Source organism: Vulpes vulpes, chromosome 16, assembly GCF_048418805.1.
Source record: "Vulpes vulpes isolate BD-2025 chromosome 16, VulVul3, whole genome shotgun sequence".
NCBI lineage: Eukaryota > Metazoa > Chordata > Mammalia > Carnivora > Canidae > Vulpes > Vulpes vulpes.
In genome coordinates, this window is record NC_132795.1 from 69,306,175 (window position 1) to 69,442,579 (window position 136,405).

General features: G+C 43.2%; 1 protein-coding gene and 1 long non-coding RNA gene across 11 annotated transcripts; one reads left to right on the forward strand and one right to left on the reverse strand.

The window, feature by feature from the left end:
• Positions 1–2,506: 2,506 nt before the first annotated feature.
• Positions 2,507–75,707, reverse strand: IL1R1 (interleukin 1 receptor type 1). Of its 10 annotated transcripts, XM_072742403.1 has the most exons (14): positions 74,884–75,188; positions 71,151–71,245; positions 70,918–70,979; positions 65,168–65,298; positions 23,464–23,530; positions 20,365–20,599; positions 20,067–20,256; positions 18,870–19,038; positions 16,451–16,516; positions 11,311–11,428; positions 10,405–10,556; positions 7,661–7,804; positions 6,563–6,730; positions 2,507–5,809 (listed from the first exon to the last, which is right to left on the reverse strand). In XM_072742403.1, the coding sequence occupies exons 4-14, from the start codon at positions 65,201–65,203 to the stop codon at positions 5,394–5,396; spliced, it is 1,761 nt and encodes a 586-aa protein (XP_072598504.1). In that variant the 5' UTR covers positions 65,204–65,298; positions 70,918–70,979; positions 71,151–71,245; positions 74,884–75,188; the 3' UTR covers positions 2,507–5,393. The 10 variants fall into 10 exon arrangements, with proteins under 10 accessions (XP_072598504.1, XP_025848178.2, XP_072598505.1 ...); XM_025992393.2 differs by lacking the exon at positions 65,168–65,298 and having other exon boundaries at positions 74,884–75,707; XM_072742404.1 differs by lacking the exon at positions 65,168–65,298 and having other exon boundaries at positions 70,782–70,979; positions 74,884–75,229.
• Positions 37,994–41,904, forward strand: LOC140595959 (uncharacterized). Its single transcript, XR_011997960.1, has 2 exons — positions 37,994–38,118; positions 40,780–41,904. It is a non-coding gene; the product is annotated as an uncharacterized lncRNA (long non-coding RNA).
• Positions 75,708–136,405: the final 60,698 nt, after the last annotated feature.

Consider the following 136,405-nt stretch of genomic DNA (forward strand, 5'->3'; position numbering starts at 1 on the left):
ATTAAAAATAACAAGCAGATTCTGACTTGCTAAAATTGGAGTAAACAAAAACTATTATCATTTCTAGAAGTTAACTCCAAGATGATTTGCCTTCCTCCCTGCTCAGTGGGGAGCCTGCTTCTCCCCCTCCCTCTGACCCACACCCCCCTGCTGGTGCACATGCAAATAAACAAATAAAATAAAATAAATAAAATCTTAAAGGAAAAAAAAAATATGATATGCCTTCCTCTCCCTCCATGCCCAAAGCCCCAGAATCTGAAAAAGATACATTTTGGATAAATGAATTTCTTGGTTTTATCTGATCAAATGGCAATTTTATTTATTTTTTTAAAGGCAAAATTTTTAAAATATATATTCTGAGATTCTCTCTCAGATACTGGACAGAGGCTTTCCGCACATAAAAACTTTGAAACACAGTAAGTCTTATTTCATAGATGAGAAAATGGAGATAGGAAACAGCCAGGTGCTTTGCTCTAGCTTAAAAACTGTGACAGTACAGGAATTTATACTCAGGATTTTTCCCACCAGATAGCATCCTGACTGAGAAACATTTCCAAAGACCAAAAAACAAACAAATAAAAAAACAAAATAAACCCCCATTTCGAGGAAGCTATTTGGTAAAGAGTATAAAAATCCTCCTGACGAAAAAAGAAAAAAAACACTTTTAAATGGGTTTTTAAAATGGTTGTTAGCACTGACTTTGTTTGCTAATATATATATATATATATATAGAATATATAGATATGTATATACTTATATTTATATCACTTTATATATAAAGTGATATATATATATATATATATATATATATATATATATATATATAAAGTGATAAAAATAACCAAAGTATGGTGAAAGGCTCTGAATTTTTCCAGCGACAAATTCTGTATAAGCAAGTTTTCTGGATAGCTGATCCTGAAATTTTCAGGGGTTCTTGCATTTTTTTCATTTTTATTGAAAATCCCATCAGGAACCTGTTAAATCCCTTTCTTTAGAAACTAGACATCCCTTGGGACAACTGGGTGGCTCAGGGCATGATCCCGGGGTCCCAGGATGGAGTCTTGCATTAGGCTCCCTGGGAGGAGCCTGCTTCTCCCTCTGCCTGTGTCTCTGCCTCTCTCTCTCTCTGTCTCTCTCGTGAATAAATAAATAAAATCTAAAAAAGAAAGAAAAGAAAAAGGAGCTAGGTATCCCTTCAAGTCCCCCCGCCAACAGAGGGTCCGTGTGAATGAACATCAGTCCCTGGCCCTCGGGGACACAGGGCTCCTGGCCCCCATGTCACACAGCTTCATCTGGGCATTGACACTGTATTTTTCCAATTGCTTTACTTCCCCCCTCCGTGTCAGTTGCACTTCTGGTTTATTATTACTCTTCCCTTTCCATTCTATTTGCAGATTCTAGTATGACCAAGCTTATTCACAGAATTGCTACAACCAAGCTCCCGTTCTGGAGGGCCCGCTGCATGCTGGGCACCATGCCTGTTGGAAAGTAGCCCATCTTTCTAATTCTTACGCAGCTCTACAAATTAGATAGTAGGCCCATTTTATAGGTGAGGGAACTGGAGCTCAAATAGTTCGTCCCAGTTTGCACACCAAGTAGGAGGCAGGATCTAGAGTGGGCCCTCAGGCTCCCGGCGGACCTACCTCATCTGGTGTGCCCTCTGGGTGCTGCCAAAGCCACCTGCTTGTGGGAATAGCTCGGAGGGAGGTCAGAACAGAGCAGCGCTGACCGGGCAGGCCTGCCTCACCACTGGAGTTGGTGAGCACTGTGGACGCCACAGTCTGCTAATTTCATTCACCTCCTGGGTCAAAGGAGAAAATTCATGGAAACCTTTTCTAAAATGTAAAAAAGTTCATACAAATGTTGCCCTTATCTGGTAAAGGGTTAATCACAATAATAATAACCCCTCACATTTTAAAAGCAAGCAAACAAGTGGAGCATAGTTGAGGCTACAGATGGGATTCAGGGCTCATTGGTTGGCCAATGGCCTCTGAATTCCCCAGGCAGAAGGGGTCCTCACCTACATCAGAGCTGGGAGTGTGGCCTGGTAAGCCCAGGGCAGGGTCGATGCAGAAACAGATTTTTTTTTTTTTAAGATTTTATTGATTTATTTATTCATGAGAGACACAGAGAGAGAGGCAGAGACACAGGCAGAGGAAGAACCAGGCTCCCCTCGGGGAGCCCAATCCAGGACTCGATCCCAGGACCTGGGATCACTGCCTGAGCCAAAGGTAGATGCTCAACCACTGAGCCACCCAGGTAACCCCATGCAGAAACAGATTTTTTTTTTGAGATTTTTTATTCATTTATTCATGAGAGACATGGGGTGGGGGGGAGGAGAGAGAGAGGCAGAGACACAGGCAGAGGGAGAAGCAGGCTCCATGCAGGGAGCCCGACATGGGACTCGATCCCGGGTCCCCAGGATCACACCCTGGGCTGAAGGCGGCGCTAAACCGCTGAGCCATCCAGGAGTCCCAGAAACAGATTTTAATGAGAATACTCAATACCAGGTTTTGCCAATTTTATTGGAAAACTAAGTTCAGTCCACTGATCAGTGATACATGCTGTACATTAATCTGGTGTTTTACTATACAAAAATACTTGCTATCTGCTCAGAAGTATACAAACAAGTTTCTAAAATTCTTCATCATGAATCAGTAAAAATATAATTTATCAAAAATACCACTGGGAAAAAAATGGCTCAATACCTTTTCTCTCCTCACAAATACACAAAGAGAGGTGGAAGAAGGAAAATACAAATTCTGCTAAGCCTGCTTTAAGAACTGGGAGTGAAATGCTTTGTGGCAAACTTCCCTTCAAACACTTAGGCTGACCAAAAAAAAAAAAAAAAATCACCATCAGATAATGTGGTGAAATCTAATTAATGGGGAAGGCCTGAAAGGAAGGGCTTAAAGGAGGTTTTCAGGGAAAACAATAAAACAAAGGAAGTTCCCAGAGAACCAGGAGTGTAGCTCCTTCCTCTGGAATCCTCCCCTAGGAAACGGGAGTGACACCAGGACATGCACTTTCCGGTTGGGGCTCCTCCTGGTCCAGGACCCATCCCTTGACTCTTGTCCCTCCCTAAATTCCAAGTGCAATGCCACCAGTAATTCTCGAATGTTTTCCCCACTCCTTACTTTCTGGCCAACTTTGCTGCTAATTCTAAGTTTCAGAATTGGCTTTCTTGGCCTACACATGCAAGTGTATTTTACAGATGACAGACTAAAAATCGTCAGCAACATATGTTTTGAGCATCTGATAGGCCTTTGGGGGGCATCACAGCCCCCCCACCCCCGCCCCAGCCCCGTGTGTGCTGCCAAATAAAAATAAGGCACTTTTTTTTTTTAAACAGCAGTTCCAAAACAGAGCCATTACTCAATCTGATCCAGGAAAAAGCAGGTGGTAAGAGAAGAGGCAGAGAATTCAACTGTTTTTGTCTAGCTCTAATCATTTTGGGGAGAAAAAAATATACTGTATAAGTCTGTGTTCACTCATAACATTAATCATTAAAAATATAAAGAACACAGGGCCTGCCCATGTTCGTTGCCATTTAAAATGGGGCACGTGGCCCGCAGCAAGGGGTTTCTTTCCAGGGTTTCTCTAAGGATTATCATCAAGTTTAGAAAAAAAAAATTCTTATACCAAAAAAACCAATTTGGTTTCATTTGTAATTCCCTAAGAAATATCTACCTTTCAGGGAAAGAAGATATGAAAGCAGAGACGTTTTTCATAAAAACAACATAATTTTCGTAAATTCCAACACACTAAAGTTTAGAATTTGCTTTCTTAAGTGAGAGCCTTCCTAGACTCAGCCACCATCCTAGGAAACAATCATTTCTTCTCACAAAAGCCCTGGGGGTAGGGCTGAAGGGGACATGGATTGACCTGAAGTCGAATGTTGAAGTCACCGCACCAGAAGTCAGCAACTCAGTTCTAAGCCCTGCTCCGACCTCACGAAGAATAGAATTAAAAAAAAAAAAAAGTCACTTACTTTATCAAATTACGATGATTGCAAAACTTAAAGAATGACAATCTGTGAACATTTTTCAACAAGAAAGCCCTACCCAAATCTCTGTCAGGTGGGCACACTCCTTGCAAAGGCACCCAGACCGAGGGACACACCCACGGCCTCCGCGTGGAGAGCAAGGCTTCTGGCTGGAAGCAGAACAGCCTTCTCCTGAGTGGCCACCAGCAGACCAAGTGCTACCAGACTAAGACGAGAGAGCAGGTGCCTTCGGGCAGTTTCTTGGGGAGAGCTCTTGGAGAAACAAGAGTTGGAGTAAATTTTGAATTTCATAAAGCTCTGGTCGGCTGGAGAAAATTCGAGAAGGCGTTCTGGTCAGAGGAGACAGGAAGGAGAAGCAGTGGCGTAGGAGCACTGGGGGCAGGATGAAGGTGCACAGAGCTGGCCTGGGGATTCCCAGCACGGGCAGTGAGGGGACAGCTGTGCACACACACTGGGGATGTGGGGCAGTGGTGGTGACATGTAAGTGGGGCATCTGGGGCTTTCGCTCCTCAACCAGGAGGAGCCCTGCCCAGGCAGGAGGCGCTTAGAGCAGCACTTTTTGAAGGGCGGCTAATCCGTGGGCCAGGTGTGTGACAGAGAGGAAGGAGGAAGTGACTTGGAAATTGTGCTTCAGAAGAAGCCATGAGTCAAGTGGAATGCAGAAGAGGAGGGTAGAACGGGATGATCACTGCAGGGGGAAGGCAGGCCGAGGTGGATCAAGCCTCTGCTACTCCCGCTTTTGAAATTCCCTCTCTCCAGCAGAAAGCTGAGGTTATTTCAAACACATGTAATCCTGACGAATCCCTTTTGCCCCTGAAATGGGAATTTTAAAGGTCTGTAAAATGAAATTCGGTCTCTGGAAACTGATGGCTGGCTGTCGATGCATATGGAAAGTGCAAAGCTGATGGAAAGTTCTCCCAGAATACTTCTCTACCTTCCTCTGTGAAATAACCAGTCTCACTTTGCAGGCAGCACCCCCGAGGGGAGCCGCTGGGGTGCCAGGGGCCGTGCCATCCTCGGACTGCACCACGGCCCCATCCGTGGACTGTAGACAACTTCATAAAACCGTTTATAGATGCTAAATATTTCCTGTCTGTTCATTCCTCTCATTTTCTGTCCTGGCGCCTGTTCCCGGTAGGCAGATCAAGCATTCAGACAAGGCATCTGTTGCCTTCTGAAAGGACTTCCAAGCCCTTGGTTCTGAATTGTGCTGACCTGCTACTGTCACCACATCCTGCTCCCTTAACAATCCGATTTCAGGTGATCTCAGGGGTAAGCGCCGCTACAGGTGGCATTTTATGACTGTACAGTCAATGGGGGCACAGCCCAGCCTGCAGTGCTAGAAGACAAGAGTCACCCAAGGAACTCTTGGCCAAGCTTCTCCCTGCTACCCGAGAGGCACCTGCACCTCCCTCTGCAGCGTCTTCGAGTCTGGCCTGGTGGCCAAGGACAGAAACTGGTGTTTGGATGAAGGTGGCTGCCGCTGGACCGGCATGTGGTACCTGACGTTCTTCCAGAACCTTGTCTTTGCAGATTGCAATCCCTCGCTAAAGTCCCCTGACCAGCGGATGGCCCCATGTTTCTGCTTAATGAATTTAATGGTTTCTGGCATTTTCTCATAGTCTTGGATTTTCTCCAGTTCAAGCAGGACAACTTTAATTCCATCCTGAACAAAAGCATTGTACATTGCTATCTGCTCTTCAGAAGAATTCCCCAGGCAGCCCAATCCTGATGTTTCTGAGACCAAAATGATGATCAGTCTTCTGCTTTTCCTTATGTTTTCATTAGCTACCTCAACAATGTCTGAAAAAGACAAAGCAGAGGAAGAGTAAGTAAAATTTCAATTAACAATCATTTTCTCCCAAACCAAAACCCCACAAGGTTCTTCCCATCTCATCCTTTTTGTGTTCTAATGCACTTTTTTCTCATCTTTTTTTTAAAGATTTATGAGAGAGAGAGAGAGAAAGAAAGAGCGAACACATGAACACGAGCAGGGGTAGGGGCAGAGGGAGCAGATTCCCCGCTGAGCAGGAAGCCTGACTTGGAGCTCCATCCCAGCACCCCAAGATCATGACCTGGGCCCAAGGCAGACACTTAACTGACTGAGCCACCCAGGTGCCCCTTCTTTTATCTCATCTGAATTAAGATGAAAAAATTTCCAATTGTATGGACCAGCTCAAAACCTGACCTACAAGAGTTGAATATCTCATTTAGGACTCAGAATACTTCAGGTAAACCATTTGTTCTCTTCCACTCCCATTCCACTCTCTTGCTCTCTCAGTTGTAAAGAGAGAAAGTTGTTACTATTGGATCTAACTAGTTGTGAAGTTTTCCAAAACAAAATAAAACTTAGTTAATTCTTGCACCAACAAAATACGAGTAAAAGTAAGTACTTTGCATTTAATAGATGTGAAAATCTTCATCACACCCCACAGAGGGGGTTCTTAACACTGCCACGTCTGAATACTACATCAAAGTTCTTCTAGAAAGGTGAAACCTAACTTTAGCAATTATTTTCACAACAAAGACTTTTACTTTTTTCCATGACACACATACCTTCCCCAACATAGGCATCCCTTCCATAAATGAACAGCTTATATCCACACTGTTCTTCCAAGACCTCAGGCAAGACTTTAAACACAAAGATATCTGAGTTAGAGGTGGACCCTTCCCCAAGGGTCTTTGGGTATAGTATGTATGCATCATAGGTCTTTCCATCTGAAGCTAGAGGTGAAAACATAAAATATTTAGGTCCAAAAAAGAAGAGATTTGGTAAAGTCAGTATCCCAAACATGCATTTCAGGATGAATTATTAATTTTTGTGTGTGAGTATGAATGAAGCAGCAATACCAAAAATACAGTAACTTTTTAAAATGTTACTCTCCTACAAGTTTCTATTTATTACGTTTTACTGTGAAGGTATTCTTATATTACTGAATGGCCACCTCATGTGCAGAGATTCTTTTTTTTTAAGATTTTATTTATTTATTCATGAGAAACACAAAGAGAGAGGCAGAGACATACACAGAGGGAGAATCAGGCTTCCTCTGTGGAGCCTGTTGCGAGACTTGATCCCAGGACCCCAGGATCACGACCTGGGAGCCAAAGGCAGACAGCCACTAACCCACCCAGGTGACCTGTGCAGAGATTCTTTACCTCTTGCTCTGGGAACTACCTCTCACTCCCTGGTCTTATGTTCTCCCCCGGTGTCTCAGCCCTGCAGTCTACCCACTCTTTCTTTTATTTATAATTGTAGTATTATTTTTTTTTTTTGCAAAGTTGAAACAAAAGAGAAAGGGAGAGTTTCCCTGATGCATGAAAATAGTAATTTCTTTCCTCTGAAAGCAGATCATGGGGTCATCCACGTCCTAACCAGCATGGAGCAGGCCCTCAATAATGCACATTGGATTTGTAAACAGACACTGTAAATGCCTGTTTATCCCACCGTTACGAACACTAAAGCAGCAACTTGGAAAACAATGCTATGCAGTCTATTCAGTCCCCACACTCCAATTACATACAAGAATAACTACTATTCTTGTATATGCCATATTTCATTTTAAAATTTAAGTATAAACCCTCAGTTATCTTCTACATCCCTTAACTATCCCCTCTCTCCAACAAGGAATTATTGCATAGAATACAACACTGTACCTTTTTTGGGGAGAAACTCATAGCAACAATCCCTGTACCAAAGCACAATGTCAACCTTGAAGATTTTGTAGATGAAAACAGAGCATGTAATCACTATTGTTAACATGACAAATACACCAATCATGTGCTTCTTGAAATCAGGCACTATAGCGGAAAAGAGGAAAAAATATATTAGAACCAAAAGAATTAAAAATTGGGGCATACCAAATTAAATATTATTATCCCAGAGAAACTATTTGGGATTGGTCTGCAATCTCAAATCCCAGATAGTATTAACCTATTCATTATCATCACTTAAAAAAGCATAGTAATGCACAGAACCATCTAGCATTGATACCATATAAAACTGAATAAAGTGCACTGTATTAAATTTCCACCTAAATATTATAACACAGTTGACCCTTGAACAATATAGGTTTGAGCTGCATGGGTCCATTTATATGTAGTTTTTTTTTTATGACAGTTACTATAAATGTATTTTCTCTTCCTTATGATTTTCTTTTTTTAACAAAAAATTATTTATTTATTCGTGAGAGACACAGAGAAAGAGGCAGAGACACAGGCAGAGTGAGAAACAGGCTCCCCGCAGGGAGCCCGATGCAGGACTTGATCCCACAATCCCAGGATCATAACCTGAGCCAAAGGCAGATGCTCAACCACTGAGCCACCCAGGTGTCCCTCCTTATGATTTTCTTAATAACATTTTCTTTTTTCTAGCTTACTTTAAGAGCACAGTATATAATACACATAATATACAAAACATGTGTTCACTGTTTATGTTATCAGTAATGCTTCTGGTCAACAGTAGGCTATCCATAGTAAAGTTTGGGGGGACTCAAGTTATACTCGAAGTTTTGACTGGGAGTGGGGGTGATGGTTCTTCTAACCCTCATGTTGTTCAAGGGTCCAATGTATACAATAAACAGAAAAAAATGCCAAAGACTATAGGATAGAGCACTTCAGAATAAAGCAAGTCAAACTCACTCAAAAGCCTACAAAAGTTTCTGGAAGCAGAAGAGTCAGGTAGTGGAAGTTGAAGTCTAGGGAAAAGGAAAGAAGGCGTTTAGGGATGCCATACAGAATATTTCACTCTTCCACATTCTCCTACCTTCACTCCCTAATCATTCATCCAATGATTGCAGTGGAGGAGGGGCAGAGAAGCAAGGTGAAGGAGAGGTAAGGGGGTATGGTGTAGAGAAGAAAAAAAGAAAAAGTGCCTTCTTAATGTCAGGGGCCATGTAGGCACACAGAAGAGAGAATCTAAAAGCTCTATTATTTTAATTTCCCAATCTGGGTCTTTGATCCATCTGCAGATTATTTGGGTATGAAATGGAAATGAAGATATATGCCATTTTCCAAACCAATATCCAATTGGCCCAATGGATAGTTCACCTTTATAGTCTTGATTATGGCAGTTTCAAACAAGATCATGATATCTGTAGTGTAAATCTTCCAGATTTATTGCTTTTATTCAAGACTACCTTGATTATCCTTATCCCTTTCTTTTTTTAAGATTTTATTTATTTATTTGACAGAGAGAGAAAGACAACACAAGCAGGAGGAGGAGCAGATAGAGAGGGAGAAGCAGGCTCCCCGCTGAGCAGAAAGCCCTACAAGGCTCCAGCCCAGGAACCTGAGATCATGACCTAAGCCAAAGGCAGATGCCTAACTGACTGAGCCACACAGGTGCCTCATCCATTTACATTTCCAGATATTTTTAGAATAAACCTGTCTCCAACAATGCACCCACACAAACACATACCCTCACTTGCACAAATACTGTTGAAATTCATTGGAATTTTTTTGAATTTACACATTCATTTGGGGAGAACTGACATCTTTATAATATGGAGTTATTCAATCTATAAACATTGTATATCCTTCCACCTATTTAACTCTTCTCTAATTTATTTCGGTAATCTTTTTTTAGTTTGTATGATGGAGGTCTTGAAGAGCCTTTGCTAGATTTCTTCCTAAGTATTTGACAATTTTTGATACTACTGTAAATGTAATCTTTTAAATTTAATTTCTATTTATTGTTGGTATTTTATAGACATACATAGAAACACTGTATACATATATATATATGTTTACATGTAGAGAGACTAGTGATCTTGCTAAATTTGTTTACTAATTCTCATAGTTTGTCTCTAGGTTTTAAAATTTTCTTCCATGTACACATTCATAAGTACCCTATATTTAATTCAATTACAAGTAATCACATTATTTAACAAATATTTTCAATATTGTGTCTGATTATATACTTGAAGAAAACCAATAACTTCTGACATCCCCTCTGGAATGTAGATATTTAGGCTTCTCCTGTACATCCATTATACTGTCATTTACCAAAAAATATTCATTAAATACCTATGATATAGCAGATTTAAGTCACTACTAGCTCTGGAAATAGGATGATTGGTAAGATAAATGGTCAGCACCATCACAGAATTTAAGTCAAGTAAAGAAAACTAAGTATGACAAATATTGTGACAGGGGCATAGGGTTCTCTGAAAGTGTGTAACAGAGGCAATAATCTCATCTGTGTGGTCAGAGTTTGTTAAGGGCAGGCAAGAGGACAGAAAGCTTCCTAGCAGAAGAAACAGTCCAGCTGACAAGTGAAAGAACAGAAGTTTGCCAGGTTAAGAGGAATTCAAGAGTGTTCCAGGCAAAGAAAACACTATATACCTAACGGTCATTGCAACAGTGAACCAAAAATACATTTCAAATATTCTGTTGATTACCTGGATGTATTAACTGGATATATGCTGTACTTATACCATCTGTATTCTTCGCTACACAGGTAAAGGGATATTGATAAAATCTACTTTCCACTTCTAAAATATTAAGCATGGTGATGATTGTACTCTTTCTTTTTTTTGAAGGATTTTCCACTCTGTTCAAAAGAGAGAGAATAAATAAAGTTATTTAAGTAAAACTACAACTGAGACACATATACATGGTTCATCTCTTTATCCACCACATGAATTATGGCAGAAATTATCACCAGGCCTATGCACGGGGATAATAATCAGGCTGTTAGCTACCCTGATCTGAGATTTCATAGCCCAAAGATCACTGTCAGTAAAAGGCCCAGTAGCAGAGATCAAAATAAAATTACCAGCCTCCGAGAAGAAAAAAGATGGATGGGCATTCTGGTTGTCATGGGGGCACAGAGAATACATGAAACAAGAGGAGACTGGAGCAGATGACCAAGGAGAATGCTAAGGAGTCAGGAGTTGATCCCTAGAGAGGAAACAGAAAGCCACTAGAGACTTGAGAGGTGGAGTGCCAGATTCTCCGTCCCACTTAATGAGTCTTTCCTAAACTGCTTAAAAAACAGAATAACATGAAGGGTAATTCAGGAAAGTTGCTTCATTGGGATGTTGTAACATATCTATCTAAATTCAACAAAAAGCCTTCTAAGTGGTCCGGAATTTACACCACAATGTCATGTATTTTTACCTTAAGTGTTTAAGAACTTATAAATCCTGTTTAGCTCACCAAAACTCAAAACGGGCAGTAAAGGATCAAGGGCCAATCAACTAACTTTTGCTATTCAATTAAACCATCAAGGTTGTATAAATTTCATGACATGAAATTTAATACCAAAATACCTCTGTGGTGTGAGTGGCTTTTAGCATACTTACGGTATATAATCCTCCTCCAGCACTGAGTCCTCTATATCAATTGATGACCCATTCCAGGTCCAGTAGACAAAGTCACTAAAGTGGCCACTGACGTTGCACAGCAATTGTAGCTTGGATCCTGCGAAGCAATGTATTTTTAATCATAGCAATTGATTTTTAGCTGATCTACCTAGATTAATAAGTGGCTATTGAATAAAAATTTTAAATTATAGAAAAGTACAAAGAAAACAAAATTTGCCCTTAAACTTGAAGAAAACCACGATTAGCAACCTCATGTATCTCATTCCTTATCTTCTCTGTGTACACATGCAATTTTTTCTTCACATGCAATTTTTTAAATGAAGTGTCGTCTACTATTTGTAAATATTGTATATTGGGAATTCCGGCTTACTTGACCAGCCTTCCAAAATAGGCCATTTCATGGCTGCTTAGTATTCCATAATACAGATATACTATGATTAACAATTTTCCTATTGCTAAACATAATTTGTTTCTAATTTTTTCATTATTATGATTAATATTCTAATGACCATTCTTGTACATCAATACTAGACATATCCTGAAGTACTACTTTGAATCTGGAAGTAGAATTGAGTGAGATACATATTTAAAAAGCCAAATGAGGCTGTACATGCCCACACTTTGTCCAGTAGTGTATGTGATTGTCTTCTACCCCCAAAATCTCCAGATTCCAATTATTTTTGTCATTGCCCAAAAAGAGAAGGAAAACTTCCATTTAAATTTTCATCTGCATTTCTTGAAATCACAGTGAACGTGTCTTTTATAAGTTTGGTATTCATTTGCCTTTACGAATTGCTTATTATACCACTGTCTATTATTTAGTTGATTCTCATTTAACTTCACTGCCATGTGGGAGCTCTTTATTCATCGAGGATATTAACTCTTTATCATGCATGAAAACTATTCCAAATACCACTTAGAGTTCATTGCTTTCATTTTCATTTTTGTTTAGGGAAATTCTTTGGTGTAGATATTTTTATTTTTTTATTCAGTCAAATTTCTGTTTCATCTGTTTTCACAACTTTTTTCTAAAGCTCTACCACCAAATCAGAAAAATATCCATGTATGTTTCACTGAGATATATAAAATGTTCCCCTTTGTTTTATTGTTTTGATTGTTTTAGTTCTTTACTCTGTCTAGAATATAAATGGGTATGGTGTGAGGGAGAGATTTAACTTAATGTTTTTATCCAAATAGCTGATTGATCCTTTCAGAACCACTTACTGAGTAACAATTTGTAATGCCACTTTTATCAGAAAATAAATTATTTATTTGGGACTTTCTTGGTTGATCTGAATGTATATACTGATTCCAATTGTACTAAAATCTTAATTATTTCAGCTTTGGGGTAAATGTTGGTATTACTTAGAGCTCTTCTTCCAAATATTGTTTTAATAATCTCATCATTTTAATCCTCTGGGTGATTTTTAGAATCTCTTGCCAACTTTTGAGCCCATTCATATTTTTATTGGAATTCCATCAAAACTATAATTTTAAGAGTCTCTGTCTTTACAATTTCCAGTTTTCCCTATAAGAAAAAACATACACTTCTATTACAGTTTTCCTTAAATTAGTGTTGATCAAGATTGTATTCATTATTGTTCCCTTTGGAGACTTTTAAGACATTTTTATCCTAATTGCCTCCCTCCCCCATGAATTTTTAATACCACAGACAAACAGTATATTGCTTTAGGTTTTTTTCCACTAAGAACCAATTTTCTCCCCATTGGAAACAACATAACTCCCACTCCTCATCAATATATATGATTTAAATCTCAATTTTCCTGAGATATAGGTCAGAATTTGGGGAGGGGGTTTCTCCTCTATAAATTTTATATATTTTTGAAAGATTTTGCTAAGAAATGTTATAGACATCTCTATGACATGTTGCAAATAGGAGCTCTTTCCCCATTATGTTTTCTAGCTGGTTACTGCCGAACAAGTTTACCATTTTAGAATGGTAATTAATTTTACTCATTTGCTTGCTGTTACAAATATTTTGTTTATTTTAATGAAGTTGGCATAGACAATGTACATTTAAAACCCATATCCCCAGATGAAAAAAAAGTACAAATGAAATAAAAAAGAGCAGTGTTCTGTTGCATATACTTCTGCATGAATAACTTTATTAACTGCTTATGAAAATCAGGAGTTTTCAGAGATCTCCTGAGAAGATTTTTCTTTAATCTTAATGTTTTCTCTTCAGTGAAGCCATCACTGGAGTCAGTCCCTATTCTCACCATCTTTCTGCTACCTCGACTCCAATCTGATATTCCTTTTCTTTGGGGCCAGACCCTCAGGTTTTAAAAGCAGCTTTAAGTCAAGCAAAGGCCATTTTTCCACAGGTCGGTTCTCTGAGGAACTTCCATCTCCCACCGAGAGCCATAAATTCAGGAGGGAAGCGGTCAGGTGTCAGACTGCCGTCAGGGCCAGTTAGGAAGCCACGATAAGCACTAGCACTGGTGGGTCTTATTTACCACAAGCCTGAAGACACATAGTCCTGGAAAAGGTGGCCCCCCTGTGCACACACGTAATTTGTAAAAAGGAGTGGGCAACAGGAAGGATATTGAGGTTTCATCACCAACACTCAGCACCATGAAAACAAATTCTAATGACTGATGGACATCAGAATTCAAATCACCAGATGTTTTAAGGAGGTGAGGTGCCAGTCTTTAATTGTATCTTGAATAGCACATGACAAAAGAACTATTTTTAAAAATTAAAAAAAAGGACCAAGGGGAAAGAATAAAAGATAAAAACAATATTTAAACTCATGGGATGACCCCATTTGTTCCTGACAAACTTCCATCACATCTTCCTCCGCTCCCAACTCCCTTGGACTGTGATTCTCAGCAATCCTCTGACCTTCAAAGAGAAAGCTGAGTGAATTCACTGGAACATCCAGTCTTTGACAGGATGGTTCTTTGAGTTTCTGGAGATGTGTCGTCTGCCATCCTCACTTCAAAGTGAATCTCATTGCCATCATGTCCGATGACTCTGAGTTTAATGCATGCTCTTTCCTTCTTATCCCTTAAATCCCCATTTGAAGGTTCTGCCTCCTGGTCAGACAGATGATGATGGCTTCACCCAGAGTCTCGTCCGCACAGCAATGGCCTCGGGGAGGCGGGACCTCGTTCGGAGATTTACAAATCCATCTCTTCCCCACAGCACGCCACCACAGCCGGAGGGACTTCCACTACACCTAGAATATTAATTTTGTATCTGGCCCATTAATAATATACTAACCCTAACTTCTCCCCTGTAATGCTCTTGAGGGTAATACATACATTATGTGATCTGAAAATAATAATAAAGTCCTTTTCTCCTTTACAGTAGGCCTGCCTTGGTTCTTTCATGTATGACTGTATCAAGTGGGTGCTTCTAGAATATGTTAAGTAATGTTGGTTATTTGGGCATTCTTGTCTTGCTCTTGGCTTCAGCAAGAGGGTCTATGCCTGTAGAAGGTCTAACACTATAGTGGTTTATCATTAAGAATGCTAGTGACTATTGGTTTCAATAGATGCTCTTTATTAACTTAAGGAAGTATCCCCCAGCTCCTATTGTTCTAAGTTATTTTATTGGTAATTGGCATTGAATCTTAGCAAATGCCTGTTTGAAACCCTTCAGGAGAATCATATGACAGGGTGATGTGTGCATCTCACCAACATGATATATTGAAATAATTGTTTTCTTATATGAAGCTATTTTTTTAGATTTAGAGATCACTGCCCCCTGAACTTGAGAGCTCCAAACTGTGTACCTCTAGAACATGAATTCTTAATAGAAGCTACAGCCAACAGGGCAAAAAGTGGTTCTTGGGGAAAGGGCAAGAAAATCCTAGATCTTGCAAAGGTTTGTGGCCCTGCAAAGTGCCACGATACATCAACAGATATCTATCTGGGCATTACAACTGAGGAAGGAAGAAGGGAAGAGGACTGGGGGAGGTAAGTGCCTTGTTAGGCTCTACAGGGGAGCATTAATGAGGAAGAAAAGGGTTGAGGAACACTACTCTAGATTCTATTGGTCTATATTTAATTGTGAGTTTTCACATCTTTGTTTATATCTACGAATGTCTTTATATTCCCTTCCACCAGGAATAACAACTTGGCCAAGTACAGAATCCACTAGTCACAAACTTCTACCTTCTAATCTCTGTACAATCATTCAAGGTCTTCATGCAGGTACTCTTACAGAAGAGAACTTTGTATTCCAACCTGGCTTTTGGTCCTCCAATAGGAAAATCTGTTTTTATGTTTGAACCAATGGTTTTTAATAGAATTTTCAGTGGAGGCAGAAATGTTCTATATTTGTGCTAATACAGAACTCACTGGCCACATATGGCTATTAAGCCCTTGAAATATGGCTAATGTGACTGAAGAACTAATTTTTAATTGAACTAATTAATTTACTCAACTTAAATTTACATGTACATAGCCACATACAGCTATTGGCTATTGCATTATATAGTGTAGGTCTGGATGCTTCTAAGATTGTGCCTTTGTTCCTGAAATAAAAAAATTCACTGACTTGATGGTCATTCCAGAAAAATACTTTTCCTTTTTGGTCTGTTATTGTACACTTCTGTCTAAAAGCCTAACTCTGGTCTTAAGAAATCCATTCTGGGGATGCATGGGTGGCTCAGTGGTTGAGTATCTGCCTTTGGCTCAGGCTATGATCCCAGGGTTCTGGGATTGAGTCCCACATCAGGCTCCCTGCAGGGAGCCTGTTTCTCCCTCTGCCTATATCTCTGCCTCTCTATGTGTGTCTCCCATGAATAAATATATAAAATCTTTTTTTTAAAAAAAAGAAAGAAATCCATCCTGTGCCACTCAGATAAATTACATTTTTCATTTCTAGTTCTGTTGAACTTAGCCTTTGGCTGGTGCTTTTATAAGGACCCACAGGAAAGTGAGGGTGGACAAATCAGACATGGCTAGATTTCTGCCATGAGAGGCAGGAAATCCAAAGAAAAATTTTAAGATATAATCTGTGCCACTTGCCCACTAATTATAGATCTATTTGGTAAACGGTTTCGGTTATGTGAAGTAAACATAGAGTTCATCTTAATCATGAGTTCAAAAATAATGATTTCAGCGTATCCTGACTGGAGCCCACTTACCCAAACTTGCTTCCACTGTCTCATTAGCTGGACTCACAATTATAGGCCTCACAGGCTTGTGTTCTTCTGAAAGACAAACATCCGCAGGGCTTCTTAGTCTGTTACAGATCAGAATCTTGACTGGTGACAACTGTTAGCAAAATATGCCACATGGCATCTGGCCAGATATTCCAGCAAGTCCCCAAGGCATAGACAGTAGGAGGCAGAAGGTAAGAGTTGTGAAGGAAGGAGACCAACACAGGCAACAGCAAAACCACAAATACATGCTACCCAGCCTGGTGGGCTCTGCTGAACCTGTCGAATATGGTGCTACAAACACACACCTAACCATGATTCCAGAAACAAGTGCCTCTCTTAAAGCAAATCAGGAAAAACAAATAGCTGTGGAAGGGTACCTCTGTGGATGAAGCACGGACCATCCAGTGATATACCTGCTTGTATTTAGTAATTGTAGTAATGTCATAAGAGTGGAATGTCCAGCAATTTGGCATAATTTATGAAAATGGGCAGAAAAGTATCAAGGAGCTCCAGAAATTCATCTAAGTTTTATTTACAAGAAGATTGACTTCAAAGGTAGATCTGTGGCCAAGCCTGAGAAATTATGAACTGGAATGCCCATTATTCCATCAGAGTCAAGAAAGAAAAGAAAGAAAAAAAGAAAAGAAAAGAAAGAAAGAAAAGAAAAGAAAAGAAAAGAAAAGAAAAGAAAAGAAAAGAAAAAAGAAAGGGAAAGGGAAAAGGAAAAGAAAAAGAAAAAGGAAAAGAAAAAGAAAAAAGTAAGTTCCATCAGAATGGGATACTGTCTCTTTTATTCCCTAATGTATACCTAGAACAGTGCCAGGTGCATAGTAAATGCTCAATTAATATTTTAAAATTCCTTTATATTTGTTTTATGAAAACAAAATATGTTTTGTTTCCAATGTTCTAATACTCTCTTTTGTGATTAAATATATTATTTCTACAAAAGTGACCAAAAAAGAAGACAGAGAGTAATTAAAACATATTTGACCTACTAAAAAAATTCCCTGGGCAGCCCGGGTGGCTCAGCGCCACCTCAGCCCAGGGCGTGATCCTGGAGTCCTGCGATCAAGTCCCACATCGCGCTTCCTGCATGGAGCCTGCTTCTCCCACCTGTGTCTCTGCCTCCCTCTCTCTCTCTCTCTCTCTCTCTCTCTCTGTCTCTCATGAATAAATAAATAAATAAATATTTTTAAAAATAAAAATAAAAAAATTCCCTAGTTCTCTCTAAAATTCTGTCTGCTGCTCTGGTTGCTGTATGTCAAGACAGACCAAGAAGAGGTACCCAATGGTCAGAGAGAAGCTGCTAAAAACTCACAATGGTAGTGATATAAGGACTGTGGAAAATTATAATTCACTGATGCTTGCAAGACCCAGGCAAGGAGTTAATTTTGATTCAATAAAATTAATGTTTGCGAAATATAAATTATTAGACAATTGAGAAAATGTAGCTATACATAGGGTGATCGTATTTTGGGTTTACCTGAGGCAGTCCCCATTTATGCCTGTTGTCTCAGGATAGTTACTAATAAGGTTCCCTTTAACTTTTAAAGTTCTAGTTAAAGTAACTCTTCTTTTATTACTGAAAGCTTACAAAATCTAATATTTACAGAAAGGCTGAGCATTTTGCCCATCCCCAGGTAATTTGTAGGAGGGCATTTTCTTATAAAATAGCTTTTAAGGTGAAACATAGTTAATAGAGAACTGAAAGCCTCAGGAATATTTACAAGAATAATTATCATATGTCTATTTCTTTCTTTTCTGTTTTGCACCAGGCACATGATCACAAGCTGAGCATACTTGATCTCTAATCTGCCCAATAACCTCGGAAGGTTGTATCATCTTACAGAGGAGGAAACAGGCTTAGAGAAGTAAAGTAACTGAGCTAACATGAAACTAATAAGAAATAGAGGGCACTCTGGGAATGCAACATATTCCAAAGCCCATTAGTGTCCACCCCATCAAGTCAGTGTTCCTTACTGCTAGATACTCAGTCCTCCCAAGTGAAAGTGCTCAAAATTGCTCTTCGTCTTATACCAGCCACAGGGAACCCCAGAGCTCTCTGGAAGAACCATCGTTAGCCATACCAAAGAAAAAGGCTCTTACTTCAGTTGGAAAACATAGGTCCTATGTTTGTCTAATCAGCTCTGCTGAATTAGAAGCAAGAATGCAAAACATGCATATAGTATTAGCAACAAAAAAGCTAAAGATCAGATTCTGATCTGAAGCAAGAATGCAAAACATGCATATCAGCAACAAAAAAGCTAAAGCCATGTGACCTTTGGCAAGTCATCGAGCCCCTCATGGGTTTGGTTCCTCCCTGAACAATGAAGGTAATATTAGAATCATGGTTTCCAGGCCTTCCCAGATTCAAACTTCTACGATTGGAGCTATGACTTACCTATAGTAGTAAGTTCTATAACCCGGGTAATACGATATTGCTTTCCGGAGTATGTATAAAATGCTCCACAAGTATATTTCCCGTTATGCGCCGTAGTCACATTCGCTATGATGAGTCTATCTGTCAGTCCAATAAAGTTTATATTGTCAAGAAGCAGAGGTTTGCAATCCTAGATGGAGGGAGAGAAAAGACATATTAAAACCAATTAATGCTAAAAAAAATAAAAAAATAAAAAAATAAAAAAAAACAATTAATGATTTTCCCCATCCTACCAGGAAAAGAAACTCCATTTTTTCACACTGGCAAATGTTTTATGTGGGTAGTGTGTGTAGGTGGTGTGTACAGATACACATATATTCATATAAATCCAAACATATATGAATCAAAGGCCTCAGGGGAATTTACAAGAATAATCATCATACATCTGTTTATTTCTCCTCTATTTTGCACAGACACATGATCACAAGCTCAGTACATACAGGAATATCTGACTATGTTCCTTGCGTACAAGTTTTAATACAGCATTTTTTTGGCAATATTCACAATTATATTCCCAGAATATTACATTCTTATGCCTGTGAGACTTGCACTTTGAAGACAAGTGAAGACAAATTTACTTCGCAAGGAAAACATATTTGAGGGCAGAATGCTAATACCAGTTTCTTAGTAATGCTGTACTTCCTTTCTGCATTGATATTATTTATTTTGTATCTCTTTACCTCTAGCAGATGATTCCCCATGTAAGCTCCAAAAAACTGGATACATTAAAGGTACCAAAACATGACGTGCTCCATGGACTGCTAGCCAATCCACTTTTAAGACAGTTACAGAAACCACTCAGTTACGTAAGGACCATTTAATGTTTTTAACAAAACCAAAAAAGTATATCTTTTATAATAAATAGGGATCTCTCAAAAACTTTAAATTTATAATCAGCCTTATCTTTAAATATCTTTTATTTCTACTAGATTTTCTCAACTTTATCTCATTAAATAAAATTAACAGAAAGTAAGACTTTCATTAAACTGCAAATTAAATGTATGCCATCTTACAACCCTAAAAAAAAATTCCTGTTAATTTCACCACGCAAAAGCAAACAATACATCAAAGTAAAAGTAGTCTGCAGATTCACCTTGTCTAAGGCAGAAAATTATTATTTGCTGCAAAAGTAAAGTATCATATTTAATATAAAATTACCTTATGCCACTGTATTTTGGGAAGCTCATTTTTTTCATTTTTAAAAGAATCCATATAAGGACACACAAGCTGTCCATCTGCCGCAACAAGTAGTTTCTGTTTAAATACTGCTTCTGTGTTGTAACACAAGTTAGGTTCATGCTGTACAAACTTAGCAGTTATTTTAATTTTGAGGCAGTCAGTTGAATTCCTAAAATAAATCAAAATAGGTGAATTCAGCATGATTAAAGATGTTTCTGTCCTTAACTCTTGCAGGCACACAGAACACATGTTTGCAATGCATTAATACCTTTCTTACCTTACAATACAATAGTAATGTCCCGAATCCTCCACCTTAGCAGGAACAAACCATAGTTTATCTTTGTGCTGATGAATCCTAGAGTCTACTTCCATAGATATAGGTGTCTTACTGTCATTTTTATACCAAATTATAGTGCCTTTCTCTTCATTTGGGTTTAAAAAACATGCACGGACATCAATTTCAAATGCAGATGAAACTAAAATTACTGGTTCTTCACGTTCCTCACATGTATCTTTAAAAGGAAAAAAGAGAAAGAAGCAACTTCTGTGAAAATTTAATGTAATATAGACATATAAACACAGCAATTATAAAATACATCAATTCATATTATGTATGAGTTTTAACAGCTTTATGATTAAAAGCATCCCTTTGGAAGTCTGAAAGATTTATATTCAATTCCAGTCCTGTCACTCACAATCTGTGTGCCCTTGGGAAAGTTACTTAACCTTTCTATCCCCTCTTTACTCATCTAAAAATTGGTGCTAATGTAGCAGGAGATAAATCTGCTTCAGTACAAAATGGACTGGATTTGCTCTCCCTCCTGAACAACTAAAAAAAGAAAAAATGGACCAAGTATATGAAACAATATTCAAGACATTGAACATCAAAGAACAAAGAACAGAAATAGCAGAAAGATGGAAAACAAAGTAGGTGAGCCCTACAATTTTCCCAAATTATTGTCCAGAGAAAGATTCTAGGTCATGACATTACAAGGAAGAATCACAGGCAAAGCCCAGTCTTCTCTCTGAATGGAGAAGATAGAGCTAGAAATCCAGGTAAATCACAAGTTTGCAGGTCAGAGTACCAAAGGGATTAGAGCGGTATAGATATATATAGAGAGAGTTTTAGAGATCTATACAGTCTCCCTCAAGGTTTCAGCTGAGTACCAATTAGTATAAGCACATAAGAAAACTACCCCAAGTCAGAGTGAGAATTGCCAAAAGGATTAGAGTGACTATCCACTGGAGCACATACTGCTGTTCTCAAGAGCTAGAATGGAAAACTTATTAATCATGGGACATCAGGGAGAGTACTCAGAGGGTTTTGACCAGCTATTTAGGTCTACAGTAAACCTTTTTCTGACTAATTAAGCTTTAAAGCAAAACCGGAAAGGATCAACTATTTCCAAGTAACAACCCTGTAGCAGAGTAGTTCAAGAACATTTTTAGTAATACAAAAATATCCAGCACCCAAACTGGTAAAATCTTCAATGCCTAGCATTCAATCAAAAATTACTAAGTATGCAAAGAAGCAGGACAATACAATCAATAAGAAGAAGAAAATAATCAGGGCGCCTGGGTAGCCGAGTCAGTGAAGCATCTATCTTTGGCTCTGGTCATGATCTCAGGACCCTGGGATTGAGCCCTGAGTCAGGCTCCCTGCTCAGGGGAGTCTGCTTCTCCGCCTCTCTATGTCCCTCCTCCAACTCATGCTCATGCTCTCTCTCTCTCAAATAAATAAATAAAATCTTAAAAAAGAAGAAAAAAAAAATCAAAGCAGACCCAGAAATGACACAGATGATAGAATTAATAGATTGAAAAAGTAAAATAGTTATTACTATGTTCCATTTGTTCAAATACTATATCAAACATGATGAGTAGAGATATAAAAGATTTTTTTAAATTTCTAATGATGAAAACTATAATGTTGACTTAAAAAATACATTGGATATGATTAATGGCAGATTTGACACTGCAGAAAAAAAGATTAGTGAACTTCAAGGCATAGCATTATTAAATCTCTTTAAAGATAACTGAATGTTTAAAGCAAAAATTTTAAAAGTATTGTGAGATTTATAACATATGAAAAAGTAAGATGTATAGGAACAACTGGACAAAGTTCAAGAAGGGAGAAGTGGATTTATATTAAGTTTTTTATGGCATATGTGAAATAGCATAGTATTACCTGAAAGTAGACAGAGGCAAGTTAAAAATGGATACCATAAGCCTGAGGGCAGTAATTTTTTAAAAAGACAAGTTATTAGTATAAGCCAGACAAAACAGATAGAGTAAATTATGACAGACGAATGGCAAAAAAAAGCACATGACAAGAAGTTCATTATCACTAACGAGAAAATGGAAATTAAAACTACAAACAGGGCAGCCCGGGTGGCTCAGCGGTTTAGCGCCGCCTTCAGCCCAGGGCATGATCCTGGGGACCCAGGATCGAGTCCCACATCGGGCTCCTGCATGGAGCCTGCTTCTCCCTCTGCCTGTGTCTCTGCCTCTCTCTCTATGTCTCTCATGAATAAATAAATAAATAAAATCTTTTTAAAAAAATAAAACTACAAACAGATATTATTCCTTTCAGTATTAAAATTTAAAAGGTTGGCAATATCAGGTGTTGGTGACATACTGAACTTTCATCTGGTGAGGGTATAAAATGGTACAACCGCTCAGAAGACATTTTAGTAAGTTCTCAAAAAGTTTAATATAAGCCAACCATATAACCCAGCCATTCCCCTCCTAGGTATTCACTTAAGAAAAATGAAAATATATGTCCATTCAAAGACCTGAACACTAACTGAATAGCCAAGATCTAGAAATTGCTGAAATTCCCATCAAATGTGAATGGATAAATATATGGTGATATACCTAGATGACAGAAAATTATCACGTAATAAAATAGTAACAATTTATACAATATGAATAGATCTCAAAAATTATTATGATGACTGAAAGAAGCCAGACTAAAAAAAAAAAAAACAAAAAAAACAGTCTCTTGATGGTTCTCAGCTGTGGGTTCATAATGACTACATTTAACACCTCTTCTGAATGAAAGCCAGGATCTCCCATCACACTCTTCAGTCAGGAACAAAGTCAGAGGAGGCCCGGCCTTGACATTGGAGGCCTGGATTTTTTTTAGCTCCTGCTCTGACACTAGCTACATGAACGTGAGTTCTTAGCCTCACTGGGCCTCAGTTCCCCAATCTGTAAATAAGATAATGTACAATACAGTTCTGTGACCAGGGCTCTCTGTTCTGGGATTCAACAGAAACAGGTGAGGAAAAAAATGACTCTGTCAGGGAAGGTACTTCATGTATTTTAAATAAAAGAGTTTTTCAGCAAACAAGACATGAGGAAATGCTTAACTTACCGGCTTCCAGAGAAGAAATGAGTATAGCTATGAAACAAACAAGCCTGAGTAACTCTTTCATATTCTCCTGGAAAAGAGAGGAATGGACACGAAACAAAAATGAAAATGTTACTACTTCAGAAAAATCTCTAAAACCATATACACTAACTCCCACCTGCCTCCACCCTCACCCCCAAGTCACAATGATGGGTTAGTCTCTGTACGTCAGTATGATCATGTTTCTGGTCAGAACTGGCGACAAATTCAAACAATTTAAGATTAACAAAACTTTTTTTTTTAAGGTTTTATTTATTTATTCATGAGAGACACAGAGAGAGGAAGAGAGACACAGGCAGTGGGAGAAGCAGGATCCATGCAGAGAGCCAGATGTGGGACTTGATTCTGGGACCCCAGGATCATGCCCTGGGCCGAAGGCAAGCACCAAACTGCTGAGCCACCCAGGGATCCCCAAGATTAACAAAACTTCTATCATCTGTCCCAATATTCATTTCCAATCTTGTTTCCCATTCAAATTTCCCCCAAATCTAATCTACACTATATCCAAATTATCTAAACCAGCTTGCTTCTAACTTGTGTGGATTTATTCTCCAGCTGGAATGCACCCCACTGCTAAGACCCACTTACAAAAAGTCTTCCCATACTTCTAGGTGCAGCTCAAAGATCACACCTTCATTTTATAAGGTAGACAAACTAAATTGTTTGTACCAAATGATTGACAGCTACCTAGAAACACAACAAAGAAGACTAAAAAAAATAATAACAATATATAGAAATTGAATGGTTTTTCCCCCTCCCTGAGGCTTTTTATCTAACATTTCTACAGTGAGCATGTACCCATCTTATCAAAGAAAACAACCAAAAACAAAGCCTCTCAGCTCCTGAGTGGTTTAGAAGGCCACATCAACATAGCATCAGCCTCAAAAGCTATCAGTCAGCGATAGGGCTATAGATTAAATTGAGGTCCTGGTAATTATGACCAACTGCATAACACTTTGCCCACATACATGGCAGGGGATGTAACCAGCTTAGGTACTTGACTGATGCTAGAAGGAAAACGTGCCCATTTCCTATCGATAAAACAATGGCACTAAAATAATATCAATTATTGATGAGAAAAAGAAAAAAAAATCTCAATTTTGCCTACCCTTCTAAACTGCTAATCCCAAATGAAGTTAAGTTTCAAAACAGCCTCATTTTCTTTTGGAAAGTTCCTTGTGAGTGCTCCTGAACAGGGCCCTGACCATGACACGTTGTAAGTTCTGGACTCATACCCCCGGTGAACTTCTGCACAAATTGAGGACCTGTGAATCCCTCCTATTCAGTAGACCCCCAACTAAACTCATCTTCTCCCCACCTCCATGACAGGCACAGCATTGCCCCACCCCAGCCACACACACACACACACACACACAAAACAGGAGACCCAGGTTAAGGACCCTGACGCAGCCACCCCCAGAGCTCCTCTCTCACTCACCCTAGCCAGCATGTGTCAAGTGGCCCGGTTCACTCACCCACTGCTGACCCCTCCAGCTCAAGCAATCACCAGCTCTGCCTGGATTAATTATGGCAACCGGCCCCTCACTGGTCTCTTTGCCTGTGGACATACTACTTCCCTCCCATCCAGATCTACAGACTCACATTTACCAAATGACCTTTCAAAACACCTCCACTAGCTCCCCAGTAAATTTCTTAGCCAGAGCATACAGGTTCTATGTATGGAGGTTCTGACTTACTTTGCCAAACTCAAGGCCCTGCCCCCCTGTCCCTCACCCAAGTCTGCAGTCACACTCCCCTTGCCCGGTTCTCCACCTCAGGGCCTCTGCCTTCACTGGTCCCCCTCCCTTCACCTGGCCACCTCCCTCATCTATCAAGTCTCAGCCCCATCACTGTCCTCCCACCCAGACCCGTGGCCCAGCCAGGCCCTCCTCCTAGCCCCTGGCATGTCTCACTGCAGTTATCCCACGCCAGGAAGCGTCGTGAGGGCAGGCACCATGACAAGCCTGTCACTGCCACACATGCCACTGCACCTGGAACCCAAGCCCATGGGACGACAAATTAACCAAAGAAATGGCTATGCTCTCTAACCCAATCTCAGGGGCAATGTCCAGACTAAACAATCTAGTTTCATGTTTTAAAATCACCTGCCCTAAAAAAATAAATAAATAAATAAATAAATAAATAAATAAATAAATAAATAAATAAAATCACCTGCCCTTTAATTTTTATAGGACATAAAACCTGTTTATATTATCTGTAGCTATAAGTCCATTACAAGCACAAGACATATTTTACTAAGACATCACTAATTCAGACTCTAATGGCATGCAACCATTTGAGTATTAGCTGTAAAATGTTATAGTTAAGAAGTGGTATTAAAACACATAAAAGATGTCACAATGGGCTTTTTACATAAAGACATAAAAGAGGAAAAAAAAGACCTTCGAAGCATGGCAGACATCCCCTTTTATAGTTTCTTCAGTTTGCCCCACACATGAGGATAAGATCCTTAAGCCTGGCTCAAGCCTTGAAACCTACCTCAGCAGTAAGACCACATTCCTTAAATATCATGTAACTCTGACATTTTATTCACATAAATTGGCCTTCTCCCAGGTTCACCCACATTAATTGCATTATTATCACATTTACTTCTAACCTATATTTAGAATATTAAAATAAGTCTAGCAACCTGGCTTACTAGCTCTTTCTGTAACTGTGTGGATGTGTATTTCAAGGCTCCATGAGAGAGAGAGGCAGAAAATAAAGGGTTAAAATATTTCCTGATGGCCAGTTCCAGGCCAATCAACTGCTCATGTTAGTTTATCTAAAACAACATAAGGACACCAGGAAACTAACTGAACAGTGCCAGCTGTTAGTTCCTGCAATTACAAGATCGGACTTGCTTGATTACTAAGCATGGGAGAAGAAAAGGGAGGTGCCAGGGTGAGTTTTATACAGACGATATCTGAAGATGTAATTCTGAGGTAATTGTAGGGAAATGCTGATTCGTTATGAGTCCAAGGCTAATGGTCTGCCACTGCCAGGCAGTGTGATGTTCGACACAACACCTCCCTGGGCCTCAGTTTCCTCATATGTACAGTGGGCAAGGAGTCAGATGATCACTGAGCAATTCCCACTCTGATAGTCTATAAAAACACAGAAGCCAAGCCCCATGGGTACAGGCTTTATTCCACCTCCCCCCGAACTGCTCTTAGAAAAAGTGGGGGAGAGAGTGGCTCCTTCCTCTCAACAGGGGACCTTCTGAATCTGTATCAGTCCCCAGGACCTTAGGGCAAGAGGATCAGCTCCAGGCCAGCAGATGGGGTCATATGTCCAAGGAAGGACAATGGGAAGAAAGGAGGTAAAGATACATATACCCAAGATCAAACTAACCACAGTCCTGACAAAAACAAACACAAGTCCCATTAGGCACCCCAAACAACACAGAAATTCCAAGGATGATGCCAAACCTGACTAGACTTGTACTGCCAGTAGTTGAAAGGGTGGCCAAGTAAGGAGGTCTCTCAAGAGCATCAGTGTGCTGCCGTATGCCAGGAAGAGTGCTAGTGCCAGAGACAATAATAATAATGACATAAAATAAGGAAATAAGAAGCCACTCTTCAAGATGGCCACAATTTAGGCATAAAGCCACATGTGATCACAGATGCATCCCACACACCCCATCACTGGCACACTGGATCAAAGCTCAGCCTCTGTACTTTTAGTTCCGCATTTGACAAGATAAGGATGATGCCAGCAGTATCTGTCACACACAGCTATTGAGGATGAAATGAATTGCCACATGTGAGGGTGTAGGACATTGGCAGGTGGTCACACTCAAATGTTAGCAATTATAAATCACCCCTGGTGCTGATGACAAATACAAGTTTTGGTGAAATGTTTTCAGCTATCCATTCATCTCTTTATTCATTCACTGCTGAACTCAACAAATGTATATTGGATATCACCACATGCCTGCATCCACGCTTGGCCCTGGGAACAAACAGGAATGACGACCCTGAGTCTGGCTCAAGCAGGTCATTAGCCAGCAGGGAAAGCAGAAACAGCCACAGAACTAAACAGAGATGCAGGGGTGACTGTGGGGAGAGGAATGCCCAGGGCCCTAAGTCAGCCTGGAGGAGGACTCCTGGATGAGGTATTACTTCAACCTAATGAGGTGGTGGGGAGCACTTGGGGGAGACCAGTCCCCTTCAGTTCTGGAGCATAAACCAAAGATGGGAAGCCAAGAAGCAAAGCTGGGGAGGCTGACAGTGCCCAGATCACAGAGCCTGGCTCTGGAGTTAGGACTACAATTTGTTTTTGTTTTAGATTTTTTATGTACTTATTCATGAGAGACACAGAGAGAGAGGTAGAGATGCAGGCAGAGGGAGAACCAGGCTCCATGCAGGGAACCTGACATGGGACTCGATCCTGGGTCTCCAGGATCAGGCCCTGGGCTGAAGGCAGTGCTAAATCGCTGAGCCACCCGGGGCTGCCCTAGGACTGCAATTTGTAGGTGGCAAAAAAAGAAAATCACTTACAGGTGTGAAGCCATAGGGTGGTGTACAATCAGATTCCATTTTTTATAGAAATCTTGGCACCCATGTGGAATATAAATCAGAGACAAGATGGTAGGCAGGGAGAGCAGGTTGCCGTGAAAGGGTGTCGAGATGAGGGAAGATGGGACCATGAGCCAGCCTACAATAAGAGACAGACAAGAAAGGGGGCGTATCTGAGACTCACTCAGAGACCAGCGAGAGGAGGGATGACAGAGGGGGTCTAGGGTGCACCAGCCCCAATTCATTCAGGTGGGGACCAGTGAGAGCCAGGCCAGGTAAGGACAGGTTCCAGAACCACAGGCAGCCCAAGGAGATGCCCTGGGTCTGCTGGGGCTAGCTAGCAGGGCTGCCAAATATCAAATCCAAGTGTCAGCTGATAGCTGAGTGATGCAGACACTGGAATGTGCTGGAACTGGACAGCACACAGGTCAATGGCAGCCATCATCACAGAGGTCACAAACCATAGTAGTAGGTTAGTGACCCCGGGAAAGTGGGTGAGCTGTGGGTCACAGACCCCTTCAGAAATCAGATAAAACCATGGAGCTATCCCAAAGGAAACTGTATGGACAAACAGAATGTTCTGTACACAACGAGAGATATGCCAGGATCACCTGAAGCTGAGGTCGGAGACTCCACCTATCTGTGAGAAAAGGCCGGCAGGCCCGAGCTGGGGAAGTAGCCCTGTTAGGTTGAAGATGGCCCTTTCTTGTGTGAAGCAGTCTTGCTTCGCAGGATGGAGTCTGCATCTTCAAGGGGACAAGTCCACCTGAGGAAGGAAGTGCACCTGACGGTGTGAGCTGCAATGAAGAAGCTTAAAGTCACCGATCACTGTGCAGACCTCAAAAGGTATCCAAAAAAACCCAAAACAAGCTGACAAAAAGGAGTCACACATTTAAAGATCAACATGTTCTACTGTCCTCTGAGGCTCAGAAAATCGAGTCACGGGGGCGAGGACTACCAAGAGGTTGATAATCACCATCTCTTTTGGAATAAACACACACAACCTGTCACATCCCACTGGGCCCAGGGATGCAGAAAGGTTGAATGGCCTATGGGCAGCTCACCACTTTATGCACTTGGAGAACAGAGCTCAGAGCTCAGAGAGAAACAGATGCCAGGAAAAAATGAACAGGCCCTTTTTAAGAACAGGTACACTGTGAGTCCTCAGGCTTCCTTATGCCACGCTTATCAATACCTTCCCAGTTACAGAATTGGAAACTTCCAAAAAGCTGAGCTGTGACTGCTCTACCTGTCATGTCCTGCACACATTCCACCATTCATTCCCTGGTTTTACAGTTTACTTTTAATATTTTGGAGTCTGGTGGTTTTTTCCAGGTCTGATTCATTTCCTTGGGTCTTCGAAATGCTGGTAAGGCTGAAGCATAGCGCCTTTTAATGTCCAATCAATAAAACAGCCTGACTAAGACAACACCAACATTCTGCTTAGATTAAATGGATTAATTACCACCTGATTGTTCATGTTAGATTGATGGGAAGGTACACAGCATAACATGAGGGGGTCAGAGGCACAGTGGCTTATCTACAGGAATCATAACACAAAGTCAAAGACTCCCTGATGTTCCTGGCTTCCTGGCCCCTGTCCTAGGCACAGCGCCCTCCCCACCTCCATTAGCATGGCTCAGGAAGGAGTGCAGCCTGGGGGTGGGGAGGTATAGGGGATGGCAGAGAAATTAAGAGGGGGAGATAGGGAGGATGGGGGAAGGATGACACGAAATGAAATTACTTGGAAAGTCCAGGAAATGCTTTGCAGAGTTGACTTCCCAAGCCCCCTAAACCACTTCATTTTCTCTATTCCTCTTTGCCCCAGAAAGTTTTTAAAAGAATTTTTATATTCACTGTCTCTTCTTCCTGTCCTTGCTACTTGAGTCACGGGTTCTTCTCCTTGCCCAACTGCAAGCACTCTGCCATTCTGCCTCCATGGTGCCTCCATGGTGCTTCCCGGGGCCGTCACTTGGTTCTTCCATCTGAGTCAGCCTGCTTCTTCTGGGACTTCTGACTAGCTGTGAGCAGATTCTGATCAGAGGCCTCTCCCGGGGGTCCCTGGAGACACCCTCTTCCTCCAGAGCCAGGAGCACCAAGTCACAGGTTCTCCCTGGCACAGGGCCCCTTGCCTCAGACCTCTGTCTCTGAGACTCAGGGTTCAGGCAGTGGCTGTGGCTCTCCTGGTTGCTGGTCTTCTCTACTTGGGCCAGAAGAGAAAGATACAGAGAAGATCCTCTCCCTCTCCCATGCTCCGGTGAAGAGGGCCCCAACCTACTCATTGTGCATATGGTAAGAGCTCAGGAAGGAAGGGAGGGAAGGGGGGATTCATCTCTCCAACATCTTCACATCAGACAACACACGGACAAAAATCTGGCTTCGAATCCAGAGAGGAGGAAAGGATGGAATACGGGTACTGAGTGTGAGTCAGAGAAGAGAAATGCAAGGGCAACCATTATGAGGCTGGGAACCACATTGGAAAAGGAAGATTACTACTTCAGGGGTTTCACAAGGGTGCACAGCCAGGAAGCCAGGGAGGACACTGGGGGAGAACAGAAGGAGGGAGAGCAGACGCTGGGAGCGACTCTCCCTGGCAGGGACACTGGCTAAGCTAAGTCAACCTCCCTTGTTCGGAGGCAACTGAGCAAAACCTGCTGTGATTTTTGAGTGGTTTCTGAGCAAAACCTGCTGTGATTTTTGAGTGGTTTCTGAGTAAACTTCAAAATATGTTTAGAAAGTATTAACAATCAAAAATGTCACAGATTTATGCCACTGTGGTGTTGTTTGGATGAATTTCCCCGCATAAAATAAAAGGATTAAGGAAGGGGGGAGGACCAATGCTCTCAGCCAATTAGCAAGCCCTAACACACTGCTCCTTTCCTACCCTGAGGTGCGGTGATGTCTGTTTTACATATGAAATTTCCCGCCCTGCCTACCATCTCCTCCATAGCAGATTCCAGCCCTTGTGTAGAGGCTCGGTGGCAGCACCTTGAGGTATTGATGCCCAGTGAGGGCAGTCAGCCGGGGCCTGGCATGACAGGCAGCCTCGACTGGTCACCTCTGCCCCTTGTCCCTAGAAGCCTGGTCCACTCACTGCCATGCTCTGGGGTGTGGAGACAGGAAGCACAGCTTTCTATGACAATCACATGAAAAGAGCTGGCCAATGTGAACTTCCTGAGTACAGTTCCCCTTGCTTTTCAGTGATTACAACACATCTGGAAACCAGTACATCACACCATGACTCTGTGGCACATGGAGAACCCTGCGAAGCTACTTGTCTATTGAAAATAAAATGGAAATGCGAATGGGAGGCGTACAGCAACGTCCTACTAGACCTGGGATGACCTACTTCGACATGGACTAAATTACAGAAGCAGAGGTGAAGTCTAAGAATGAACAGTGAACACACAGGCCTCCAACAGAAGCCGCTTCCAGGAAGGGCTAGCTTCATCTGCTAGCTGTCCTGTCAGTCTGCAAGGAAGTCTATGCCCAGAGCAGACACAGGAAAAGTGACAGCTGGGGGGTGGAGGAGAGGGCTGCAGAGGGACAGTCACCAGAACCCATGTGGCTTCCACAAGGCCCAGGGCCCCAGGGCAGAGGGAAGAGGTGTTTATGCCCACTTTGTGGCCACACAGCATCTGTTAACGCCTTCTTATTCTTGAAGAATTTCCTACAACCTTGAGGAATTTCCTTCTGATTCCTGAGGAATTCCCCCACATTGTGCAGCTTGCCTTCCAGGACAGCAGCCAGGCACAGGACAGAGGTGGCACGCATCAGACACACCCCACACATCAGGCACTTTCCCATACAGCATCTGCATGGAGCAGCCCCTGGCATGGCCCATGCTCTTTCTGTCGACATTAATCTCCAAGCTGGACTCCCTGGATTGCCCCCAGCTCGGCCACACATCATGAGGGGCCCTGGGCACACATGCAGGCAGACAGCACAGCCCACACATCCAAGGCTGAAGTCTGTCCTCCCCGCACCTGCACAGCCAGGGCCAGTCGAACCAGGGAGGCACACTGGCTGTGGCATTCATAGGGGCATGGCCTAAGAAAGAGGCCTGTATATGCTTTGCCCAGGCTGTTAGGCCAACGAATTTCGGGGACCCTAGGTACCTGGATCGTGGCCATGCTGATGGGCACAGGTTCCACGCAGGCACATCCCTTTAGCCCTACAGACTCCTGGCCGTGCTGAGGCATGCAACTGGCCAGGAGGCAGAGCAGAACCGTCCAAAGTACAGGGCCTGGACAGGACCTCTCTTGCCTGGCTCTAAGGGAAGTTCTGCAGCAGCCAAACTTGTAGAAACCCAAGAAGAAAGAGAACACATCAGCAGAAGCCACCTCTTCCACCTTCCAGGGACTTGAAGGGACTCACATCCGAAATTTAAACAGAAATCCTAATGGTACTTTCCACATCTCCATCTAATACCAGCTCACTCTTCACACTTACAAATATATACACAGCATTGTTTAATACGACTTCTCATCCCGAACATTATTCAACATGTATATAAGTGTATATTTGACACAGCAGAGAAATATTCAGAGAATCTGGCTCCAACTAATTGACTATAACTGAGAAGGGACTGTGGATAGTCCCTGGAAGAAGCAAAGACTAACGCAGGCTCCTCAGCTCATGAATCGTCACAACCTCCTTGTTCTACCGAGAACCACCGTGAACACGTAGGGGGAATGGGGCATGGCATTAAAATCAAGCCTGGAATTATGATCTTCACCTCTTATAAGGACTCAAACAGCAACTAAACAGTCTCCAATACTGTTAAGACCAAAAATGTTAGTTTTAAAGACAAGGCATAAAGGAACTTACTCATAAAGCCATAGAACCACATGCTTGTAGAAAATATTTTAGAGTTCTGGACTTACCACGAGTCCCAGTTTCTTAGTCTAGAATCTGCAAATCCCCTGAAGCTGTAGCCAGTGAAGGAACTCAGAGTCCAACTTTCTGGGGTACTGATTTGACTCAAGGATTTTTCTGGGTGGAGTTATCTTTATATTAGAGAAAACGCAGCTATATTACAAAATGGAAAGAAAAATCTCCAAGATGTAAAACATGAGTCATCAAAGAAATAGCTCTTCAGGTGAGCCACTCTGGAGTGCTAGATGGAGCATTTACTCTTCATTTCTCAAGAGGAGTCCTTTGGTGGTAAAATCTGAGAGGCACTGCCTTACATAAGCACCCACAACCATCTCTATCCGGTCCCACGCATGGGAAACGGAACCATGAAGGCCACCCAAAGTCACACCTACAAAGGACACAAAAGAGCGATCTAACCCTAACATTACTGAGCAGGGCCCCTAGGATGGTTCCACACTTGAGACAGGGAAGGCAGAACAAGGACATGGCACAGTCTGGGGATGACCACGGTGTAATACGACTGTTTCTGTTCTACAGAGATGAGTGACGGACACCCCACCACACTTTGACATCCTACAACCCAACTGTGTGTTTAGCGTGGCTATGCCTGATTTTCCCCCAGAGAAAAAGTTATCAAAAACCATGAACAAACAAAACCACTCCTTTGACAGAGGCAGTAGAAACACTCATCATCTCAGAAAGCCTGAGAAACACTGAAATTTTTGCAATTTTCCTATCAGATGATCCAAAAGCCTGCCTCATAGCAGATTCATCTGGTTTATTTACTCACACAAATGAGGCAAGGGAAATTTTTTAACCATCAAAGCCTATCGTGCACAGGGATTTGGAGATAAAGTAAAAATAGCCCCAGAGGTTTCAGGTGTTGCTATGCAGTCTAAGCTGTTCAGCTATGACAAGGCACAAAGCCACCAGATTGGTGGTTTCATGTGAATTTTCACAGCAGAGGGAAAAATAAGGCACAGAGGGACAGGATTACCATCACTAGAGGGCCGCAAGCATGAATGGGCCAGGTTCTCTGGGTGGTTGGATTGGATTTTATCACAGTGTCTGTTTTTCCACAATGAACTTGGGACTAGATATTCTCTAATAAGAGTTTTTCTGTCCTCACTCCTCTGAGGTTTTTGCTTTTGTTTTTGTTTTTTTTTTACCGAGCTATAATACGCATACAGTGCCACACACAGTAAAACCTAAGTGTATAATTCCATTTACTGTGACAACTGAATCCACCAGGAAGACCCCATCAAGACATGGATCATTTCTATCCTTCTCTAAAATTCCTTTGTGTCCCTTACTAGCCACCCTTGACTGGACATGGCCCACCATTCTGGTTTCTATCATCACCAACACAACCCTTTAACAGTTAACATGAGTGCACACGGAAGGCTGGCTTACACCCCATCGGTGCCCTGCTATGTCAGCGCCCACTTGGCATTATGACCAAGTGATATGGGGAATGCACTGGTTCTCAAAGGGGTCAGTCTGGCTGCTAAGGGAGCACTTGTGAAAGTAAGGAGAAGGGGATACTTTGATCAAAATGAAGCATTTGGTGGTAGACTTTCAGTACAATGCAAAGCAGTTCTGCAAAGTAAAGACTGTGCATGACTTCCAAGCCTCTGTGCCCTTTATCACTGGGGAGTCTAGCGCCTAACTCTATCCTACGCTTACATAAAACATATATTGTTGGCACACTTTTCATATATACTGGATTTTCCAGGAATGTGATTACTGTGAAAACAAACAAGACTACCTTTGACTACCATTTAGACCTTAGACCGTGAGCAAAAGTCACTCATCATTCAGTGGTACTTAGATCCCCACCAAGATACCTCTGTTCCAGACCACACTTGGAGCCATTCCCTGTGACCCTACATTCTAGTCTATATAGCACATTTAGCAGCCACACTGGGTTCCAGTTTAGCTCTGCCTAAGCATCCATCCACACTGTGATTCTTTACTACATCGAGCTAGTATACTGATTAGTTGGAAATTACGTTGCAGGTAAGTTTCATTATATCATTTTAGAGTTGCAAGTATTTGCATTAAAGGGGGTAAGGGGTTCTGAATGAGCTGACAAGCACTGATCTAAGTGACAGCATGTAACGCTTGATTTAACTCAGGGTCAGCAGTCATGGGCTGTATCTGCTGGGGTCCTTACCTTCTCTGGTTTGGGAAGCCATATGTCAGAACTTGGGGTGCACAGGCCACCTCCCCCACCTCCTACTAGCACCCTAAGTCCAGCTGAAACTCCGTTACCCGACTGCACTTGCAATGGGGAATCATTTCAAGAGACAGCCTAAAATTGCCCTTACACCTCCTGAAAGGGGATCTGCACCACAGGAAAGGTCCCACTTTTCTCCATATCAGGAATTCTTTTTACTTCTCCTGAGCACTTCTTTGTATCTTGAAGACACAGACAGCTATGCCCCACCAGGTTTCCTTTCTCTCACCACTGAAAGGAAAGTACATCAGTGTTGTCAACCTTGGCTACACGTGAGAACCACCTGGGGGCTTTAAAAACACCAGTGCCTGGGCGCATCCCCAGCGACGCTAGTTTGTTTGCTCTGTCTGTGGTCAAGTCCTGCCATTTGTCATCAGAGCGCCTCAGGTGATGCTATGGTGCAGGCAAGGCTGCGGCACCCGCTTACTGCCGCACCTGCAGCCCCACTTGGCAACTTTGCAAATCTAGAGTTCATGAAGGTTTACGTTTGACACCTTGCTAGGCTCATTGAGGGCGCCACTTCATCTCCACTCTTGGTTTTCTTTCATCCTATTTTTAATTTATGGCATCTTATAAATCCTTTCTGGAACAGGAGGAATGGGGTGGAGGAGGAAGCCTCCACTACTCTGCCTCGTGTAAGAGAAGGGGAGACAGTGCAGAGTTCAAAGGTATGTAGGTGACCAGGGACCTTCCGGAACCCCAGACCCCTTCAACACGTGGTGAGATCACCCTGGTACCAGGGCTCCTCCACATACTCCCAAGTGCTGAGCGTGACCAGGAGGCTTCGGAAGCATTTCCTGAGGTCACAGCAGGCAAGGGCAGGGTGGAGGGAGCGAGGAACAAAGCTGCTGACAGCACAGATCCTGCAAGCCCTCCTGACAACCTCAAAACCTCAAAGAAAGGAAAACACAAACCCAGTTCCTGCACACAGCAGCAGACGGGGAACATCACTGGTGGGGGGGGGGAACAGCCTATGAGCGCCCCCCCCATGACCACTGTCCTTCAACTAACAAGTTCACAGTGGGTCCGTCATGTAACATAATCTCTGCACTTCCCCACCCCCTGTGCAATGGTAGTTCACTGCAATTGTCCAGCTTTGCCACGTTGGTTAATAAGATGCTCTGTTTACAACATCTCTACCTGTTTCCAACTGGATGCACCGTATCCCACTGATGCATCCCAACTACACGTTCTCCATCTTCCCTCCAAGTGCACAGCCAAGCCCTAGGGTATATCTCGGCACCCCTACCAATCCTTAGGAACCACGGAGCTGTCTCTGTGTCCGTTACCTTCCTGCCCTCTCCACTGGAGACCCTGAATGCTGTCCTGCCTGTGGGCAGCCGGGGTGCCCACACTCTATTCAATGAGACAAAGTTCAGAGACCCCCCTTATGCAGGAAGACAGCAGTTGTCCTGGGACTTCAACCAAGAAGATTCATATCCATTAGAGGACAGGGATTTTAATCTATCCCATTCACGGCTCTACCCTCAGTACCTGGAACAGTACCAGGCACAGAGTAGACATTTCAATAAGCATTTGTTAAATAAATAAGTGTATCTAACAGTGTTTAACCAACAGTAAAAGAATTACTCAAAAGATACTATCTAAAAAAAAAAAGCCATAAAGAAAGCCTTGCCACATTATGCCCCACAGGGCTGAGCAGAACCTATTTAAAAAGAAAGGTTTAGTTTGGCCATGCCAAGGTCATGTGAGAATTCAGGTCAAATATCTTTCCGGAACTACATGGAGGCTACCCCAGGGTGGACAGGTGCAAGTGATGCTCCACACGCAGTACGTGGCAGCTAGCCAAATAAGGCTGAAAACAAATAAGGGGTTCCACATCCCAAAGGCCCTGCCTTTTTGTCTAGCATAAAACATAATACAGGATGTGAATATAGAATAGTAAATGAAATATTAAATAGGACTCTAAATAAGAAATTAAAAGCAGTCAAGAGAGAAAAAGATGCCCACAGTACACAGTAAGCTGGGTGGGAAAAGGGGCAGCAAACTTCCCCAGCACTCCCCTCACCCCGCATCCCCCAGCTCTCCGCAGTTCACCAATAATCATGGAATTCCATTTTATATACTCACCTTCCAGAAGTTTGGTGCCAAGCCAGGGTAACCCAGAAAGCACCTTCCAATCGTGGATGGATCTCGGCTCACCTTTTTCTCCATGGTATCAGTGGCCCAGACATCCCTTACTGGGTTCCTACGCTGTGAGGCTAAAACCCTGGGACATGCCCATCTGCTGAGCATCTCCTGCCACCAAGAATCACTGCGGACAGATGCCCGGGCGGGAATCCACACCACCTCCGCAGCACAGGCCAGAGAGCCCTGGTAGGCACTGACCAAGGGAGCCATCCTGCCCTAAAGCAGAGGCATAGGTTTGGAGTCCAGAGGGGTCGCCCTCCTTCTGGGTGCCAGTCCCCCAGGTTAGTAACCTTGTCTACGCCTCCGCTTCACTCTGCCCTGAAAGGGAAGTCACAGTAGCATGTGTCTCCCAAGACTGCTGGGAGGATAAAAGGGAAACGGAGAGGGCCTTTTAAACTGCCAAGTACTGGACCTGCCTGTTGTGCACGGGTGTCCTCCTGGCGTCTGTTTGTAGCTACACTCAGGGCAGCCCTGGGGGGCGGGGGGGCGGGGGGCGGGGGGCAAGTCAGCTCCCCCACTGTATAGACCCTCCAGGGTCCCTCATCTTGTTGACCAGACTGACCCCTCGGAGCCTAAACCCCCGAGCGGGGCCCTCCCGAACCAGCTGAACTTGGCCAGATTCCAAAGCGTGGACGCGAGTCACACACACACACACACACACACACACACACACACACACACACCTGGAACTACCCTCCAGGACCACCGGCAAGTTCCCCCCAAAAGGATCTGAACAACCCTTATTCCGGCTTCACGCGGGAATAAAAACACCCCAAATCCCCGCAGATGTCACCGCCGCCACCTCCTTGCACAACGAGCTGACACGCAGGGGTGAGTGGGGAAGGGCGCTTTCTGCGCGGTGGGCGCGGCGGGGCCTCCTACCTGGGCGGGGCCCGGCGGGGGCGGCGGGAGGGGGCGCTGGGGGGCGCTGGGGGGCGCTCCGGGCCGCGGGAGGGGGCGCGGCGGTCACATGCCCGCGCTCGGCTGGGCTCCGGGGTCCGCGCGGGGCCGGAGCAGGAGCCGCGGCGCCCTGGGGCGGGGGGACTGCGGGCGCGGCCCCTGCAGCGCGGCGGCTCCGCTCCGGCTCTGCTCCGGCCTCGGCTCGGGCTCGGGCGCCGCGGGCGGGGACGGACGGACGGGGGCGGGCGGAGACGCCGGGGCGGGCCGGGCCGGGCGCGGGCGGGAGCGAGCTGGCCCGGTGCCCCGCGCCCTGCCCAGGGGAGCCGGGACGCCGCCCTGCCCCGCGCATCCTCGGCGGGCCCGGGGCGCCCCGCACCGCGGAGCGGCGGCCACGGCGGCCCCACCCGGGGTGACCCGGGACGCCCCCTGGACCTGCGGCCGGGCTCCCCCCGACTGCGGGGCCCCGGGCACGAGTTGGCGACTGCAGCTCGCGCCCCGCCCCTGAGCTCTCGGCCCCGCTCCCCAGCCAAGCGCAGGACGGTGTCGGCGGTCAGCCCCCGAGCCCCCGAGTCCCCGAGCCCCCGAGCCCCCCAGCCCCCGAGCCCCCGAGCCCCCCAGCCCCCGAGCCCCCCGAGCCCCCCAGCCCCCCGAGCCCCCCGAGCCCCCCCAGCCCCCCAGCCCCCCGAGCCCCCGAGCCCCCGAGCCCCCAGAGCCCCCAGAGCCCCCCGAGCCCCCGAGCCCCCCGAGCCCCCAGCCCCCCGAGCCCCCCGAGCCCCCGAGCCCCCGAGCCCCCCGAGCCCCCGAGCCCCCCAGCCCCCCAGCCCCGGCCGGCCCTCCCTGGCCTGCGAACCTGCCGCACCCACTACCTTCCCCCGTACCTTCGTTTCTTCTGTGAAAAGGGGTCAGGGCAGCACCCACATCGTGGGCAGAGGACAGACACTAATGCGGTAAGCCAGAGCCAGGCCCCGGTTTGATACGACACGGGGTCCCCCGCTATTATATTGCTACTGCTATGTGCCCGGGGCAGAAGCAGCTTACAGGTGGTACCGTCTTGATACCAGGCTTCTCGGCCACACCAGGTATCCTTTTCAGCGTAAAACCCACTTACTCCCATCCGCTCGTTTTGCACCTGAGGCCTGGCCCTCGGGGAAACTGAGTGAGTGGCCAGGGTCCCACGTGGACCTTGGTGCGGGGAGGGAAGGACGCTGGGTACCGGCGGCAGCCGGCTGGGCCTCCACGCCCAGCAGCCAGGGGCTTGCAAGCTGCTCCTCCCTTTCCACGCCGCCGTACCTCCAGCAAGTGACAGGACCCTGACTTGTTTTGAGCGCCTAATGAGCCATCCTCCTCCGAGGACACGTTGAGTAAATGATGATTGCTTCCTTCCTAACAGAACTCGCACACCCCCTTCCTGTATCCCTTCCAGGCTGGGCAGGTCCTGGCTTCCCTAACCCATCCCTTGATAGCAGTGGTCAGAACCCCAAGAATTGAGATAACCCTGGCCTCAGGTGGCCCAGATAGAGAAATTAGCAGCAATAACTCATCAATCCTAATGCTGCCTTGTGGATTGATGTGATGACAATTTCTCTATTTTTTTTTTTTAATTTATCTGGTTCCAGTGTTTGCATCTGGTTCCTCTTTCTCCAAGGAACACACTCAACTCTGGGACCAGTAACATGGTATTGTGAGAATTCATCAGCTTTCCCCCATCTCTTTAGTATTCCTTTTTAGGGTGGTGGTTCTTGAAACCTTAGAATCACCAGGAGAGAAATCTGGACCACTGATGTCCAGATCCATCACACAAAAATCTTTGGGGCTGAGGCCCAAGTGTCAGTGTTATCAAAACTCCCAGGTGATTCCACTGTGCAGCCAGGCTTGGGAACAACTGTCCCTTTAAGCCCCCATAGTGATGCCCTTTCTGTGAATCCTCCACCTGAAGCTATTTCGGCTCCTGTGTCCCCAGTGGTAATCAAAGCTGAAACAAGCCAGCCAGGCTGAGTGCTGTGGAATGAGCATTGTTGGTGAACATAAACATATCTTGCCATTTATATAGTAAAGGTTTTTAAACAGTTTACAAAAAGAGAGTAAAATTGGTCTGTGCAATAATGTAGAAATTAAAATTACACTTTTCCTTGTTTTTTTTTTTTTTCCTTTATATTCTGATGCTTCCCACCCACCACTACCCCAACCATCCTGCTACACACATGGGCCCATAGACTCGGAGAAGACACTCAAATACTCCTCTATACTATGAGGATGGGTTTTTGACGACCTTCTCTTCTCAACTATAACCACGGTCCCATCTAGCACCTTTTTTTTTTTTTTTTTTTTTTTTTTTTTTATTTATTCATGATAGAGAGAGAGAGAGAGAGGCAGAGACACAGGCAGAGGGAGAAGCAGGCTCCATGCACCAGGAGCCCGACGTGGGACTCGATCCCGGGTCTCCAGGATCGCGCCCTGGGCCAAAGGCAGGCGCCAAACCGCTGCGCCACCCAGGGATCCCCCCCATCTAGCACCTTAAATTCACCTCCTCCCTCACTCAGCCGTGCTGACTACTTTCCCTGACTTGCCTCTTCCCTTTGTTTCATTTCTTAGGTAGCTCATGTGTCCACCTGTCCTGCCTCATCCCAGAGTTGAAGACCCATGAGGTGGAGGTTGTCAGGCCTACATACTCTGGTCTCAACACCACACAGATGCTCTGAATGCAAGGGTGTACCTGAGTGTGAGCCATATCCCTTCAGGAAGGTGATGACAGATGTGTTTGACAAAAATTAATGTGAAACAAAAATAACATCCAGAGTCTCGGGTCACCTTCTGGAGTGCGTCTCCCTCCCTACCCTCCCATCTCTGAGACTGCTGTCATTTGGAAGACTTGACTGTCTGCCACCCCCAGACCACCTTTCTTGGGAGACCATATCCCCCCAACGGTTTGGAGACCCCTGGGTGGCTCAGTCAGTTAAGTGTCCGACTCTTAATCTCAGCTCAGGTCTTGATCAATCTCAGGGTCATAAATTCAAGCCCCGCATAGGGCACACTGGACCACCATGGAGCCTACTTTAAAAAGAGAGAGAGAGAGAGAGAGAGAGACTGTATCCCATGGGGATTTTCAGTGTGTGCCCCTCTTGTCAAGCTGCTCAAATCATAGGACCTTCTTTGAGAAGAGTATCTAATAATGCACAAGAAACAAAGACCTGGAGATCATCAGTGTCATAGCAAAGCCATGTGTCCAGAGTGGTCTGTGCCAAGGGGCAGCTGTCACAGTAGAACTGCCTGGGTCGGAGGATGGGCTATTTCACAAACGGTGACGCAACACTCCCATTGTGTTCAGAGTCCCCAGCCGCTCGAAAGGGACTGCTAAGGGGTAAGAAGGCCACCAGTGAGAGCAGCCCTTGCAGCTGGGGACACCGGGACAAACATGATCCAAGCTGGGGTCATTAAGTCCAGAGGATGACCTATAGACAGAAACCCTCCCCAGACGAGCCATGAGCAGCCCACGTCCTTCACCTCCACCGCCCCCAAAGAACCCCAGTTACTCTTCAAAGGACAAAAGGGGTTGGCGAAGGGAAGGATTCTGAATGGAGGAGATGGAGTCTTGAGCCAGTGGAGACGAGGCAACTCTGCTGGAGAGATTTTTTTTCTGGCGCTAGAGATGGAAACAAGGATCCGTGAGCTAAATTGACTTCCGTTGTGGAAAATAAAATTACATCTTTGCACACAGGGCCTCTGTGATTCTTGCTACGCCTATTTTGTGTTATTTATAGAACTGCCAGTAACTGCTCACAGAACCACAGTGTTCCCTGAGAGAGATTTAAAAACCACTGTCCTACATGGACTTCCTTCTACAACCTCGTTTTTCGTTCCTTTTACACATTTTCCACCTCCTGACCTCCAAATAACCACTTTTTCAATCTGTGTCTCTTATTACCACCCATCCACTTCTCTAAGTCCACTTCTCTAAGCAGTTTTATGTGAGTTTCTCTGATCATCTTTCCATTCAGATTCCTCCGATTTTACAAGACTTTTACCAGTCAGAAAGCTGCATGTAAACTAGAGATAGGAGTGGAAGAGAAAGTGTAGAATATCATAAAATTGCCTCGGGCAAGAAACTATTTCTTAACTTCCTTTATAAGAGGAGGCCAAAGAGATGGACGAGGAAGGCAGCCCTGCCAACTTCTTGTTCTAATGCAGCTTTAATCTTGCTCAGTGAAAGCCATTGAGTGCAAGAAATTTCTTGCACCTGGTTTTTTTCCATGCTAACAGCACAGAAACAGCACAGCAAGTTCCAGAGACCCAAAGACATAATGGCTTCTAAGAAGAGCTGCCCCTAAAGGAACCAGACCAGTGGCCTCTTTCTCATGAGCCAGATCTTGATTTGATGGTTGATGCAACACATGAAAGTCAAAGCACCAATAACCAAACCAGCCATCATCATCCAAAATGCAGCCGTTACCAAATTCCCCACATTATCCAAGAAGGGCCCCTTAGAGCCTTCATCCTCAGTCATGGACATGTGACATGTGACATGTGACATGGACATGTGACAAAAGCAATGCTTTCCTTAAACTCATCTTTAAACATAACAAAAATACTAGCTGCCTTAAACACATTTCCTGGTATTTCCTACACAGTCCCACCACCTTTGGTTCTCTGCAAGTTTCTGTAATTGGTCTCTGTGTTTTGTCACTTTTTCTTTTCCACAAGCACCTTCCAAAATCCAGCGTTCGTATTGCAGCCTTTCAATTCTTCTCGATCTTTCCAAACATTACTGCCAATTTGTTTTCTCTAAATGGTTCCCTTTTAATATGATCGCTATAGTAGATTAATGATGGCTACAAATTCTTTGCTTCTCCTCCAATTAAGAAGTAAAGTCTAATTTCCCTCCCCTTGAATCTGGGCTGGTCTGGCTACTTACTCAATCAATAGAATGAAGCGGAATTGACTTTCTGGGTCTCCTGAGGCCAGATCATCAAAAACCTTTCAGCTTCTTCTTAGGCTTCTTGAAACACTCACTCTTGGTGGTCAAAGCTGTCAGATAAGAGGTGTTACCATCCTGAGGCTGCCATACTATTATAAATTCTAAACCACATGGAGGTCACACGGAGGCACTCCATCCCAGCTGGCAGCCAGAACCAACTACCACCATGAGAGAGCACCATTTTGGGTGTTAAGCCAGCCAATCCTGGTCAGCCACTATCTGCCTACATCCATAGGACTGTCCCCAAAGGAGAACCATCCAGCTGAGTCCCATCAATGCCAGAACCATGACAAACAAAATAGCACATTGTTGTTTTAAGTCACTGAGTTTGTAGCACAATAATAGGTAAGCAAAGCAATGACCCGACCCAGGAATGTGTCACAACTCTCAGTTGGCCTGTCCCCTACCATACAGAGTCAGCGGAGCATGCAAGGTCTCTTTGAATTAAAAGGATACCTATCCTCCCTTCTCTGGCATCACCTCTGGCCACTGCCCAGTTACAGACTTCCTGAAGATTGTGATTATGACTATCTTACCAGCAAATAAAAGGAAATGAGAGTTATGGGACAAACAGGTTTAGCTTTAAATATGCTATTTTGAGTACAACCTGTACTTTTCAGCAAGTGCTAACTGCAAGAAGGATATAGTTTCTAGTATTGTTATTCAATTCAAGAAACAGAGCAGCCCAGGAGAAATATAAGGTTCTAGAGACAAAGGTACTTGAAAAAGTAGAGAGCAGGCCACTACCTCTGACGATACAAGCAAAAGAAAATCTCCCCGGACTCGAGAGCGCTGTATTTGTTGAATCATTTTCTTAATGTCCCAAGATTATGATGTTAACATCCATTCCATTCTTTTTTTTTCTTCACAACAAACAATTTGGTAACAACTCAACAGCAAGTAGATTAATATCCATCAGTAATTACTGTTACACATGACTGCCCTGAGAGAGGATGGGAGCCAGGAAAATTCTTTGACCTGGGTCCAAAGGTTGGGAGAAGAGTCCATAATCCCGTTGATTCCTTCTTTGCCTCTTGCATCCTCATAGGAAAATCACTGAATTAAGAGCCTGGGTGGTGAGTGCTGAGCTGTTCCTACTCCGGGATAGTTACACCTGCTGTCCTAATAGGAGGCCAGTGCTACTGGGCTTTGAGTCCTCCTGAGAGTGACAATAGTAGAAGCCTATAATATCATTTCCAAAAAAAATGGCATAAAAGATTTAGGATCCAGACTAAACAAGACTTTGGGCAGGAGAAACAGGAGGTTCCTTAAGTGTGACTTATGCAAAGTTCTCAGGAGCTGGGTCCTTGTATTCTTCTAGATCTGTGCTGTCCAATACATGTGACCTTTAGAATCATAAAATTATTAAAATTATTTAAAATTAAATAAAATTTAAAACTCAGCTCCTCAGTTTCACTAACTATACTTCAGGAGCTCAATAGCTACACATTACTAGCAGCTATCATATTGGATAGGAAGCCACAGAACATTTCCATCACTGCAGAGTGTTCTAGAGTAGCAATGTTGGACATACCATATAGAGTAGCAGTGTTGGACATTGCTACTCTAGAGTCTAGACAATTCAAGGCCTCTGGACCAGGGGCCCTTCTCCTGCAAGCTAGTTTTCATCCAAAATAAATAATCTGCTCATTTTAAATCTATATCTAAGGAAGAATCTTCTTTGCACTTTCCTCTTTCCTTCTGATCAACCACGTCATTATTCAGTCTATCTTCCATTGCTCAGCTAAATCATACCAGATCACGTTTTCTCTATATTTTCTGTGCTCATTTTTTATTTTATTGTAATTACTTTACATTCATCAATATAATGCTTTGTCCATAATTGTTTTCCTATCTATATTTTTTATTTCTCTAATAAAAATAAATGTAAGATCTTCCTATCAAGGATAGGAACCATGTATGGGGGGGGGGAGTAGATCTCTCCATCACATGTCCCAAAATACTCATATACAACCCTGAATGTCAGAAGTAGTCAACTGACCAGGTAAGGAGAAGAGTGCAGAGAGGTTTCTCTATGGTAAATGTCACCTCAGACTTTTGCTGCACTCACAATGATTTTTAGCAGAGGCAACACCATGATCCCCAGTCACAAGGTCATAAAATCAGCAACAGGATATTTATTACTTTTCAATTTAAAAAAAAAAAGAGAGAGAGATAGAGGGAGACCAAAGATTTAAAATACAGTTATGTTAGCACTGTAAAATCTTACCACACTACATTTTTGTCATTCCTTTTTGTTATTCTCTAAGAAAAAAAATCATTTATAGTACTTTGCCCTATTGCTTTGACATATTAACTGTGTGCTTATCAAGTAACTTGGTGATTTCCCAATCTGGACATCAAAATAATGACACAGAAAAACAGTCTCAGAGAAGGTGCCCAAGGAGAAGAGGTGTAGGTGGCACCCAGAACCCAGGCTTTCCTAAGAATAAGAAACAGGTCCCAATGCATAAGATTTTTAATACAAAGGAAAGCCCTACGTGTCCTAGGAAGAGTGTTTTACCCCTGTGCTGTCCCAGGAAAAGGAGAAGTCAAGAATAAAACACAATGCTTAGAAAGTATTGAGCACTTTCTTCACTTTTCCCTGCTCTATGTATGGGAGTAACAAGGTAGGTACCTGGAGGACCTGGGAAAAGCCAGCAATTGGGAAAGACTCTGAAATAGTATTTGCAGAAAAAGAAACCCAAGCCAGGCAAGGCAGGGAGAGGAGACCATGGCAAGAACACTGTCAAGCACACTGTGGGCTCAAGGGCAGAACAGCACCCCTATCACTGCCAACTCACACTCTGATCTTGTACATCTTCTTTTCAATTTATCCCAAAGTTTTTCATATTATTGATATGAAAATAATATCGATAATATTGACATGATATTATTGATTGTAAAGTATATGGCTTTTCAATCTTGATGCCTGACTATACATTACTAGTATATAGAAATACAACTGATTTTTGCATTTTGATCTTGTGATCCACAAAATTCACTTATTACTTCCAATAGCTTTTTATTAATTTCATAAGATTTTTTTATGTCAACCACCATGTTTTCTGCACATAAAGACAGTCTCCTCCTATCTGGATGACTTTTATTTATTTTCTTGACTTTTAGATCATTTAATACCATGCTGAATGGAAATGAGGAAAGTGAACATTTTTGCTTTGTTCCTAATCTTAGGGGAAAGCTCTTAGTCTACGATGTTAGCAGTAGATCTTTCACAGGTGCCCTTTATCCTGTTGAGAAAGTTGAGAAAGTGCACTTCTATTCCTAATTTTCTGGGAATTTTTATCAGGAGTAGATGTTGGGTTTTGTCAAATGCTTTCTCTGCATCTGTTGAGATCATTACATGGTTTTTCTTTTTTGGTTTTATTAATATAGTAAATTACATTTATTGACTTCCTATTGCTAAGCCAACTTGGCATTCCTGGGATAAAGACTTCTTGGCCATGATGTGTTAGCGTTTTTACATTTGTTGGAATGGGTTTACCAGTACTTGTTTAGTTTTTATGTCTTTCTCCATAAGGAATATTGGTCTATAGTTATTTTCTCTTGTAATGTCTTATCTGGTTTTGATATCCAAGTAATACTAACCTCAAAAAGTTGGAGAGAACTCATAAGTCGGGAAGTATTTATTCCTCTTCAAATTTCTGGAAAAGTCTGTGCAGAGTTGGTATTATTTCTTCTTTAGCTGCTTGGAAGAATTCACCAGGGAAGTTATCAGGGCCTGGAGTTTTCTTTCTGGGAAAATCTTCCAACTACAAATTCAATTTCTTTCTTTAATAGATAGGAAGCTATTCAAGTCATCTATTTCTTTTTGAGTGAGATTGGCAGTTTGTGTCTTTCAAAGGAATTATCCAGTTTATGTGTCAATATTTTTAGCATAATTTTATTCTTAATGTTCTGTCATTAGCCTTTTAATATTTGTAGTGTAATGCAGGGATGTTACCTATGCCCCAATATTGATATTTCTGTCTTCTCTTTTATTCTTGATCATGCTGGCCAGAAGTTTGTTAATTTTACTGCACTCCTCAAAGCATCAGCTCTTGGTCTCATTGATCTCTCCATTATACTTCTGTTTCCTATGCCATCATGCTCTCTGCTTTGATCCTTATTACTTCTGATCTTCTGCTTGCTTTGGGTATAATTTTTTTTTCTCTTTCAGGTTACAGTGGAGGCCAAGGTCATGGATTTTACACTTTTCTCCCCATTTATTTATTTATTTCAGGGGGGAGCAGAGCGAGAGGGAGAGAGATAATCTTAAGCAGGGTCCACACTCAGCACAGAGCTTCAAGCAGGGCTCAATTCCCACAACCCTGAGATCATGACCTGAGCCAAAATCAGGAGTCAGATGCTTAACCAACTAAGCCACCCAGGCACCCCAACACTCTTCTGTCTTTTTTGAAAGGCATTTTGTGCTGAAAATTTCTCCACAAATGAGATTTCATTCCATATGTAAGAACCTTACTTAAAAATAGAACTATCATATGATCCAGCAATTCTACTTTTGGATATTTATCTGAAGAAAATGAAAACACTAATTTGAAAAAGTTTATGCATCCCTATGTTTACTGCAACATTATTTACAATAGGCAAGATATGGAAACAGCTCAAGTGTCCATTGATAGATGAATGGATAAAGAAGATGTGATATATATATATTGGAATACTACTTAGCCATAAAAATGAATATAATCTTGCCATTTGCAGCAATGTGAGTGGACCTAGAGGATATTATGCTAAGTGAAATAAGTCAGTAAGAGAAAGACAAATACCATAAGATTTCACTTATATGTGAAATCTAAAACACAAAATGAAACAGAAACAGACTCAGAGATATGGAGAACAGACTAATGGTTGTCACAGGGGAAGGGGAGTGGTTGTGGTGGGCAAAACAAGTGAAGGGGAATAAGAGGTACAAATTTCCAATTTGAAATAAATAAGTCATGGGGATGGAAAGTACAACACAGGGTTCATAGTCAATAATATTGTAATAACTTTATATGGTGACAGAGGGTAAAGGTGATCATTTTGTAATGTATAAAATCATTATGCTATATTGTATACCTGAAAGTAATATGATATTGTATGTCGACTCTAATTCAATTTTTAAAAAGAAACTTGCAATACCATAGTCCCATCTTTTCTTGCCTGGCTTTTTGTGCCATGTGTGTCATTCATTTCACTTTTATATATGTTATAAACCTCACATAGCCCTATCACTACTTCTATTTAAATAGTTGATTTTCTTTCAATGAAATTTAAGTCATAATTTCATTGCCATTTCAAGGGTTCTTTATTCCTCTGGATAGCTCCAGATCTCCGTCATTATTTTCCTTCTGCCTAAAGGATTGCCTTTAATATTTTGTGGCATATGTCTGCCAGTGATGAGTTCAAGTTTTGTACATCTGAATCAGTTTAATTTTGCTTTTGTTTTTGGATATTTTCATGGTGTATAGAATTTTTGGTTGATGGTATTTTTTCTTTCAGTACTTTAGAGACAATCCTTCAAAGTCTTCTAGCTTACCTTGTTTCTGTGAGACATCTGCCATCTTATCATCCTTGTTCTCCTTTGTGTTCTTTCACTTACTGCTTTTAAAATTTTATTCTTCACCACTGGTTTCAAGTAACTTGATTATCACAGAACATAATGTATTTTTCTCTGGGTTTCTCAGGGATCAACTTAATCAATGGGTTTGTCATTTTCATCCAACTGGAAAAAGTTCTGGCCATTGTTTTAATATATTTCTTTCATAACCCCTCCTTCTTTTGAGGGACTTCAAATATATGTGATCTGGCTGCTTGGAATTGTCCTACAGTTCACCAATGCTCTGTTCTTTTGTGTGTTTGATGTTTTTGTTTTTTACCCTCTGTGTTTCATTTTGATAGTTTCTATTATTGTGTCTTTAAATTCATTAATCTATTCTTCGACAATGTCCAATCTGATGTTAATCTCATCCAGGATATTTAGATCTCAGCCACTACAGTCTTCATCTTTAGAAGTTAGAAGTGAGTCTTTTTTATTTATTTATTTATTTTTAGCATCTTCCACTTCTCTACTTACTGGTTTAGACATATTGAATGCAGGTATAATAACTGTTTGAATGTCTTGGTCTGCTAACTCTAACTTCTGTGTTAGCTTTTAGTTGGTTTTGATTAATTGATTTTTCTTCTTATTTTTCTATTTCTTGGCAATCTCTGTAATTTCTTATTAGATGCCAAACATCATGAAATTTAACTTGTTGGATGCTGGGTTTTTTGAGTTGGAGGATGCATTGTAGTTCTTGAAAGTGGGTCTTGCCTTTATGACTCCTTAGGCAGGGCTTTATAGCATTCAGCATGGGGCTCATTTCACGCCACTGCTGAAGCACTAGATCGTCGTCCTCTACCAAATGCCTGCAGGTTCTCCATTCTGGCTGGTGGGAACAGAAATTATTCTTAGCCTTGTATGCTATCTACTGTTTCATCTACTCCTGTAGGGTGGTTCATTTTCTTGCCTCAGCCAGTTCCCTCACACATATGCTCATCCATACTCTGCTAAATTCTTAAGGGGGACCCCCTGCAGACTTGAAGTTCTTCCTCATTGAAGATCTCCCCTCTCCGGCATCCATCCTGTGAACGATAGCCACCTTGGTCTCCCTTGGCCCTTGGCTCTCTCAATTCAGTTTTCTGGGCAGTTTGTTGAGTTCTGCATGGGTTTCCCTTCTCTATACAAGTGGCTGGACACTCTTCCATAGCCTGAAAGCTTTCTCACATCAGTAAGCAGGAGCAATCATAGGGCTCATCTCATTTTTCACCCTGTCTCTCAAGGGTCCCTGTCCTTCAATGGCTGATGTCCGATATCTTAAAAACCCTGGTTTTGTATATTTTATACAGTTTTTTGTTGTTGCCTGTGGCGAGAAGTAAATCCAGACCCTATTCGTCAATCTTGGCTGGCAATAGAACTTAGGTACACAGTTTCCAGAGTTCATAACTATGGCAGTTGGCCATGAACATGTCTAAAATTCTCTACACATCTCAAAATTTTTTTCTTCCAATTTTGTTTGGAAAAGCTTTTGAAATATTTATAAAACAACCCAGAATTAATAAATGTTAGCCAAGACCGAGACTTTTGAAGAAGGAACTAAATTGTGAATGATGTCAAGTTAAGGACAGTGTGGCAATTGTCAGAGGCAGAGAGACCAAAGCTGTTCAACGGGGAGTAGAAAAGGAAGACTAGTGAAGGGAGGAGGGAGGGAAGAAAGGAAGGATAGAAGGAAGGAGGAAGGAAGACATATAAAGTCCCAAGAACCAAGTTATCTACCTCCAGCATTGCCAAACCCAAGAATTTCAAAGGAAGAATTACTAGCAATTGTGATTGATTGAATACAGGTAACAGGAGGAAGAAATTGAGAGGAAATTCTATGAGTGTTCCAAAAAAAAAAAAAAATTGTTAAAGAGAAAAAATATTTTACATTAGTGGCTCTCCAAGGTCTCTGAGATCCTTTTAGAGGCCCAGAAGGTCAAAACCACTTTGATAATGATTCAAAGACGGTATGTATCTTCTTCACATACATTCTCCCTTAAGTATACAGTGGGTTTTCCAGAAACTATATAATGTATATCTCAAAGAGTGAATTCAGAAGCAGATATGAGAATTCATCTGTTCTCTGTTGCGCCAAGTATTCAGGAGATTTCCACAACAGCATAAAACAATGATATGTTTCCTTTTTTATTTTTTTGTTTTGTTTTCAAAATATATTTTTGTAAAGGAAATTTTGTTTGTGTTAATAAGTAATGAATTTATTTTTATTCTTAAATGATCAATAAATTTTTTTAAAAATATGTTATTTATTTATTCATGAGAGACACAGAGAGAGGCAGAGACTAGGCAGAGGGAGAAGCAGGCTCCCTGCGGGGAACCCAATGCCGGACTCAATCCCATGACCCCAGGATCATGACCTGAGCCAAAGGCAGACGCTCAACCACCAAGTCATCCAGTGCCCAATAAAATTTTATTTTTAAATTTGTTTTAGTTTCTAATAATTTCTTTTTTTATGATGTATTTTTTTTTATTTTTTTTATTTTTTATTTATGATAGTCACAGAGACAGAGAGAGAGAGAGGCAGAGACACAGGCAGAGGGAGAAGCAGGCTCCATGCACCGGGAGCCCGATGTGGGATTTGATCTCAGGTCTCCAGGATCGCACCCTGGGCCAAAGGCAGGAGCCAAACCACTGCACCACCCAGGGATCCCCAGTTTCTAATAATTTCTAATCAATAAAGTTCACCACATAAACAAATCTCTTTAAAGTTCTCAATAATTTTTCAGAGAACAAAGGGGTTCTTAGCCCACAAATCTGAGAATCTCTGTTCTACCTAAAGCTTTTTCAACCTTACAGAGACCCCTGTGTACTTCATGGAAGGGTCTTCCCAGGAACAAGGACGAAGGGCAGATCAAGAAGTCAGAAGGGAGAATCACCTCCAACACCACCTGCTTCATCTGTTGCCCAGAATTTGAAATGATAACTCACAGGTCACCAGTCCCTATAAGCTTCACCCACAAGGAAGGAACTGAGTGTTAACTCATCACTGAGATCTCAACTGCTCTTTTAGGTGGTACAAGTCCCATCCTGAATTTCTTAGAAGGTTTGAAAAATTGCCAGTGCTGTTTCCAATCTACTTCACCATAATGTTCCTCTGCATCTGGCCCATGCCTAATAATTGATTGTTTATGGGACACCTGGGTGACTTCTGCCTTGGGCTCAGGTAGTGATCCCGGGTCCTGGGATCGAGTTCCACGTTGGGCTCCCTATGGGGAGCCTACTTCTCCCTCTGCCTATGTCTCTGCCTCTCTCTGTGTGTCTCTCATGAATAAATAAATAACATCTTTAAAAAGAATAATTGATCATTTATGAAGGAAGGAAATGTGTTAACTATCAGGCTCCTATGACATGTCTGACAGTAAGTTAGATGCTTTAACAGGACATAATGCTTATGCTCACCACACTATGAACATTGTCACTGACCCCTTGTTTTCTAGACAGAAACAGGAAGCTTAAGGAACTTGCCTAAGATTATCCAGTGAGTGGAATAACCCAACAGGGACTCAATCCACTCTCCAAAGCTGATGGTCTTTGCCATTCACACTATGACCTTTCACTGCCCTGCCATTTGTCACTCTTGTGGTATCATTGCTTATAAAGTAAAAAAATCCTAAAATATTCTCCCTCTACAACTAGAGGAAGAACAGCTTAGTGGTTACAAGTGTAGACAATGGAGCTGGACTGCCATAGCTTGGATCCCAACTCAATAATGTATTAGCTTTGTGGTGCTGAGCAAGTCACTAAACTTCTCTGTTTCCTTGATGGTAAAATAATATTACTAATAGTACCTGCTTTACTGGGTTATTGTGAGGACTGAATAAGTTAATATATAAAGAACATTTAAATATTTTCTAATATATAGTCAATTGTAGAGATGATCATTATTTCCCATACATTAGTTAAATTTGGGTAACTTACTCAGGATCTTTGAACCTGTGAAATGGGTATAAAATATCTGCCCAGGGACATCTGGTGGCTCAGCAATTGAGCGTCTGCCTTTGGCTAAGGGCATGATCCTGGAGTTCCTGGATCGAGTCCTACATCAGGCTCCCTCATGGGGAGCCTGCTCTCCCCTCTGCCTATGTCTCTGCCTCTCTCTGTGTGTCTTTCATGAATAAATTAATAAAGTCTTTTTTTAAAAAAAATAAATGAAATAAAATAAAATACCTGCTCAGTTACACCAAAGAGTTATTGAGAAAATCACAGAATCACAGATAATGAATGTGCCTGATAGTATTTTAACTGAATAACATGCAAATATTACAGAAGCTTTATTTGGCATAAATTCCTAATGTGATGTCATTTTTGAATAGGGAGTTTTCTGGTAAAGAGTACATTAGTATTTCTGGTTAAAAGAGTAGGTACTTATCACCACAGCTGATAAATTCCTCATTCCAAAAACACTAACCAAAACCACATTTGAAAAGTCAGATATTGGGATCCCTGGGTGACGCAGCGGTTTGGCGCCTGCCTTTGGCCCAGGGCGCGATCCTGGAGATCCGGGATCGAATCCCACGTCGGGCTTCCGGTGCATGGAGCCTGCTTCTCCCTCTGCCTGTGTCTCTGCCTCTCTCTCTCTCTCTGTGACTATCATAAATAAATAAAAATTTTAAAAAAAATTAAAAAAAAAAAAGAAAAGTCAGATATTTCTGCACAAACACTCAAGTCTAGAATTACCAAGTGTGAAATGTAGAAGAACTTGGTCCCTGTGCGATAGGATGATGAATTCTGTCAATATCATGAGGAACTATCAGACACTGAAATCTAAGCAGTCCTCAAAGATAATGAGGCACTTAAAACAAACAGAAGGTCAGTTTGCAACCAGAAATTTCTCAACATTCCTTACGTAAACTCAGAAATTCAATTATTGCCATGCCAAAGTTGTTCTGTTTCTCTTCATTTTTCATTGTTAAAAAGTTCTACCAAAACTTGAATCATTTCCTGTCTTGACAACCGCAATATCTTTTTCCTCTTCTTTCTACACTACTAAACTCCAAATCACTGTTGCCAAAGAAATTCTTCACCTCATTGCCAAAGAGGTAGCCCAAGCTCTTGGACGTTACATGCATATGTGCACACACATGAGGATACACATACATCCGTATCCTATCTGAAGTCCCTACCGGTGCTTCAGAGCACATACCATCTTATTTGTGATCTTGTTTCTTAACCATCTATGTGTCTTAGCAATGTAAGCACCATGACGGTAGGGTTTGAGTCTGTTTTGTCCACTGTTGTACTACCATTGCCTAGAAGAAAGCCTAAAGTGTAGTAGGTGCATTTTCAATTATTTACTGAATGAATGAATGAGTCACTTAATGCTGCAGGCTCTTGTATGCTTGATTTCAGTATTTTTCATCCCTCTCATTTAACAATATTTTATCTTCATTGCCCTAACTCTTCCACAAGTTATAGTTCTCTCAACCATCTTTGTATTGTCTCACCAGGCACTAGCCATGAATATGCAGGTAGTTAGCATGAAGACAACTTATCCGTCCTGGATCCTTCTAAGGATAGGTGGGACTCAGCCAATGGGACTTCACATTATGGAGACCTGGAGCAAAGTGTTTCTCACTTTTGATGAAATCAGGGCGTCTGAACATGGGAATGAGCACAGTAGAGAAGGCTGAAGTCCAAATCATCAATCAACCATCTCCTGAGCTACTGCACTAGGGAAGGACCCAGAAAAGGGATTTCCATAGGAACTTAGACCACCATTCCAATTCAGGGCTTGCATTCGGAATAATAAGTGGGCTGGAAAGAGAACTGATGTTAAAACCCTCCCCCTTTGGGCAGCCCAGGTGGCTCAGCGGTTTAGTGCCACCTTCAGCCCTGGTCTCCCAAGAGACCCTGGAGACCTGGGATCGAGACCCACGTCGGGCTCCCTGCATGGAGCCTGCTTCTCCCTCTGCCTGTGTCTCTGCCTCTCTCTCTCTATGTCTATCATGAATAAATAAATAAATAAATAAATAAATAAATAAATAATAAATTTTTTTAAAAAAATCCTCCTCCTTCAAACCTAGATATGGGAAAAGGGCCTCATGAATCAGATGGAGAGATGGCTGAGTCAGGGGGCTCCATACCTGGCTGTGCACCAGTGTCTCATGGGTATTCTAGAGCCATACTTCCTGAGCAGAATCTCACCACAGATAGTGCCTGGAAATCTGTATGACTAAGGATCTACCAACTGCTCCCTAGATCAACACCTATTAACCAACAATTCCCCCAAGGGCTTTTCCAACCTGAGATTATGAGATAATGGGTCTTTGAAGGGGTGGAGCATGCCCTAGGGGAGTTTTAAATCTAGGTGGAAGTACTTAGGGTTATCTGTTTGGAAGGATACTTTAGTGGACAGAAGGTGGGGGATACAGAGGGTTCTGTAACACCCAGGACAGCACCATATAACAGAACATCCTCCATCCTACAAAACTTTCAAATATCCCACCAGAATGTGGGTAAAGTTTGAGTCTGGCGCCTAACTCTGTTTTTCACAGAAACAGAGTAATTTTTGGTGCCATTTTAATATGTATTGAATTTTCCAGAGATGCAGCTACCACAAAAATCAAGGGGAGCTAGAACTTTATTTTTTTCTGGAACTTGAAAAAAGATGTTTCACCACTGGGAAAATCTCATGATGGAAGGCAATGCATCTAACAATAGGTGAATCTCTGGGGACAGTTTCCACAGACAGGTTCCAGCTGCATTTGCAGCTGCCACATTACAGACATCTCTGTCTCACTGCAGGCATCTGACAGGTCCTTTGTGCCTTCCACTTCAGTCACAGCCATGTACGACACATCCAATTGAATCTGGAATAACTGTGATGTTTCTCCTTCACATTACAATTAGGGTGATCTAGTTAAAAATTTTTTTTAAGATTTTATTTATTTATTTATTTATTTATTTATTTATTTATTTGGGAGGGCTACAGGGGAGGCAGAGAGAGTGTCAGAAGGAGATTGAGAAAGAATCTCAAACAGATCCAAGCTGCGCTGGACATGGGGCTCAATCCCATGACCCCAAGATCATGACCTGAGCCAAAATCAAGATTTGGATGCTTAACCGACTGAACCACCCAGGCACCCCTGCCCCCCATAGTTGAATTTGTATTATCACGTGTAGATAGGATATGTTATCAGTGAATTTTATTGTAGGATAGTAAAGAGGAATTATAAAATATTTTTTAAGAAAAAGAGCATTAAGTCCGTTGAAGTCAAGAACTACTGATCAAAACCACCTAATTCATCCCTCAAATCAAAGCTACTGGCTGGAGATGACATCACTACTGTCTTTGACTTGTCCTTGGTGTCTCCTTGCTCACCCTTGACTTCATCCCAGTTGGTGGCCTATTCAATGACAAGTCTTCTAGGAAAACCACTTCAAATTCCAAGTTTTGCAGAATCCAAAGCGTCACAAAAGAGGTCTTTTTTTCATGGGCAGCCTCTCACCCCCACCCCCTGAGAGATCCTCTCAGCTTTCCTTGTGAGCCCTATTTTGAAATATTATACCCAAGACCATGAGAAAGTTTTGACCCAACCAGGTTGGCTGAATTTTCTGAGCCATAAATGCCACAGGGAGGCTGAAAGTTCTTAAGATTTTGTGATTTGTCTTTTTAAACATCTCCCTTATTCTCATTTCTCACCTACATGCCACCAGGCAGATTCTAGCTGCTAAATGTGACTTAATTCTGAACTCACTTTTGTGACTGCCCCCAACTCCCTTTGCTTTCAATCCAAGAAACAATAATGTTACTGAGACTTATGACCAAGGAAGGATAAAACATTGTGCCAAACTGAATCTCAGCTCAGAATTATTCCCTTATGCAGAGACAATGAAGTTGCAAGGGTAAATCTTCTACTGTGGTTTTCCTATCAAGTTTCTCTTCAGGGAGAACACAACACTTGCTAAGTGATCAGTAGGTTCTAGATAGTTGGGGAGTAGCTGGGAAAGAGCCTCCAGGAGATCCTCCCAGCCTCAGCCTCGAGAGCTATGAGGGTGGCCACTCTGCCATCTCCTGCATCACCCTTGTCAAACCTTTCCCTGCTCAATAGTGGGGGTAGCATCTGAGACTGAGACAACCTCGCTCAAAAAGCTCCCCTCTCTCCCCCTCCCCCTTGCCATCCTCTCCCCCAATTTCTCTCCCACTATAGTTTCTTCCAAGTTCCCTTCCTTGCTCTCTATCAACTAAGAACGATACACATAAAACACTCCACTCATATTTCTATATTTTCTTGGAATTCTATTAGTGTACATTATCTTAAACCGTAACATTTTATTGTTGCATATATGTAAAGTATATGTGGAAAGCACATATGTGAAGTATTTCTCCTGGCCCTTTAATTTACCATTCATTGTGGTAAATGTGCCTTTGATGTACTCAGATTTGCTTTCAGCATGGAATTCTGGGAATACTTCATTCCAAAGAAGCTAAATGTACTTATGAGAAAACTCAGCTTGCTTCTCAAAGTGGGGTTCATAACGCTTTTCTCAACAACACAAAGAACACAACTTGAAATGTAACAAGAGTAGCATGGCATTGGTATATCTGTGGTTAAATGTCTTTGACCTATGAAACTTGACATTATATTATATTATCCTTTGAATCAACACACCTTGGATTGGGACGCAATGCCACCTTAAGAAAATAGACTAAATATACTTGCATACTTAACTCAAGGCTATATTCAGTCTTTCTGTACTTATGTAGATGCCTTTAAGTTGGTATCTACTCAGGGTATAGCATACCCTTGTTTCTCAGGAAAGTAAACCAACTTCTCTGACCCCACCTCCAGCCCATAGGTGTGGGCCTAGGGAAATACTCTTGTCCATGGATGCTTGGGTCGAGAGTATTCACTAAACTCTCTCCCAAGACTTTTGTATCAAGCCTGAAATACACAGAGCTAATTTCTATGTGTCGCGGATGGAGTCAAAACAAAGGTTTTATTCTCCTTCAGACTCCTTTGGGAGATGCAAAGTGGACACCCTCCAAATGAACCAGAGAAGCAAAGAAATTCAGTTTTGAGAAAGAAACGCGAGCAGTAGAGACAAAAAAAATGAGAAGGGACTCATTCAGATGCTGGGAGACAAACCCCTCAGGTTGGTTCAGCCCTTCTAGGAGTCAGACTGCTTCCTTACCCCTAGGTTCCCAGAGGCACTTGTGAATGTTGACTAAATTTCTTCCTTTCTGCTTGAGCAAGTTTAGCTCATTGAAACATGCCAATGGCTCTTGCCGCTGCCAGCTCCTATTGTTTGTAATCAACATCTAGCTGACAGCCCTCATTCTTATCAGATTTTTTTTTCCTTAGAGTCAGTGGTTTTTGCAAGATTTGGCTCTTCTCTATTTCATGCCCACTTGTTCATTATCGTGTGTGTGTGTGTCTGTATCTAGATATACATATATCTAGATATAGAGATAGATAGATGATATAGATAGATAGATAGATAGATAATAGATAGATATTCTTGATACTTTGCGAAGAGTTTACCATGCCAGAGTACTGATTTTGATGAAAAACTTCCAGGAAGTAGCAGCTTTGGCCCTTTTACAAAGTCTTAATAAGTGAGAATAACCCTTGAAACTCAAGTGCTCGGAACAGAGTAAATGTTTTTGCCCAGCAGTGCCCTCTACTCACAAAGGCTATTTCCGAGAAGCCCATATTACACATCCCTGAGAGGCCAAACAGACTTGGACACACATTAAACACGCAATAAGCCTCCTCAAGTGCCCAAGTCACAAAGTGAGACTCACCTACACAAATAAATAAGCAAGGAACATACCAGAGGAAAGTTAGATGGAGATTCAAAGACAGCTTTTTGAGTACAAAAGTAACTGAAGAGAAATGTTGGTGGCTGTTTAACGGTCTGAGAAAGAAGTAATGAACAGTAACCTACGCAACCACTTTATTTTGTGATGTGAACAAGACAGTTAAGCAAGAAACAACCATGCATGGGAATGCCATAAACAGCATTAACCCACAGATAAGAGAGGCCAAGATGCCTCCATCTCTACTCTTTCCAGATGTGCTACATCAGCTTCAGTGGCCCTTCTATCAAGACCTTGCCAGGATGGCGAAAACACAGATAAAATGTTTATTGTGGTAATTGGCATGGTAGGTTCTTTGTGTTGCTACTTTTGGTTCCCCAAAGATAAATTGAGAAGGTGCTACGATTTCAAGTGTAGAGTTGGGATGTCTTCCCCATTCAAATTGGACATGTGGTTTGATGAGATATGGGACATTACTGCCCAATATTTAAAACCACAATGTTAAAACTAATATTTACAATTTACAATATTTACTATGTCATGTATCTAAGATTCATAAGGAAATAAGCATTGTTTTTTTTTTAAGTGGTTTTTTCCCCTTCCCTATTTACCACTAGATTCTTTCAAACTGGGTCAAACACTTATTGCAATGGGATAACAAATTAACATGAGAGCAATAAGAAGAAGAACTAGGAAAGTACAGATGTGAAAATTTTATCTAGAAAAATGTAGTCTGTATAGTCATTGAAACAGGATAGTATGGGCATAAAAACAAACAGATGGAACAGAATGGAAAACCCAGAAATGGACCCATAACACTATGGTCAACTAATCTTTGACAGAGCAGAAAGGAATATCCAATGGAAAAAAGACAGCTTCTTCAACAAATGGTGTTGCGAAAACTGGACAGCCACCTGCAGAAGAATGATACTGGACCATTTCCTTACATCATACACAAAAAATAGACTCAAAATAGATGAAAAACCTAAATATGAGCCAGGAAACCTACAAAATCCTAGAGGAGAACACAGGCCACAACCTCTTTGATCTCAGTATAGCAACCTCTTACTAGACATGCCTCTGGAGGTAAGAGAAACAAAAGCAAAAATGAATGTTGGGACTTCATCAAAATAAAAAGCTTTGCACAGCAAAGTAAATAGTTGACAAAACCTTTGCAGTCTGCAGAATGGGAGAAGATATTTGCAAATGACATATCTGATAAAGAGTTAGTATCCAAAATACATATAAAGGCTTATAAAACTCAACACCCAAAAAACAAATAATCCAGTTAAGAAATGGGAAGAAAACATGAACAGGCATTTTTTCAAAGATATACAGATGGCCAAAGACACATGAAAAGATGCTCAACATCACTCATCATCAGAGAAATACAGATCAGAACCACAATGAGATAGAACCTTCACCTATGAGAAAATTAACAAGACAGGAAACAACAGATGTTGGTGAGGATGCAGAGAAGGGGGAATCCTCTTACACTGTTGATGGGAATGCAAGCTGGTATAGCCACTCTGTAAAAGGGTATGGAGCTTCCTCAAAAAGTTAAAGATGGAACTACCCTAGAATCCAGCAATCGCACTACTAGATATTTACCCAAAGGGTACAAAAGTACAGTTGTGAAGGGGCACATGTACCCTGATGTTTATAGCAGGATTATCAACAATAGCCAAACTACAGAAAGAGTCCAAATGTCTAGTGACTGATGAATGGATAAAGAAGATGTGGTCTATACACTCGATGGAATACTACTTGGCCATCAAAAGGAATGAAATCTTGCCATTTGCAACAATGTGGATGGAGCTAGAGAGTATTATGCAAAGCACAGTAAGTCAGAGAAAGACAAATACATGATTCTACTCATATGTGGAATTTAAGAAACAAAATAGGTGAACATATGGGAAAGAAAAAAGAGAAAGAAAATGAAGGAAACATAAGAGACTCAACTATAGAGAACAAACTGAGGGTTGATGGAGGGAGGTGGGCAAGGGGTGGGCTAAATGGATGATGGGTATTAAGGAGGATACTTGTTATGATGAGCACTGGGTGTTATAGGTAAATGATGAATCACTAAATTCTGCTCCTGAAACCAATATTACACCAAATGTTAATTATCTCGAATTTAAATAAAAATTTGAAACAAACAAGAAAAAGAAAAATGTAGCCTGGTCATAAACACTTTAGGATCAAGTATGTAAAGTCAACTCTCATGATTTCCTGATTTCCCCCATTTCTTCCAGTGGGAGAAAGGGAGAAAAAAGCAAACTCAAGAGGTTTTTGGGACAATGACCATCCCTATTTTACTTTTATTATTATTATTTTTTTGTATCCACCAAAGTGTCTCATACAGTGCAAAGCACTCATGAAACACTGTTTGACATCTTACAGTCAGACAAAGTGGTCTCAGCTCCAGGTAGGGTGATGTCTACTCCTCGTTGAGGCTGAATCACGAGCAGCACTTACAAACTTTATTATAAATAAAAATCCCAAAATACACCGAAGAGAATTCAGATGCAAAAAATTAATCCAGAAACATCATTTGCAGAAGTGTGCTGGCCATTTATTCCAAAATCTAGTTTACCTTTATACTTTATTTTTGCATTTTGAAAAGAAGAAGAAAAACAGCAATTGCCATATTTATTTTTTTAACAGTCAATGTGGCCCCACATTGTTAAGTAAATACCATGCTAACCATCAAATCTCTTAATGATCATACCAAATTTTTTTTCACTGCCAAGGAATTAAATATTAAATATTTAATTTTAATGGTTGGTGTAGAAGTTTGGATTGATATTTCCACAAATGACAAAGAGCTTAAAGTTTATCCCTTCAAGAACAAGGTGTAATGTGATAGAATTCTAATATCAACATTTTATGGAAAGAATATTGTTGGTTATGTCTTTACAAATTGTGGTTTACTTTTTCAAAGTTGGAGCAAATCACAGAAAATAGTCTACCCGAGTCACCTTCACAGGTCATATGCCCCTGTTCTTTCTCCCATCCATTAAACAATGTTAGTTTTTCCCAGAAGCAATACACTCCAAAGAATCTCAAGGGAGGGGCACCCGGGGGCCTCAGTGGTTGACAGTCTGCCTTTGGCCCAGGTTGTGATCCCGGGGTCCTGGGATAGAGCCCCAACAACGGGCTCCCCGCAGGGAGTCTGCTTCTCCCTCTGCCTGTGTCTCTGCCTCTCTCTGTGTCACTCAAGAATAAATAAATAAAATCTTTAAAAAAAATAAAGAATCTCAAGGAAAATATACTTAACCTTTTTACATTCAGAGCTTCACTGTTACTACTTTAGACAAGATTGGGGGCAGGGGGAGTTTCTTAAATTTCTTCCTCAGGAGGACTGGAGAAGAACAAAGGGAGCATTAGAAGTCAGAGAAAAGAAGGTTAAGAAGTCTGAACTATCTGACTGCAATACACCCACCTTGTCAATGCTAAACTGGCCCATGTGACCTACGTGGGTTTCTTTTTCACCTCGTCAAAATGGATGGTTAGAGCAAAATACATGTTTCTTCCAAACAATCCATGTTAGCTGAGTATGTAATACTAGGCAAGCCCCTACTTGCCCTTTTGCTTCAACATTGGCAGTCAAATCCTGCCATGCAGGGTCCCCCCACTGCCTCTGGGAAGAAGCCAGAGCACTCCATTTGGGGTCACAGACCCACCTTGATCTCCCCTGACTACCTTCTTGCACACATTTGCCTCCTTGCCAGCTTCCCCAGGGGCTACCTCTTTCCCTCCACAGAGAATGTCACCCTTCCTTCTCCAGCTCACGCCTTCCTCCCCACCCTTCCCAACCCTTCCCAATACTGTGCATTCCTTCCAGAAGGCCTTCTAGGGTTTCCCCCACTCCTTCGACCAGGGGAAACAGGTGACTCTCACCTCCTCTGCTGAGCCTTGGCTTCACCTCCCCCTCTCTAATGGCACTGGCAACCATCACCTTCATTTGGCATGAGTTCTTCACTCCCCTGACACTCAAATACTTAAAGATAGGCTCTTTCTCTGACTAACTCTAGCTTGAACTGAGTAGCTGTTTACATCTTTGCCAAAGAAATGACAGTAGCTGCATTTACACGAATGCCCACCATGCCTTAGAAGATTCAAACTACACTCACAGGACAGAGGGAACCTTTGATAGCTTCTGGGGACAAGGTTTTCTGGGAAATGGACCTAAATTCCCCCCCACAGGCAGGATTTGGCAATCTCCCTGGACAGCCTTGTTCAAGCCAGCTTTTTGTTTACTCAGGTCATTTACTGAATTTATGGCTGTCTACTTCCCAGGTCAGTGGTTCTCAAACCACATTACACTGGCTGCATGGTATGACCATCTGGTGAGTTTTTTTAAATCCCTATGCTGAGACCCAGCCCTATCATATTAGATCCTCTAATGGTGGGGCCCAGGCATCAGTATTTTCTTAAGCTCCCCAGGTGATCCCAACTCACAGCCAGGATTCACGATCGCATGCCTAGATCATAGAAGGTGATCCTATTTAGCAGATGTTCATTCTATTTGTACAAAACTATGTAGTTCACTCACACAGCAAAACCCATTTTCTATGGGGACCCAGCAGACTGCGGCCAGCCAAAGGAAGAGAGTTCAGCCTCAGGGACTTACATACAACAGGTTTCCCTAAAACAATAATTTATAATTTGGACATCAGATCCAGACCAAAGGAAGTACCTGTCTCCACCACCCCAGCGCCCAGCATTTTTCACTTTCCTGTGAACATAGTTCCTGTACACTTGTCAGTCACATTATCTTACCAATGCTCTTAAAACTTTGAATGCAGAAGAAGTTTAGAACTCTGATCTTGCAGTTACATAAATCTCAGAATTTGAGGTTAATAATACTCGAGCTTGGTGAGTGATGTTGGGTGTAATTTCCCACATTATTAACAATAGCAAAAATATAACCTCCCTTTCTCCTTGTGAGTCAGCTCAGTTACCCACTGTGTTAATCTAGAGAAATACTCGTTGAGGGAAATTTATTCAAAAGAGGTAGTCATGGCAAGTTCACATGAGTTTTTTTTTTTTTAATTATATCACCACTGATTATAATCAAGTATTTTCCTTCCAGGAAGGAAATCTATGAATCTTTGCATTCCCAGCTTCATTCTATCTATGTATATGTATATCAATATAGCATTGTGTAAGTTTAAGGCGTACCAGGTGTTGATCTGATACATTTACGTATTGCAAAATGATTACCACCACAGCCAGAAGTAATACCTAACCACCAGACCATGAGTGAACACCTCCAACCCAACACATAATTACCACTTCTTTTTGTGGTGAGAATGGTGAGAAGATTTAAGATCCACTCTCTTAACAAGTTTCAAGTATGTAAATACAATATGTTAGCCGTAATCGCCATGCTGTACCTTAGATTCCCCAAAATTGTTCATCTCATAACTGGAAGTTTTAATCCTTTTTTTTTTTTAAACATTTTTTTTAATCTTTATTTATTTATGATAGTCACAGAGAGAGAGAAAGAGGCAGAGACATAGGCAGAGGGAGAAGCAGGCTCCATGCACCGGGAGCCCGATGTGGGATTCGATCCCGGGTCTCCAGGATCGCGCCCTGGGCCAAAGGCAGGCGCCAAACCGCTGCGCCACCCAGGGATCCCAAGTTTTTATCCTTTGATCAAAATCTCTCCACTTCCCTTGCATTTCCCCTCAGCCCCTGGTAACACGACTCTACTCTGTTGCTCTGAGTTCAGCGTTTTTACACTTCACATAGTAGTGATATTATACAGTATTTGTCTTTGTCTTGCTTATTTCTCCTAGCCTAATGCCCTAAAGCTTCATATGTTGTTGCATATGGCAGGATTTCCTTCTTTCTCATGGCTGAGTAATATCCCGTTGCACATATATATCACATCTTCTTTATCCATTCACCTGTTGATGAATACGTGGGTTGTGTCCATACATTAGCTATTGTGAATAATGCTGCAATAAACATGGCAGTGCAGATTATCTCCTTAGGATCCTGTTTCTTTTTCCTTTGGATATACACCAAGGGGTTGCTGGATCATTTGGTAGTTCTACTTTTAACTTTTTTGAGGAACCTCCATCCTATTTTCAATAGTAACTATACCAATTTACATTCCCACCAACAGTGTACAAGGCTTCCTTTTTCTCTACAATCTTGGCAACACCTGTTATCAGTTACCTTTTTGATATACAGATTATTCTTTAATGGACAGATAATACTATTCATGAAACCAGGTTTCTCCCACCTACTCCAGGCAGGATCTGTTCAATCATGCCAGAGGAATAGCTATAGCCATTGTTAATGTGTACCTTAACAGTTAATGTGTACCTTATTAATATATATATATTCCACTCGTATTCATTTTAGTTTAAATATTATCTACTGACCATTTCAAAGAGTAGAAAATAACCCTTGCACATAATATTCTTTTTAAAAACTACCTTATAGGGCCACCTGGGTGGCTCAGTGGTTGAGCCTCTGCCTTCAGCTCAGGTTGTGATCCCGGGATCCTGGGATCAAGTCCCACATCGGGGTCCCTGAGGGGAGCCTGCTTCTTCCTCTGCCTGTCTCTGCCTCTCTGTGTATCTCTCATGAATAAATAAATAAAATATTTTTTAAAAAACTAGCTTACAGATAGCATGTGCCAATTTGGATGATAAATTCCCATTGGAGGTAGAAGAAAGGAGCCTTAACTGCATGCTTCATGTGAACCATCTCTGAAAAATGTCAACGCTCATAAAAGCATCACAACTTCAACTACATCTGAAAAAGAATGATGCCATAAATTAGTGTTTCCTTCTTCAAGTTCTCCTATCATTTCAGCACAATGAAATACAAAGTAGTTTGGGAATCCAACGATGCATGTTCATAGCCTGATTCTGTTAATCATCCACTACTATCTTGAGAAACCACCTACTGTCCCCGAGTCTCTGTCTCCCTTGGTCCAAATCTGTGTAAGGGACACAGGTAATGAACCCAGAAATCATGGGGAGGAGACAGTTTGGGGCGGGGCGGCGGGGTGCTGCGCGATGATACTTCCAGGATAGAGCAGCTGCTAGTCAACCTATAGCAAGGAGATCAAGAGGCCACTAAATGAAGTTGCAGATTATAAAAGATCTAAGAAAAGTTGCCCCAGAATTTCCAGTCAAGTTCTACCCTCTCAGTAACTCCGGGAATAGAATTAGGGAAGCCACATCAGTTTGGGGGGCGCCTGCTCATGGCTTTGGAATGTCTTGGTTTTGTGGTCCATGCTGGAATACGCTGTTGGCAAAAATGACTGAGTGACTACAGTCATCAAAAGCACTGCTTACCTCAGCCAAGAAAGGACTCATTGTCAAGAAGTTCAGCATCTTTAGAAACAACACAGGATAATTTATAAGCACATTCACGACCAGTAATTTCCTCTCAAACTATAAAAAGAGGCAGACATCCACAAAAGATACAAACATGTGATTCCTTGGTTCTAGAGCAATGTCATTCATTCACTCATTAATTCATTCCAGGAATGGCTGAAGGCTTCAGACATCAAACTTGCTAAAATATTTTCTGAAATTTTAGTCTTTAAAGCAAACCATGCCATTGTTATGGGCCGACTGAACAGAGATGTAAGAAAACCAAAAGCCTCAAAATCTAGGAAGTCTAAAATATTTATTTCAATCATGATTAGCACAGACACATTTCAAAATTTACAAATATGTTTCTGGACTTTTTTTTGGTAAATATTCCTTTTTGTTGTCATTTTTACCCAACATTCTCACTTAACAATCACCTATCCTACATTGCTTTCAATTGGACAATTCTCCCTGGGTTAAACACCTAGAATTCACCGAAGGACTCCCCTTCATGTCAGAAGCAAACCCTGCCCTCTTTTCCCTGGACTAAGAGGAGAAGCTTCTTGAGCTTAAGAAACAGACCTCATAGCCTTTCTGCTTCCTACCTACATGTTCCTATGTCCACAGAAACTTGTACCTCTTAGTCCCTCTTTAGGGCCAGAAGCTTCTGGAACCTTCATCCCAGATGCTATACACACACACACACACACACACATATTAATCCCCACCTGCTCTGGCCACAAATGACCAGTTGTGCCATGAAGATGGATCTGAGTGTCCATCTAACCATCAACACTTTCTCTTGGTTCCCTGTGTTTCTTCACAAGATAGAAGCATCTGTCAGCTTCAGGCCTTACCATCAGGAACCCGAGGCTGTGGTCCATCCACATCCCTTCTGCAGAGAACCTCCCAGCTCTGCAGACTCATAAGCAAAGCAGCTCCATAAGAATGGAACCAGAGGGACCAGAATGAAAGAGGATACAGAGTAGAGAGAAACTCTCTCCCCAGGGACTTCCTCAAATAATAAAACTTAGGAATTTATTCTATTCTGTAGCACAGAAAGTCACGGCCTCAGGGCTTAGGAGACAGTCCCACTCTGCCCCATGCCCACTCAGTGGTCCTGAGGAAAGCTCTCGATTCTTCACCTCTAAAGTTAGAATAACCCTACTTGCACCTCCAGGGAAGGATGTAGAAGCTCCAGTCCCCGACGGGCTCCCGAGCACCAAGCAGACCCTCACACATACAAGTGGCCCGCACTGCATGACCAGAGTTCTCATCTGTAACTCACAAGTGGCGGAGTCCTTTGGCTGTTTCTTTCCTGCCTTCCTTTCGGTGTTGACATTTGATTCGGTCTCAAAACTAGACTGTAAGCTGCTGCTCATTTTCTGAATCCTCCCCTTTTCCCTCCTACCTCCTCTTCCTCTTCCAATCTCAGGGGCACCGAGAACAGGGCTTAGCCCAGACTGGACACACAATCATGATTCATCAAAAGGATCAGTTAATTTTGTAAGATGAAAAAATGAAGGAGAAAGATCTTTGTAAGAGTTTTATCTCTGGAAGAGGTAGAATGTGTTTCTGTGGAATGTTTCCACGGCCATGTTTAGGCTAAGCTTTTGTCACTTGTCACACACACAGAATTCAGGGCTGGGCAAGAGAGCAAAATGTCCTGGGTACCAGTCCTCTACCAGATGTCACCCATGTCACTATCTCTTGTGGCAAATACAATGACTTCTCCATGTGACATCCATCATCCAGGTGAGCATTTATGGTCAACAGGGAAAGACTTTACAGATCTGTCACCATCTTTCTAGCCCATGACTGAAGACTACCTGAAATTCATAATAAAATCCAATCTCCTGATGGTGACCCCAAATGCCCACAGTGATCTGCTCTCATCCCTGTCTCCAAACTCATCTACAATCCCCCTCGATACAGTTGGCCGGCTCTGTACATATCTTCTTCTGGGCTCTACACTGCTGTTCCCTCTGCCCTCTACCTTTGTGCCTCAGACTCAACTCTCCCCCACCAGAGCGCCCACCACCAGGTTAAGGCAGATCTTGGCTCATCAGTCACCAGCGTAGCACCAGCCTATTTCTTTCATGGTGCTAATTGCTATGGGTGTAATACATGCTGCTGCCCAGCTGTTTTGTGTGGCCCTTGCTGGCAGCAGCCAGATCACCCTCACCCACTATGGCATCCCACAGCTAGACATCCAGCAAGCCCTCAGAAAACAATCATTGAGTAAACCAGAAGTTATGATCGCAATTTTTAAACTAATCTCAGTGCCACTACAGACCTATTAGAATGGCCAAAATCCAGAACACTGACAAGATCAAATGCTGGCAAGGATATGGAGCAACAGGAACTCTCATTCATCACTGGTGGGATTGTGACATGGCACAGGCTTTGGTAGACACTTAGGCAGTTTCTTATAAAACTAAAAATAGACTTACCACACAATCTAGAAACTGTGCCCCTCGGTATTTATATAAAAGAGTTGAAAATGTATACAAGAACCTAAACATAGCTATTTGTAGGAGCTTTAATCATAATTGCCCAAACTTGGAAGCAACCAACATATTATGGAGTTAGATGCATGAATAAACTGTGGTACATCCAGACAGTGGAATATTATTCATCACTAAAAAGAAATGAACCATCAAGCCATGAAAAGACATGGAGGAAACCTAAATGCATACTACTAAGTAAAAGATGCCAGTCTGAAAAGACTATACATTGCTTGATTCCAACTATATGACACTCTGGATAAATCAGTAAAAATATCAGTAGTTTCCAGGGGTTGTCAAGTGGGAGTAGGGAGAAAGAATAAGTAGAGCACAGAGGACATTTAGGACAGGAAAACACTCTGTATGATGCCATAATGATAGATGCATGTCATTATATACTTGTCTAAACTCATATAATGCATAATACCAAGAGAACCTTATTATCAACCATGGACTTGGGTGATAATGATGTGACAATGTTGGTTCATCAATTAAAACTAATGTGCCACTCCAGAATAGGGGAACATTTGATAATGGGGGGAAGAACAAATATAGGAAATCTCTATACCTTCCCCTCGATTCTGCTGTGAACCTAAAACTGCTGTCAAAAAATAAAGTCTAAATAAAGAAACCTGCATCATGAAATAAGATATGAGAATTTTTTTAAAAAAATGAGTTAACCTCTTTAACCAAAAGACCATGAAAGTTCAATAAAAAACCAGTTGGCCAGCATGCCATGTTGACAAGTACATGGGGAAACATTCTCTCAAACATTCCCAGAAGTATTATTTAGTACAACCGGGTAGGAGGTAAATGGGCAGTTTTGAAATACATATCAAAATCACAAATGCACATGGTCTGTGACCTACAATTCCACTTCTAGGAATTTACCCAATAAATATGCTTGTTTGCACTTCTGCAAAATGACACAGGCAAGGCTGTTATTCATTGCAACACTGGTTGTAATAGCAAAAAAAATGCAAACAACTTAAAAGTCCACTGTAAGGTGAAAAATGCACCTCGTTAGATGCAGATATGGAACATGGTACAGGAGAGTATATACCATTGGTGTGTGTGATGGCTAATTTTATGTGTCCATTTGACTGAGCCCAGATAGCTGGTTAAAGACTATGTTTAGATGTGTCTGTGAAGGTATTTCTGGAAGAGACTGGCCTGCAAACTGAGTAAAGTGGATGGCTCACTCCAGTGTGGGTGGGCATCATCCAATCCCTTGGAGGTTGAACTAGAACAAAGAGGCAGAGAAAGGTTGAATTCACTCTGCATGACTACTTGAGCTGAGACATCTATTTTCTCTCCTTGTTCCTGGCTCTCATGCCTTCAGACCTGAACTAGAATCTACACCTTTGGTTCTACAGCTCTTGGGCCTTCAAACTATGCCACCTGCTTTCCTGGGTCTACAGCTTATAGACAACAGATGCTGGGACTTCTCAGCCTCCATAACCACATAAGCCAATACTTTATCATCTTTTTTCTCCCTCTCTTTATATATATATATATCTTTCTCGGTCTCTCAAAATATACCAATGATATGCCCAATTGTATATATAAAACCTATAGGAGATTGATGTACCTATTTCCTGTTGGTCTTATTTCTCTGGAGAACCCTGACTAATACAGCATGGAAAAGGTAGAAATAACTATTAACAATTACTTAGCTACTTGTTGATGAGAGAGAGGGAAAGCAGTATCTGAGAAAAAGGAAGAAAGGAAGGACTTTACTGAATAGGCTTTTAAACTGTGTGTTATCTACTCAAAAGTACACAAACTATATGTTATTTGTGGAAAATAAAATTGTTTAAGCAGTCACCCAGCATGGGGCTTGAACTCACGACTGTGAGATCAAGACCTCTACTGAGATCAAGAGTCAAATGCTTAACCAACTGAGCCACCCAACACTCCTTGTTTAAATTCCAAAATCTTCCTAAAGAGTTTAACAGCAAATTGTGTAAAATACAATTTTAAATTATATTCCTATACCCATATTACAACTGGAACAACTAAACAAAGAGAAAATAGGTAAGTTGCCTAAGAGAAAACAGAACTGAGTCTCCTCTCCCAAGCTAGCACTTGCCTTACTCAGTCCCAGACTCCTTGGAGATATTCTTTAGACATTCTTGATGCAGAATTGGGGGCTCATTGGTTAGAACATTTAAGGAAAATGTCCCCACATATTAAACACTCAACATGTCTAGGATGAGGTGATAAATTGGATAATCCTGCCAGGAAATGTCAGCTTGAAAATCAACTTCAAGTACCATTTCACAATGGCCCACACAAATTCAGAGACCAAGGCAGAGACCCCACCTCCCCACAATACCCAAGTGAAGGGATGAATTGGTTGAGTTTCTAGGCCCAGCACCTCCAAATGGAGAACTGGACTCCGCACCTTTGGATGAAGAACCAAGAACATCAGCACTCAGTTGTCCAGGCCAGTGCAGCACATAGGTTAGGAAGTTTAATAGACTTGGTATAGATTGATGGGCATTCCCTTATCATTAACTCATCACCTCTGGGCCACTTACTGAGTTCAGAGTCTTAGTTGGTTTGGTCCTTGAGCAGGTAAAATGGTACCAATCTTGTAAAACTGTGAACAGATTAGACATAATGATATAAGAACCCAGATCAGCATAAGTTCCTTAGTGGAAACTCAATAAATTGTGACTTATATACCTGAGTGAACAGCACAAACACCATCAGTGGTCCCAAACCTATGTGCCATTGTCTCTAGAATTCAGTAAACCCCACTTTCACCAACCTGTGGACTCTAAGTAAGATTGTGTTGTGAATCCCAGCTGTGCACTGCCTACTGGTGTGACTTTGGCCAAATCACTTGTACTTCAGCTTCTTAATCTGCAAAATAAAATCATAATAATGACTGCCTCATACATGAGGCACTTAGAACCAGATCTCACATGTAGTCAAGTACTCTTTAAGTATTGGCCATTGGTATTTTTTATTCAGTACCAAGTTCAAACCATTGCTAAGCATCACTTTGGTTCTGATTTTAACAGCCTAGCACTGAGCTGTTAAGAGTGAAACTCTGTACCTCCCCGTAAAGCTTTTCATACTCACCAACTCCATGAGACTTACACTTACAAGTCTATGATCTCCATTTTCCTGATTCTACCCTTGGCTTGTATTCATTTGCTTAATATCCATTAAGAGCTTTAAAGTGTCACTCAATAAAAATGGAAAACAACCCAAATGAAATTAAACAAAATAATCAATTTGCGCCAGAAAATCTCCATTTTCAAAATCTTCTATGATTTTTTTTGAGATGATTCTTTCCCTGCAGAGTTAGGTAAAAATGCTCCTAGCTCCCTTTTGTTGGCTCATTCAAGAAACAGTCATTGAGCCCCCACAAGGTATCAGATCCCAGACCAGGCCCTACAGAAAGAAACACACATAAAACAAGTCCTGCCTTTGAGAAGGGGAACTGAAGAAAGCAAGTGGTCAATCACAGTGCAATATAAGAAAAATGGTGTGCTGTCCTGCATGCAAGTGAGATAAGTAAGCAACAAAATAGAAACCATCTTCAACCTATTGTATGTCCATGCGCAGCTAGAACATACCAAACGCTAGCACTAAATCCAAGACTTAAGCAGTATGTTGCAACATGCACACACATTTTCATACACACACTTTCTAAGTCTAGAATTAGAACACCTTGTCAAAATTTCACCATGCAGTTCTCCAAAACTACATACTTTATAAGGTGACAATATAAACTTCATAATGACAACAATCGTAATTGTACCATTTTGTATTTTTCACTTTTTTTCTTTTCAAAGAACTTTCGTCTGTCTCATCTCTGTTCTCCATATAATTGTGCAGTGGGATGAAAAGTCAACCCTTATCTTTAAATTTTATAGACAAAAAGGAAATAAAATCATAAAGACTGAGTTTTGCCCTGGGTTGTTCAAATGGTAGAAAATCAGAGCAAAAGCATCTGATTCCCCACATTTTCAGCAGCCCTGCTGAGCGACATCAAATGAGGTCAAAGTCCCCAGAAATTAGGTTGGCATAAGTTACTGTAAGAAATGATTGCTTTGATGTGAGTAACCGAAAAGACAAGAAGCCAAAAGGTTTTACAAAGGGTTTCCTTAGCAGATCAAGACAACAAAGTAGCCGTAGCCAGTTATCAGATTAGCACATTTATTTTAAAAATGACAAAACACAGTGTTGGTGAAAGTGTGGGGAAATGGTGTTCATACAGTGCTGGAGGGAGTATAAATTTATAGCACTTTGTTAGATTAATTTAGTAGCAGGGATCAAAAGCTTCAAAAGTCCTCAGGTGCTTTGATGCCACAGTTTTCCTTCTGGGACTCTAGTCCAAGGAAATAATCAAGAAGGGACACAAAGCTTTTATTATAAGTACATCGGTTTTGTAATGTTGATAATGAAAAAGGAAACAATCCAATATCTACCAACATGACTTAATAAATTCTCTGTATAATGTGATCAAACAATTTTTGTAGGAAGAAATTCATTAGTGTGGTGAGATGCTCCAATATATTGTCAAAAGGGAAAAGCCAGCACGTACAGCTCAATATGGTTTGTTGTTGTTGTTGTTTTTTTTAATGTAAATGTACTCAGAGAAAAACATACCCACCAAAATGTTGACAGCATTAATCCCACAGTGATAGGTTTTATTTTTCATCTTATTGACTGATCCATAGTCCTTTATTTTATTTCTAACCATGAGCACGTGCAATTCATGTCAGCTTTGCAAGGTAGATTTTAGGAGTGAATCTCGGCCTCTGCTAGACCATGCCGGGCAAGGTTTTCCCCTAAGTAAGCAAACAGGCATGTGCCCAGAAGGGATTGTGGGATAGAAGATTGATACCCCCATGCTGACTTTGAGAAGGGCCACACGTATCTCCTTAAATTCATCACCAATGAATGGATAAAGAAGATGTGGTCTATGTATACAATGGAATATTCCTCAGCCATTAGAAACGACAAATACCCACCATTTGCTTCGACGTGGATGGAACTGGAGGGTATTATGCTGAGTGAAGTAAGTCAATTGGAGAAGGACAAACATTATATGGTCTCATTCATTTGGGGAATATAAAAAATAGTGAAAGGGAATAAAGGGGAAAGGAGAAAAAATAAGTGGGAAATATCAGAAAGGGAGACAGAACATGAGAGACTCCTAACTCTGGGAAACGAACTAGGGGTGGTGGAAGGGGAGGTGGGCGGGGGGTGGGGGTGACTGGGTGACGGGCACTGAGGTGGGCACTTGACGAGACGAGCACTGGGTGTTACTCTATATGTTGGCAAATCAGACACCAACAAAAAATAAATTTAAAAAATAAAATAAAATAAAATAAAATAAAATAAATTCATCACCAGAATTAAGAAGATTAAATTCATCTCCAAAAGTGCTCCCTGCTCCTTCTAGGCAACATTATTTTCTTCCTTTCCCCAGCAGATCCACATGCTTCCAAAAAGCACACACCCTCCCTTGGCCTCCAGCACACCACGGTGGTCTCCTGCTGCCCGTGGGTGGGTAGCGGGATTCCCAAACCAGCTGCACCATCTGAAGCATCCTTCCTCTACCTGGCTCCCCACGCCCTCCTCACCACAGCGTCAACTAGCATTTTGCAGAAGAGCAAGGAGTTGTCAGATGAATTGAACCGAATTGAACAGTAAACCTCATTTTGCTCTCCTTTTTGTGTTCTCATTTCCTGTCTTTAGCCTTCCAGATCCTTTCCATTTTCTTATTATGCTTTCCCATAACAACGCTACCGATGGGATTAGGAAGTCAAGCACGTCCAATAAAGAAATACCGGACAATGTTTATGATCTCCTCAGAGAGTTTTTCCTTACAGCTCAGGGTGTAACGTTTGTAAAGCCTTGGAAAGTAACGCTTGTGCTTTTAAGATGACAGTTTAAGCCGTATTGGAGGAAGCGTGTCCGAGCACTGCTACTACATCGCATTGTAACTTTAACTGCAGCCAATGACACCCACGGTTAATAGTCACGCAATGTCTTGGGTCAAACATAGGGCCAGACTGTGCCCCTCTAAGACTGACAAAGCTTGATGGAAAGTGATAAAATAAGTCTTCGTTCTAAGATCAGCAACAATATTTTTAAAAGTTTCTTATCTACAATACCCTCCCCTTGAACCTCACGATTTACCAAAAGTCACGCAACTATTTATGGCTTATAAGTAGTACACGGCTATAAAATATATTTCCCATATCTTTCACCGTTAATCTTCCATAGAGTAAAACATGCATCATCACAGCTGATCTTTTAATATAACTCACAGACACATCTTAAGGCTAAATATGCCTACAGAGCCGCATAACGCCAAGAAATACTTAAAATCCTTTTTTCCACAAAGCAGCATAACATTATCAGTTTTTATCAAATTCCATTTGTCTCTCCAAAATACTTCATCCATGTAGAAGTAAACAAAAAAGAGAACGAGGGAAAATTACAGGAACAAAAACCAGAAGTGCAATTAATCATCTTACCATCTCCTTTCTTCGTCGTGGGGACATTTGGGGATGGCTGGCCTCGCGGGAGGCGATGACTCTGAGGGTAAGCCCGCAGCCTTTCTTCCCCCAAATAAGTCAGCTGAGTGGATGTTGGTTCTTAAAAACAAAAGTGCATTCTGAAGTCAGCCCTGGATAGACTTGCTAATTCCTCTTTTCTTTTCCCAAAGAGCTTTGGGTCTGGTCCGTGCAGCAGGAGAGTGTCCCTCACATCTTGTCAACCGACCCAGTTTTACTGAGGCTGAAAGAAGGAGACAGTGAGTGACGTCTGTGTCAGAGCCTATGGGGGCTTTAATCCTCAGCAGTGACACATATGGGGAGCTATGAACAGGAAACTCAGCGCTGGGCAGCCAGCCAGAATCATTCCGAAAACGTGCCAAACTCTTACGAAACACCAACACGCTTTACCGCACACTTGCACCAAATGCTTCACAAGCCTGGGTCTCTATCCCCATGTGACTTCGTGTTAGCCCTCGACAGGGCTTGCCAGCATGTCCAGCCTGGCAGAGGTCCCCATCCGACGAGTCAAGGCCGCCCCCTCGGGTGCCAACCTCCAGGTCCTTCTTGTAACAACAGCCACAGACCCGAGCCTGGAGGACCCTTCGCTTCTTTCCATCTTCCAGCCCTGGGCCTCGGGGGATGCGCCCGGCCCCCTGCCCCGCACCCTGGGAACCCCGCCCGGCTCTCTCTTGTCAGTGTCCTGCAGGCGGGGGACCCAGGGCTCAGGTGATGACCGGGCAGGGACAGGCAGGAGGGGAGATGACGAGAGCCACCTGTCCAGCTGCCCCTTCGCTCCCTGTGCTTGAGCCCCTCCTCGGCCCTGCGTTCAGATTCATGTCCGTCACATGACACAGGGTCCAGCTTTGCACAGTGCTGCTCAAAACCCCGCAGCAAGACCAAACCTCCCATTTTAGCCTTCGGATTCCTCCACCCAGGGCTTCAACATGCCTCTCTGCCTTGTTCCCACTGCCCTTTGCGAGAACCCCTGCTGCCCGGCTGCAAGACCACCCACCGACTCTGGAAGACACTGCTCGCACCTTTGTTTGCATGTGCTCTGCAGCCACCACCCTCCCACTGGCCCTCCTTATCCCCTTGAGTGTGATGACACCCACATGCACATTTCCCCCTCCTCATCGCCCACTCTCCGTCCTTCTCATCCTTCCCACCACGCACTCAATCAACCACCCCCCCACTCCATCCTGGAGTGATTTTTCCCACTCGGCACCGGTGTCTTGCCTTCATAATAATAACAGAAGGCAAGAGTGGTCACTGATGTGTCGGGCATTTTTCTAGGAAATTTAAATGTTTCAGAACCCTTCTAGAAAAAAGTCTAAAGGGACCCCTGGGTGGCTCAGTGGTTGAGCATCTGCCTTCCACTCAGGGCATGATCCTGGGATCCTGGGATTGAGTACCATGCAGGGAGCTTTCTTCTCCCTCTGCCTGTGTCTCTGAGCCTCTCTGTGTCTCTCAGGAATGGATAAATAAAATCTTAAAAAAAGAAAAGAAAAAAGTATAAAAAAAAGTATAGAAAAAATAAATACCTTCCTCAAGATCCCTTACACTGACAGGGTGGAGCCCAGATGAGCCCATCTGGCACTGCTCTTCACTTACCCAGAGCCAGTGCTCTCCTCTCTGGGAATATATGGACTCAGGGACAATGCAGTTTCCTCTCACTCAGTATCCTTTCCAGAGTGTGTCCTGGAATGCCTGCTCATTTGAGGTAATTACCAAACAGCCGTGATTAATTGGTAGATTAATGGCATTTAACTGAGATACCAAATGTTCTACTTTAGTCATGGGCAGGGATGTTAGCAACATTAAGAATGAGCAGAATGGTCATGAGGTTTAAGGCAACATTCCTGTAGCAGTTTTGCTGACATGTTTAACCTACCTACAGTGCGAGTGTTCAGGTCTAGGCCATCTGGTAAATCAACAGACTGTTAAAGACAAAACCCCAGGGAGAAAGCTGAGAAGACCCTCAAAGGTCAGGTTGAACTTTCCACCTTTCCTCCAATGTGGAGTAGACATGAGCCTTGAGGGACTCACTCCATCCCCAGCTCTAGATTTGGCCCCACTGGTCTGAGCCAACCAGGGTCATCCCACCACTCCCCACAAAGAGATTGTGGGATGGGCACAACAGGGCAAAGCCAGGTGGCACAGCATCCTCCTGGCCATAGAAAGGACTCAAGAGTGGGCCAGTCAGAGCAAGGCTCAGGGCTTCCACCTGAGTGGTGGCTGGGGAGCCAGAGGAAAGGCATCTCAGGGGAAGAAGTCTGATCCCCTTACCTCTGCACAAGCAGGTTGCCATCTTTCTGCCTCCAGATCCTCCCTGCTCCTCCATCTCTTCCCATTCCCCTTCCCCTCCTCGCTTCCCCCCCCCCACCAGTCCTCTCCCTCCTCATCCTTGGCCTCCTTCTTCCCTCTCTTTCTTCTCCTCCCATCCTCCTCCTTCTCCTCTCACTCCTTCCTCCCGTAAAGAAAGAGAGAACGCCATTAGAGAGACTCTGAGTGCACAAGAAGAGGCCAATAACAAGAGGAGAAGCCACCGTCAGCAGTGGTTTGCGACTTCCAAACAAACACCAGCTCATGGGCTCCCAGACATGGCTGTTTCGGCCCTTTGAAACACACCAGCAGCTTCCAGGGCTGCTAGCCAGGAGTGATGGATGCTGGAAGATGAATGATATTTCATTCCAGAGGAGCTTCCGGCCTCCCACTTGGTGCAAGACCCTCTTCTAAGCATTTTGGAATTAATTAAAAAAAAAAAAAAAGACCTGGAAGACCCAGCCTTGTTCTCAAGAAGCTTAGGTAGGCTACAGATGCAACAATGGGCTTAAACTACCCCAGGTATTTGCCTCCCAAAATAGAAGCTCGTGACCCGAATTTTTCTCAAATTGGTTTAGTTTATATCATCTTATCTAAATCTCCAGTAAAGGAGAGAGATTTCATTTCAAGGATTTTTCTGACCCTCTTTTCCACTCCAGACAATTACTTCTCCGTCCTCTTTCCGTTTCTCAACAAGGAGAAAAAAATGTCAGGAATCTACAATGTTTAGTTAATATGTGTGAACACACACACACACACACACATGCACACGTGCACACACACACACACACACACAAACACACACAAACACACACACTTCTGTCCGAGATTTCTCAGTTGCTTAGTTCCTCCACAGGGTTCAAAAAAACAAATAGTCATAGTTGGCAAAAAAAATTCAATACCAGAAGCTAGTGGAAAATCTCCAAACTCCCAGGGCCTTTATAAATGCTGGAGCATAGAACTCGCTGACCCAGGCCCAGAGCTTTCACTCTTCAGACTATAAGAGACATCATTATGAGCACACTTTTATCAGCAACATGGTCTCTGTTGAAGCCCAGAACATTCTGTATTTATACTTAAGAGATCAGAAACAACTCATATATTTTCCCAGAATATTCTTATGGAAAAATGTACACATTCAGAATTGATTTGCATTTAAGAATATCTTTAATGTGTTTGTAATTCATGTGTTTCCTACAGATCACAAATGATGAGAAAGAAGAATATGAAGAAGCACATGCAATCTCTTTGAGCATGAGCATGCGTGTGCATGCATGTGTGTGTGCCTGTGTGCAAGTATGGGCATACCTGGAATCTAACCTTGGCTCTTCCCCCGCAGATGCTGTGAGTCCTTAAGAAAGGGTAAACCTCTGTTTTACAGTCCAGCAACTTTGCAATTAAATAAACCCTGATCCAGGCCCCACAAGACCTGAATGAAAGAAACTGCTTTAACTTAACCATTGTGGCTTTGGGGAAATCACCTCTCTGTATCTCAGTTTCTATATCTGAAAAAAAAAATGCAGTGTAGTCTAAGCCTTTGTTACATAAAGTATAGCCATAGGCCAACAGCATCACCAGGGAGCACGTCGGAAATGCAGAATCTCAAAAAATAATAAAAATAAAAATAAAATAAAAATGTAAAAAAAAAAAAAAGGAAATACAGAATCTCAGGCCCTACCCCAGAACTACTGAGTCAGAATCTACATTTTTAATTAAAGGTACCCAGGTGACTCGTGCACATTTAGGTTTGAGGAGCTCTGGTCTGCATGATCTCTGAAGTACCTTCTCGTGACATGTTCTGTTAGTTTAACCTTTGTTCCTTTAAACAGGAAAATTAAAACTTCATGCCAAATGGCCGCCTCGTAACCTTTGTGGTTAAGCCCTGGGAGAATCTGGTTTGATATTTGCATGTTGATTTCACTCTTGCTCCAGGCAACCAACATATAAACAAATCAGATTGTCTCCATGACCCTTCCAGACCACTAAGCCCCATGGTGTCTTCCAGCTTCGTACTAAACCTCTTAGGAGAATGCCATCCTTTAATGCTTCATACCTCCAGAGAGCTTCCTCATCCACCAGCGGGGGTTGGCAAGTACAGATTAGTGAACAGGAAAGATTTTACAGAGCTAGCCTTGTAGCACTTAATGAAGCCATGATCACTAAGAGAAAATCTGAATTGACTAAGAATGAGCCCAGCCTCGTGAAGCTCATTCAATCTCTTTGATGGGGTTATAGATGGGGAGATTCTGCAGAACACTGCAGACTCCATGAATTGAGAGCTCATGAAAGCATTTGAGTACCTCTTTCCTGTGAGCCAAATGAAGAATACAATTGGCAGAACTGGGTACTTTCATAAACACCCATGCTCCATGATAAATGAGTCAATCTAAAGAGTGCTCTCCAAGTGGAAAACCTCAGGTGCCCTATTTGGTCCCTCCTGGGAAAATGGCGGCCACGCTGGGTGAACACATGGTCATGGCTGACTCATCAGTTGTGGTAAGTCAAGAGTAGTGGAGAATGTGGGGAGGGAGGATTGGAAGGAATACATTTCTGCCCAAAAAAGCAAATTCAGGGTTAGAAAGCAGAACTGGAATCTGAAGCCAAAAATATTCTCAAGTGAGTATTGGCAAAAAGATCCAGAGGATGTAGAAGTGGATCTTGGTAATATTTCCAGAGGCCATGTATGAAAGAGAGGAGAGGGTCACAAAGTCAAGTGAGAGGCTGGAGTTGGAGCTGGTGGGCACAGTGCAAGTTCCTGCAGCCTAAGGGCAAAGCTGGCATGTCTACATGATGCAGGCACCCCGAGTTAGAATGGACTGAATATTCACTGGGTGAGCAAATCAGAATCCCAACAGATCCCATTAGGAGGGAACCATAGACCCAATCTCGCAAAACAAAATTTAACAAAGACAAATGTAAAACCTCCCTCTCTCTTCTCAAACCTAATTTTGTAATTACAGGCAGGGCACACAAAAAACAGCAGCATTGATGGAAAACAAAACCAAACAAATGTGAGGGATTTCGATTGACTAAGATGTCCTCAATGAACCCCAAATGCGACCAGAAACTGCATGCTTAGCCACCCTGGTAGAAGTGTGACTTCTATGATACAAGGGAGGATAGTCACTCCCAAGACAACACTCCAGAACAGTGTTTTCTAAACATGTTTCCCTTGTGACACTCTGAGGAAATGATAATGAGGGCTTTCCTGGCCTGAGAAGACCACCCTGGTTCTCCTGTTGCCCCATAAAACAAGGGGATTGATATCTGCACACCTGGAAACCATCAGGCCATGCCAGGGGCCAAAGTATCCTACCTCAGAGATGGAACTAGAACAATGGGGCAGAAAGTTCTAGAAACCAGTCTAAGACCTTTGTAGCAATAGAGCTCTCAGCAATAAAATGGGCCAAATCCCAAGATGATGTGTTTGCCTCATCCCTGAAGTATTCAGACAAAGGCCACTTGGAGTGGGCATGAACATCTAACAGGAATCCCTTCCACCATCTCTTCTTGGCCCTCTGATTTTTCTTTAGTATGTGGGTTGTTTTGTTCTGCTCTCGTGGCAAATCACTGTCAGGCAGGGCATTTTCTCGCCATTCACAAATTGAAATAAGAAACTGAGGCTAAAAAAAAAAAAGAAAGAAACTGAGGCTAGTAATGGCAAATCCAAGTCTAGAATTTATTTTTTTAATTAATTGATTTATTTTAGAGAAATAGAGAGTGCACACGAGCAGGGGGAGGGGCAGAGAGAGAGAAGCAGACTCACTGCTGAGCACAGAGCCCAACCCCAGGCAAATCCTGATGTGAGCCAAAGTCAAGAGTCAGACGCTTAACCAACTGAGGCACCCAGGTGCCCCGCCCCAAGTCTAGAATTTAGATCTATAAACCTCAACCCCTTTCCTTGTTTTCTCTCTGGTTGTCCACTTCTGTGAACTTGGGGTACAGTTTTCAGTTCTTCCAGTGAATAAGGAATTCACTGTCCTTAATAAGGTAAGGTGATCTATTGTACTCGCTATATGTCAAGTTCTAAATGAGGCCCAGGCCAGTAAAAGTATCTGACTTCCTGTGCCATTAAACATTAGGTATAACTAGTTGGTCCTCAGTTGTTCTTCGGCAGAAGGAAATACTGTTACTAAATCTATAGGAAGGTTCAAAAGGTTCTGATTACTACAGATTTTTAAAAGTAGTTTTGTTATTTAAACAATACAACCACAAAAAAAAAAATACAACCACAATACAGAAGACAGGAAAAATAAAGTTTTAAAAGTCCTTCATGATCTTGCCACCTATTTGCTGATAACTGTTAGCATTTTGGAATATTTCCATTTATTCTTTTTTCCCATACACATATATCTTGGTAATCTCTCTCTCTCTCTCTCGCTCGCTCTCTCTCTGTAACCTGTGCCCAATGTGGGATTTGGCATGACCCTGAGATCGAGAGTCACATGTTTGACCAACTGAGCCAGCCAGGTGCTCCTCTTTGTAATCTCCTTTGATGTAATATCACATCACAAGCAGTTTTTTGTGCTATTACATGGCTTTCATAATTATTATCTTTGGCACAAAATTATCACATATTGTATACCACCTCCTAACCTGACACATTTTCCCTTCTCTGAAGTCTTAGTTCCTTTTATGGCTTTTGTTTTACATTTAAAAATTAAACATATTTTATTCACACACTACATTTTAAAAGTCTGGGTGGATGGACACCTCCATGTCATTCACAGTGGTTCTTTGGGAAGCAAGGAATTGTCAATAATCCAAGATTCCGGGGCACCTGGGTGATTCAGTGGTTGAGCATCTGCCTTCTGCTCAGGTGGTGATCCTGGGGTCCTGGGATCGAGTCCCACATCAGGTGCACTCCACCTGCCTGTGTCTCTGCCTCTCTCTCTGTCTCTCATGAATAAATAAATAAAATATTTTTTTAAAAAATCCGGTATTGTTTTGCTCTTCATATTTGTCTGTCTGTTGTAGATGTCTTACCAAAAGTCTGTAATAGTTATAACAGAAACTTAAAAAATCTCTAGAATATGAAAGGCTCAGTCGCTACAAATGGAACCCTCGCGTGCTCCTGCCCTGCCTGTAGCTGATACTTATACCATTGCACTCAGTACAAGGAAGTCAGTAGACCATGTATTATTTTAACTCACTTAATGTCCGAAACCATGATGAGGTACCTTGGGAGGTGAGGGGGGGTGTGGCTGGAAACTATCGTGTTTATTATTCCTATATCCTCATAGATGAAAATTTCATGAGCAAAAACACATTCATTCTCCAGCTTACTGCCTGCGTGGTTTCAGTCATAGAAATCACAATAATAAAGAGGTTCAAACTTACCTGTTGGTTAACAGAAGGCTGCGGCACTATACTCAGTCCTTGACTCAGTTTCAAACCCTGTGGTTCTTTGTAAAAAGTACTTCTCCTTGAAAAATCAGTTCAATTTCATTACTTCAACTCCAACTCCCCCAGTGTGAAGGAATCCTAAGTAATCGTGTTCCCTTTCCCTAAAGTCGTTATAAGTAATTCTTCCTTTAAAAATATTCTTTCCACTTCCCTTCAAACCTCCTCTCTGAGAAATTCAAGCACTAAGTGCCTAGAGGGATGATTCTTAATAAGACCTTCTCATGATACTCTCTCCTACTATTGCCAAAGGAGAAAAGGCCCTTCCTTACCTGGGAGGAGAAATCCAGGTTCTAGCTGCAATCCTGAAGTGGGAAGAGGCTGAGGCATGTGGAAAACCTTAAAGACATTGATAATGTTCTATTTCTCAGGTTACTTGGTGGGTTCTTGGGTGCAGGGTTTTTAAGTCAAGGCCTTTTTCATTACATCTAGCCCTTTGTAAACTTCGAGTATTTTGTAATTTAAAAATAATAAATGCCCCTCTCTTGCTGGCTTCCTTTTATTTTTTTTAAGGCTTTATTTATTTATTTGACAGAGAGAGCACGAGCATAAGCAGGGGGAGTGGGAGAGGGAGAAGCAGACTCCCCACTGAGCCGAAAGCCCTATGTAGGGCTCCATCCCAGGACCCCGGGATCATGACGTGAGCCAAAAGGCAGACACTTAACTGACTGAGCCACCCAGGCACCGCTTGCATTCTTGCTTTTATGCAAAAAGAAAACAATGTTGAAGTGAAACCTCATCAGATAAAACAGAATTTATAAGCAAGCAGAATTTTTCTTCCTCATAGATAGGTTGTGTCCTTTCCTGCATTCCTTATCATCACCGCGACCTCATTTTAACGCAGAAATTGTATTTTCCCCTATTATTACTACCAAAAAACTGGCATCATCTGCTTTCCATGCAGGAATTGTATGTATGTGACTCTCAGACGAAATCACTGGTTCAATGATGTGGAAGGAAGGACACTGTGGTGGAGCAAGGAGGTAAAATCCAAAGGGTAAATTCTTGGGAAATGCTGTAAAGTGGACTTTGGTTAGGTTTTGACATACGTATAAAGCTATGAAATCATCATTACAATCAGGACAGTCAATACACTCGTTATCCCTAAAATTTTCTAAAACCCTTTTGTAAATTCATCCTTCCTGTCCCTCCCCAGGCCACTGTTGATCTGCCTTTCTGTTACTACTGATTAGTTGGTATTTCCTAGAATTTCATATGAATCGAATCTTACAGTATATCTTTTTGTCTATCTCTCATCACTCTGCATAATTGTTTTAAGATTCATCTATTCTGTAGTCTGTATCAGGGGTTGGTTCCCTTTTATTGCTATATAGTATTCCATTGGATGGATACACCACTGTTTTTATCTATTCCATTGTTGATGGACGTTTGGGTGGTTTCTGGTTTAAGGCTATTATAAGTAAAACTGCTATTGAATATTTGTCTACAAATCTTTGTGGCCTTTCACTTCTATTGGGTAAATACTTAGGAATGAAATACCTGAATCAGATAGTAGGTATATTTTGAATTTGAGGGGAAACTACCAAATCGTTTCCCAAAGCAGTTGTACCATTGCATATGCTTGCCAGTGGTATTCAAGAGTTCCATTTCTTCCACATTCTCACCAGTACTTATTATGATCAGTCTTTTTAATCTTAACCATTCTAACAGATATTTCCCGAAGAACTAATGATACGGGGCATCTTTTCAGGTGGTTTTTTTTTTTTTCAGCCATATATCTTCTCTGATGAAGCATCTGTTTAAACCTCTTGCCCATTTTCTAGTTGGATTATTTGTTTTTTTACTATTGCATCTTGAGAGTTCTTTATATATTCTGAATAAAATCCTTTATCAGACAAGAGATTTGCAAATTTTTTCTCTGGCTCACCTTTTCTTTCTCTTGAGTAGCTTTAAAAGAGCAGAAAATGTTTAATTATGATGAAGCTCAATTTATCAATTTTTTTCTTTTATGGACTGTGCTTTGGTCATATATATCTTTGCCTAACCCAAGATCACCAACATTTTCTCATATTTTCTTCTAGAAAGAAAGAAAATATGAAAATTTCTTTTAGGTTTTACATTTAGTTCTATAATACATTTTAAGATAATGTTTGTAGTGGTATGAAATGGGGATCAATATTGCTTTGTTTTTTGGCATGTGGGCTTTCATCTCAAATATGGATGTCTAATCATTCCAGGACCACTTATTGAGAAAATTATCCTATCTTCAATACCTTTACAAGTTTTGTCAGAAATCAGTCGTCCATATGTGTGTACTTCTAGTTTTGCACTCTCTATTCTGTTCCATTGATCTATTTATCTGCATTTATACCAATATCATATTGTCTCGATTATTGTTTTTATGATAAATCTTAAAAAGGAGCAGTTCCTGATATGGTGATGAGAAAGGGCTCTGGCATAGGGAGAGGAGGTGAAGTTCAAAGGTTAGGCTCTTAGTTCCTCTGCCTAGCGTGTGTGTGTGTGTGTGTGTGTGTGTGTGTGTGTGTGTGAATATATGTGTGTGTATCTGGGTATCAGAGGACTACTTCTTTGCTAAATAAAAATTTTGCAATTTTCTCAATTTTGCAATTTCCTTCTACATATCTCCACTGCTAGTCTAATAGCTGTTTCCATAAAATCAATCAAGTCTAAAAAGTGTGCCACCTTCATCCTTTTGTTAAGTGTAAATGCAGCATCTCCTAACAGACATAAACTGACTTGCATTCATGTGTCCAGCTCCTAGATTCTTATCTCTGAATATAGTAATAATGCAGCCATTTCCTAGATTCAATATCCAGTACCAATGAGCGTTCAAAAGTTTGATAGGAATGGGTTCATGGCTTTTCTTGGGTAACCATGTGGCAAACCAGGAGGCCTAGTTGATTAATTGCTCTAGGCATAGAGCGTGCATTATCTTGCATAATGGTTTCTGTTTGTTTGCAAATGACTGATCAAGAGTTAGTATCCAAAATCTATAAAGAACTTATAAAAGTCAACACCCAAAAAACAAATAATCCAGTTAAAAAAATGAGCAGAGGGCAGCCCAGGTGGCTCAGTGGTTTAGCGCCACCTTCGGCCTAGGGTGTGATCCTGGAGACCCGGGATCGAGTCCCACGTCAGGCTGCCAGCATGGAGCCTGCTTCTCTCTCTGCCTGTGTCTCTGTCTCTCTCTCTCTCTCTCTCTCTCTGTGTCTCTCATGAATAAATAAATAAAATCTTAAAAAATTAAAAAAAAATGAGCAGAAGACATGAATGGGCATTTTTCCAAAGAAGACATGCAGAAGGCCAGCAGACACATGAAAAGATGCTTAACATCATTCATCATCAGGGAAATGCAAATCAAAAGTACAATGAGATGTTATCTCACACCTGCCAGAATCAACTACACAAGAAACAACAGGTGTTGGCAAGGATGTGGAGAAAGGGGAACCCTTCTTATACTGTTTGTGGGAATGCACACTGGTGTAGTCACTCTGGAAAACAGTATGGAGATCCCCAAAAAAGTTAAAAATAGAACTACCCTATGAGCCAGCAATTGCACTACTAGGTATTGACGCAAAGAATACAAATGTACTAATTCAAGGCAATACATGCACCCTGGTGTTTACAGCAGCATTATCAACAATAGCCAAATTATGGAAAGAGCCCAAATGTCCATTGACTGATGAATGGATAAAGAAGATGTACTATACATGCATATATAGTGGAATATTACACAGGCATAAAAATGAAAGAAGTCTTGTCATTTGCAATGACATGGATGGAACTAGAGAGTATTATGCCAAGCAAAATAAGGCAGTCAGAGAAAGACAAATACCATACATTTTGCAAGATCATGTGTGGAATTTAAGAAACAAAACAAACAAACATAGGGGGCTGGAAAGAGGAAAACCAAGAAATAGATTCTTAACTAGAGACAACAAACTGATGGTCACCAGAGGGGAGGTGGGTAGGGGGATGGGTGAAACAGATGATGGGGATTAAGGAGGGCACTTGTGATGAGCAGGGGATGTTGCATGGAAGTGATAAATTCTTCATCTGAAACTAATACTATGCTGTATGATAACTAACTGGAATTTCAATAAAAACTTGGAAAGTTTTGGAACTTGGAAAAAGAGGGTTTTGTTTGTCTTCCTGCTTTATTCAGTTTTCTTCTTTTGTTTTGCAAAAGGGTTTAACAGGGTTTTGCTAGTTTTCTTAGTAAGATGAGTTAGATTGGGGGCATAATTTTTTTCTGTCCCTTAAAATAACTGCTCTCTCTTTTTTTTTTTCATTTGGTCTTCAACTCAGTCTTCCCTTCCCTGACCACATTTAACACCCACCTGTCTTGGGCAGTTGGGGTCACAGAAACCTAAATCCCTGCATAGGTTCTACATTTCATTACTGGAATCACAAGTCTGTCATACCAAATATTATTTTCTCATCAACCTCTTTGTGAATAAAAGGTGGAAACCAACTACTATGCAGCCTCTCATTCCAAAAGGCTCTCATTCTAAGATGTATCACGGAGAGATTTCAACCTCCTCTTGCTTCCCTCTTATGTGCCCCCATTATTCAGATAAACACAGACCTATAAAGCGAGACCTCCAGTTCTACAAGAACTGGTCCTGCAGGTGTGCTTCCTTGTGCTCTGTTCTCGAAGTTCATATGCGGTGTGCAAAGTAGAATTGCCAAGGCCATTTTTAGCACAGGTCAAAATGCTATTTAACTCATTAATGAGGAAATGAATAAGGAAGACCAAAAAAAGAGCCTTAAGAACACCGAGAAACACTGGGTTTATGTGATCAGTTGGAAATGAATATCAAGATGACATTGCCAAGAACTTCTGCTTCTAGGAAGGATGTGCTAGATGAAAGATACACTGGATCTTGCCACAGTAATTGGGCAAATATGGATATGCTTAAGTAGCTGTATTTTGGAAAACATCAGAGTTGTGAAAGCAATAGGAAGTCGAAAACACTTTCAGGGAATAGAGAACAATTTGAATATGAGCTTATGTTTTGCAGAACCAGCAATTCCAGCCAAGGAGTAGCCCAACTAGGTGTCTCACCAGACAGCTCCTTACGCAAGCCAGTTTGAGTTAGACTGGAGCTGGGGACCTGCACAGAAGCCCCCCTGAGTTGTTCCGAAGTGATCTTTAGTTCATTGTAATACAAAGATCTCCACCTATGAGCAGAGCTTTCTCCTATTTTTTTTAACACACGATGTAGGCACTAGCATGTTGATATGGGAGACACACACAACTGACTCAAAAGTGCCATGCAAGCCTCCCACCACTCCCCCCAAAACACTGAATATGGCTGCATGAACTAATTCCACAGGGAGATGGTCCTTGGAGAGCTATCCCCTCCCCCTCCTTACTTCTATAATGAGTAATAAAAAATTCTTTGCTCTCCGCATTTCCTTGGTTCAATTGGATGCACCCCAAGTGGTGAGCGCCTGGAGATCAGTTATAGCAATGGCCCCAAATTTTCTGAAATTGTTGAACCTCATATTCATGAGGCTGAGCAAGTTCACTCTTCTGTAACCATTACTCTCCTGTAACATCAGTGGGCTGTGTTTCATTTAATTGGTCTTCATTTCAAGAGGCTTTCTTGATCAGGGTTTTTCTAAGGCTTTCCTCTTGAGCCCCGGGCACTAGCCTACATACAGTTGTTTTTAAATAACCAGTAACTATGGTTTCAGGTACTTGAGGAAAATGCTTAAAAAATGAATCATCAGCAGGGTTCAGACCTATTCAACTGCTCTGATATTTCCTACAGACATTGGATCAGAGCAGCCCGAGATGGAGGAGCCCCTGTGCTTGTGTCAAGACCAGCTCAGGGTTTACCCTTGACCACTCAGAACCTCCAACTCTTCGATGGAAAAGGCACAGTAAGGATCACACACAAGGAGATGATATCGCTCCAGACTGCAGCACCTTGGACACCAAAGCAACTGGGGAGAGGGTGGTACTCCCCCAAAAGAAAAAAAGATTCTATTCTAGGAACCCTCAGTATAAGTCAGCAGCTGACAGGTAGGAAAGTTAGATCTATTCTGCATTTTCTTTCCGAGCACCCACTGAAAGAAAGCGTTCTCTGACTCGTGGAAATGAGTCAGCAGGTGAAGCCTACTCTCCTGATGCAGCTGCAGAACTTCTTGGAGTCCAGGGCAGGACTAGATGTCCCGAGAAAGCAGTCAGCATTTACGGCCAGGCTAAGTCATGCGCCTGCCCCACAGCAGCTCATGGTCCCAGGGGAGCAGCCCCGGCTGGGCCTCCGGATGCTTCTGACATCATTCCTGTTCTCCCCTGAAGCTGGCGCAGGTTCAAGCCCCACCCCTGACCGCAGCTCATGCAAAGCTCCAGTTCGTCACATGGTTAGTTATTAAAGACATTGGAAAGCACTAACAATCTCCAAAAGCCAGACAACTTTTTAGGGGACCATTAGCTTTTACTTGCACCTATCAAACAACATCTCCCAGCACTAAATCTCTGAAAGCCAGAGTCCGACTGATGGCTTGCTCACTCAAAGCATGTTGGGAGGGAGAAATAGAAATGGTATTGCAAGGAAGGCTAGGACTCTGTCTCCAGGGGCAGACTCTGACTCCTTTGGTCAGAGTAGGTTGAAGATGAAAAAGCAGGAAAACCAAGGCCTCTGTTATCACCTGCCTGTTGCTGGGTGTGTTGGCCCCATTTCTTTAGTCTACTCTGATTCCAAAGCTTTATATCAAGTGAATCAACAGTGTCTGAAAACTTCAAGAATGCACTTTGATCCAAAGCATTCCGGATGCACTGCGCATCCTTGGCTTCAAAACAAACAAGGCAACCGTTTTCGAGAAGATACGGTTAGTGTATTTTCTTCTCTCGTGTTTTCCACCAGAACGGAGATTGGGAAAAGAAATTTTCCAGAAATAGCATTCAAATTGAAGGATTGGATATAAAATGTCATGGAGGTAATATAAAGGAGAGGGAACCAGAAACAAAGATAATTATAAAACCAAAAAGAAATGGAAGAGGGTTGAAAGAAGAAACCGAAGGAGGAGAAAAAGAAGACAATGTGCGTGTAAAAAGACACGTGTGTATAAATGTGTGGGTAAATGGTGGGCTACCTGGCCAGCATCTACTGATTCAGAAACTCTGGAAGGGGCAGGGGCTGGGGGTAGGGTGGACCAGGAAATCTGTGCTTTCCAGTGGTTCTTTTCTTTTCTTTTTTTTTTTAAGGATTTTATTTCATTTATTCATGAGAGACACACAGAGAGAGGCAGAGACAGAGGCTCCCCCACAGGGAGCTTGATGTGAGCCGAAGGCAGAGATGCTCAACCGCTGTGCCACCCAGGTGTCCCTCCAGTGATTCTGAGACAGGCTGAGGTTTGAAAAGCACTGACCTGGAACATTCTGTGACCCACATTTTAGCTTCTTTAAAGGTGGGACTGCGTTTTCTCTGTCTCGTGCATTCCCACAGTGTCCCAGGAAAGTGAGCCTTTAATAACCATGAGTGACTGGGTGGGCAGTTCCTATTATAGTCACGGAGGTAACCAGGACAGGAGCCCCTGGAACCACCTCTGGCCAGTGAGCCCAAATCCACCAACAACCTGACACCCCTACTACAACTCCCAGGGTAGCAGTAGCTTCCAACACAAGTATTCGGGCAGGCCCACTTGGGTTTTCACAGGAGAATCAAGGTGTCATTCACATCCAATTAGCCCTGGGCTTCTAATCAGGGGTGGCAAGATCTCTGGGTTTCTTCCTTGGCAGGAAGCTGGATTACTCATTGGCAGGGGAGGTGCTTCCCAAACCTCTGACCCAAGATTGAGGAGGGCCCTGTTATTTCCTGTCCCTGGGTACAGGGGGTGAGTCTAAGTCAGTCTTTTTATTCTGCTATGAAAAACTTGATCATTTGTAGGGCAGTGGCTGAAATCATTGCATAGCCAGACTAACAGACACTCTTGCATGTTGTAGGATAGATTTTATTTTTGGTTCTTGGGAGAGGGCCAGAGAGGCCTTTGGATACTGTTCCGATTCTCCCAATCAGTTTCGATGAATTCGGCTTATTTCTACAGGATTCTTTTAAAACCTCTAATGCAGAGGTTTTAAAATGCAGAAATAGGTATTCTCATATACACGTGGGTTCAGCAAAGCTTTACCAAGCTATAATTCACACACCGTAGAAGTCTCCCTTTTAAAAGTGTATGATTCCATGGGTTTTAGTATATTCATAGAGTTGTGCATCCATCAGCACTACCTAATTTCTGAACGTTTTCGTCGCCCCAAAAAGAAACTTCATGTGCATAGGTAGTCACTCTCCATTCACTTTGCACCAAGCCCCGGCAACCACAGAACTACTTTGTGTTTCTATGGATTTGCTTATTCCAGACATCCCACATAAGTGGAATTAAACAATACATGTTCTTTTGTGACTGTCTTCTTTCACTTAGCATAATGAGTTCAAAGTTCATCCACGAGGCAGTATGTACCGTAGTACAAATTTCCCTTGCTATCTGAAAGTTCACTTTATACCACTTGGCTTTTACAAAAGACCTACCTTAGCACATATTTTCACTAACTGAAAGATATCTAATAGGGTTTTTCACTTTTACAAAAATGGTAATTGATTCTTCCCCTTACATCATTTCAGCTTACAAAAGGTTTCTTAGGAACACCTGGACTTCATTCCTTTTCATGGCCAAATAGTATTCCACACAAGGATGGATATACCGCCTTGTGTTTGCCCATTCATCACTGAATGGACATTTGGATTGTTTCTACTTCTTGGCCATAATGGATAATGTTGCTATGAACATTGGTGAATATGTTTGTGTTGTTGATTATGTTAGGTCTATATCTAGGAGTAGAATTATTGAGTCATATGGTAACTCTATATTGAACATTTTAGAGAGCTGCCAAGCTATGTTAGCAAGTCTCAGTGAATTCTTGCCAGCAAGGAATGAGTGTTCCAATTTCTCAACATCCTTACCAACATTTTATTATTACCTTTAAAATTTAGTCATCCTAGTGGATACAAGTTGGTATCTTGTTATGTTTTGCTTTACACTCCCCTAATCACTAATGTTGAGCATCTTTTCAAGTGCTTATTGGCTTGTTCAAATAGTTGTTTAATGGTTGTTCAAATCCCGGGTCCATTGTTCAACTGGGTTATTTGTCTTTCTGTGTTAACTTTTAAGAGTTTTTCCTTTTTTAAGATTTTATTTATTTATTCATGAGAGACACAGAGAGGCAGAAACATGGACAGAGGGAGAAGCAGGCTCCCTGCAGAGAATCCAGTGTGGGACTCAATCCTGGGACCCCAGGATCATGACCTGAGCCAAAGGCAGACACTCAATCACTGAGCCACCCAGACATCTAAAGAGGGTTTTTGTTTTTACATGTATGAATACAAATTTCTTTTTCTTTTCTTTCTTTCTTTCTTTCTTTCTTTCCTTTTTTTATACAAGTTTCTTATGAGATATGTAATTTGCAAATACTTTATTCCATTCCATGGGTTATGCTTTCACTTTTCAAAAAAGCAACAGGTTTTATTATGATCAGCACAACTTTTCTATTTTTCTTTTGTTGCTTGTCCTTTTGGTGTCATAGCTTAGACACTATAGCTAAATCCAACTCATAAAGATTTATTCCTATACTTTCTTTGAAGAGTTTGGTCATTCTTGCTTCTACATTTAGGTCTATGATCCTTTTGAGTTAATTTTTGTATATGGTGTGAGGTGGAGGTGTAAACTTCTTTCTTTTTCTATGGACATCCACATGTCCCAGGACCATTTTTTGAGAAGATTGCTCTTTCCTCCATTGAATTCTTTTGGCTCTTTTGCTGAAGTCAGTTATAAGGGTTTATTTCTGGATCCTCAATTCTCTTTCACTGATTTTTATGCCTAGATTTATGACACCACCACACTGAATATTGTAATTTTGAACTAACTTTTGAAAATTGGGAAATCTAAGTCATTGAACTTTTTTTTTGTTTTATTTTCAAGATTGCTTTGGATATTCTGAATCCCTTGCACTTCCATATGAATTTTATGATTAGCCTCTCAATTTCTGCAATAAAGGCAGCTTGGATTTTCATATATATTGTGATAAATCTGCAGATCAATTTGGGGTCATTGCCGTCTTAAAACTGTTAAGTCTTCTGATTTGTGAATATAGGATGTCTTTCCATTTTTTTAGGTCTCCTTTAACTTCTTTCAACGTTTTGTGTTTTTAGTAAACAAGGCTTGTGCTTCTTTTAAGTGTTACTATTTTATTCCTTTATATGCTATTATAAATGGAATTGTTTTCTAATTTCATTTTTAGATTTTTTTAGTGCTACTATATGTAATCTGTTATTTTTGTTTATCAATCTTTTATCTTATAAACTTGCTGAACTTCGTTATTAGTTCTAACAGTTTCCTGTGGATCCTTTAAAATTATCTGCAAATAGAAATACTTCCTTTCCTATATGAATGCTAATTGGTCTAGGTAGCACTTCCAGTACAATGTTGAATAGAAGTGGTAAAAACAGATCCCCTCTGTTCCTGATCTTAGGGGTGGATACTGTCATTAAGTATAATGTCAGTTGTGAGTTTTTCAAGGATGCACATTATCAACCTAAGGACATTCCCTTCTATTACTAGTCTGTTGATTTTTCTTTTTATTATGAAAGGTTGTTGTCTTTTGTCAAATGCTTTGTCTGCATCTATTGAAATGATCATGTGGTTTTATACTTTATTCCATTAGTGCATTCATTGTATTACATCGATTGAGTTTCAGGCGTTGAAACAATCTTGCATTGTTAGAATAAATCCCCTTTGGTCATGGTATATAATTCTTTTATATGTTGCTCTACTTGGCTTTCTAGTATTTTGCTGAGGATTTTTGCTGTCTGTATGTACAAGTGATATTGATCTTCACTTTGCTTTTCTTATCATGTCTTTGGTTTTTGTATCAGGGTAATATGGGCTTCACAGAATGAGCTGTCAAGTATTTCTTCGTCTTCTGTTCCTCAAAAGAGTTTTTTGAAGGATTGGCATTAATTCCTCTTTGAATATTTGGTAGAAATGAATATCCACTGGAACACCAGTAAACCATCTGGGCCAGAGCGTTTCTTTGCAGGAATTTTTTTTTCCTTTCTTGCTGAGCTGGTTTTGGTAATGCCTTCCTAGGAATTTGTCCATTTAATCTAGGTTTTTTAATTTACTGGCATACAACTGTTCAAAATATTCCTTTGTAATACTTTTTGTGTCTGTGAGGTCCCTGGTAAAGTCTCCTCTTTCATTCTTGATTTTAACAATTTAAGACTCTCTTTTTTTTCTTGGTCAACCTAAACCAAAAGTTTGCTCATTTTTCAGGAAACCAACTTTTGGTCTTGTCAATATTCTCTATTTAATTTTCTATTTCATTTATTTCTATTTTAACCTTTATTATGTACTTCCCTCTGCTTGCTTTAGATTCTATGTTCTCTTCATTTTCTAGTTTCTTAGGGTGGAAAAACAGGTGATTTATGTGAGAATTTTTAAAATATAGTCATTTACATTCTTATATTTCTATGTACTGCTTTAGTTATATCTCTTAAGTCTGGTATATTGTGTTTTCAATTTTTTGCATCTTAAAGTATTTTCGGATTTCTCTTTTAATTTCTTCTTTAATTCACTATTTAGGATTGTGATGTTTAATTTCCACACATTTGTGAGTTTCTAAATTTCTTTCTCCTATCCATCTTTCATTTTGCCTTGTTGCAATTGGAGAACATACTCTGTATCATTTCGATCTTTCTAAATGCATAGATTACTTTATGACCTAATGTAGAATTATTGTGGAGAATGTTCCATGTGCAGTTGAGAAGAATGTATATTTTGCTGTCATTGGGTAGAGTATTTCATATATGTCTGTTAGGTCTAACCCACAAAGGAAAATTCACAAAGTCTACCATGCAATCAAAAACTACCAGGTGGGATGCCTGGGTAGCTCATTGGTTGAGTGTCTGGCTTTGGCTCAGGGTGTGATCCCAGGATCCTGCAGGGAGCCTCCTTCTCCCTCTGCCTATATCTCTGCCTCTCTGTGTGTGTCTCTCATGAATAAATAAATTAAAACCTTAAAAAAAACTACCAAGCATAGGGGATGTAGTCAATATATTTTAATAGCATTGTATGGTGATGGATGGTAGCTACACTTGTGGTGAGCAGAGCATCTTTATAGAGAAATTGAATCACTATTTGGTACACCTGACACTAATGATGTAGCCTCCTGTGTCAATTATACTCAAAAAGAAAATTTAACTACTAAGCATGCAAAGAAGCAGAAGAACATAACCCATAATGAGAAGAAATATAATCAATCAAAACTATCAGAAATAGATGATAAAATTAATAAACAAGGATATTAAAACAGTTATTATGACTGTATTCCACATGTCCAAGATGTGAAAGTAAAGATCAAACAGGTAGCAGAAATGTGAAAGATATTTTTAAAGATCCAAATCACACTTAATGAAATGAAAACTACCACATCTGAAATTTCTTTAATGAATGGGATTAATGGCAGATACAATACTGCGAAAGAAGTAAGAAACTTCGAGATACAGAAATAGAAATAATTCAAAATAAAACAGGGAGAAAAGTTTGAATTAAAGTGAATAGAGCGTTGATGAATTGTGGAACAATTAAAAGTATCCAAGTACATGTGTAATTGTAGTCTCCAGCATGGTTAGCAGGGAAGTGAGGCAGGATGAGGCAATAGAAAAAAATACTTGAAGAAATAATGGCCAAAAATTTTCCAAATATGATGTAAACTATAAACCCACATATCCAAGAAATGCAATAAACCCCTACTCAAGAAACCTAAAAAAGACTACACCAAGCACATCATAATCAAGTTGTTTAAGATCTGTGATAAAAAGGAAACTTTAAAAGTTGCCAGAGGAACAGAGGTAAAAATGACGTAGATTTCTTATCAAAAATGATGCAAAGTAGAAGACCCTGGATGAATGTCTTTAAAGCATTAAAAGAAATAACAAACTGTCAACCTACACTTTTTTATGCAGTGAAAACATCTTTTGAAATGAAGGGGAAATGAAGCTGTTTTTGGACACACAAAAGCTAACAGAATTCATCACCATCAGACCTACACTTGAAAAGTCAAAGAAAGTCCTCCAGACAAAAGGAAAATTGTACCAATAGAAACCTGGACCTACACAGAGGAATAAAAAGTAATAGCAATGATAACTCCAAGGGAATATACATAAGATTTTTTATTATTTAAAATCTGTTTTTAAAAATTTTGTTTATTTATTTGAGAGAGAGAAAGCATGAGCAGTGGTGAGAGGCAGAGGGAGAGGGAGAAGCAGACTCCCCGCTGAGCAGGGGGCCCAATGCGGGACTTGATCCCAGGACCATGGGATCATGACCTGAGCCGAAGGCAGATGCTTAACTGACTGAGCCACCCAGGTGTCCCTACTTAAATCTCTTTAAAAGATCATTGTTTGAGGGGCACCTGGGTGGCTCAGTGGTTGAGTGTCCGCCTTCGGCTCAGGTCATGATCCCAGGGTCCTGGCATCAAGTCCCGCATTGGGCCCCCTGCTCAGCGGGGAGTCTGCTTCTCCCTCTGCCTGTGTCTCTGCCTCTCTCTGTGTGTCTCTCATGAATAAATAAATAAATTTTTTTTAAAAAGATAATTGTTTGAACCAAAATAACAGCAATGTATAATGGGGCTTGTAACATGTGGAAGAAAAATCTGTGATACTAATAGCACAAAGGCCAGGAAGAGAGAAATGAAAGTGTTACATAAGGTTCATATACATGAAGCAGTATAACATGTCTTGAAATTAGGCTGTAATAAGTTTAAGGCACGCTTAATAAATCCCTTAATGGCACAGATTGTAACTGAGATGATTGGGCACCTGTCATACACTGCCAGGAGATTGATCTTCCTCAAGCTAATTGTATCAACTCTTTGCTAGTAAAAATTTAATTTAAATGGCTCTGATAATCTCCTCCAATAAATTCTGAAGGCTAAAGCCTATCTTTCCATTCTTACCTGCCAAGATATCCCTTACATACCCTGTGAAGGAATAGGTCTGTGGCATCCAGGCCTCCTCAAGACACTTCTGGAAACTCTAGTAGACAGTTAGCAATGTGTGAGGTGGTTTTGCACTAAAATTTTGCCCCCGGGGGAGTAGCTAAACGTGTAGTGAGTCTCCGACAGTCATGCGGGAAGAGATCCAGGAAGGTATCAATCCTTTTGTGGATGGCAAAGAGCTCATGCCAGCAGAATCTTTAGATAGAAGAGGATAAAAAAGAAAAGAAAGGAAAGAGCTGCTCCAAACTAGCAAATACGGTGGAAGACCAGGTAGAGAGGCCCTTAGACTACATGGAGAACAGAGGCCCAGTCGGGAGCTGTCCTCACTAAGATGCCTATCATGTGAGGGAACCACAAGGAACTCCTAACAGCCCAAGTCAGCCCCCACATATGTGCAGCCCCAGTTGACCTCATGTGGAGCAGAACTGCCTGACCCCAGCCCACCCACAACATCAGACAAGAAAACAAAATGGTGGTTGTTTTACAGGACTTGGGGGAGAGGGTACAGGAGAAGACAGTCTCACAGCAATAGATAATTGAGACTGCTAATAACAATCTTAAAGTTTGAGCCTCTTTGCAAATTACCAAAACTATATTTAAAAACGAAACCTCAAGTCTTATGGTGAAGCTGAAGACCAAGTGCTGGTTAACACTGATGAAATAAAAAGAGCATGGGGCTGAAAGTGGGGACAGCTGGGTTGCGAATTAACTGAGCTACTTAAAAAGTGTTTGACTTTGATAAGTCACTTGACCTTTTGCTCCTCCCATCTTCTCATCATACAGTTAACTATTTTAGGGGGTTCTGAAGAAGGCCGAATGAAACCATTAAAAAAAAAAAAAAAGAAGCTTTTTACTGGGTAAGGTAGGATTGCATGTTGCCTCTCCTCTTTTCTTTGAGCTCAAAGGTTTGTTGACCATGAATCATGCCTTTTCAAAAGGGAGCGCTGTTGTCTCCTGCCTTGGAAAAGTAAGAGGAAGTGAGATCTAGGCTATTGAAGAGGTAATATTTTATCCATTTGACATCCAAAAAAGAGTCCTGAGAATGGCTCTTACGTGCTCAGAATTTTAAGCCACTTCACTGACATTCTGCAAAAATTCTAAGTAGGGGGTGACAAGAGCAGTGGAGGAGTCACACCATGAACTTCTGAGAAATCCACCACACTTCCCTTTTGCATCATTACCAGTCTGCTATAAACTGTCAATACCTGGGGGTGGAGGCTGGAAGGGAGAGAAGGAACTAATAGAGAGTTTTCAGTGATTGGATTCTTGCTTTCATTCTAATTTCTCCATCCCAACATTTGCAGAAGCTTCATGTGCCCAATAGACCCTTTCAGTGCCCAGATGAGTTTTTGTTTATTTATTTGCTTATGAACTATCTCCCCCACTAGGATGTCAGCTGAGAACAGAAATCTATTTACTCTGTTCACATATTTTAACCATGGCTCTGAGAACAGTGCTCTGAACACTCATGAAATACCTGAGCAATGAATGTCACAGTCTATCCCAGCTGCTATGACAAAACTCCCACAGACTGAGTGGCTTATGAACAACAGAAATGTATTTCTCACAGTTCTAGAAGCTGAAAGTCTGAGGTCAGAGTGTCCGCAAGGTCAGGTGAGGGCTCTCTTCTGAGTTGCAAACTTCTCATTGTATCCTCACATTTTAGAAGGAGCATGGAGCTTTCTGGGCTCTTTCACAGGCGCTCATCCCATTGATGAGGACTGCACCCTCATGACCTCATCATCTTCCAAAGGCCCCACCTGCTAATATCATCATCTTAAGGAGCTAGTATGTTAGCATGTGAGTTTTGGAAAGACACAAACATTCGGGCCGTAGCAATGAAGAAATACAGAGTCTCTCATGCTTTGGCCCTGACCCACTGCACCAGAAATGGGCCCCTGGGAATCTGCCTCTCACTGAGTTTTCTAAGTGGTTAATTCTCACGTACTCTGAAGATTGAGAACCACTGGACCTAATGTCTGGATCAAATGAGAACATTTAGAAAAAACAAGGAGATTGAAAAGGTTTCATGATATTCCAGACCAAGAAGAAAAATGGAAGCTTTATACCTACTGCCCCAGAGTGGTTTCCAAACAGACCAAGCACCCATTTTACTTGGTTCAAGCTCAAAATGGGCAGTAAGTATATTCCCTCAGTCCTTGCACTGTGAGAACATCCTCCTGACAGCTCTTTGACACTATTCTAGGCACATCCATGGCTAAATGATAAGCCCCCATCTTGTTCTGATATGGAGTGTGCATGTGGGCTCTGGGGTTAATCTGTTGGAAGGCAAAGCCAACAAGGAGACCCAAGTCCTGCTTGTCTGAAGGGGGCAGGCAGTGAGGGGGGCCTGGCTTCAAGGCCAGACAGACGAAGGTTCAAATCCAGCTTCTAATCTCATTCTTTACAACAAACATATTTTAGATAGATCAGATATTGAAATTAAAAACTTAAAGAGAAAATGTAGGAGGCAATTTTTACAATCATCAACAGAGGAAGGACTTAGCATGACCTAAAATGTGGAGGCTATTGAAGGAAAATAATATATAATTTTAGCTGCATAAAAGTGAAATCCTTTCATCTAGAAAAGACATTGAAGAAAAATCTAAGTTTACCAAACAAATGAAAGCTTGGGGGGAAATGTTAGCAGCATGCATTATCCACAAAGGGTTAATGCTCATAAGAAATTAATAATTCCCATGAATCCAAGACAAAACTCAGCAAAGCCTATGAATACCCAATCTACAGAAGTGGAGAAGCAGACCATGAACATTAAAACTATGTTCAAGATTACTAAAAATGAAAGAAATATTAATTATGTCAATTCATTTCCTATTATGCTAATAGGAAAATAACTTGTTTTGGCAAAGACCAAAAGATTTCTAAGAAGTACGGTGAGATAAAAGGTACCAGGCACAGTTATTGTAAACATAACTTGTTAGAATCTTTTTTGGAGCATTAAAGTGTTAATGCCAAGCAAATGTTAAAAGTTGCATTCCGTTTCACCCAGCAATTTAATTTCTCAAAGGTAATCCTAAACTGGCCATGACAAGTAAACAAGCCCTGGGTGTACAGTACAAAGCTTTGGGTTTTTTTTTTTTTTAACAGTATTTCCAATCTTGAAAAATTTGGACTGACTCTAAGAGTCCATTTTGGAGGATGTATGGCCCAAATGCTTCCATGAAAGAGGACCATTGGCCAGTCCTTGGCCATTGGCCAGGGGACAGGTGCATCAAGGACTCCAACGGGATGAATCACACGACTCTCGCTTGGCATGTGAGACAGCAGTGTTTCTCTCTCATCACCCTGATGAGAGACTATAAAGCTGAGTGCTGCTACAACAGCTTGTTGCCACCATGAGAGGAAGCAACCTTCTAGAAAAACCAGCTTGCAGAGGAGGGCACATCAGAGCACTTCCCAGAGGTAACAAGACCAACAACCAGTGAAGCTAGACTACTGGATTAAACCCATCTTGAAGCTACCTTTTCCATAGACTTCAGTTACAAGGGCCAATAAATTTCTTCATTGGCCAGTCTGAGTCACTTTCTGATACCACAGCCAAAAACCTCATGATAGAGCCATCGGTAGGGAAGTGGTTAAGGAAATCATGGCTCAGCCATGTACGAAAATACTGTGCACAGGATAAGAGGTATTGATTAGCGGTCTAAGCGGTGTTGTACACAGATTTCCACTAATAAGGAAAATGCTAGGGAATTGTATTCATGGTATCACCCCACTTAGGTAAAAAAATAAATTAAGCTACAGAGGGAGATAAAGATTAAAATCAGAGAGGAAGAGGAAGATTTATTTCTACCATTATGAACTGATTTTTTAAGACTCTGGCAATAAATATGTTACTTTCAATGTATGTGTATATGCATAAATATATATTTCAGTTTTAGAGCTCAGAAGTGTTCTAGATACCATCATGAAAGAAGTTATGGTCTAACAGATACTAAGAGTGTAGTCTCCAAATAGCTTAATTTTTACGTAAGATCAATTTGCATAACCTTACGCCTATTTAGCTTTTGATCACTTTCTCCAGTTCCTTGCCTGCCTTGAAATAGCTAGTATGTGTGTCTTGATCTCCAAAATAGTAAAAATAAATAGAAATTCCCTCACAGGCCCTGGCACCAAATGGCCAATCTATGCTAGCTCTCATTATTTCATTTTTCTGAAAGTAAAGGCAGCCCTTCGTGAAATTTATTTATTTTAAAATTTTTTATGTATTTATTCACGAGAGGCACAGAGAGAGAAGCAGAGACACAGGCAGAGGGAGAAGCAGGCTCCCTGCAAGGGAGCCTGATCCTGGGTCCAGGATCACGCCCTGAGCCAAAGGCAGACACTCAACCACTGAACCACCCAGGCGCCCCTCCTGAAATTTGTTTTTTGCTTGGAGCTCTGACATTACATGTCTTCAAACACCCTAGAAGCAGCAACAGTTCCCGGATTTCAGCTCAGGAGCTGTGCGGGGCCTCCCGACCCTGGAAATGACATGATCACAGACACAGCCCCAGGGAAACCGGGAAGAGCCCTTTATGGGAACCTTAGGCTCACTGACCCAATCAGCTGAAAAGGAGCCTTGGAGAAGTCATCTGGCTTCCCTGCTCATTTTTCAGAGGATTAATCAAGATAAATCCCTTGGAACTTTCCTTGACTGGATGTCGCCTCCTGTTCTCAATAGGAAAAAATACAAGTGAAGAGCTGTCAGCAAGTCTCGAGCCACACCCTCAGGATACTCGGGGCCAGGTTTTCCTTCCCCAAGGGTGGGAGAACTGAGAAGCAGGGCAGTCAGGGCTGCAATCTCTCCCAAAAACCAGCAGCCTGGGGCTCTGAGCCCGGTTTTGAAGCTTCCTTCCATCCCAGCTCACAGCTCTGCTTCATTTTGCAATGATGAATGTTCACACACACACACTTTGAGGGTTTTTTTTTAAGGACCTTCAATAGAGCTTTAAATTGTTCTCAGTTATTGTTGGTTATCAGGATAGCAGTTCTTCTAAACGAAATGTTAAGCCAGGCCTGGCTTTGAAGCTGCCTTATGCAGACATATATCCATCTGTGTAGGCACATGTAATTTCAGAAATCTTCCCAAGCATGTTATGTGTGCTATGGAGATGGAGGAAAGATATCAAAATCCATGCAGATTTTCACATAAGGAGGCAATGTCTGATGTGAGTTTTGCACAAAGTGCAAAAGAAGCCAAAGTTCGTGGTGCTCATACCTGGCACACAGGGCCACTCAACAAGTATTCCTGGAATGGCTGAGTGACTTTGCCCTGGGACCTGACGCAGATGACTTGCCTCTGTTGGGCCCCCGTTTCCTCTCTACACTGCTCTGTGGGATGGTGGTGAAGGCTGAGGTGAAATGCTTTGTCAAGGAAAGGCATGCTGTGACTATAAGACACTAGGAATGGAGGGGTGGCCAACTGTGGTGTCCAGCTATGCGTATCATAAACCAGTGGGTAATCTGAGGTGAACCTCCTGAGGAACTGTACAAACACCCTCCTCCCTCTTATCTCCCCTAAAATGCACATCCTCCCTGCAGTCAGGCCACCTTATCAGTACTCCCACATGGCAGGCCCAGCCAGCCTTGTGCTTTGGTCCAAGCCAGGCTCCTTCTCTGAAATGAGTTTCTAGGCCCACCACCCATTTGGCACAGTTTGCCCTCCCTTTAAAGTTCAAACTTCAGTTTCATCTTTCCAAGAAGCCTTCAAACCACCCTCCAGAGCCACCTCTCTCTCCTGCCCTCTCCTGTGCTCACCACCTTTCCTATAAGACAGCAGGCAACTTTCCCTGGATGCCACCCTAACAGAGGGAAGGTGCCAATAAGGCCACCAGGCTGATTGTCAAAGTGCTCATCTTAAAAGCCTTGACAAAAGCACTTTTTTTTTTTTGGCTTTTATTTGTTGTAGCTCAAGAAACATATCCTTGTATATCAAGAGCCCAAAAGCAAGAGGCCTGGGGCATAGAGCTTATATCATAGACCAGAGAGGGAGTAAACACTGGAACCAGCACATAACACCAGAAGTATAAGGGAGTATGACTAGGTTTGGGGGCTTCAGTGGGAGTGGGGTGGAAGGGACCCAAGACAAGGAGGCATCTGTGTCTGGATTTCGAGGCAAACCTTGTGTTGACACCCCTCCTCCTCCAACATGGGCCTGTGGCCCAGGAGCAAGGGAACTGGAATGAAGCAGGCAGGATGAAGATGGTCGGAGGGAGGCCTCAGGGTTTCAGTGGCCTCCAGGAGCTGCAGGAGGGCTCGGACAGGTTCCTTGGCTACCCACCCTCCCTGACAAAGCACATGCCTTATGAGACCAGTGACAAGGCAGGACACAGTGCCCAAAGACCAGGCCAACGGGCATCACGAGGCAGCGCCCAATGAGAAGGGGTGGGCAGAGAATCTTGGACCAATCTCAGTACTTGAGAAAACACCTAAGACTGAGAGGGCCCGAGTTCTCTTGAACTGAAAAGACAACATTTCTCTACCCTCCTCACAAGAAAGAACCATTTGGGTGTATTTGTGATCAAACGTCACACCTGCCCGCATCCCCTGGGTGACCAACCATCCAACCAGGATGCCCTGGCTGCAGCATCACGGGGCAGGACCGACATGATGGCCTGAGAACTTCCTCAGTCCTGGGCCTAAGGTCCCCTCTTCTCAGGACCCAGTTTGAGTGAAGAGCAGAGACTGTGTCCATAGTCACACTATGTTCACTCACCCAGTAGAGCTGAATGTAGCTGTCCCTGCACTGAAGTCAGATAGGAGAGACTGACTCTCAAATAATTAAAATACAGCGTGATAAGGGGAAATATAAAGTAATGCAACAAGATTGCACTGCACACCTACCAGCATGGCTAAAATCGAAAAGATTGACAACAATGACGTTGACGCCAAGATGGCACTCTGGGAGCCTCATAAATGCTGGGAGGAACATAAGTGATGAACTGTTTTGGGGAAAAGTGATGCTTTTTTGATAAAACTATATATACGCCTACCCTTTAACCCAGTGAGTCCAATCCTAGTTTCCCAGAGTAAGTAAAAAGCACGTGTCCACAAAAGACCTGCACTTTTCTTTTTAAGATTTTATTTATTCATGAGACACACACAGAGAGAGAGAGAGAGAGAGAGAGGCAGAGACACAGGCAGAGGAGAAGCAGGCTCCATGCAGGGAGCCCGATGTGGGATTTGATCCCGGGACTCCAGGATCTCACCCTGGGCCAAAGGCAGGCTCCAAACCACTAAGCCACCCAGAGGTCCCAGGACCTGCACTTCATGGCAAACTCAGTCACAACAGCCCAGAGCTCAGGAAAGCTGGCAAACGAATGATGGCATATTCGTAGGATGGAAGAGCGCTCGTGAGAAAAGAATGACCTACACACACGAGGATGAATCCCAGCACCTTCCGCCCAGTGAAAGCAGCTCATCACAGATGAGCACAAACCCCATGCTCTGTGTACATGAAATGCCCGAAAGGACAAAGCCAACCTGCGATGTTAGAATCGGATCAGGGGCTTCCCGGGGCTGGGGTGGGCGGCAATGACCAAGCAGGGGCACGAGGGAACCTTTCACAGTGTGGGAACTATCCTATATCTCGCCCGTGGTGGTGGTTAACAGGTGCCTAGGTTTGTCAAAACTTAGCACGCTGCACACTTAAAATGGGTGCATTTTCCTGTTTGTAAATTAGACCTTAAGAAAGCTGATTTTTTTTAATCAGAACCCGAAAATGTAATATGATGCGATAACACACTGTAACAAGGATGCACACAAAACACGGAGGGGATGAAGGAAGCCCTGGCCACTGGGCAGAGTGGAGACGAGGAGGAAGCGACCCCCTCCACCCCCACCCTGCAGAGACCGCCCATCTGGGCAAAGGAGAACACAGCCGGACTGTGGGCTGCAGGAATGGCACAGAAGGGTGGGGAAATGAGAATTGAAAGGGAGGCCACGGAGAGCTTGCGAAAGACCTCCTGGACTCTACCTCTGGGCTAGTGTTGCCCAATTGCGGTGCCCAGACTCATGGAGAGAGCAGCTGGGCGGTGTGGGGGAAGTAACATGTTGCTAATTAGGACTCACTCAAGGGGATCCCTGCAATCCTGCAATCCCTCCCCTCACGTGAGGCTGCTGTGCTTCCTTAAGGGAGGGAGGGAGGAGGAGAGCACCCCGTTGGAGTGGGACTGTCGCCAAGTGCAGGGTAACAGTCAGGGGCCATGCTGTTGGTAACGGCTGAGATGTCTGTGCTTCAGGAGGATGCCCTGGCTGCAGCATCACGGGAGGATTGGAGCGATGAGGGGAAAGCAGAAGGGAGACCAGTTAGCAGGCTGGGACTATGGTCCCCCAACTCCCAGGTATGGCGTTGTTTGGGTTACGGCAGTGGAGACATAGGGAAGAACATAAATATATGTTTTGGCAGCAGATGCAGCAGCACTTTGTAAGGTTAACAGCACTGAGTGGAGTTGGAGGGGGGGGGGCTTGCGCACCTACCTGGGTGTCTGAGTCGGGCGGGTGTCTGACTCTGAACTCAGTCAGGTCTTAATCTCCCGGTTGTGAATTGGGGCCCTGCATTAGGCTCCATGCTGGGCGTGGAGGAAAGAGGAAGAAGGAAGGAAGGAAGGAAGGAAGGAAGGAAGGAAGGAAGGAAGGAAGGAAAGGAGGAAGGAGAGAAAGAAAAGAAAGAAAGAAAGAGAAAGAAAGAAAGAAAGAAAGAAAGAAGAAAAGAAAGAAAAGGAAGGAAAGAAGGAAGGAAGGAAGGAAGGGGAAAGAGAGGAAGGAAAGAAAGAAAGAAAGAAAGAAAGAAAGAAAGAAAGAAAGAAAAGAAAAGAAGGAGGAGGAGGAGGAAGGAAGGAAGGAAGAAAATAGAAAGAAAGAAAGAGAAAGAAAGAAAGAAGAAGGAAGGAAGGAAGAAAAGAAAGAAAAGGAAGGAAGGAAGGAGAAAGAGAGAGAAAGAAAGAAAGAAAGAAAGAAAGAAAGAAAGAAAGAAGAAAAAGAAGGAGGAGGAGGAGAAAGAGGAGGAAGGAAGGAAGGAAGGAAGGAAGGAAGGAAGGAAGGAAAGAAAAGGAAGGAAGGAAGGAAGGAAAAAGAGAGAGAAAGAAAGAAAGAAGAAAAGAAGGAGGAGGAGGAAGGAAGGAAGGAAGGAAGAAAAAAGAAAGAAAGAGAAGAAGGAAGGAAGGAAGAAAAGAAAGAAAAGGAAGGAAGGAAGGGGAAAGAGAGAAAGAAAGAAGGAAAGAAAGAAAAGAAAGAAGAAAAAGAAGGAGGAGGAGAAGGAGGAGGAAGGAAGGAAGGAAAGAAAGAAAAGGAAGGAAGGAAGGAAGGAAGGAAGGAAGGAAGGAAGGAAAAAGAGAGAAAGAAAGAAAGAAAGAAGAAAAGAAGGAGGAGGAGGAAGGAAGGAAGGAAGGAAGAAAAGAAAGAAAAGGAAGGAAGGAGAAAGAGAGAGAGAAAGAAAGAAGGAAAGAAAGAAAGAGGAGGAGGAGGAAGGAAGGAAGGAAGAAAATAAAAAGAAAGAAGAAAGAAAGAAAGAAAGAAAGAAAGAAAGAAAGAAAGAAAAGAAAAGAAAGAAAAGGAAGGAAGGAAGGAGAAAGAGAGAGAAAGAAAAGAAGAAGGAGGAGGAGGAGGAAGGAAGGAAGAAAAAGGAAGGAAGGAAGGAAGGAAGGAAGAAAAGGAAAGAAAAGAAGAAAAGAAAAAGAAAAGAAAGAAGAAAAGAAAAAAGAAGAAAAGAAAAAGAAAAGAAAAGAAAAGAAAAGAAAGAAGAAAAGAAAAGAAAGAAAAGAAAAGAAAAGAAAGAAAAGAAAAGAAAAAAGAAAAGAAAAGAAGAGGAAGGAGAGGAAAGAACGGCGGCCGGGCAGCTGGGTGAAGCAGCCTGCTGAGCGCCGGGGCCTCCCTGGGGCGAGATGGAGACGAGGGGGGCCTCGGGGGCGAGTGGTCCTGCGTGGGCGGCGCTCCGACAGCAGCCCGGGGCGTGGTCCCCAGTCCCAGCAAGGCCGCGGGGCTGTCGGCGGGCGCGCGGGCTCCACAGCCGGCTTCCCCGAGGCACGACCCCCGCCTGCGGGAGCGCAGCGCGGGGCCAGGGGCGCCCTCCGCCGGCTCGCGCGTCCCGCAGCCTCGCGTCACCCCCGCCCCCCGCCCCCCGCCGACAGGGAGGCGCCCGCGAGCCCGACCCCGCGCCCCGCAGGCCGCCCGGAAGTCCAGCGGCAAGGCCCAGCCTCGCAGAGAGGCGGCGGGTTCCCGGGGTGAGAAAGGGTCAGGGTGAGCCACGTGCTCCGCTTCTCAGAAAGAAGTGGCTCTCCGGCCCTGTGACTCGACCTCCCCCTCTGTGAGCAGCCCCCCCCCCGCCTCCCACCCCTGGAGGAGCTGCCACCCCAGGAGCTCCTCACCCCACTGTCCCCCGATGCCCTCCTCCTCCGGAGCTCAGGCCCTGCCAGCCGGCCAGGAGCCCCCACTCGCTGCTGTGCGTGTCCACACCGTGCCAGGGCCCCCACCCTGGCCAGATGCCCATGAGGGAGAAGCCGTGGCCACCCCTCTGCCGGGGGAGGGTGCCTAAGTCCCCCTTTGCAGCGTTGGTGCTTCCTGCGCCTTTCCTTTCCCTGTGGCTGGATCAGAAGCCATCAGAGGCGAGGAGCCTGTCAAACCCCAGGGGTGACAGCTCTGCCATGGAATCAGCGACAGCCGCAGGCCTGGGATTTGGGCTGTGACTCTAGAAAGAAAGGGCACTACAAACTTTCCGGGGCTACCAATTTTGTTTGTTGAAAACTAATAGCTGGGCTCATAGCATCAGGAAGGTGAAAGGAAGTAACATTTCTTAGGTAATCAGGGCTTGGTTTCTTACCAGCCAATTCTTTTTTTTAAATGTGATTACCGGTTTCCTGGACCAGACAGACTCGGGAGCCAGAGCTTCTCCGGGCAGTGGGAGTGATGGAGTCAGGAAGCAGGGTGCAAGGGACAAGACCTCGGGCCCAGCCGGAGCTGCCACACTCTGGAGACTCTGGGCAAACTACTTAGCCTTTCTGTGCCTCAGTTTCCCCACCTGTAAATGAATAGTGATGGAACCTAAGGCACAGGATTCCTGCAGGGACCTCTTGCTCATGCATGCACACGCGCCTACAGTGTTCAGTCCCAGTTCTAGAGGGGTTGTACCGTGTTGGGCAGTAAAACAGACATAGATGCTAGTCCTTGTGGAGAAGGAAGGGGAAAAAAATGGAGAGTGGTCGGTGGAGTGGGGCAGAGACCTGGGAGAGACAAACAGGTACTACCCAGGGCCAGAAACTGAGGATGGCACGCACACTTGCGGGTACTTGCAAGGCCCTGAGAGTAAGTGCCTCCTTAAATGGTGTACCCTGGGTGCCCGGGACTAGGTGGGGTGCAGGAAAGGGTCAACCAAAGCTGGCAAAGTTCCTTGGAAAGCCCTTAGTCAGCTGCTCTGAAATGAAACTAGAAATTCTTAAAAGTTTCAAGAGGATCAGGCTATTTAGTGTTGGAGCAAATAGCTGGACACACCTCAAAGCAGGGGTCCCCAGTTCTAGCTGCATTTGAGAGAGGCCAAAGGCAGCGGTGGAGGGGGGGCGGGGGGAAGAAGGCATAGACGCAAACAAATCAAAACAAAAGCATTAATGCTGAAGCACAAGCAACCCCAGAGGTTCGATTCAGTAGCTCTGGCGTGGGGCTCCAGCACTCTCAAAGCTCCCCCAGGGGCCCCTAGCGCACAGCCTGCGTTGAGAACTACGACCCCACGACCCCACGTGGGACGATGTTTTTGGATCATAACATCAGTCACCCAGCGGGAGCACACTACGTGCCAATCACCTTGCCAAAGGCTTTCCGAGAATTTTCTCATTTCGCCCTCACCTGATTCTACTGGGTCAGTCACAGTATCGTCCCCATTGTACAGATAAGGAAACAGAAACTTCAAGGTTTTATGCAAATCTCTCGAAGTCATGCAGTTCACCTTAAGCTGCCTTTCCGTCACAGCCCGGATTACTAATGTTTTTCGTGAGTCTACTAAGTTTTCAGGGAAGGACTAAATGTGCAAGGGGCTCAGCTTAAGACGACAAGGCAAGGTGTCACTTACTTTACAGCGATTACCATGCAAAATAGTTACAAGTTTCCAAAGTCGGGCGTTCGGAGCAGTGAGTCTGATTCCCAGAAAATCCACTTCAGAGCACACATTCCTGGATGATGCCTCGTAACTGAGATGTGTCTGCTCCGTGGGGATGAGTCAGGGGCGGGCACGAGGCAGGGGGCTTGTCAACTCTGACACACCAGAAGTTGAGCAGGACACCACTTAAAAACAGTGGTCTCCTCCCTGAACCACAAAGCGAAGTTGAAGAGGAAACCTAAATTTCCGGAGGGGAATTAGCCAAGTCACAAAGGAACCACTAAATCTGGGAGACCACACAGGAAAGAAAATGCTGCCAGACAGATAGAAGCTTCTGGCCATGGTGTCCCGATGTCGGACCATGATAATTACAGAGAAGCCTTAGCGGCCACCCCAGCGCAGGCTCAGGAGGAGAGACATCAGACAGCTGCCCTGCGGTTCTGGGGCAAGGGTGGTCCCTGGGGAAGCCGAGGCTGGGGTGCCAACACACTGCCAGCATGGCAGGAAGTCAACTCTGTGGTTTAGTCTCCTCCTGCCAAACCATCGCTGCAAAATCCCAGTCTGCCACTTACTAGCTGTGTGACCCTGGGCCAGTTACTTAACCTTTCTGAGCCACAATAAGTGATAGTTAATACTACTGTTTATTATTATTAAAAGTGGATGAGTCTTGAGGCACCTGGGTGGCTCTGTCGGTTGAGCATCCGACTCTGGATTTTGGGTTGGGTCACGATCTCAGGGTCATGAGTACGGGATCCAAGCTCAGAGGCAAGTCTGCTTCTCCCTCTCTCTCTGCCCCTGCCCCTGCTTGCACTCTCTCTCTCTCTCTCTCTCTCTCTCGCTCTCTCAAATAAATAAATTAAGATCTCTTTAAAGATTATTTGATTTTTTAAAAAGCAGATGAGTTTTTGTAGGATTATGTCATGCACCGCCCCTCATCAGCACTGTGTTGGGCAAATTTTTCCAATAAAATACCAGATAGAAAAATAAATATTTCAGACACTGTGGACCGAGAAGCAAATATATATTTGCCCTGGGTGGTAGGCGCATTTTGGACCCAGGTGGGTCTGTTGGAGACAGTCTCAGGACGAAGAGCAATCAGCAGGCCAGATCACCATGATGCGTAATTACAGGGGGCCAAGCCCCCACTGTCAATTCTCTTTGCCAACAGACACCCAGACCCTCTCCTCCTGGAGAGCATGAGTGTCTGCCCTCAGATGGCCCACCAGAAGTGAGGTCACCGAAGCTCCAGCTCCAGCTGGGAGCCTGCAGCACAGTCAGTGCCCAGCAAGTGTAGGAACAGAGTGAGGAACAGCATAGAGGGGGACACACCAGCCTAGGTTCACAGTGCTCGCCCAATACCCGAGTGGGCCATACAAAAACAGGTGATAGGTGGCACTTGGCCTGGGGGCTGCCGTTTGTTGACCCTTGATGTAGCAGGAGAAACTTAAAGCTAACCCCATGTGGGCTCGGAGGAATGACCAGTGAGCCCACCCTCACCAGCATTCTCCGGAGCAGGACCCCATTAATGGGTTAGGAAAACACTTTGGTGGATCACGACTGGCTTTTTTTCTTTTTAATGTAAGAAAGAATGGACTATATCTGGGTTTCTCATTGCATCCATATATAGGGATGTATGTTCGGGGTGCAATGTCAAATGTGTCTCTTACTGAGGATTGGACTTTCGCCATATTTTTTGGCTTCTGTATACCTCAAAAGAGGTTATCACATCTATTCATCAAATACACATGGAACACTTACTATGAAAGCTTAGTGATAAGTTCTTGGAGGAAAGGGATCGAGTCATAAAGTCTGTTTACCCTGCAACCTACCACCTTAGCTGGTGGGTAGGTGAAGAGAGGAAAGGAATTTGCTGGGATGTGGGACTAATGTCTAGTCCTGAGAGGACTGTGGTGAGGAGCAGGTCTTTGCAAGCAACCCCCACCATAGGCCTTGCAGGCTCTTCCAACGGGAACTTCATATAAAACCTCCAGTCCAGAGGTTCTCAGACTGTGCTCAGAGGAACCCTAGGGTTCCTTGATGTGCCTTGGGGGTCCCCAGGAGTACAGGTTCTTGCCTTCCCTCTGTGATTGCAACTGGAGTAGCCTTGCGTTTTCTTTCTGTATTTTGAGGTGACCTGCATATCTCTTCGGACCAAAGGGCTCCAGCCTGGAACATTAAACACCAACCTGCTCATAGACACACACTCACATGTACCCGAAGCCAAGAACCACTTACTGCCAACCTTCCAGTAATTGCTCTGTGACCCACAGGGGAGGGAAGGCCTTGCATTCACAAGTAAACAAACTTCAAAGAGCTGTTTAAAAGGGAAAACTGATGGTGTGTTCCTAAAAAGAGGTCAAAGAACATTTGATAACAGGGGGAGTGATTATTTATTCAGAAGTACACAAGGGAGTGTGACACAGAGGATCTGTAGGAGGTTATGGAGTCTGTTCAAGCAAATAAAACTGCAAGGTCTCTTTGGTCAGGTGAATTTTTAAAGGTTAGGATGGGTGGGACCCAGTTCTGGTGACTATGGGAGGTCTGGTTTCCTAAAGAGGATATGAAAATAAGTCCATTGAGTTGATGGAGCCCCTTGATGAAGAAATCTCTGGAATAGTTGGAAGAGTAACGGCCAAGGCAACCATTATGTGTGCATGATATGTCCAGTTTAAAGAAGATAACCATCCTTTCGATCGTGGCCTTTACAATGAAGCTGTGAAAATTACCCATGAGTTTCCTCAGTTTTTTCCTTTGGGGGTTGTGCAATATGATTGATCTTGTTGAGCACATTGAAGACTGTCATAAGAAACCCCTGATATTTGAGGGAGATTTCTGTGATTTTTAATATTTAACTTGTTCTCTTTTTTATTTCATTTACCTAACCTTATGAGATACTGCAATATCCCACTTTTGATGAAACCTGTCTGTATGTTGAAACTTAAGGCCTCCTAAAGAATCCCATCTCCAGTAATATGGTCAGATCAGATGCAAGAACAAAGCAGTTGCCTTGAATTTAGTTTTCTGTTTTACTAATAAAAGCTGAAATGGTAAAAAAAAAAAAAAAAAAAAAAGCTTTGCAACCAAAGCTGTCCGCCACCATCTCTGAGCTTGTGAGACCCAGAGAAGGAGTCGGGGTTCCCACTGGGGCCCAACTAGCATGTGACATTGGACAAGTGGCTCAGGTGACATCCCAGCTTCTCCACACGCAAACCCAGGGCAAGCCCTCCTCTCTGCCTCTCCAAGGAAGATGACGCAGATGGAACCATTTCAGGGCTTTCAATATTTACAGTGTCATGTTATTCATTTTCCCCCAGTTATTTGTTTCCGGGTCTTGAAGAAAAATCTCACAAGAAGGGGAATTTTAATTAATACCAATTCACTGAGCTCTCGGCACAACCTGAGAAAATGGTGACTCGTTTCAGTTCTCAAGGGGCTTTCCTAGCAAGGGAGGTGTCCCTAGTGATTCCACACCCTCATCTCTGAAGAGGAGAAAGAATTACTTTTCACCACAGCCACTGCCTTGGACAAACCATTCACTGAAACAGCATGATGTTGAGCATAAGTCAAAACATGCAAATGAACACACCATGTTTGGTTTGAACACACCAGCCCTGGCTCTTGACCAATGAGAGATACACTGCGAGGCTTTGTGATTTTTCAAGAATAAATTCCAAGCTTTTCATTTCGAACTAATTTTATGCCTTGGGCTCTGGGTGCAATTAACCGTAGGCACTAAAAATCTCAGGAAAGGAGAAAACTTCCTGGAAATCCTGAGAGGAGAAGAGGTAAGGACCAGATTCTGGGTCTGCATAAGTTTACCACCAGCCAGCATCTTATTGACGCCACATGTGTCCATGCTCACCTGTGATTATAATGCAATGCTATCATCCCTGAAAAATCAAGCACATAATAGAAAGTAGTCACCAGGCAATGTATTGACATGACAGCCTTAAGAGAAAAACTGAAAGAATATTCTTCTCACTGTGTTTAGAAATGAGGAAACGGGGGCACCTGAGTGGCTCAGTTGGTTAAGTGAGGTCATGATCCCGGGGTCCTGGGATCAAGCCCTGAGGGGGGCTCTCTGCTCATCCAGGAGCCTTCTTTTCCCTCTCCTTCTGTCCCCCTACTCATACTCTCTCTCACTCAAATAAATAAATAAAATCGTTTTTTTAAATAGAATAAATAAGGAAACAGACGAAAAAAAGACAGAAGCCCCTCCCCCCAAAAAAAGACAGAAGCCCACTATATGAGTTATAGAATGAATGAGGACATGTCACCCAGGCCTGATCAATCAGATGGTGTCATGCTCATGGCTACAGTGAGCAGACCAGCTCCAGAGAGGAGAGTAGGACATAGCTGAACAGAAATATCTGAGAAGATAATTTTTTCTCATGTAGGTTGGTGCACAAATATAAGGTACACCTTGAGATACCAGTGGCTAATATTGCTTACCACGTGAATAGAACCCGTTAAAGAGACAACGATAAGGCACCCTGATGGTCCCTGGATCATCAGCCATGCTGAAGCCACCTTGTTACCGGGTTTTATTTAACATTACTGTCTTTTGAGCTGACAGATTCTCTCTCTCTCTCTCTCTCTCTCTCTCTCTCTCTCTCTCCCTCATACGCTAGTTTGAGATGGGTTGTCACTTGCAAATACAAAAAAAAATAGTAGTATAAGTACTTAGTTATAAGGAGTGAGATTATATGCAAAAGGGTTTTTTTTTTTAAGATTTTATTTACTCATGAGAGACACAAAGAGAGAGGCAGAGACACAGGCAGAGGGAGAAGCAGGGTCCTTGCAGGGAGCCCGATGTGGGACTTGATCCCGGATCCCAGGATCACACGCTGAACTGAAGGCAGACGCTCAACCGCTGAGCCACCCGGGCATCCCTATATGCAAAAGTTTTATATTTTTATTCATTTTACATTTTAACCGTGATTCAAAAAAGAAAACCCCAAAAGTGACCTAAGTGAAAAACATAAATTCAAAATCTTGAAATATTATCCCTATAAATACATCAATGAGAGAAGTTGCTTGCTCATTTAATACAAATATGAAGTTAATCCTTAGTTGAATAGTCAAAATGGGGACTTTCCAAATTAGGATTTATAATAGGATTTTGCTGCTTTGAATGCCATCCAAAGGAAACACTTCCAAAACACAGAATGCTCAGTGGACCCACTCAGCCTTTCAATTCAAGACAAAAATGTTTATAGCTGTGAAGCTATTAAAAACACTTCCAAGAAACTAGTCAAAAGTTTTCTGGAAAACCGATTTGCTTCTTTGCACTCATTAAGATGTTTTATTAAGAAAATGGCTCTGAGTTCTGGCCTGCTGTTGCCAGTGGGTCAGGATTCTCATCCTCGCTCACTACGAAGTCTGTGCGATGTTCTCACTGTCTCAGGGTGAACAGCCACTGCCAGAGGCACAGTCCAGACTCTGACCTAGCAAGAGACATACTTGGCTACAGAAACCCCAGAAGGCAAATGTCATATAGTTCTGTGCCCAAGATCAGAGAGCTGGAGGAGCCGGAATTAGAGATCCTAGTGGGATGTCCCTGGCCACACTCACTGTGGGTCTCATTTGGAAATGATGAGGAAAATCCATTTGGCAAGTGTATCAGCCCCAAATCACTGCCATCCTCACCTCTGCATGTCAGAATAGAGCCAAGGCCACATGATCATCCTCCCCGGTGCCGATATACTTGGGGCCCTGAGATGACACTTGGCCCATGACCACAGTCCTCAGATTCTACTGCCTTATGATTGTAAGTCGAGGAATGATAGTTCTGCAAGGAGCTCGTGGGTCACTTAGGGGTACACAGGGGGAAACAGAGGCCCAGAGAGGGGAAGCGATGTGTCCGAGATCACACAGGCAGGCCTGGGGAAAGAGCGTAGATGCAAACCCAGATCACACTCACCTGCCAGAGCCTCTGGCCTCTTGAACTTTCTTATCTTCCCACATGCTTGCCTTCCACCTGGTGCCCAACCTGGCTCATGGTTAATCCCATAGGGTGACAGATGTGCAGGCTTTGCCTGACCCCAGCTTCCCCAAACTCTGGCGACATTCGTTGTACCAGTAAAACAGGGACTTTTGTTTTCATTTTCCTTTTGTTTCAAAAATTGGTTTTAATGTTTTAATAAGCAATTCTAAAACTGTCATTTTGAAAGCAGAGCTTGAATTATTTCATTTTGATTCATTTGTGTGTATGCATATAAATACGTGCATATATGGACAGACTTAGATGCACGCGGACCTATGCGTGCATGCAGGGCCACATACATAAGTACATGCAGGGAAGGGAAGGAGGGGAAAGGGAGAGGAGATCTTATCCCACAAAGTAGTAGCCGAGACTCTGTCCCTGTCTCCACCCCACCCCACCCTCCGCCCTGGTCGAGCTTTAAGCATTGCTCACATCCCTGTCTGTGACTGAAACCGAAGATGTGGTGCCCCTTTGCTCAGTGTGGCTCCCAGAAGCACCTCCAGAGGTAGCCCACAGCAGCTAAGCCCAAACCAGCCAGACTCCCAGAATCCCCTTCAGCTGCTTGGCCTGCTGGCTGTACTCTCTCAAATGATTCCAAGTTCATAATAATTGAAAGAGGCAAACAGGAAAGAAAAAGCAGGGAGATTGCATCGTGGCTTCGGGTGCAAAGTTGCAGAGGTTGGGACTGTCGGATCCAAGTGGCAAAAGGGGACTCATCACTGTAGGACCAGAAGGCGAGCACCTGCGAGATGGCTGTCCTTGTGGAGCTCTGGAACAAAAAACGGCCGAATCTTCCATAGCAGCGCAGTCAGAGGGCATGAGGTCGGGGGAAGGGAGAGCGACAGTCCTGAAGTGGCCTGGGGCCGCGTGTGAGATGCACGCCCACGAGGGTGCAGGAATGACTCCCCACCTCAAACTCCAGAGTGGAAGATTCCCACCGAGCCCCTGAGTCAAGCTGGCTGCTCGTGGATGACAGAGCACAGACAGGGACTGCGCGGGGCGGTCAGAGGACGTGCTCTGGTGAAGAGGGTTTGCCTGGATGCCCGGGTCAGAGCAAGCCGCCAAAAAATGTGAAGTTTCCCTGTCCCCATCATATGTGGCTGGGTAACCAACTGCCTTTTAGGTTCACACCAGGTTCTCTGATGTGAAAGCCTGAAAGGGTGTTGGGGAGTCGTGTGCTGTCACAGACCAGACACACGGGGCCTCCCAGTAACAGGGGTTCTATGGTCTGTGTGATAAAGCCGCCCCTACCCCTTCCCCGTGCACCTACTCTGAACCGGGAATTAAACATGATAATTAAATAGTTCATTTCTTTTCCCCTTAGAAGAGCTCTCTTTGGGGAATTAGGAAATTTAAAAAACTGTTCTGGGGTGTGGCATAAAGACAGCCTGGGGAGCTGGATGGGGAAGGCCTAGAAAACCCTCCTTCCTTTGGCCAAAGAGAAGCAAGGTGAGTACTCACTCACACCTTCATTAGGGTTCAAACTGAGGAGGAAACTAATGATTCTGGACCAGCAGGTCACCACCACCCTCACACACACACATACACACACACACACACACACACACGCACACAGGAGAAGACTACACAATTGACCTATCAATTCAGAGTGACTTCTTAGAGTCCACATCAAAGCAGACTCTCATAGCCACCCCAGGGTTGACAATCTGGATGGTCCTGGAGGCTCCTTTCCTTCCACTGACAGCTAAGCTTTGAGCTGACTTCACAGGTCTGAGTTGGTGAAATGGAAGATCAAGCTGTCATCACCCCCCTGAGTTCTAAAGTCCTCCCCTCTCCTTCTAGGTCACTTCTCTGAGCAGAGAGCATCCACTTTCACATGGTCGCATAGTCTCTGTCCCCAGACCCCCTATAGAGCTTTATGAACAGAGGGTCCCTCTAGTAGACCAGACTTTCTGTGCCCAGCCCTAAAAGCAGGGTAATGACCACACCAGGCTCATATGGGCTCTTAACCAAGAACGTGTGAGACAGCCTGCCCTGCCTCTGTGAACATCCCCAGAGTCACGCTCTTTCTAAGTATTTACTTCTGCTTTGTCTCCTATTTCTGTTTCCTCAGTCTCTTTCAGTGGACCCTTCATGTTACTGTCGTGCTACCTGCTTCCAGCAGCCACTCCCGCTTTTTAAAAAGCTAATTCAATGCAGCAAAACGGCAGGACACCTGCACCCCAATGTTTATAGCAGCGATGTCCACAATAGCCAAACTGTGGAAGGAGCCTCGGTGTCCAACAAAAGATGAATGGATAAAGAAGGTGTGGTCTATATATACAATGGGGTATTACTCAGCCATCAGAAACGACAAATACCCTTTTGCTTCCACGTGGATGGAACTGGAGGGTATTATGCTGAGTGAAGTAAGTCAATCGGAGAAGGACAAACATCAAACATTATATGGACTCATTCATTTGGGGAAAATAAAAAATAGTGAAAGGGAATAAAGGGGAAAGGGGAGAAAATGAGTGGAAAAAATTAGAGAAGGTGACAAAATATGAGAGACTCCTAACTCTGGGAAACGAACAAGGGGTAATGGAAGGGGAGGTGGGCGGGAGGATGGGGTGACTGGGTGCCAGGCACTGAGGGGGGCACCTGACGGGATGACCACTGGGTGATACATGTTGGCAAATCGAACTCCAATAAAAATAAATGGAAAAAAAAAAACTACAATAAGAAGGACCTTTCCAGGGGATCCATTTGATAGAGTTGGCCTGGAAATCATTGTTCTCCACCCACAATGAGAGCCATCTCTCAAATCTGGTCCCACTGTGCTGCAGGCAGCTTTCTCTGGCACTTTGTAGAAAGATGCTTGGCAGAAGCCATTAGCAGAGCCTCCCCTAGTGAAAGAGCACCCAGCCTTTGAGCATTTGAGTCCTGCGGTGTCTGACCCCTCGCACAATAGCCAACCAGAGAGCAAAGCGCTTCACACCAGCCCCGCACAGAGTGCACACATGGTCACAGTTGAATGAGTGAAAGAATGAGTGAGTGAGCGAATGAGAATACAAGGATCTAGCACTAGAAACACAGTTCATGAAGCTCGTGGGACTCTGCCAGTAGGACTTGGTCCTTTAAAGATGATCTTTAGCAATACAGAGAATCTTTCCAACTGCCACGTCAGCTGAATTAAAATTGAGAAATACAATGGACCGAGTGGGATGCAGAAGTCATCAAAGGTCAACCAGTGAAGAAGATCAGGGGTAGGACAGACACATTGCCATAAGTCTCTAGGGCAGTGACTGTGGCCAGTTCTACAACAAGGAAGTATCAGTGGTTGACATCATCAGGACAATACTGTGTATAATCTTGTGTGGTATGCTGAATCGGATGTACACATATTCATGTGGACTTCTGACTGTCTGGATTTAGTCATCAAACACTCTTTTTTGTGGTTATTATAAAGTCCCAAGTCCAAGGACCTTTTTGGGCATTGGTGCGGAGATGTAGCTGAACCATGTGGTGGCAACATCTATAGGCTCATGGCACAGAGAGGGCAATGTTCACAAAAATAAGGCATGAATAGGTCCGATTTGGGTCTGCAGGTGTCACATCTTACCCAGGGATGTTATAATATCAGCAGTAGCCAGCCTCCAAGATGACCCTCTCTGGATGATCCTCACTTTCTAGTAGCCATGCCCTGGTACCTTAACTATTAAATCAGGACTGACCTGCAGAAATAACAGTAGGGTCATAAACAGCATTATTGCTTCCACAATGGCATTTAGGACGACACACTCCAAAGGCAGCCAGCGCACGTTATGAAGACACTTAAGCTGCCCAGTGGGGAGTGTGCACAGCAGGGAACTGAGTTCCCCCGGCAGCAGCCAGCATCACTTGGTCAGCCATGAGATTTCTTGGAAGCAGAACTCCCTGGCCAGTCGAGCCTTCAGATGATGGCAGCCTGTGATGGCATCTTGATCACCTCGTGAAGGTCCTGAGCCAGAACACAGCCAAGCCAGCACTCCTCAGTCACTAGTCCTCAGAGACTGTGAGATAATAAATGATTATCTGTGTTCAAGCAAGGGAAATGTATTAAACAGCAACAGATAACTAATACAGTGTCTACTTCTGCTGCACAGAAAGTATTTTTCACTTAATTCCAAATTCAACTCTATTAACTGAATAATTGAGAGTGGCAAATATATGGTCCATGTACCCACTACCCCAATCCTCCTTCTATTCAGAAAATACAGGAGACAATTTTGGAAGACAAAATTTAAAAACTCAACAACATATGTGTGTGTACATATGTATATATACATGCATGTATATATACACACTCACATATATATACACGTATGTGTACTATCTCAGCCTATCTCTCTCTCTCTCTCTCTCTCTCTCACACACACACACACACACACACACACACACACACAATGGTAGCACAGAATGAGAACCCTGGGTTTTTGGATTTACTTTGACCTACGTAAAATGGGTAAAATTTGATGCATGAAAGGTACTCTAAGGGAAAGGAGTGTAGCCCAGCCAGGAGAGCATTCATCAATGTTAAGTGTGTGTTGATTACATATCTAGAAGGGATGTGTTCAGGAGCAAAACCAGGGAAATCAGGTGACTCAGGAACACAAGGTGCCGTGAATTTAGCCAGGCTTACTCCTAACATTTCTGAGGCTTAAAATGAGACTCCAAAGAGAGGCCACATACCATGGGTCTGGATATTTCTAAGGTGTTTAATATACAATTAGGAATGCTAAGTCTGAATCTCTACCTGTTTGTGTCCAGGTCCTATGGCCGCAACCAAGTGATTCCCTGACCCTAAAACTATAGGGGATTCCCCTCCATCCCCACCAAGCCACACCTTACTCTTCTGACTCAGGATTTCTAAGCAGTGCTAAAACCACATCCTCCCAGCCAAAGGGTGGCAGGAACTATAATTATTCAGGGAGCCCAGCTCCTGCCTAGACACCCACTTTTAGCAACTGGGGGCAGCCAACTTTAAACAAAAGCAGTAACTGTCTCTGGGTCCTCAGAGCAGACCTGTGATTTTCTCCTCTTCCCACACAAACCCAGCGCTCCCACCCCATATCCTTAGGCTCAGAGGAGTCCAGTTTGGTTCAAGCAATTTTCTTGCATAATTCCTTTTTGCCCAGTTTTTGGCCAAACCTTCAAAAAAATTTCTTAGGAGACTGAAATTAAATTTAAGAAGAAGTCCTTGGGATCTGTTGCTTATTTGTCTAAAAGTGTGCGGTCTAGGGCACGGCCATCTTACAGATCTAAGGACAGCTCTGACCCTGGCTGCCATGGATGCCATCACTGAAGGCTACTCTTAGTGAAGGCCAGTTCAGGACTCACCACACTCCTCCTTGGATGGACCACAGTTGAGTGGATAGAAACAGAAACATCTGATAGTTGACCACGAAGATCCCTTTTAGTGGAGACTCCATCCTTCATGATTCTTTAATATCCCTCACTGGCAGCTCGTGCTTGGGTAGGACTTTATGTCCCTCTTTCCTCTCAAGTGAACATAACGGATTCTTGCTTTCCGTGCGAGCACTGAGCTGCTCAGTGTTGAGGAAAAAGCACTAAAGGTCATGGGAATCCAATTTTGCCAACTTCACACTATGAGAATGGGTTCCTTAGTCTCCCCATCCACCCTTCCGACATCCCAAAGAATGGGAGGGTTATTACCTTAAGGATAAAGACTAAACAATCCTCTTCTCGGACCCTTGCCCACATTTGGTAATTCCACCTGGGGCTCCAGTATCACAGGGATTCTATAGATGAGGGGTCAGTAGACCAAGCCCAAGGACAGAATCCTGCCCACTCCTTATTTTCACAGCTGTGTCCATTTCTTTACCTATTGCCTATGGCTGTTTTGTGCTGTAATAGCAGAATCAAGTGGTTGAGATAGAGACCGTATGGCCAGCAAAGCCTGAAATATTACCGTCTGACTCTTCATCTTCACAGAAAGAATTTGCCAACCCCTCCTCTGGATGATGACAATGACACCCATGAATGCTTCTAGTGCTTACTATATGCTGGCCATTGTTCTAGATGCCATACATGTCACATCTCATCCTTATGCCAAACTTTGAAAACATCCAATGAAATTATACCAGTTTCACAGATAAGGAAACAGAAGCAGAGAAAGAATTTAAGGAAACTTCTCCAATGTCACCAACCTAATAGGAGCTGGAACTCGATCCCGGCCAATCTGGGTACTATACTACCTGTAAATTCCATCAGGAAAATTCTACCTACATTACCAGTGGCATTGATTTCACGCAGCCTTCAGCTTCCAAATCCTGGCCTTCTGGTTCCCTCCATAAACCACTAGGAAGAGACACATTAAGTATAATGAACAAATGGACATTCTGGAATTCAATAGCTTCTTAAATTTGGTTAGAATGACCCATCCGTGGGAGCCTGAACATCACCGAGCACCAACAAAATGGAGTTTCTGTCTGTGGTGCAAACCTTCCTGAAGACTTCAGTGGCTTCACACGCATACAAGAGCAATGGTCCCAGTAAAGTCTTTCCTGAGCCACCAGCCAGGTCCATCAGTGTACACCAAATCAGTCACCCCAAGGACACAATTCTGAGGAAGCCAAGCTTTGCCTTAGTCAGCACATCAGCAACCCTTCCCAGAAGTGACCCCGTTTTATCAGTTTGCCTCAAACAAATGTTAACAGTAAATTCCAGCCTATTAAAGTCCCCCACTGAGGGAAGAAAAGACTGTGTATTTAAGCTCATTGGCTTCAGTAAAGAATGACTATTTCCATCCTGGAAGTGTTTTTTGGAGAATGCCAACCAGCCATCATTCAATAGCAGCTTTCAAAGGACTGCTTGGTATCAATGAGCAGCAAGAGGAAAGCTTCTGAAAACAAGGCCATTTGATGGAAGATCCTAGAAGATTTCATGCATCCTGATCAAATAGGCTACTGGCTTCCTCCAACCATTGGCCTAAATCCCAGTTTTTGGCTTGACTTAAAAGGATTTTAATAACTCCACCCGTCCGCACAAACAGGAAGATCTGTTGCATCTATTGGATCTACTGGAAGTGATACACACTCTCCCTTTCTGGCCACGTTAGGAGACAGGAGGCATGTGTGATTGACCTTAGACATCTGCATTGTCTTGGCGCTCTGTGGAGCAGGATTGGCGAGGTTGCAAAACACCATGCAGGCGTCGTGGCCAACTTAAACATCTCAGATGAAAAGTGCTTTTAGGTACAACCAACTTCCTAAAGTACTTCAGTCTTAAAATGAATCCTTAGAAGGGGCTAGAAAAGATGTTAAAAGGTCTCTAACTCAACTCGTTTGTTCTGCAAATAAGAAACACAAAATTCGCCGATGTTTGGTGGTATGTGGCTAAGATCACACCAGTAGCCCTAATACCGCTAGAGAAAACTAGCCTGATTAACGAAATGGAAGAGGAATATGTGCACTAGTAAACAATGCTTTGAAAAGTGGTGTTGTTCCCATCCCGGAATATCTGTCCTTCTCCTCAGAGTCAACTACATTTACCGTTCTTCGATGCACCCCTTCAGAAACATTGCAGACTGAGACAGCATCATCAGTATATAAGCAGGTAAACTTCTCTTCCACAAATCAGCAAGTATGTATATGATCACTCTGGGTCTTGCCCCCCAAATAATCCCCACCTGTAAAAGTTGCCACAAGCACAATGAAGACTATATTGATGAGACTCCACCAGGCCTACACCCACTTCAAATATTCATCACCCACCAAGTCTTTCTGGAGCACCCTCCAGGCTCAATCCTGTCCATGGAATACAGCCCCAGCTGGCAGTCCACACGCTGCCCACCTAAAATTAAGCTAAATGGCTTAAATACAAAACCCCTGAATCCTGAATGGGCATTAGTGATGTCACCTGTAATGGTCATGTGTCATGGCACTTGATGTTTCACCAGATTGGACACTATTCCAGAAGTTAATTCTCCTGCCAGAGTTGGAAACACCCCTCCATCAAGAGCAGCAAGCCCGCAGAAGCAAGACATGGAGCTCTAGAGTAGGTAGAGAATGGAGACCCGGCAGCCACCACGGGAAGACCACCTCCTGGCCACATGAACAAAGCAGCCCGAGTTCTACAGAGCTGGAAAAAACTACACCATTGGCAAACCCTGCTAGCCACCACCACCTCATCCTTTAATTGGCTTCCTGGACAATCAGCAAAAATTGAGCCATCTTAAGTCAAAGTCTTTTTCCACAGTGATTTGTCATGGGCATTCTGCTCTTGGGAACTCACATCATGCAATAAAACAATGCCAAAACTAGTAACTAAAATACAAACACACATCTGTGCCTTTACCATTATTTAAAATTTATCTGTTTGAGAAAGAGAGTACACAGGGGGAGGAACAGAGGGAGAGAGAGTCTCAAGTAGACTCCCTGCTGAGCCCCACACAGGGCCCAATCCCAGAACCTTGAGATCACGACCTGAGCCAAAATCAAGAGGTCCCAGGTGCTCCTCTTTTACTACTATTTAAATCAAACCCAACTTAAAAGCAACCTGTGGTCTCCTTGCCTGGCTGCCTCAATAGGAAGAGTGTGTGGCTCTTGATCCCAGGGTTCAAGCCCCATGTTGGATACAGAGATCACAAAAATAAATTATAATTAATTAATTAATTAATTGCAACCTAATAGTGTGTCTTTAGGAGGATTCCCCTGCCAGGTTGGACATACTGCAGTTTCTTGTAAGTCTAGTGACTCCTGCACTAAAGCCATTTACTTCATCGTTTCCATTTTATCTTCCTAGAGTTATCTCCCTGGAATTCACATTCAGAATCTAGGTCAGCTGCCTCAAATATTTTATTTCTATCTGATGCTACAAAAAAAAAAAAAAAACTTTGAATAATATATGGGAGAGGATGGGGGCATTTCCATGGTAACATCTACTTTCACTTGACCTGTCCCTTGATCTGCCCTCTCAAACCATCACCTAAACCTCCTGCAAGGTGAGCAAATAGTCTTGTGATCTGAAAGGCTAAAGAAAATTCCCCCCAAATCTCTCTCTCTCATGACCACACCACATTGTGAAAAATTCTACCACCAGCAGTTATTGAAGACACCCGTCTGAAGGTAAGTGCTCTCTATGATGGTGATCCATGAACTTCACCAGTTCGTAAAATATCAGCACATCTCAAGTTGGAACTCATGGTAAAATGCAAAGAAAATGAGGATTTGGGGACATTAGTCCTCTGAACTATTCAAAACTCAATTAAATGGATACAGCTAGAGCTGCCTTGCCATTCCCACAGGTTGTTGCAAGGATGAAAGGAGTTCAGTATAAACCATATAGAAGTATGAGCTCATGATTCTCTTGTCCATAGCCAGACTCTTGGAAAGAAGAAAAGGAAAAACCAAGAATGAGGGGGCTTACCAGCTAGACCCTAAGGTTCCAAGAAGAAGAGATGCTCAAGGATGAGGTGAAGAGGCCTGAGGAGGGCTTGTCTGCAGCGCACAAGGACAAGACTGTGACACTAGAGTGATTATTTTCCCTGAGGGCAACCTCAAAAGGTTCAGGATGTTCCCACTGATTTCTGGGCACACATTATTATGACACTCTCTTAACAACTTCTTCTAGATCCTTGGCAAAACCCCATCTTCAGTTTGTGTCTCCTCTGGGGACAACATTTTCCATGAACTGAATCCCTGCTCTGTGAGGTCATGTATTTGTGTGTGTGTGTGTGTGTGTGTGTGTGTGTGTCATTTTCCATGCATCGCCAGGCATGCTCTTCTTCTGCTCCAGAAACAGGTGGGCAAAGTCCATTTGCAGTCTAAAGGTATCTTTCTTTAATAGTTTTACAGATTTTTATTCTCCAGGCTGTCCAATCCCAACCACTGAGCCTGCCCCCAGTGCGCCCTCCCTGATTTGTTCAGCTGGTAAAAACCACCTTCGGTTTGCAACTGAGGTTATTGTAAGCAAGGCTTGGGTTTGGGTGGCACACATCAGTGTCTGCTGTTGTGCCTGGAAAGGGGCTTCCGGCCAGGCAGGATATGAGGGGAAACAAAGGGAATGATAACTCCCCAGTAATCTAGGAAATCAATCAGCAATCGGAGAAATCACTATAATCCAAAACCCCCTCAGAACCTAAGCATAGAGAGACTGGGAGTTGGAAATCATGATCTATGTCATCTGATGATTACAACCTTGGCTCAGAGAGACTGGGAGTTGGAAATTATGATCAATGTCATCTGATGATTACAACGATAGCATTTATTCTATGACTCCCTGTTGCCAATATTACTTCATTTGATTTAATCCCTAAAGCCACGTTATGAGATAGGCATTAACCTCCCAGTTTAGAGAGATTTTAAGGAACATGTCCAGTGTCACACAGCGAGCAATTGGCTGAGCTGGGATTTGAACCAGGCTAGCCTAGTGCTTGTTTAGCCACCATGTTATGACAATGCCTCCCAGTCTGAGGCATTCTGCAGAGGTCCAGAAAGGAGGTGGGACAGCCAGAGGTGAAGGACCATTCTGAGGCTAAAATTTGTGGCCAGATTTTTAAAATATAAAATGAATTAGGGTAGGAAGAAGAGGTTGTCAAAAAAAGACTGTTGTGGAAATGCAAAAAAAACAAAAACAAAAACAAAAACAACAACAAAAAACACCCTTCATCCTTGGGACATCCTTGCCTAAATGTTCCATCTTACAGGCATTCTGGTCAGCCACTCTTGATAAATGTTTGCTATAAAAATTGATATCAAAAATAATTTTAAAATTATAAAATCAAAAAAAATTATAAAATCAATCATTTGCACTTGAGTTATTCCAAGATTTGAGAGCTGTCCCTAGTCACGTAAGAATGTGTTGCTTACCTGCCTGTGTATTGCCAGGACCCTGAAGAGCTGACTCTAGAATGACCTGTCTGCCCAAACCCTGACCATCCTGGGCAGACAAGGCTCACAGAACCCCAGGGCAGCATCCGTCAGGGCCATGTTCCAAGGCCCCCCTCAGTAAGTGGAGCCCAGTTCTAAACTCACAGGCTGAGGATTCCCAGGTGGTTGGCAACACCAAATGACATCATAGCCACAGCCATTAAATAGCTGATTCCAAACTTTGGACATATTCCATCTACACGTTTGATGTGAAAAAGCAAACACCAGAAATTAAGGGGGAATGAGGATGTCATCTACCTCTCTGTTTGAAGTATGCATTCTGAAAAGTACTTATTCCACCTCCTGGGCTTAGTGGCTCATTGACCTTGAATTTCTCTAAAAGAAAAATATCTTCCTGGCAGTGTCAACACAGGGACACCTGGGCACCTCCACCGCTGCTGGTGACAATGTAAGTATGTAGTATCTTTCTAAGGATATTTTACTTAAAGCCCTTGGAATGCACATCCCTTGGGCTCAGCAGATTCATTCCTGGGAATTTACCATAAGGAACTAGTAGATAGGGGTCGGCAGTCAAGGATGTTTATTGTGGCACTGTTTATAATAACTAAAAATTAGAAACAGCTTAATGCCCTGTGGTAGAGATTGGTTAAATAATTTTTACAATGTTGACTCAAAGGAATATCATTCCTACCATTAAAAATTATCTTGCAGGGGGCACCTGGGTGGCTAAAATTTGCGGCCAGCATCTGCTGTGCACCCTCCTTGATTTGTTCAGGGTTGAGCATCTACCTTTGGCTCAGGTCATGATCCCTGGGTCCTGGGATCGAGTCCTGCATCAGGCTTCTGACAGGGAGCCTGCTTCACCCTCTGCCTGTGTCTCTGCCCCTCCTTCTGTGTCTCTTATGAATAAATAAATAAAATCTTTAAGAAAATTCTCTTGCAGATATGCATTTATTGATGTGACAATATTCAACCATACTTGAATCTTTTGGGATTTTAGTAGATGCCACCTCTTCAAGAATGACTTCCATCTATTTCTTTAATGATATTTAAATAGCCATTTCATTGTCCTTGTCCCAGTCAAACATCAAGCGGCACCCTCTAGTATGTTCTAGAATGTTGATTAAATCTGATTTAAATTACCTCATTATTGTACAAACTTATGGTGCCAATTCTTGACTTGCCTGAGTGGAAATCCCAGGTTTGATAAATGACCTCATCTGGAAGTCATTGTTTCCTCTGGATTCTGGTCCTACTTCAGATCTGCCCCAAACCTAACCTGACAACTTCAAACTACAGCCAGTAGAAAAGCAGGCATTTATCATGATAGACAGGACATGTGAAGACCAAAACCAACTTTTGATATAAATGAATACTTCAACATGATCCAAAACAAGGGAGTACACAAAGAAATCTCTAACTTTGCAAATGACTCATTTCTTCCAAGTGAAAAAATGGCAAGTTGCTGACTTTCAAAAAGATCTGGAAAAAACAAAATGAGTAGTGAGCAGGAATCTATAGCTGTGCTTCTCTGGGAGTATTTATGATTATACTTTTCCTTAAAATGACTTCCAGAAAAGTCACCTCTATGATATTTATAAGATAAAGAGGCCATCCTATCCATAATAACCCTGAGAAGAAATACAGCCATTCACTGTGGCCATTTGTTGGCAACATTCACCCATTGCCACCACTGAGTCAAAGGGTAGCAAAGCCACCGCTGTCAGAGTTGGGCATTGTGTGTTTTTCCAAAACCAAGTTTCGGCTGTATTTGGAAAAGTGTGTGAACTTTGGGTTACCACATCCTTTTTTTATAAAAAAGATTTATTTATTTATTTACTTATTCATGAGAGACACACAGAGAGAGGCAGAGACTCAGGCAGAGGGAGAAGCAGGCTCCATGCAGGGAGCCTGATGCAGGACTAGATCCCTGGACCCCAGAATCACAACCTGAGCCAAAGGCAGACACTGAGCCACCCAGGTATCCCGAGTTATCTTTAAAAGGAGACTCAACAGCAGAAGTGATAGTTGCAAGGATGTGTACAATGTGTACAAACATTAGACAAGAAGAGAACTGGATGAAAATCCCAGCACAGCCACTGACCGCGGGGGTGGCCTGGGCAGACGTCGCCTTCTCAGCCTCTATTCCCCGTGGAGTCAAGAGGATTTGATCAGGTAACATTTGTGAAAGACCCTTTCAGGATGGCTGGAATTTACTAAGGACTCAGAAAAAAGCCCAATTGCCTTGTAATGGAAGCATGCCTCGGGAAGGGAGCCCCCGGTTGAGGATCTTCAACCAGAAAAGATAAAAACCAAGCAAGTGTGTAAAAATAAGACCACCCACCCCAAGACCCTTGAGAAACCAACCAGTGCCCTGTCCCACCTCCAGACAGCCAGCAGTTGGTGGAAAGCACCGCAAGGGCAAGATCTAACAGCAGTGACTGCCAGTAGAAAAAGGACAGCAGCCATCCATGGAAACTTTGAGGCCTTTCTCTTTCCCCCTGCTAGTCCCAACCAACACAGAGATGTGCATTCTGGAGAAACCAAGAGGGTATAAGATGACAGACCCTACCATATGCACAAGCATACAACACACACACACACACACACACACACACACACAGCAATGGGTAAACGGAAGACATAGGTTACGGGATTAGATTTTTTAAGTAAACAGTACTAAGTCTTGGCAATAAGAACTAGATTGTTGCAATAACACGACATTACTGAAAAGTTATGGAAATGGACCAATGAGTCATTAGGGGGATCCCCACCCAGAGGAAAAAGGGTGCGTCAACACACAACTGGCTGTAGTTATCGAAAAAAATTTATAAACCATGTCATGTCTTTGCCCCCAAAGAGGTGAGATGCCTGACCAAATTAGTTACACAATTGGTGAAAGACGTCATTTTTCCAACATACCTATGTGAGTGAGGTCACAAGAAATCGTGATGAGGTTACTTGCAAGGTGAGGAAGGCAGCAGCCTCATCCAAATGGCCAGTCTCCTGGACCTCACTTGTGGCATGGGACACCAGTGCTTCCTGCTGGAATCCCTCCTCGAACCTGGACGTGAACTCAGCACACCAGCTCCTCACCTTCCAAGCAGCCAGCTGGTCGCCTCAGACCCCTGGCCTCTTCAGCTGTGGGCATTCCCCCAAATTTTTCTTGTACTTTCAGCTTTATTTTCTCTCAGAAAACTCATCCACAGTCATTGCTTTACCTGCTAACCCCCCTTGGAAATCTCCTTACCATATGCATCATTCCTACTGCTTTGTAGGTGGATGTTTACAGATTGCCTGTGAAGATTTAGGCCTCCACTTAAATTCAATGCTGATACCGGAGTGTGCTTTCTCCTCCTAGGGGCAGATTCTTCAGACGTTTGATCTCAAATCCCAGATGTAGGATCATGGAGAAAAAGAAAGAGGGGCCCAAACTTCTCAATGATTTCTAAATATGTATATATCGGAACCTAGTCGAAACAGCTGCATTTTGGCCTAAATTTAAAGATGGTACGTCACCTTCTAAGAAGGGTAAGACTTCAGTGACTACAGGAAACAGAAAGTAGAGGCTATGTTCCAGTTATCTACTGCTGAGGAACAAATTACTTCAAAACTTAGAAACTTAAAATAACAAGAATATTACTTCATCTTACACTTTTGTAGGTCAAAACTATGGGCGGTGGGGTGATTCATCTGTTCCATGTGGCATCAACAGAGGTTGGTGGCACTCGGTTGGAAGAGGCCTGGTCTGGTGGGTCTCTGATGCATCTGGCACCTTGACGGGGACCACTGGGAGGCCAGGCTCAGCTGACACTCTCGAGTAGAGGGCTTACCTGGGGCCTCTCCAGCATGGCAGCCTCAGAGAAGATGGACATCTAATATGGCAGCTCAGGACACCAAGAGCAAGTGTCCCAGCCAAGACGCCCAGCTGTGAGCTATGGAGATTCCTGTGAGCAAACTTTGAACGGCCCAAAGAGTTGCTTCTGCCTCATTCTATGGGTCATGCCAGTCACTAAGACCAGACTGAATTTAGAAGGAAGAGACTTAAATGCCATTTCTGATGAGAGACTTTGCAAAGAATTTTCTGCCATCTTTTTTTTTTTTTTTTTTTTTTTGCCAACTATCTTTCATCTACCACAGACCCTGTTGTCATCCCTTTCACTATTTTATACTTGAGTTAGGCCAACTAGTTTGCTCTGTGGCTTGCACAGTGTCATCCCTTACTAGCTCCCAGTGAGGTGACTCCCCTTATGCAGGTGCTGTGGCAGCAGCAGGCTTGGCATCACTTTTAGGTCTGGCATAATCAGTGACTGTCAGAAAAACATCACACCAACTTTCATGCTAACATCCATTGTAGCATAATATGACGGTAAGGGTCTGGGTTTTTCATGGTTCAAATCCCTACTCTGTAATTTACTGGCAGTAAAAAAAAAAATGGGCAAAGGCTAAAATTTTCTGATCTTCACCTTTTAAATGAATATAATACCTGTAGCAGGTGTTTCAGGGGGGCCCTTACTCCTGATCTGTGTCCATTCCTTCAAGTAAAATGTTACGGGGGCGTTCTATATGCCTTTCAAGGAGACCCTGGGGACAAGAGCCCCAGTGGCCACAGCAGGTGATCTCCATAAATCACCTTTTGCATGTTTTTTCCTCACTTCCTGCCTTCCTCTCCAGTCTCCTTCCCTCCTGCTTCCTGGAATCACCTTCCCCATCAACTATCTGCATCCAAGTCTTCCTCTCAGAAGTCATCTTCAGGAGAGCCAAAACTAAGGGAATTCTCACCTTGTAGAGCTGTTCTAGCAACACTTAAGCTCAGAATGTGAGAATTGCCTGTCACAGAGCTGGCAAATAGTGGTCCCAGTCCTTGCTTATTCTCTCCTCTCTTGGATGTCAGGACCACTCACCTTTCCCCAAACCCGGTCAGCCCTTTCCAGATCCACTCAATGCTCAGCCTTCCCTCCGTCCACTTGGTGAGACCCCCTCACCCCTACGCATCCAGCTCTGACCTCCCTGAGCCAGTGGCCCCTTCCAGCAGCACACCCCTCTCCTCCTTGCACCTTCCACAGTCTTGCACTTTATCACACTCATTACGTTATCTCTGTCAGTCTTCTTCATGAGATGAGCTCTCACAGGCAACAGACAAGTCTGTTTCTGCTAGCTAGGGAAGGAAAACTTAATATTTGTTGGATGAAGGAATAAATCAATGACTGAACCGAATGTTCTTTCTCCTGTGACACATGCAGTGTCCTTACCCTTTTCCTACCAGCCTTCCACCAACCCGCACACACAAGCACCCTACAAGCCATTCTCCTGCTACATTTTATCATGCCTGGGTCTCCCCTGTGTGAGCTCCCGGGGATCACTGCACTGCATGTAGAGGCTGACATCTGGCCTTATGCTAGATCCACCCTCTGGCAAATCAAGGACAACGGGCTGCTCCTCCAAAATAATATTCTCACTGGGGAAAGGAGCTGCCCCAAAGGAAGGGAGGTTGGGTAAGGGATCCAGGTGTCAGCATACCTGCTGGGGGCTGACAGCAGAGGGACATGCTGCATTGCCACACCAGCCCTCTTCCAATCCGACCCACAGAAACATGTTGCCAGGTTCCTAGGAAACCAGAGCCATAATCAGTGGGAAAAGAAAACCTGCTCACAGGCTGTCCTATACAGTAGAAAACGGAGTGCACGAGGCTGGGATATGGTTTTTCCAGAATGCCATGGGACAGTTTTGTTCTAGAAGATGAGGCAAAAGCCCACCGGGAGCTCAGGAAAGTTTCCCCGTGAAGGTAAAGACAGAACAGAAGTTCCCCTTCTCCTTCTTCCTGCCTTGAATGTAGGTGCTACTTCTGGCACTGCAACAGCCATCCCGGGACCCTGAGAAGAGGTCAGAAATTCAAGAGTCACTGATCCTGACATCTTCAAGCTGTCAAACTTCTATGCTTGACATAATGTGAGGAAAAAATAAACACCAGTTTTTGTTCAAACCACTCTCTATTGGTTTTTCTGTTACTTGCAGCCAAATCCATCCCAACAGATACAGATCTAAGACTAGACAAGACTCTTAGGTGCGTCGGTGGCACTCTCACCGGTGGCAGCCACAAGCCGGGGTGGCCCGGAGAAGCAGATACAGTCTATGAAATGCTATGCCCGCACTTGTTCCATGAGCTTCTGGAGAGCAAGGAAATGCTGCTGAATCCATCGATGTGTCTCCTCCTAAAGCACAGCATCTCACTCATGCTAGTTACTTAAGAGATTTTTGTTTGTCTACTTAATTTGCTCCTAAGCAGGAGAAAACAGAGGATCTGCCTTGAGCTACTGCAGAACAATTGTAATTGAAGAAATACTGGAGTCAGTATGGTCAGTGAGCATGGGGAGGTCAAGAGGCTCATGGTCCCCCTATTTCCCCCCAATCACCCCACTCCACCACCACATGCTCTGGATTGAGGGGTTGGTGGAACAGAGGAAGGGGAACTGGAGGGCAACCTCTTCATAAGTTTTTTTCCCTGGAAGATTGTAATTTCAAATGCATCACAGTAATTTATTTTAAAGATGGTGGGAGTTGATGGAGGTGGGGGGGGGTGGATGGGCAATGCTGTGCTAAAACAAGAAGCTCTGCTCCTGAGATATCACCAGATTCCTTTCCCTCCAGGAGGTTTCTGAAATCAACCTGGGCTTATCACTTTGAAGATAAGTCTGAATTTCCTCAGGATGAACACCGCTGAGTAAAAGCTGACTCAAAAAGACACAGCAGACTCAAGTGTTTACCAAGAAAAGTGTACTCAGCATTTGACAGAATTCTCAAAGGACTTCATCCTAAAATATTTTTATTATAGTCTGAAATAATTCAATCACAGGCTTCTCTTAGTCAGAGTTCAGCAAGCACCCTGTGCCCAGACGCTCAGACATTTAAACAGGAAACTCTAATTCCAAAGAACAAAAAACATTCTGAACCGTGCCAGAGTCGGAAAGTGACCTTCCCTGCTCCCAGCACACTGTCAGCCTCCCCTACTTCACTGTTGGAAGATAATGTTAAACCTAAATCTCGACGCGGAGGTGGGAGGGTTCTCTTCACAGTGGGCTAAAGGAGCTCTTGCTCAAGGCTAAAGAGGCAGCAGAGCCAGGCAGCACCAGATCTTCGAGAAGGGAAACTCTGATCTCTGACTGTAGGAGGGAGTGATTCCTGGAACAGGACTCCAATCTCCTCCTTTGGTTACAGAGAAAATCCTCCTTGTTCACCTGAGAACATCCCACTTCCCATGAATGCCAAGCAGCCAGCGTGCTTTGTTCATTCATTCATCTGCTATCTTTGACACTGGGGAAGCTGTAGACCTCTGCTTTCCAAATAATATTTGTAAGGATGGATTCCTTTGAGGCAACCAGGTACACACCTGGGTAGATCAATGGCCCCTTGGGGGAAAGCCAGTATAGACCCTCCAGGCGTAGGTGGTGAGCTTCCTGGATGGACGTGGAGGTGGGGGCCAGGGACTCCGTTTTCCTTGTCTGTATGTGCTCAGAACCTTAACACTGTCCTTTGTACATTCATTCACCGAGTATTTATGGGGTGCTTCATGTGTGCTAAGTCAGGTCATGCGTGCTAAGCAACAAGTCACCGGACAAAGCCATAGTGTATAGGGTAGAAACCCTACCTCAAGGAGCCTATAATCTACTAGAAAAGATAGACAAGGACACAGGCAACTTCAATGACCTAGAAGAGCAAGTTCAGAGATAAGAATGTGGCTTCCAGAGCTAGATAATAGGGTTCAAACTCTGCCTCTACTCCTTTGTGACTGAGGAAAGTTATTGAAGGTGCTCAAGCCTCAGTTTCCCCATATGTTGAATATGAGTATTATTTGGGACTACAAATGAGATACTGTCTGAAAAATTATGTAGATAAATCCTGGCCTGTCTGCTTAATAAATGACAACTATTCCAACTGCGATGGCTTCCTGGTCCCCTGGGGACACAGAGAGGTGTCCTTGCCAGGTTTGAGGGGTGAGGAAAGGTGTCCCAGGAAAGACCCAAACAGTAAGGAATCAGCCACTTGAACACAAGGGGACAGAATCTTCCAGATCCAGGAAACAGCACGTGCCACGTCCCCAGAAACAGAGAGAACAGACCTGAGCAGAAATGCGAGTGGTTCAGTATGGCCAGCCCTGGGTAGGGAGATGGGAGGGCCTGGCAGGAGGTGAGGCGTCCATCCGTTCACTCAGCTAATTCGCTGGGCACCAGAAGCTGCAAACACAGTAGTGAACACGTACAAACCACAGCCCTCGCGGAGTTTACATTCTAGTAAAGGAAGACAGAAGCTGACAAAATAAATGAGATAAGCAGGGGGACTGGGAAAGGCCTCTCAGTTTAGACTCCAGCATGCGGCCAATAGGCAGCCATTATGAAGTTTGAAGCAGACCAGAGACATCATCGCATTTGGACTTCAGAAAAATGATTCTAGGGGCACGGGGTGGGGTAGGGGGAGCTCAGTCAGTGAAGAGTCTGCCTTTGGCGCATGTCATGATCTCAGGGTCCTGGGATCCAGCCCCACGTGGGACTCCCTGCTCAGTGGGGAGTCTGCTTCTTGCTCTGCCCCTCCCCCTGCTTATGCTCGCTCTCTCTCTCAAATAAATAAATAAAATCTGAGAAACAAGAAAGAAAAAAGAAAGAGAAAGAAGAAAAGAAAGAAAAAGAAGAAAGAAAGAAAGAAAGAAAGAAAGAGAAAGAAAGAAAGAAAGAAAGAAAGAAAGAAAGAAAGAAAGAAAGAAAGAAAAAGAAGAAAGGAAGGGAGGGAGGGAGGGAGGGAGGGAGGAAGGAAGGAAGGAAAGAAGGAAGGAAGGAAGGAAGAAGTGACTCTGGCTGCCATGTGGGAGTTGGGGGGCAGCCGGAGGCCAGCCTGGAGGCAGGAGGTCACCTCCCACCTTGAGACTCTGAAGCAGATCAAAGTGATGCCCAGGATGAGACGGTGGCCCGGGTGAGAGGCCCAGGTGCGCCGCACAGCCCGGGCTCCCTCACCCCACCCACACCCCTTGGGCGCCCCCTAGTGGCGGGCTCCCCGCCCCCCGCCCCCCCAGCGGAGGGTGCGAGTCACGCCGCCCCTCGGGCATCCCAGCCCCGACCCCCCGGTCTTGACCCCCCACCCCCCCCGCCAAGCAGTCCTTCTCAGAGCCTTTACCGCGTCTACCGCGTGCTTTCCGCTCTGTGACCCTGTGCGGACTGATTTGGGGAGGCAAAGAGAAAGTCAGACCCTGACCCTGCTCTCCAATTACTCACAGCCTCCTAGGGAAGAAAAGAGAAAAATGTGATTAACAGCACAGGAAGCTGAAAGCCTAAAAGCTCTGATGAAGGCCCACGTGGGATTCAGGCCTGGGAGGGATGATGAGTCCGTGTTTGGAAGGGCTTGTGCTGTAGGCGGCCTTGGAACAGAGCCCTGCAGTGAGAGGAGGGTTTGGAGAAGAAGAAAATGCGTGGGCAAAGCCAGCTGCAGGAGAGCCAATGGGCAGTGGGCAGGCTCTTCCTCGGGGCCTGTCCTCTCCCCGCAGAAGCCGGCGGTCCATCCATCCATCCATCCGACCGTCCGTCCATCCATTCAACAAGCGCTGATTGATCACCTGTGAGTACCAGGCTGTAAGGACCTCCTCGCTTCTGAATGTCCCCTGAACAGTTGCTGGACACTTTTTTTTCTTTCTTTCTTTCTTTTTTTTTTTTTTTTTTTTGGTACCAGGGTGAAGCCTCCTCATACGGGAAACCAGGGCTCGGACAGCCGCTTAGAAAGGCTCTGTGGGGCTCCCTGGGTCTGGCGTTCATGAAGAGGACCCGGCGGCACTCCAACTTTTGCTCACAGCCCAGCGACTCTGCTTGTTCTCTCTTCCAGGGAAGGAATTCTCGATAATGAAGAGTTGGACAGAACAACCAAGGTCGTGGTACAGTTGCCAGAAATAACCAAGAACTGCTTATTTTTTTTAGGAGGCAGTACCGGGTGCCCACTCCTGATGTCTCCCTCCACTCGGGCCCTGTCCCACTGCGGTCCCCTCAATGCCACCCCGAAGCAGGAGGTGTGAGGGGCCCTCCGTGGGTTTCGGAGAGGAGCCCAGCATGCGGTGCTCCGGCACATGCCCCTGTCCCGCCTCATGGGGCCTGGGCTTCCTGAAACTTCTGCAGGGCTCCTCCTGGGACTGAGTGTCGGATCCCCTCCTGCCCAAACATTCAGAACCAGGAAGCACCTTTGCCACACATGTGTGACATCCCTCCAGCGCCACCTCTGTCTAGGACAGCCAGCGGATCCCTGGTGTGTTCTCGAATAATGTCTACGTCTCCAGGGGGATCCCCTCTCCCAGGCGTTTCTTCCCCACTCAGAACTTCTTTTGGGGTCTTTCGCGGCAAGTCTTGCATTTCAGGCCCTGCCTGGTGACAGAGGAGGCACGTGCAGTTCTGGGCCAGGGATCCAATGGCTGAGAAAAGATGCACAGGTGGAATTTTCTTGATGAAATCACCATGGTGCTGCCACCAAGGCCTATGGGAGTAGTTGGCCCAACAGAGTCAACATTTTTGGGTGGAGGATCCTAGACAAACCACAGTGGATCTCAAGCTGTGATCATGCCTCAACATCACCCCCCGGCCTCTCATCAGGCAGCTCCAGCATTTCCAGCATGTTCCCAGGGAGGCCAGTGCTGCTGGTCTGGGGTCCACACTCTGAGAACCAATGGCCCGCACCAGCACCCTGCAAAATCTGCTCCAGAGGCCAGGTGGTGTGAGTGGAGTCAGGGCTGTGTTAATGTTGTATTAACTCCTGGGGCAAAGATATCTGGGTGACTCAGCAGTTGAGTGTCTGCCTTTGGC

Coding starts and splice junctions, on each gene's coding strand:
- IL1R1 (XM_072742401.1), bottom strand. CDS start 37,497: ATGGCTCCCTTGGTCAGTGCCTACCAGGGCTCTCTGGCCTGTGCTGCG. Junction 23,531..37,227: donor TGGCACCAAACTTCTGGAAG/GTGAGTATATAA, acceptor TCTCTTTTCCAG/GAGAATATGAAAGAGTTACT. Junction 16,517..18,869: donor TATAGAACTTACTACTATAG/GTAAGTCATAGC, acceptor TTTGTCTTTCAG/AAGAACACAAGCCTGTGAGG.